Genomic DNA, 121,896 nt, shown 5'->3' on the forward strand with positions numbered 1-121,896 from the left:
ATCCACTTTCTAGAGTCTGATCTTGAGTCAGTTGTCAGTGATTGTTGGACCAATTTGGGGGATATTGTGTTTTAGTAGTGAGTTCCTGGAGCTACTATGCCCTGCAAATGAGATAATCTTGCAATTACATTTTCTCATTTGTAGTGGTAGTCACTATAATGCACTCTTGTGCATTACCTGCATTGTCTGGCAGTCACTGAATGAGACTAAATGAAACCAGCGTCTCTGAAGATACCTGAAAGTTTCATTAATCCTCTTAAGTAGAGGAATGATGTTTTGTGTTCCATAACTGTAGACATGTTTGCTTGTGTGTCATCGGTCTTTGGCAGCAAAGATGTCAAAAGTGATAGGACAAAGAGTTTCCCTTACAAGTCAAAGCTTCATAGAGCTTTTGCTTGTAATGTCACAACACAGCAATAACCACAAGAGGTGTTTTCTGGTTGCATTTCACAAATGCAGACCACATCTACACAAAGAGAAATGGATACATGAAGTTTGTGGTTAAAAAAAGAAAAAAGAAACAAAAGGAAAAGAAATGCAGTGTTAAAATTATGCTACAATGTTACTCCCTTTGGATTTTTCCATTATTAATCTTTCACTGTGTACATTAGTACTGGGATTTGAGGTCAGAACTAATGGTTCTGGCATACTGACACAGAGCAGGTGTGTAGGCTGAAGACCGTTTTTGCTTTTCAAGCTTTCTGACTTAGCACTTCTGTGCTGTGCTGTCCAAGGCAATGGTACTGTTAAGGGGCAAGAGTCAACATCTGATGATGAAGGTTGTTACTGTGGGCCAGGTCTCATTTCCTGTTGCTCAGCTCTCACCCTCTGAAGCTACTTTCATTTCCCTCATGAGCTGAGAATTCCCATGTATCAGCTTACATGCAACTTGTTTCAAGTCTGAGCAAGAGGACTATCAGCTCCTGCTGCTTTGCTGATAGGGGAGAAGCTTTGTTTCTCCCACCCGGTGCAGGCACTTGCACAGCTCAGAAATAATGGAAGGCAGTAAGGATAAATTGCCGTCTAGAGAAGCTGTCTTGTCTTTGACTCCTGAAGGAGATTAGGGAGCATGCTCGGACTAGAGGTTTAAGACAGATCTTGCTAAAGGTTGGCAGGAGGTAATGGTAGGAAGTATTCTATATGCCCATTATAAAGCCCAGCAGTGACCTTAATGCTGGGACCAAAATTGTTCACTGCATGCTTGTTGCTATAGCTCTCACTGGCCAGACCTCCTGAATGCTGATAATCATGAGCTAGAGCAGTGGAAGCACAAAACCTGGCCTTTGGTTTAGCTCTTCCAGGAGCTCTTTGTGTGACTGCAGAAGGCACTTCACCTCTCTGCAGCTTAGCTTGTCAATCTTTAAAATGAAATCCTGGTTCTGTTCTGCACCCAGTCACAACTCTCAGAGCAGTCATTCACCTCAGTGATACTGTGAGTGTTGAGGAACGCTCCTGCTCCTTGCTAAGCATCAGATGTTTCTCTTCGTATATATCTTCATAAACAATTTCTTCATATATAATTCATATATAATCTTCATATATGATTTGGTGGTGGTTTGGACGTCTAGGTCATGATACTAGACAGCCAAATCCTGTAAGACTCACTTGTTACCCTGGCCTGATGATATAGAGGCCCGGACAGGCAGACTGCTCATTCCTAACCAGTTGCCAGAAACCAGTCCCAGACCAAGCAAGACTGAACTCTTTCCTAGTTCTCACAGTTGTGGTGTTTGTGACTGGAAGGCAAAAATCCAACCCTCACTAAGTTTTTGAGGAATATTGTTTATACATTTTCATGGTAATTGCATGTGTACAGTTCTACCCAAGCATGTATATGTAGCTTCCTGAAGTAGGTATTTGGTAATGTGAATGAGACATACGCTTGTCATCCTCTACCTCCTCATCACCTCCTTCATTTTCTGAGGCAGAGTAAATCAAGGCTTTGCTTGTGGTGATAATTAAAGCACTCTGGTTTATTCCAGAATTTAATATTGTTTTTAATGAGAAAAACAGATTTGAAATGCACACAGTAGGTAAGAAATGCATCCTGCCTTTAAAATCAGTCTTCTGTCACTGAGGCAGGCACAAGGGGGGGAGCAGTAGAGGGGATCCTAGTTGATTTTTTTCGGGGGGGGGAAGGGTGTTGATTGTGTCTGACCCTTCCCTTGATAGAACAATATTAAGACTTCGTATTCATTATGCCTATTAGCTGCTGCAGCAGAACCCTACCAAGGAAGGACAAGCACTACCTGAGGACTGTTCTGTTTAACAGAGAGGGCATGATGTGTTAGTAGTCATAGGATGTTTTGAGTGTACCCACAGTCGTTTGTACTCAGTATAAGCAATCTACCAAACAGGGGAAATGAAAGTATGGGGTATAAAGTACATACCTGAAAAATGTTTGACTTCCCAGGGCACTTCCCTGAGAATTAGAGATGAATATGGTCCTTCCTGTCTGTTTTTCTCCCTCTCCAGCAAACACACAAACATCTGCTGTTATAATATAAGTTACTTGCAGAGGAGTTTGGCTCTTCACATTTTATTACACCTGTTAAAAGACAGCTCAATCTTTACAGTGTATGAACTTTCATAATTAGTCTGTATTTATATTGTATTTGTGGGTTAATTATATTGTACTTATGGGTTTTGATGGCTAATTACCACTAATTCATATAATGACTTGTCTGAAATGCTTGATGCTCAGTCAGTTTCATAATGCTATGTTTTACTTATCTTGTATTTACATGGTAATTGCTCCAGACACGTAGTTGTAGTGCCAGCTACTTGAGCTTAGAAAAGTTTCCAAAAGCAAAGATATGGCTGAATTGTCCCAGGCAATGGACAAAATAGAGCATGCTAGTTTGGTTGTAGGTATAGTAATTGTGTCAGAGAAAAAGTATTACTTTGTGTGAAAGCTTCATCTTTCCAGTTATGCCAGGACCCTGAAGAACTTAGCTGCAGTATCACAACTGTCACTGTACTATAGGGGTAACCGAAAAATCATCCACGTGTGCTGTTAGCTCAGCGAGTGTCTAGCACTGGTCTGTCAGTTTCCATTGCTTCCACCACCAATAGCAAAGTTCAGAAACAAAAGCAGTAAGTTCTGCTGCTTCTGTATAACTCTATTCCGTAAACGTGCAGCCTTTGCCACAGTGCTCCAGTGTAGGAAACCCAACCTCTGCTGCACTGTGCTTGGCAAATATGATGAAAACCTGCCTTCTCACAAGGTTTCAGGGCCATTTCCCGTAACTGTGAGAACTTCCACTGCAGCAATGCCATATTAAGCAGGAGCCCACCCTTGACCTGTTGGGTGTTGCGCACCACATGAGGCATCAGTAATCAATTTCTCCCACATCCTCATTTGCAGTGAGGATGCTGGCTGGTTTGAAACCCCATACTTGCAGCCCAGTCCCACTGGCAGTCCCATGCCTCTAGCCCAATGCTTTCACCATCAAGAGATGTTTTTCTACAGTTGCCTTCTGCTGTGATAAAACTACTTGTTCAGTCACACCCAGTTTTCCTTCCAAAGGAAGTCTGAAGCCATTGTGTGAGTCATCTCCCTTAATTCATCAGCCAGAAATTGGGCATATATTCCCTAAGGCTTCATCTCAAATCTTTTGCTTGCAGTAGAAACTTCTATTGATTTCAGAGGGTCTCAGATCGAGCTTCAGTGTTCTTTATGCACTAAATTTTAGTCTGCCTAATATCTTCATTTGGGCCATTATGAATTGCAGAACAGCTATATACAAAATCAAGTCATGTGGAGATCAAATAAACCCTATCGACATCAGCCTCCTGACAGAATAGCAGCAAGAAACAAATGATGACTTGAAAAACAATGCATGTACAGTGACATTTAGCTCGAATAAAGTGATTGTCTCCATACAAATACAAATAGCACCATTTCCCCAGAGCTGAACAGATATATCCATCAGCAAATATTTCTTTGACATGTCTCTAAGTAGCAAAATGAGAAATTGAGATGGAAAATCCATTCACAGGTGAGAATTCAGTTTTGATTTTCCTTACTTTTTTTTCCTGTTCATTTCTAAGATTTCAACAAGCTTTCTTTTCTAGCCAGCAGTTGAAATGTAAAGTAACAAAATTGTGACAAACCATGAAGTAATAGCCGCTAGCCAGAAGTCTCCCAAACCCACCACTCACATTGTGCTACACCGAAGGATCTAAGCCTGCAGTCATTCCTCAGATAGAAAATTTACAGCATCCAAGGAACTTAGAACCCTCATGGGTGTTTTCAGAAAGGATTTATGCATCCAGCAGCCATGTTTGATCTTTGCATGAGAGCTAGGGTTTGTGTGGACCAGGGTTTATTTTCAGTGGGAGTTCAGTGATATTGACATCTTTAATAATGGGGTTGTACCTCTGTGAGAGTAAGCTCTTCAGTGTTGGCAGCAAGTGGGCCTGTTATGGATGTCCCTGCTGGAGCAGATGTTGAGCCAGGTAGATCCAGAGGGCCCTGCCAGGCTCAGCCTTCATGTGATTCTGTTTCTATGAATGAGGGCCCAGACTCAGATCCTTCAGGAAGGATAGATAAGACTGAGAGAAGGTGGCGGGGCAACAACTGTTCACCACAGCCAACAACTGTGCAAGTCTTAAGAAGGTATTTACATTCTCTTTAAGAAAGACTAGAAAATGAAGCAGAATTTCAGACAGGTGCCAAGAGATAAGCTGAGTTTGTCAGTGCGTTGTGCTGCTGCTGTATTTCCAGCACTGAAGCAGCATTTGGCCATTAGAAGCTGCAAGAGGATTCTATCCTGTTGTCCTTACAACAGCCTGTGTATGCTATATGTGAAGCGTTAGGCTTGCAAACAGCATCAGAAGCTTCAACTCAAAGACAGTAAAAATAAGGATTGCCATCTGGGGAGAACATCCAGCTATAGTTCCTCCAGTAACTTTTCCTGGCTGTATTGGATGTAGTCCTCTTATGCCTCAGGGAGGTTCTCAAGTTGTTCTAGTGTAGTGCTTTAATAGTTTGTAAATTAAGCACATTTATTTTCAATGAGGGATGTTTTAAAAATACTTTTGCCTCAAATAATTTTTTCCTAGCAAAAATGGCTTTATTTTACACTGCATTACTTCTGTTTGAACAGAAGAGGAATGGAAGGACAGTGACAACTATGTGGTTCTGCTTCTAGTTGTAAAACAAACAAAATGTTGCGTTAGTTCAAAAGATACCAACCTTTAAAATAGCCGTTTAAAAACTTACAATTACTGATAGTTCTTCCATTCTCTACACAAATGGCTAAGTCAGGAATTAAGAGAAAAAAAGAGTAAATCATTGATCAAAAGAGGCTTTGATTACTGGGTTTTCTTTTTGTAAGCCCATTTAAAGGGAAAAAAAAAAAAATATTGCTTAGAGAGATTAAACTGTTAGTGACCAAGGAGACACTGGAATATTTTATCTCTGGATCTATGTTTTGAGCAAGAGGGCTCCCTTCAAGTCGTCCAGCACCTTGATGTTTTATGTTCTATTTCCTTAAAGCAACAAGAAACAATTTAGTCTCTTCCCAGTAAGTAAAGGGGAACTCTTCCAGTGGACTTCAGTTTCATGACAGCATGGCCCCTACAGTTAGAATTTCTGGTTGTGGTTTTTGAAGCTGAATGTGCCTGTGTTCCTTTAGGCTTTGGGAAAATAAATGGGTCTTGATAAGGATGGGGCTGCATCTTAGCTGCTGCTTCTCTGAGGAGAGATGTAGATGCTGGGAATGGCATGCTTGTCTTCCTTCCTCTCTATGAATTACACTTAGCTGACAGTGTCTCACACAGCACCTTATTATCCAAGCTGTCCTCCCACCTGTATTGTATCTGATTGTGGGTCTTAGTCATGCAGTCAATGAATAAGCAGTCTGAATGGAAGCTTGAGCTGTAGGAGGAAGGGTTGTGGAGGGCCCCATGCATCCGCCAGTGCTCAGCATGGAAGTTCTTTCCTTCTGTGTATGTATGTGCTTCTGAGTCATTCAGTAAAACCATTCAGGGATCAATGCCATGGTCAATCCTATAAAACAAAGCATGCTACAACATTTAAGCAGCATTAAAAGTTTGGTTAAACAGGGAGGGAATGTTGAAAACCCAGCTTCTTTTAAAGCATGCACAAAGGGACGTGAAATAGCAAATTCAGAGAAAAGACTGCTTTAGTGATGAAAAACATTTGGAATTGTAAAGTTGAGTAAGACAGCCTGGTTTTGTCAAAAAATGATAAATTAATCAGAGAACAACTTGTCTATGTGAGAACTAAGCATGAAGATTGCAGGAGTCAGCAACCTTTCCAGATCAGATTTTTTCTTTCCCAGACAAAGGTTAAGTGTGCAGGTTACATGTCTCCTGGCTGTCGCTATCTACTAAAATAGGAAATCTGTGGGGCTCAAGAGTCCCTTTTTGCACTGGGGCAAGGTCTGTTTATAAGCACAGCTCTGAAGGCTGCTGCTGTGGGCTGGTGTGCCTCTGCTAATGTGCCCCATGCACCAGGGAAGGGCTGGCCAGGTATTTTTCATCAGGTTAGCTCACATGACAAGGCTGTATCTCGCCATTTACACTGACTTTTACTTCCTCAGTGCTGCTTGTCATGCCAAACAGCAGCTCCAAACATCCATAACTCATCTCTGAAGAAAGCAGAGACATAAGGAGGTCTTTCTGCCACAGATTAATGTGAAAGGCAGCACTTGTGTGTTTTGGCAACAGTTGTACAAGAGATTATTACAAATTCATGATTTAACAAAGACATACTGATTTATTGCTGCCAAAGGGACAGAGAAGTATCATAATTGCACAATGCCTTAATTGCTTAAAGGAAATGCAAAACTGTGGCTATAAAGGAACTAACCCTCCTGCACACGTGTGTTCACATGCACACATGCCATGACAGTTGCCCTTGTTCTCTCCAAGGGATGCTATTCCATTTCTTAAGAAACAGTGAGAGATTCAGTGGCCAAGAAGTTGGTATCAGCCCACCTGCCAGTCTGTGGAAAATGCAGAGTATTCTGCCCCAAGACTAAATGTTCTTTTGCTGAGAAGGTAGAGGAGCAGGCATGGACATTACCATCTCACAGCTTACACCTACCCAACTGTTTTTAGGGAACAATTAATCATCCTCTTCTCCTCTTCTCCCTCTCAGAGAGCACTCAGTGCCATTACTGACAATCAGCTAATATGCAGTGTGATTGATTCCCTTTTGGGGGAACTCAAATGAGTTTCTCCCACCACACCAGTAACATCAGTCTTGGTGTGAGATGACTGACAGCCTGAAGGAATACAATTGCAAACCATAAGCAGGCAGTCCTTTTAGTGAAAGCACTTCAAATAAGATAACCACGTTATGAATGTCTCTTCCAAGAACTGAATTGTAAAACCACAATCGATTACTACAGTGTTAGTAACACTATAAATATAGCAACCAGATGGTCCCTTACCCTAGTCAAGGGCTGCCAGGTACCATGAAGGACAGGTAGAAACAAGAATTAAAATACAACATCTACAATATGCGTGACCACAATAACGCTCACATTTTTAAAGGTTAATAAGAAGAGGCATTTAAAACCTGTCCTATACAAATAACCAAGGTCAACCACTGATGTCTTCTAGCAAAGCCACTCCCCATTTTAAAACTCTACCTATTTTCTGGGCCAGGATATATCACAAAAAGCAAAGAGACGAAAGCTGGATGTCTCACCTGGGAGCATGCTCTGAATCCTGGATGCCTTCTCTTTGCTTGTCGTGTATGAACCCAGGAGCTCAGCACTGCTGGTCTGTTCCAAGGACAGGATTTAAGATATTGTGGAAGCCTTCAGCCCGACATCTCCAGACTTTTCAGCATTTCAGTATACTTCCTTAATAATATTTATCTAATACAGCTTTTATTTGTGCTATTTATACTGTCTGAATTTCTAAGGGTTCATTTCCTATAAAGAGCACGGGAATTAATTCTCTTCAGTGCTGGTCTTTGGCATGAAGGATGTGCCAGTCCAGGCTGTGGCCCCTACAGGCAAGTCTTCTGCGGGGAGGATGCTTTGTTTACTTTTTCCCTGTCTTTAATTATTGCAGTTGTTTTCCAAGGAAAAAAAAATCATCCCTGCTGAGCAGTGAGCAGACCTTGAAAAACAAACTTTTCCTTTGTCCTTATGGAAACCCCAGCATCAGATCTGATCAAGTATGATGGATTTCGCTTAAAGACAAAAGTTCATCAAGGAAGAAAATAATCTGTTTTTTAGATTATCCTTGTCTTGCAGAGAGGGGGCAAAGCTCGGAAAGGATTTCCCAAAGGTTATTCCTGCATGAAAGGCTCTTCGCTTCCTTCTGGGTTAAGTACGTGTGTAGGCATTGCTCAGCAGAGAACATATGTGGCCATGCACCTCTGAGAGAAACACCAGGGCCAAAAATCTTCAGAGTTCTTAGGAATGTGAGGACAAGGAGGAAAATGCTGCTTACCTCAAGAAGTAATAGGAGCTCTCTTGTGTGTGGACCAGAACAACAGGCAGCTGTGAAGGAAGGGGGGTGCCTTGGTGTACCTTTGAGTAGCTTTGAGTTTGCTTGTTGGAATCTACTTCACTAGGGCACTAGCGAAGTAATTCTGCTGAGGAAAGTAGGAATTGCAATTGCATCTGTCTCATGCTTCAGAAGTGCAGAAAGGCCCTTTGCTTTACCCTCTGGTCAAAAATCAGGCATAGCCAGGGAGCAAACAAATGGAACCAAGATCTCACTGGATGCAGAAGACTTGTATGAAGAATCTGTGAAGGTTTGAGCTAAATTTTTGTCTTTTTGAAGTCTGAATGACCAAAACAGTGTTTTCAATGCAGTAACAACCTGAAAACTAATAGACTAATTTCCGCCTGGTTTCTCCAATCTGATATTTTCTCCAAGGCTAATCAGATTTTAAAGCAGTTTCTGAAGAGCAGAGTGTAGATGGAGGGAGCTTGCACTATGGGTGTATTCTACAAAGAGCAGCCTTTTTTCTAGTTTGTATTTTCAACCTCATACAGCTTTTGAACAGGAGTCCTTGTACACAGAACTAAGCAGCTGTCTAGTTACACATTCATAATTTCTCATTCATATTCTTGATTCCTTTTAACTTGCATGTGGAAATAGTCTCTCGGAGCCTAACCCAAGTCCTGCTGGTGTCAGTGAGTGTGGATTTTATTACCCCTCAAATTTAGCCATCTAAAATCAGATATGTATTCTAAGTGCAACTGTGGAAGAGCCACTTGCAGTCAAAGTCAAGAAAGATCAGCATTTCAAGGGCATGATTCCTACTATCTGCCTGAAAGATTTGTCTGGAGAGGGGACATGTATAGTTGTGGCAGCAGCTGTCTCAATCCAAGCTTATCAAGGGAGCCTGCACAACTAGCCTACAGGAATCCTCACTTTTAGATAAGTGAAGTCAAGGGAAAGAGTCTTATGAGTTCTTTTAATGGCAAAAGATTGAGGCTCTCTTCTACAACTTTTACAAGGGGATAAATTACAAACAAGAAAGCAACGTCCCAGAGGATGTCTCAAGTTGCATCCCACAGGTTGCTAACTTTGGCCTCAGTCAGTATTTGTGATGTAAGGAAAGGACTTTAGCACTTTCCCAAAATAAACTTCTGAAGAAAAATAAGCCTTTTTAAAGTTGTTTGTAAATTGCATCATAGTGTGCTGCCTGACAGGCAGGGCAATCTGATAGAAATCTCAAAGAAAAGGCAGGAGCTTTTCGTCTGTCTTCTCCAAAGATACACGCTGTGGGATATATGGAATATCAAGAATAATTAGACAAAACTATACAAGCTCCTTGCAACACTAATGTGCTCTGTAATTAAGTATTTGCCACAAAACTTTAAACATTGTTTGAAAGCTGCACGTTAAAGGTAACCTGAGTAATTTTTAAGTATTGTTTCCAATATATTAATAAAGACATGGATATGAAAAAGCAGAAAACTGTGAAATACTGACATGCCTATGCTGATGTAGGCTGCTCATTTTCTCCTTTCTAAAGATGATATATAGAAGTAATTGATCCCTCTCCTACAGCAATTAAAGTGAAAAAGGCAAATTTCCTGTGCTCTTCATCTGCTGGAGCCTGTTTAACAAGCAGGCAAAGAATTATATGCCAGTATCAATAATTCACAGAGGCTGCAGAAATGTTTTTTTGGAAGGAACCTCTGGAGGTCTAACATCCCACTTGCAGCAACACCCCCAGATTAAAAGGAGAAATAAAGCTGCAGGAAATACAGACAAAAATGTCCTTTAGAAATGAGAAATAAATGAATGCATAGAAAAAGAAGGAGAAAGGAGAGAAGAAAGAGGAAAAAGAAATCAGTTTTTAATAAGATGTGCTAATATTAGAAGTGTAGGATTTTTGCCAAAACCTTTTTTTTTTTTCTAGGTTCACTAACAGATGTGTTTTTATCTTCTAGGAAAATGATGAGCAGGAGGAAACCTGGAAGCTTTCTGCTGTGCTGTTGAATATGGAAATATAAAAACTTTTTTACCTGAAGTATCTCTGTCCCCCTTTCAAATGGACTACTTCTGAAGTTAGAACTACCTGCTACCCAAAGCAGCCACTTTTCCTTTCACTGTGCATCCTGGAGAGGAAAATGAATTTCACAAATTGTACCACTGAAGCCAGTGTGGCTGCAAAGCCAAAAACTGTAACTGAGAAGATGCTTGTCACCCTGACCTTGGCCACAATCACAACCCTGACTATGCTGCTGAACTCTGCTGTAATCGCAGCCATCTCCACAACCAAGAAGCTCCACCAGCCCGCAAATTATTTAATATGCTCGCTAGCTGTGACAGACCTTCTTGTTGCTGTCCTCGTCATGCCCTTGAGTATCACTTACATAATGATAGATAAGTGGACTTTGGGATACTTCATCTGTGAGATCTGGTTGAGCGTCGACATGACCTGTTGCACGTGTTCAATTCTTCACCTATGTGTTATTGCTCTGGACAGGTACTGGGCTATCACTGACGCCATCGAATATGCCAGGAAAAGAACAGCAAAAAGGGCTGGGTTGATGATAGTCACCGTGTGGACCATCTCCATTTTCATATCAATGCCCCCTTTGTTTTGGAGGAACCACCACAGTGTCAGCATCCCCAGTGAGTGTCGCATTCAGCACGACCACGTCATCTACACTATTTATTCCACATTTGGGGCATTCTACATACCCTTGACTTTGATCCTGATCCTGTACTACAGAATCTACCACGCTGCAAAGAGTCTCTACCAGAAGCGGGGCTCGAGCCGACATCTCAGCAACAGGAGCACCGACAGCCAAAACTCCTTCGCCAGCTGCAAGCTCACACAGACGTTCTGCGTCTCGGACTTTTCCACCTCTGACCCCACCACAGAGTTTGATAAAATTAATGCATCCGTGAGGATCCCCCCTTTTGAGAATGACTTGGACCTGGCTGGTGACAGGCAGCAGATCTCTACCACGCGGGAGCGAAAGGCTGCTCGCATCTTGGGACTGATTTTAGGGGCTTTCATTTTGTCCTGGTTACCCTTTTTCATCAAGGAGCTTCTCGTGGGCCTCCACCTTTGCATTGTCTCTCCAGAAGTAGCAGACTTCTTGACCTGGCTGGGATATGTCAACTCCCTCATCAATCCTTTGCTGTACACAAGCTTTAATGAAGATTTCAAGCTGGCCTTCAGAAAGCTCATTAGGTGTCGAGAACATACTTAAAAGCACTGGGAGACGATGACGATGACATGACTCCTGGCCTTAAGAACGAGCAAAATAATTTGACTGTTGTCATTTCCCTTGACAAAGGGGATTTTGATGTTTGCCTCTTTGCTTAACTCTCTTCAGCCAGTAATTTGTTCTGCTGTTTTTTTTACCACTGGTGTTATTCACGGTAAAAATTTGAAATAAATTTATTCTACAAAGGAATGGATTTTTTAGCAATGAAACAAACAAACAGACAAATAACAATAAGAAAATATTAGATATTCACATTTAAGGCATTTTGTGTAATCAATGATTCAAGAAGGAAACAACAGTATTCACATTTATTTTATACTTTTTTCATTTAAGAATCGAATGTCTAAGTGACGTGCACTGTAGTAATATGAAGGCTTGTAAGCTGAATCCAGAAATTCATGTTCAAAAATTAATAAACTTCATGGTCATAAACTTTACTGTGGCATTTTGAGAAAACTGTAACCGTTTTTTAGAAGGAAAATAAGCACCATTACAGCAGAATAACCCATTCTATTCTTATCCCCACCGAAATGCACTACCGAAACAGAAGGCAAAGTTCATTTAATTCTTTCTAAAAACAAATCTCATTTTGTACTCCAAAGTAATAATTTAAATGACCTTTTTTTTTTTTCCCCCAGTTTCCTGATTTATGTTAAAAGCGTTGGACAGAAACTGTGCAGTTTTTCTGGCAACTGAGAGAACAAAGCTAGCAAGAGTCACACTTGTAAGATGAGCTGCACACCTGAATGATCACCTTTTTAATACTGCTGTTCAATACCACATTCCTTCAGGGCTCAGGCCATGTGCCTTGGTCAATTGTGAGGTGGCATTATCCAGTTTTTCCCCACTTCCCCTGGACCCTGCAGTGCACAACACCACGGATCATCAACCTTAACCCACAGACTCAAGCAGCTGTATGTTTTCTCAGCAGGTCAGTAAAATACAGTGTTCAGAAATATCATCTGGAAAAAAAAAAAAAAAGACAAATTACTTTGTTTGAACTGCAGTAGCAGAAAAGAAATAAGGAAAATAACTTTTTTAAAATAGCACACTTCATCTTTCAATATGTAACGGCATTCTTATCACTTAACCTGTGATCAAACCCTCTAGAGGAATTTCTTGCCCTGGCTGTTCTCCAAGGAGTTACTTCTCTCATCCAGATAGAGTCCTTCATATCCTTTCTTCTGTGTTTATGGAAGCTAAAATGCCTTGGCTCGTTTGGAAATGAGGCTGGGGAGAAGCAAAATCAAAGCTAAGAATCTGGCACTGCCCATTAGTAACTCCTAAATACTGATGAAATATTGATTACTTATCTTGCTACACAATTTTCTTTCCTGTCCATTTTTTTCTGGACAAATTCTTTTTGAATTAAACCAACATACCATATAGAAAATATCACATATATCACCGTGACATGTAGTAACTGAACTACAGCATGGCAGCTCTAAATCCATCGAAACAGATAACAGGCAGCAAGAGCGTTGTAACAGCACTGGAAGCCAACTCTGGAAAATGTTTTGAAAATTTACAACACAGAGTCATTTTTCCTATCAAGAGTCCAGAAATTATAAGTAATGTGAGTAATAAACTCTGGACGGAGCTGAGAAATGACATTCTTGTTTCTGAGGGAAACAAGGGTTTGGTTGGAAAGATGCAGTTCTGCAAGCTGAGTGTAAATCAAATCTGAGGGTGACAAAAGCATGACCTACTGCTTACCCACATTCAGCAGGACTCTGCTTCAAGGACTACAAGTTTTCCACACCTGGATTTAGGAGGCTTATCTCCAGCTGTCCTTCTGAAGCTATTGTCACTGCTGTCACCTCCATCTATCTTTGGTTCCCTGATAATTAGCATTAATATCTAAAAAGAGGGAAAAACAGTCATCTCAACCACTGAGGATGTCTTCCAGTGGGGAAGCCCAGAGATCCACTATGATTCTTCATTTTCACAGTTTGATGGAGATGGAAACTGTCCACTGAAGGTGGGGATCCTGCCTGTAAAACTCCCAAAGCAGCCTCACAGAGTACATGTTCTATTAGGGGAAAAATAACCAAATGCCCAAAATGGTGAGGGTGATCTCCAAAATAGCTGCTACTGGTAGGGAGAAACGCTTCCAAGAGTGGCATGAAAACTGTAAAACAGACAAGCTGCATGATCTTCATTTCTACTTAAGACCTTCATGTATCTGATCTCCACTGTTATCACTCAGGCTACCAATCAGTGTCAGGTTGAAGACTGTTTAATTTTAATATCTAGAGGTAATGAACAGGGGAAAAAAACAGATGGATGGCTAATTTTTGTGCTTCCTTCTTAAATACTCAGCATTCACTGTCAGCCGACTGCTGCTTTTGTAGTTCAATCATCAGTTAAACACAGAGCTATGTTTTCTAACAAATGTCATTAGACTGATGAAGATGTCTTTTATGTTTTCTCCACGCACAAAGCCAGGAATAGCTTAAAGGACATTTGACTTACAACAATTTAACTTGATCAGAAATTACCTGCCATCTGATGGAAATAAAAACCTTTGCTAGTCCGGCACCATTACTTGACAATCTCATTTTTTTTTCCACGTTAAGAATTTGTGGATTTTATGAAAGGTTTAGACATTTTCCAAGCTTAGACTTCTTTTCCATGGAAAATCCCCATTTATTCCCATCCTGGGTTAAGCGACACCGTGGCCTGCAATGCAAGCTCTTCTCAGCAAATTCCTAATGAAACATCCAAGGCCTTCACCTGACATCCACTTTCCTTAGCCACTCTGAAATATCTTTTCTCTCCAAAGTCTCATTTTCCCTAAAGATCCCCTTACTCCTTTCCTACCCTTCTTCCTATCATCTCCCTCTAAAGGTCTCTTCCCAAGCCCATCACCATTCTCAACACAGGCTACATATACTTTCTTGTATAACCCCTCCTCTCTTCATTCCTTTATACTTATTTCCTCTTATTTTACACCCCCGATTCCCCATCTCTCCATTAAGTTTCTGACTCTTTAATCCCCAAATTTATTTTTGTCCTCCTGGAGCAAGGCCCTACACTCTGCTTCCATCTTCTCTCTTTCAGTGCTGCTATCAGCATTCTCGTGAGCTTGAATATTCAGATCAGCTGCTTTTTATCATCTCTTACATGTGCTCCACATTTCCAGAGCTAATTTTCTCTATTTAAGCAGCCACTTCTTTGGAGCAAGTTCATATATCCCTAGTCCCAATAAGCTCCTTTGAGAACGGGGGTTCTCCACCACAGTGATGCACTCAGCTATTTGAAGCACATGAGATTTATGTTGTTGATCTTCCTGTATGCAGATGGACGATGGAATTGAACTCTCCAGAATAATTTAAAACAAAGTCCCTGTTTCACTAAGTGTATACTGAAAGGGCTGTCACTTTTTGCATTTTACTGCCACGTGAACTGTGCAGTTTTTCATAGATGCTACTTCTTCTTTTTTTTTTTTTTTTTTTTTTTTTTTTTTTTTTGTCACAAGATGCTAAATGAACAAAGGAATCTTTTCTAATGGCTCTTCATGCTTCTCCATTTTCAACTCCAGTCATCAAAAAGTAAACAGGATAACAGGATTGCAGCACTGGGAGGAAAAACAGGCCTCCAGCACAAGTGGAGAGATTATTCTTGTGCCTTGTGTCCTTTCATTAACCATTGCAAATATCAGTGATGGACTGTTTGATGTTCATCTTTTACACACCCAAATGATTTGTATGAGAAATTATCTTAAATTGCTTTGTTGTTTAAGTGGACATAGATATTGTGATATCTTTTATTGGTGTAGCCAATATATTACAAGTTGTATTTAATAAGAGTCACATGCAACACACATATTACCTTTGTAACTGCTATCTGTTTACTTTTCAGGCCAAAAAGAATAAAATTTTATAAAATGATATGAGTTTGGATAAATGCCAGCTTTATCAGCTATAAAAATACTCCTTATCATTTTCTATTTTGTACCATGTACATAATATTGCCAGCATTTCTCCCTTATTCCTCTACCACTGCCAGGGGGTTTTTACTTTTTCATGATTACATGTAGATGATTTTATATATATTGCCTTCAGTATGATGAAATTATTCCTTTTCATCCAGTCTAAGCCAGACATTTGCTACTTTTGAATTAAAATAAACCAGAAATTATAGCCTGCCATGCCTGTCAGCCCTGGAGAACAACGTACAACATTCCACATGGTTTAGCGTGGCCTTGCCCAAGTGTACAGTCCTTGCATTACAGATTCTTCCTCAGTGTGTGGGGGAAGAACTCCACTTACTTCCACGAACATTGAATCAGCCCTTAAATGTAAACTTTCAGTGCTGCTCCTGTAAGTAGAAGAAAAAACCATGAGTAACCTGTGCGGGGAAAAAAAAACAACCATATGCTAGCAAATGTTATGAACCTCTGCTTAAAAGATAAAAGGTTTTTTTTTACCATTTTTTCCTTTTTAATCACTTTGATTTCCTCTTCATTTACCATTCAAGAGCTGTATGTATGTGGCACTAAGGGACATGGTTTGTGGGCATGGTGGAGATGAGCAGACAGTTGGACTAAGTGATCTCAGAGATCTTTTCCAACTTTAATGCATCATCTATTCTATGACTCCCTTGCCATTCCTTTTCCCCCCATTCCTTATCTGCCTTTCCTGCCTTGCCTTTCCTGCCTTCCCACTACAGCCTTTCTCTGAGCCACAGTGGCATCAAGTAACCTGCAGCAAGCAGCAAGGCCACCTTGGGCTGTGCTAACACACAACATCACTATGCTCTTAGTTTTAGGAATTCAGGCTGCAGACACTGTTCCGTGGTACTGCTCTGCACAGCTTCTGCTCCCATTTCATTGCAGCTTCACTACCAATCAGATGTCTAACATGCATCAGGATTCTTTCAAATGAAGGATACTAAATAATACATTATGGTGACTTCACATGCACCATGATTTTTAAGATCTCTTTTTAATTATTCGCTCTCTACACCTCTTCCAGGGGCCTTCTATCTATAGAAACTACTCCCATGGCCAGTATAGCCCCCAGATGCCATAAGCACTGTTGGAAATGCTCCCCTCCTCTCTGTGCATTTTACCTTTTTCCAATTGCTGGCACTGCGCTCTTAAAATACATTAGCATATAGATCAGCTCTCTGAAGTTTTCATGGATTAATTTCCTGCATGACAAATTCTCACCCTCATTTCTGTCTGGTGCAAGGTCCCACATCACTGGAGTACTCAAATCTTCTGAAGTACTACGACTGCAATACTCATTTCACATATAACATGAGTGCAGATGGACACATTTCCATGAGGTGAGGCACAAAGCGTTGTCTCCTTGAAAGTGCACTTTATAAAAGATGCATGTTTTGTCAATTAAGAAATGAAACATAACTTCTGAGAAGAGGGAGGACTGAATTCATACTCCTCTGTAAACCACTGGTTTGAACACAGTCTGAAATGACTTCTGACTACTGATTTTAAAGGAATACTAGAAATACAAGCTTGAAACCACAGGTGTGTGTCTGAATTATCAGCAATAAGCAGAGTGAGCTTCCAGTTGTTTTCACAAACAACATACCTAAAGCCTTTCACAACAACCTTTTCAGGGGAATAGGAAGTTTCACACGAATGACTTCCACTCCTGTGACACCACCAGAAATAATCTCTGTTATCTGTAGGAGGCACAAGCTGATGAGTTGCTAGAGTACCTGGGATAAGCCTCAACAAGCTTATCAAATACACAGCCAGGTTAACTGCTCCAGCTTGAGAGAGTTTTTAAATTGGAGAATTAGACCACTAAAATCAACTGTATCTCCTACACCTTGACTTTTATTTATACATATGCCAGCGCAATGTCTCATTCTTTTATTGCTAAATCTCTATTTAAGAAATAAAAGGAATCACTTTTCAAACTCGGAATAAAAAGAAAACATTATATCGCTTATCTTTGCCTTTTCAGCAGAACTTTTCCGTATTATGACTGGATGTTCATTCTGAAGCAGGCAGAAAGAAAAAAAACGCAAATAAGTCACAGAAGTTTATCTAGGATTGCAGAATTAAGTGTGGTTGTCTTGGTCCAATGCTTGTATAAATGCACAAGTCACATATCATAGTTCTTTTGAGTTTTTTTGCAGCAATTTCACTCCTTGCTTGATAAAAGAATATCTGTGTTTTTAATAGAGGTCAGTAAGAAGCCTTTCTCCTTCTCCAGCCAGAGAACCAAACAAGTAACAGGCAACAGCCTCCACTACTAGAAAGCTGACTAGCAGCAGGTGGCCAAGCAGAAGAAGCCCAGTTGGTGATGCCACATAACTCCTGGGGGCATGGAGAGCACTGAGCACATCTTGATGGCTTTCCCAGCTAACTCACACCCTCTCTCTTCCTTCCACATCACTGTTCATTCCTCTTTCTCTTTCTCTTTGGAAAATCAATTGCTATTGGTGGATCTTGATGAAGTGAGCAGTCACCGCAAGTCAATGGCCATGATAAGGAGCATACAAAGTCTGAAAGTTCACTGGGCCAACCATTCCCTTCAGAGATTACAGCTATTTATGTATTGAAGAAATAGCCTGTAGGGTATCTTCTAATGGAAATTGTTTTCACATGAAGTTTTAAGAAGTTGGATCAGCTGGTTGCGTTTAATTTTTATATATTACACACCCATAAAATGATTGGTACTTGATTTAAAGGCGCACAAATCAGTGGTAGATCTGGTACTGACTTCAACTGCCTTTGAATGACAAGCAAAATTTAGAGTCACTTTTGAAGGTTGACATAACATTTGACTCATAATATGCCTTTCAGAGTTACAAAAACCAACATTGCCATTGTGCCTGTTACGTTACGCGAGATTTTCTTGATTCCATCTCCGTTTCCTCTTTCCACACATTCCCTCATCATTCTATCGTACTACTTTATTGTGAATAATTTCCCTTAGATTTAATGGTTTAGTTTGACTTCATCAGAAGCACACGGATTACAAAGTGCATTTCTCAAGGACCTAAATAAAAGCCATAGCAAGCGTGAGTAGCAGGATATGAAACACCAACCTAGCTGGAACATAACCAAAATGAAGGGTGATTAGCTCTCTTGATTTGCTCCCTTTGTGTTTTCACTGTATTTCTCATCAATTCCGTATATCTGCAAGAGCACTCTGCGTATGTGGTACTCTGAGATCAATGCTTTGGCATTGAAATGACAGGAAAAAAGCTAGGCAAGCTAAAGAAGTGACAGGTTAAATGCATTATGCTTCTACTTATATATGTGCCCCATTAAGGACAGAACTACTATCATCAGCATGAAAACTACTGGCTGCTGTCATCTGAGCTGAAAGGCATACTTTTCTCATAAGAGAGTCTTGCCTCCTCTCCAGGCCAGCAGCTGGAAGCAGACAAGATTTCATGTCCCACAGACCCCTGGGCACAGGAGGCAGAGTTGGGCTGCCCAGCCCTGGCCCTGATGTTGATCTGTCACTGAACAGACATACTGTGCACCATCACCCTCATGGCACTTGTAAGGAAAGCTCCCTGAGCACTGATAGCTCGAGTCTGGATTCAATTCCTAGTTGACAAGTATTGTCTTCCTCAGCACGGGAGTGAGATTGCCTTGCACTGATGAATTGTCTCTGTGCCTTAACTTTACTTTATACTGAATATCTTCCAGTCATTTTCTAGCTTTTTACCAACTTCATACATACTTTGTTTTCACTGCTCATCAGGTGTGTTAAGCACGTAGTTCCTCAAGCAGGTCTTTTCATCTTTCCTGGTAACCCACAATTTCACATCCTGTTTTTACCAATCTACCACTTTATGTGCAGTGATTGACAAGTGAGCATCTTAACTAGTCATATCAAATTCTTCCATAGTTACAAGACCTTTCACTGGCTCTAAAGCAGTCTTTCACTTCTTTCCCTAATTCTTTCCAAAATGACTGCTACATTTTGCTTCATACAAAGCTCATTTTCTTGCCAAAAACTCAGCACTTGGCCTTGTAGGGTACGGAACTTTCAATGATCCAAAGCTTTTTGATGCCCAAAGCACATTGTTTTCTAGGCCAAAAGAAGATTATTTCATGTAATTTCTTGCTTAAAAAGAAGGGTGAGTAGAGATTCACTGCTCTTTGCCAGCAGATGCCAAATGAACTGAAATCTCAAATGCTCACAGTTGCATTATATACCCTGCCTGATGAGACCAGGACTGGAAGCACAATAGGAATTATCAAGGGGAGCGTGGAATGCAGACAGACAGGATGAGGTCTGGCTGCAGATGAAGACACCAAAATTTTGATGTGCACTGGGAAGTTTCTGTGTGAGTGCTGGGTCTGGCAGCTCCCATCACTGACAAAAGATAGCTGTCCAACTCAGCCTTTTGGAGTCAGGGGCTGTAATTCATTTTGCCTGGGAAGAGATACATGCACTCAGACATGACAGAGGCCTCAAGATCTGTGCCTTTCCACAGTGAGACATTGTAGGGTACCTCAGGTGTCACTACATGCTAACTAAATTCTGCTCTAGATTCTCACCTGCTCCATCAGCAGCTTGGACCCCTGCCTTGACTGTAGGCGATGACATGTACACGCGTAAACTGAAATACTGCCATCCGAGAATGAGATTTTAGTTTCACCTTTTAAAAACAGTCTTTAGAAAACACACTCTGTGTGAACAACCCATCTTCTAGAGAGAGATAGTGCTCTTCATTTTCCCACTATGCAGTTGCTTTGGTCTTTTTCTGAATCGTATGAAAATATTTTCTACCTCACATCGTCACAGTAGTGATGTGCAACCTGCAGGATGCTGGAAACTGCAAGGAGGCTATCTGAGGAAATAAAAGTGAGAATACATGTTCAAATGAAGGAAAGAGCCAACTTTTGCAGTGAATTCATGAGCACAAAAAGGAACAGGAATGCAAATGAACAAATGAAGCCAGTCTTTTGAGTGAATTAATTCCAAACAAAAGACCTGAAAACCTGGAGCTAATAATAAAATTCTGTACCAAAAAAAAAAAAAAAAAAAAAGAAGTTTCATTGTTGCAGTCAGGGTGGTACACCTTCTCTGCTCACAAGTCTATATTCTGCATGTGGCATTGTTAAAATAGATGTCTCTGAGGGTACTTTTTTCTAATTGACAGTATAGTTATTCTGATTAAATATTTGTTAATGATGTCCTGTATAAAACCATCCTTGGTCTATAGGCAGAAAAAAAGAAGTACAAACATATAATCATAGAATAAGCAAAATCATTTAGTCCACCTGTCCACTTACCACCAATATTTCCCCATTAAACCATGCCCACATCTAAATGGTTCTTGAACATCTTCAGGACAGTAACAACTTCCTCCCCAGGCAGTCCACTCCGACACTTGACCACTCTTTCAGAGAAGAAATTTTTCCTAACATCCAACCTGATGGAAATGCCCTGCCTTGGAAACAGCTGTGATTCTTGTGAGACTTGCACCTGGTGCAGCTGCTCTCTAGGACAGGCTGGTTTGCACAGTTACACAAGAGAAGGGCACAAGCACTTCATGAAAATTAGACCATTAGGCCACTAATCTGAATATGTGGATTCTCATGGTTCTTTGCCCAGAGCAGCCATCAGCTCAGTAGTGGCAGCTCCCCAAAATACAGCCTTCAGTTCCAGTGCTGACTGAGATAATTGCTCCCTTCTAAAAGTCAGTCACATCAATTCCCTATTTGCTCCACCTCAAGTTAGGGGCACTCCATCAGCAAGTTCATGGTGGCCATCTTCACCTTGGAAGCCTGCAAGGCACACTGTCACAGTGTCACCTGCTGCCTCTTCAGCCTGCTCTCAATCCACGCCTCCCATCTCTCCTGCAAGCAGTGCTCCCAAACATCTAGGGGCCCCTGATTGAGTACCTACACCCCACCAGAGCAATCCAATCACAGGAGTAATTTCACACCAGTTCCTGTCGCTGTTCACACCCAGCTCAATATCATTCTCAAATACAATGCTGTCAAACTCTGGAGCCCTGCTATTTCTCTAACATGCACCTCTACTGACACCTAGGGTGTAATGATGATGACAGCTACTGATTTTGGCCACAGTGGCACTAACCTGGATTACCACCATTTCTACCACGTTTCTACTGTCCCAGCACTCATGGCGGTCACCACGTCACACTGTCATTTGCAGCCAAGTCCCTGTCAAGCACAGACTTCGGTGACCAAAGGCCTGCTACTACTAGCCACAATATCAGGCGGAGATGAGGAAGCTGCCTAGATTGCCCTGCCTCAAACATTTCACACATCCTAGGAAGCAGATCCTGTGTGGATGAAAGTAGACTGGAGACCATGGAGGGTCTTAGCCTTGCCAGCTGACCACTTTGGACACAGCTTTGGGCCATATGGCCCCTGCAAAGGACATTTACGGCATCAGCTGAGGCACTGCCCAAAAAGCCAGCAGAAGCCAGGAACCACAGTAGTATATGGGGAAGCGTTACTGTCTCCCCATGCACAGGGTGGCAACAAGAAGTTGCTGTAATTCACACAGCTCTGTCTTACACCACTTGGGTCTTATCTGAATCAAGAATAACTCCTATATTAAAATAATACTAATAATAAAATTGTTCCATAGAAAGCGTAGTGCTGAATGACCCCCTTTGCAATATCAGAAGCAGCAAGTGTTACAATCACACCTTGCAAAACAAGTTTCCTATATATAAATTCCCCTATCTCATTTTCATTCTAGGAAATTAACCCCAATTAAGCGCGAAGCATTAAGCTTGCAGCTGTTCAGATTCTTGGGTGCACTTGCAGGGATCTAAACAGTCTGACAAATACATTGCTGCAGTGTTGATTGCCAACAGGCTTGGCCACAGCAAATAATCATCTCAAACAGCAAGAGGATCTTGGGACTGGAAGGGTCTCATCTGCTTCCCAGCCTGAAGGCAGGGTCACCTACAGCAATGTCTCTTCAGACAGATGTTTGTTCCATCTGCTTTCAAAGCTCCCCAGTGATGGGCATACCTCAGCTCCCTCACAGCCTATATGACACTTCATTTCCCGCAATGACAGTAAGTTTTATTCACTATCTAACCTGAATCTCTCTTACTGCAGTTGGAGCATGATGCTTTGTGTCCTGTTTGGAGCAACAAGAAAAAAAATGCATTGCACTTGCAGCAGCCTCTGGACACTTATCTCTTGACAGATCTTCCTTCTGCTGCTGTTGCTTGTATCTTGCCCATACATAGAGGACAGTTATTATAATATAATTTAAGTCTTCCAATCCGATGGCTGCTGCTTCACTGCAATTGCTGACAGATCCCCAGCACCTCTTTTGCTTAGTGCAGCTGTGGAAAAAGGCATTAATTTGCTGACAGCAAATCCCTGATTTGCTTAATATTAGCATTTGTTGGACAAACTTTGGCCGCACAAAAATACATGGGAAACAAGCAAAAACTCTGGCTGAAAACAGAAACAAAACATGACTATCTCACAGCTAACAGTAAAGAGATCAAGGTGAATGCCTCAGTCCATGGGCAATTACCTTTCTTAAGACATTTGTTTTTCTGCAGACATTAGTTCACAAGAACCCTGAGATCACTGAGGAATAAAGCCTGTCTCCAGTGAAAAAGTGGACCATTGGCATCTCCTGATGTCAGCAAAAGAAGACAGCATGAAACCAGTCTCTGTTCAAATCTACAATTTAGAATCACAGAATCATAGAATTTTAGGGGACTAGAAGGGACCTCAAGAGATCACTGAGTCCAGCCCCCTCTGCCAAAGCAGAGGGAACCTACAATAAGTTGCACAGGAAGGCATCCAGATGAATATCTCCATAGAAGGAGACTCCATAACCTCTCTATGGAACCTGTTCCAGCGCTCCATCACCCTCACCATAAAGAAATTATTCTGTATGTTAGCATGGAACTTCCTATGTTCAAGTTTTAGGCCATTACTCCTTGTCCAATTGCTACGTAGCACCAAGTGGAGCCTGGCCTCATCCATTTGCCTCCTGCCTCCTTTCAGATGTTTATAAATATTAATCAGATCCCCTCTGAGTCTTCTTTTGTCAAGGCTGAACAGACCCAGGTTACTCAGTCTTTCTTCATATAGGAGAATGACACACTTTTTTTCACTCCTCTTTAGCCAAGAACCTATTACAAAATGTACTTACAAGTATGAAATACCCCACACAGCATAAATTTAAATATTAGAATACTTTTCAGCAACAATCATCTTGGGAACAGAATATTCCAGGAAACACACCACTTCAACAAGTATGCATTTACCAGAAAAATAAATGACCTTTAGCAGCAAGATAAATCTCCTAAGAGTATTTCCAAGCTACAGACTTCACAGACAACTGCTTTTCATGTGCCTCATACATATGCATTAAGAAATTGCTTTTCAGTGAAGTATGTCATACCTGTGAATGAAATAACCATTTAACCTCAGGTGGCATTCTCAAATATCCCCAGCAGGCTCTGTCTGGCAGTCCAGCAGAGCACAAGTTGTTCCCTGCTTAGCTAGCAGATGGGATGGCAATCCCGGCATCCGGCAGGTCAAGCACCAACCTGTACAGTAGCACCAGCCCTCTTCGCTGAAGTCTGTCTCCCTTCTTGCTCCATATGCACTGGGCAGCAGTGATGGCCTGAGGCAAAAGAGCATATGTATTACCCACACGTCTAGAACTGGACGGGATGTCTGCGTCTGTTCCCTCACAGACAGCACACAGAGCAGTGTGATGCCATCTCTCTTACAAACAAACTACATGGCACCTTTTTCAAGTTCCATGTTTCTTTGCTCACCTTGGAATAGGAGTTTCTTCCAAAACCTCACAGCATGAGCTAGTGAGAGCATGAAGCTCAGTGCTCCTCAGCTCATGAGATAGGATGGTGTTCCTCCTCAGTAGTCATCTGGTGGCATTATGGATCTGAGCTTATCTTTATATTATGAGTTTCTGATCTCTGAAAACCTTGTCAAATGGAGAAACACAACAGTTTACTATTCAATTTCTAGTTCTCCCAAGAGGTCTAAGCAGAGCAGCTCTTCCTTAAGCCCGGGCTATCACATCTGCAGAGGGCATACATCTAGATGACGCCACTGGGAAAGCTAAGAGCTGAGCTCTATCTGAAACATCCTTCTTCTTCAAAGAGATTTTGGATATGTTCCCAGAGGTTGGCAGCAAGGCATACTAACGCAGACATTATTCCAAAGCATTTGAACCTTACCATGACACTGGGAAACCACTCCTTCCTTCCAGAACAGGTACAATCCACTGCAACTCCAAGGACTGCTGCTTGATGCCAGCACACCATGACATCAGTTACACTGTACTGACAGATCCCCAAGGATCTCTCTCCCACTCATGTCTCCAGCTGTAGTTTATTTTCAACATCCTGAGGAACGGAATGCTTTTTATTGTTAGCCAATATAGCACCCACCATATTTGGCTCTTACTGGTATCAGATTCTGCCACGACAGCTACAACAGTACAGGATTAATTAGTAAGGTATACTAAGATTTTATGAGCTGTCCTAAACATGTTTTAGTAAAAATATCCAGTGCATTTTAGCTGAATTACTTAAATATGGGAATGTCCATCCATCTCAGCTGAGAATTTATGTACACAATTCAGACATACAATTTGAACTTCTCTGTACATTTTAATTCTGCCATAAGACACCAATGCAATAATCAAAATCTCAGCCTGGATGAACTGGCACCACTCATTCTCTAAACCTCTCATTAGAATTCACAGGCTGATTTTGGGTGGTTAGTTGAGCTGGTGCAGCTATGGATCATATATATGTTCCTCACCTCCCTTCCACAAGTTACCATTCCTGATTCAGGGATGTCCTAACAGGAAAAATATCAGCTCTTGAGAAGCTGTAGTTTATGGTTCAGTGAGTGAATAAAATACGTAAGACAGCATTAATGCAACTATATACATCTTCCTCTGTCTCCTATATGGCAGCACAACGCGTAGGAAGCTGCAACCGATGGGAATTTGAAAGGATGTCAAAGAGAGCTCACAACAGCCACATTTCCTAAAGACCTTTTTCAAATATGTAATTTCTCCCTTAGAGAAAGAAAACAACAACAACAAAAAAAAAGAATGTATTTCAGGAGATGGTCAGTACAAACCAGCAGAATGGTCCACAGCCACTCAGGCTTTGAGTTTCTTGAAACAGTAGTCTTCCCAATTAACCTCAGTAATAAATCACAAAAGTTAATTTGTCAGACCTTAGCGGTTCCTTGAAAAGGTTTTCTGTGAAATAAATAGTAAATTGTGAAAATGTGTATTCAAAACTGGCAGAGTCCCCAGAAAATCAAAGCCCAGACTTCCTTTGTGGCAACAGGAAAACAAAAGACTTCATGAAACATCACTTAAAATTTGGATTCATATGCGTTGTGGTGGAGCACTGACAGCAGCACTTGTTGGGAAAGTTTTGCAGCTGTTTTCTAGACAAGGAGATGCACTTCAGAGCAAAGAAACAGGAAGGTTTCCCAGTTAAAGTTCTCCCACTATCCTTGATGGACAAGATCTGTCAAACTCACTTTCTACAAGGAGGTTGATGAAGAGAAAGTGATCAAAATGGTGTAGTCATCTTCTACAGGGAGAAAGAGTCTTCTAAAGTGCAAGCAGACATGGATTCTAGCCCTGTGTGACTGGTTAAGATCAGATCCCTCTGGGACGTGGAGTCTGTACACTATCTCAGCAAGGATGTGGTGCTGCTGCAGATAAACCACTGGGACAGCAGCAGCATCTGTGCAGTGGGTGCAGACAGTCAGATCGTGGTGCATGGGGACAGTCAGGTCATGGTGTGTGGGGACAGTCAGCTACAGTGAGTGGGGACAGCCAGACTGTGGTGCACAGGGACAATCAGTTCGTGGTACACGGACAAAGTCAGCCTGCAGTGTGTGGGGAGACTCAGACTATGATGAGTAGGGATAACCAAACCATAGTATGTGGTATGTGGGACAGTCAGACTGCAGAGCATGTGGACAGTCAGACCATGAGCCTAACTTGTCTGTCCCACAGACAACAATCTGCATCATGGTCCACAGTAGGACCAGACGAGGGAGAAACTGTCTCTGCCCTGGGAGCTACACAGACCTGAGGCCTTGAACAATATACCTTGCACAACCCAGTCATAGCCATAGAACTTTCACAGTTCACAGCTCTCAATCAGTAGGAAGTAAGGAAGTGAGAGTTGTCTTTTTCACAATGACTCAGTCTTCAGTGTAGTCACCAGGGACCGAAAGATTTGGAGCCAGGCCCTCACCACTCTACTCCTCTTCATCTCTGCACTGCTCAGGATCTGCTGGAATTCCATGTCCAGCCAGGTTGGGATGACTTTGCAGTCCCACTTTTCAATCTGCTATCTAGCCACCAAATAATTTACCACAAGCTTCAGCACACTTATGCTTCCATAATCATAATGCAGAGCCAAAAATAAGAAAAAAAAAGAAAAAAATAGATCAGCCCTCGAAAGAGTAACAAAAGCTCTTTGATTGACTTCATATGGCAGGTTCTGGCTCTCAGAAACAGAACAAAACTCATGTCTGCTGAAGCAAACTCTGTGAATGCAGTGATTGCTTCTGGAAGCACAGGCACGACAGGGCTGAACAGCTCTCAGGTGATACAAGGTCTCCTTGGTTATGCCACTGTTTGCAGTGGATGCTTTTCCCACTGATTCCTGAGCAGCACATTTAGTAGAAGGCAGAGTTTGTCTTTTAATTTCAGTTAACAGCACTTGCTTTACTTCTATGCAGATTATGGCAGAAAGCTTCTATTCTGTTGCTGCAATGTTTTTATGTGCATAGTTATTTTTATACATGTGCTTCGGTACTGGACTTCCTGAGTGCTGCACTTTCACTTGCTTTTGCTTGTATTTCATTTCTGCGACTTTGGGACATTTGCCCAATTTATCAACATCAGTTTGAATTCTTGTCCCTCCAAGGCACACAAAGTCACTGACTGCTTAATATTACCCTCAAACTTTGCAAGCACTCCATCTAGCTAATCCTGCAAGTCGCTAATAAAAACAGTGATCAGAGCTGCCCTCTGGCCTAGTCCCATAGGACTGCATTCTCAAGGTCCTCCTTTATTCAACAGTGAATCCCTGATAATTATTTATGAGTGCAATTTCTCTGTGAGATGCACACCGTTCAAGGAAGGAAAATTTCCTCTATGCCCTGCAATGGTCTGCAAAAAATGTATCAAATAGCTGTGCCAGAAGTTTGACTTAAATGCACAGTAAATTACATTTCTCACTTCCCCTCACAGAACAGGCCATTACCTTGTCAAAGAATGAAAGTAGTTTTCTTTGACATGATTTATTTTCAACAAATCCACACTGACTATTTCTCATTAGTCAAGGAGGTCTGTACCACTTAGCTGCTTAAAAGCGTCTCCTGTATCTCCTTGAGTAGTGAAGTTAGTCTGGCCAGTTTTGTAGAAGGCTTTTATTTCTTAGGAATGATACTGTTCAAGCACTGTTTGCACTTCCCTACGTGCAAAGGCACATTAAGCCTGCCCCGTAATTCTCTGTGACAGTTCTTAATTACTGTGGCTTTGACTCATTCTGTTGGTACTTTTTAACCAGATGCAGTCATCCTACAGAATGCATCAGGCTTAAATGTCCTTTTAGCCTGTTCTTTGGGTTACTTTTAGTGGCTATTTAACAGTTCTTTCCTATTCTCTGGCCTTGATGTAAGGAACAAAGGAGAAAGCAGAGAAGGAGCAGAACCTTTTGCTTATTGCTTCTTATTACTTTTGATGGCATCTGCTGATGTATAACGAATATGCCACCATGAGGCACCACCAGGTACTGTGTTCACATTTGGGCCCCTCACTACAACAAAGACATCAAGGCCCTGGAGTGTGTCCAGAGAAGGGCAATGTAGCTGAGAGGGATCTGGAGCACAAGTCTTATGGAGAGTGACTGAGGGAGCTGGGATTGTTTAGTCTGGAGAAGAGGAGGCTTGGAGAGACCTTATTGCTTTCAGCAACTGCCTGAAAGGAGATTGTGGTGAGGTGGGGGCCAGCCTTTTCTCCCAAGTAGCAGCAAAAGGACAAATTGATAGTCTCAAGTTGTCTGGATGAGGAGCTACGACATGTGGTTTGGAGTCTAGCGGTGGCAATGGAGGGCGGTTGGACTAGATGATCCTGCAGGTTGTTTACAACCTTGTGATTCTATGTATTCTATGTAAGCTGCATCAGGGGAGGCTCAGGCTTCTGAAACTTCCAAAGAAAAAATGCTTTTTGTCAAAGGGGCTTGATTGAGATTGAAAGAAGTTCTAAGTGAATAAAGAGAGATTGTTACTTACAAAGTATGCTGTTTTTGCAATTACTGAAACAAATCCTTACTGGATCCACACCACAGGAAAGTTAGAAGGTACTTTTACTTAGGTAAAAAATGTACCCATTAGCAAGGTGTATTTTGCAATATCTGTGTGTTAAGTTTCTGAAATACTTATTTATTCCAAAACCTTACACAGAAATAAATGGTTAATGAAGCAGTCTGCCCTGGCACACATTTTCTCCTGAACTATCTAGCAAATTCCAAGATAAAATTCCACCTAAAAATGTCATTACACGGATGAACAAATCAGTTCATGCAGTTGTTCATGAATACCGAGCTTTAAAACTAGACAAGTCCAGATGGTATGTGGGATATTGTTCTGTCTTTAAGAACCGTGAAACACCAGATGGCCTTTCTGCTGATGGAACCCATCATGTAATATATACATTTTTACTGTTTCGGAGTTCCACAAATAGAGCACAAGAATGATCTGCCATTAATTTCGAGGTAACATTACATGAGAACTTGACACAGCAGTTTACCAGTAAGCTTGAAGGTGCCTTTCTGCCACTGGGTGGCATTCAAGGGCTATAAATGTTCACACTGGGAGCTGCAGCAAAAGAAAATGCTTGTTAAAAAATAAAATCTCAGGTTATCTGAAGCTAATGGGCCCTCAGTAATGCTTCCATAATATATTCACGTTTCCAAAATCCCAAGAAAATAAATCTGGGAAAATGAAAAACATTTTCTGAGGTGAAAGGATCTTTCCTCTGAGATGCAACTGAATATATGGATGGGATGCAGGACAGGAGAGCTGAGGGGTCAGCTCTGAAAGCAGGAAAATTCCACTCATATTAGGAAAATTCACCACTCATATCCAGCCACTTCCAGCTATGTCAGCATCAGAAGGTGTTGGCAGAAGACAGCAAGATGGGGATTTATTTTTCTCCAGAGAAAGGAATTAACTTGACCATAGGTCTGTGCTGATATGACAGTTGGTTTGTGTAACACCTACACACCCTCCTCACTGCAGTCTCCTTTCAGGTAGCTGTAGAGAGCAATGAGGTCTTCCCTCTCAGCCTCCTGTTCTGCAGTCCAAACAGGCCCAGTTCTCTCAGTCACTCCTCGTAGCTCTTGTACCCTCATTGCTTCACCAATTTCCTTGCTCTTCTCTGCACCCACTCCAGCAGAACAATACTCTTTTTCTAGCAAGAGGCTCGGTATTCCAGGTGCAGTCTCACCCATGCTTCTCCCTAGCTCAGCTGGCCACAGTGTTTCTGATGCAGGCTGGGATGTTCTTGGCCTTATTGGCCACCTGGGCACACTGCTGGCCCACATTCAGCCAACTGCCAAACAGCACCTCCAGGTCCTTTTCTGCCAGAAAACTTTCCAGCCATTCTTCCCCAGGCCTACTGCTGTATGGGGTTGTTGTGACCCAAGTGCAGAACCTGGCACTGAGCCATGATGAATGCCATGCAGCTGGCTTTGACCCATCCACCTGGCCCATCCAGATCCTTCTGCAGAGCCTTCCTGCTCTCAGGCAGATTGACAGTCCCAACTAACTTGGCATTGCCCACAAACTTACTGAAGGTAGACTCGAACCCCTCAGCAAGATCACTGATAAAAATATTAAATAAAACTGGTCCCAGTACTGAGATCTGGGGAATGCCACAGGCCACCAAGAGTTTCAGTCTGAAGGAGCACAGCAAACTACACACTAATTGCAGGAGAGGATTGTTTGCTGAGTTTCATCAAGTTAAAGATCTTTTAAATATATATACATACACAGATTGCACTTCTGTTAGTAGAAAGACTCCAAAGAAGAGAGGTGACAGTCATAGCTTCAGTGGCATAAAAACAGAGTCAAAGCAGTGAAAGGTTCACCAGGGAAAGCTGTGATATTCTAGGAAACAAGTGTTTCTACTAAGTCCACAATCTTCATTATGTAATTTAGTTCCCTGTTTAATTTTTTAAGTCTGCGCTGTGAAACCACTTGCTGACACAGTGGCTGGTGGTGGCTGACTGGTTTTGGTTGCACCAAGGGGCTCACTGTCTACTGTGGGAGTATTTATTTCTAATTGTCTGCTCAGGACTTGCTGCTCTGCTTCAGATTATGCCCATCTGCACTGTGAAGGTTACAGAATGTACAGCTTCTGGTGAGGACTTTGCCATGGCACAGGGAATAACTGCCTCAAGGTAAAAAAAGGGAGCTCTGAGAATTAGTAAGTTAAAATGTGGTTTCCTCCAGTTATAATATAAAGTTCTTTGTAACAAAAAGAGGTGTATGGCTGATGGAGTTTCATATTTGTACTGTAGTAAATGTGTATGTGGTAGCGGGCAGTTCACCCATTCATACACCTTCCTATCTTCATGCCCCAGGAGATACGTCCTTTTTTCACAGAAGGTCCCCAATGGTGCTCAGCATGTTCTCCTCATAACATGCTGGTGGTAGCTTAAAATCCAGAAAATACACAGCTTGCAGGGGTGTTTGGTTGGTGTTTTTCTGGAGAGGGTCATATTATATTTTGCTATACAATAGCATGTAATTACCTCTCCAATATGGATTATGATACCTAGAAAGAAGATGAAGGAGTTAAAACAGTACTGCAAATAAAATCGTGTTGTTCCAGCCTTTGCGTGGTTTTCACAGAAGGGCTTTAGGGCAGGGAGGGGACCTCAGGGAGCAATCTTTTGACCTTTTGCACCATCTGCTCAGAGGAGCCTTTATCAAATACAGAATTACTCCAAACTTCCTTCCTGTAAGGTCTGTTTATGTTACCTGAAGAGGTGGAAGTGGGTGCTGTGGTTTATATCCTTAAACTGCAGTCTACAAGATTTTTTGCCCAGCCCATTGAAATGATGGTTTAAAATAACAAAAGCAGAAAACCACACTTTATTCCTGGAAGAAAACAGTAGCAACTTTACTTGATATTTTATACTGAAGTGTAATATGAAACAGAAGAAATAGGAAATATCAAGGGCAGAGCTTTAACTGTAAGTATCAGAAGAGTGACTGTAAATGCTGTTTGAGAAACTACAAAGCACAGTTCAAGTACATGATCATTTCTCAAGAGTGATTGTGTATACAGCAAAGACATTGTTTTAACACACTCCTCATTTAAGATTCCTAGTGTTTTCTTCAGCCCTGAGCAACTCTCCAATCGGGCAGCCCAAAAGCAAAAAACCTTTGTTATTATGTATGCTGTGCTCATGGCTATTCCAACATAGTGAGTCACATCAGCTAATATGAAATGTTGTCCCCAAGTGCAGCACCTTAATACTCAGCTCAAAAGTAAGAAATGACAGCTCCTTCCTGAGCTGATCCACAACACATCAACAGACCATAGCACAACCACACCTCTTTCCAAGCCCTTCACAGAAACCTGTTTCACTCATGACACCAACAAAAAGTCAGTGGGCCAATCAGTGTGCAGAAAGGCTTGTCATCATAGTACAGTTAAACATTAACAAGAGTAGTGAGGTGCTGGCACAGGCTGCCCTGAGAAGTTATGGATACCCCATCACTGGAGGCATTCAAGGCCAGGTTGGATGGGGCCCTAGGCAGGCTGATCTGCTGGGTGGCACCTGCCTATAGCAGAGGATGGAACTGGGCATTAAGGTCCCTTCTGACCTAAGCCATTCTGTGATTCTATGATCATGTCCCCTAGCTACCTTATGAGCACTCAGCTTTTTTTTCAATCTCCTTTCACCCTCCACTGACAATACATCCGGAGCAAGATAATGTTTTCTCATCTGTTTGAGGTGGAAAAGAAACAGTAAAATCAAGAAACAGTTACCCAAGTACCAAACTGAAGAAAACTCCATCATGAAGAAATACTTGAGCTAACCAAAACACAACTAAAGGATAATAGCATCTCTAATGTCTATAGGGCCAGTCTTCTTCTTGAAGAGCTGGATGTGTTCATACTTGCAATTTTCTCTGCATCCATCACTGCAAATGTTCCTAGTGGCCATGCAATTTTCCATCTCTTTTAATTGGTAAATTAGAGCCATTTCATCTGCCCACTTACAGCTCTTCACCGGAAGGCCCCATCAGCTGGAACCCCTTGTCCTGGTCTCCCTTTCTGTCTTTTAAAAAACACACAGACCAATGTTTTGCACATTAATTCATTTGGTGACTTTTCAGAATTGTTTTGTTGCTGCATCCTCCTCTGGGAGGATATCTGCATGAAAAGAACATTATGAACCTCTTAGGATAAAGATATAACACAACTGAAATGACAAACACATGTGAAAACATAACTATTTCAAATCAACCCAGAAACTGGCAGGAAAAAAAATAGAATTCTTCCTTCATTGCCTTGTCTGACCTTATCTTATTTGGCAAATTAATGACTGTACACTGTTGTAAAGGAGTCAGGACATGCAAGAACAACCTTGAGCGCTGTGTGCTGAGGGTGAGAACTGATGAGCCTCTGCACCAGCCCAAGTATCACTGCAGAGAAGTTGGGCAGAAAATGATGAAGGGGAGAAATGGGAAGGAAAAAAATAAAGAGGGAAAAAGAGCATGCTGGCTCTTCCAGCACCATGAGCTGAGCTGTGCATGTGTGGGGTGGAAGAAGGAGAGGTGGGGACAGGAGCTGTGGTGGGAGCAGTGGTTTCATTTCTGGCACCAGCCTCCTTTGAATCTCTCTATATGGAGGTGCTGGAAGTGGAGACCCAGCCAGGAAAATAAGGTCTGGCAGTCTCCGAGCCTAATTATCACTAGGTTTGGTCCAAATATCCTCATTGATTTTTTAAGAAAGGAAAACTGAATCCGCTGTGAGCAGACCTGACCCCAAAACCCAGTGTGAAGGCAACTGTTCAGCCCATGTCAAGTCAAAGCTTGAGCTGGGTGCCAAGATTTGGAGTGTTTTACAATCAAAGCAATACAGAAAGTGGAGACATGCCAAAATCATGCTGGAAGAGTGTTTTTAAAGGAACTTAGATTGCCGCAGAGTTGGAAAAAAGGTTTCTCTTATGAAGTGAAACCTGGCTAAAGGATAGGAAATGGAGGATAGGCTTAATGTGGCTCTTCACTTTTCAGGAAAAAATGCTGGAACCAGTTCCATCCACCAGAGAGCTGGTGAAGGAAACCCACAGTAAGATTTCCAGATTTACAGATTGTATGAAACTCCTCCAGGCAGCCAAATGCTATGCTGATGAAGAACTCCAGAAAGACCACACACAACTAAATGGGCAAATATATGACAGATAGGCTTCAGATAAATGTAAGGCAATGCAGCTAGGGAAAAAACAATCAAAGCAATGCCTACAGCATGCTGGATACAGAACTAACAGCAGCATGTCAAAAAAGAAGAAATAAAAAAAGATATTTAAGAAAAGGTTTCCAAGAATGAGTCAGAGGGCATGGTTTTGCTGACATTTCTAAATTTGGATTAACCCCACTAGAGGACAGTTCATGATTTGTCCTCTGCAGCTGAGGAAGGGTGCAGAAGAGTTAAAGCAGGTACAGAGAAAAGCAAGGAAAATGACCCAACAGCTGCCTGATGGGAGAACCTAGAAATATTGGGCTCTTTGTAATGGAGAGGAAAACACAGAGAAGAAAAACGATTGTGGATTATAAAATCATGAAAGCAATATCTAGGAGATTAGTTTAAAACAGATTAAAGTGGGTACTTTTTTTACAATTCTGTAACTTACTGTGACAGGAGGTTATGGAGGGAGATAATAGCAGCAGCTTCAAATGGGTCTAGATAAATTCATAGAAAAGGAGCCCATGAGTAGCAACAAAAAGGACAAGGAAAAAAAGAACTCTCTAATACTCCCAAGAATCAATGTGGGTACTGAAAATGATACAAGGGGAAATGTCTGCAAGAAGTGGCCAGCCTCTTATGCTGCCCTGAAGCAGCATCTGATATGGCCAGAGTCAGGAAGAATCCTTGGGCTACACAGATGAATGCAGTGACCAGAAAGACATTTTTAATGCTTTTAAAACAACCACACTGTGGAGAGAGACAGATGATTTTGAAGAACAAATTATCAAATAAATTCCCAAGAAATCACACTAAGCTGAGGCCCTATCACCTCCCACCCCCCAAAAAGCTGCTTTTTTGCTGTTTCCCTGAACTAAAAGAACGTTGGTTTCTATCATACCTCAATGTGTCCAATGGTCTGGCAGGACAGTGACTGTGCACATATATGTATAGTGTATGTATGATGCATAAGCAGTGGTTGTGTCTGTGACTGTAGCAAGTTGCTGGGTTTAGTTAGCATACACCAGAAACACAGGAAACTGCACAGCAATAGGGAAACCCCTTAAAGGGGGAATCCTCCAGACACTAACAAATTTTTGGTTTTATTCCATCACAAGATGTGTTTACATATTTCCTAAAGCTATTTTCATATCTCTTTCTTCATGGCAATACTCTCTAACATAGCCAAATGGCCTTCTCCCCATTATGGAGGCTTCTTCTATACATGAATGTATTCAGTTGTCTTCCAGACTCATCAGAGCAGCCCTCTTTCACCCCACTGCAAAAGAGAGCCATGCAGTCTGCGCTTGGCCAGCAAAGATTCTGGGATAAGCTTCCCTTTCTCTCTGACCGCTGTTTAAAATCATTGTTTAGACAGGCTGAAGGATGAGGGAAGGAAGGCTCCTGCTAATTTGCAGCTTCTCAGACTTGGAAAGAGTAGGAGGCCTTGTCAGAAATTTCATTTCATTAAAATCCCTACAGCTCACAGGCTTTATCTTCCACCTGAGAGCTCACCCCTCCTGATCTTGTCAGACAGGGAATGGAAATTGCAATACCTCTGAATCATTACATCTTCCAGTGGGGAGGCACCCACACTGACCATCCACACATCTGCTCCTGAGCAGCACTTTAACCCCTAGTTCAGTTTTAGACATTTTTTGATTGATAGGTAAATACTTCAGATCTCCACAAAGAGAGGGATCTGCTGAGGACACAGCAAACTGCTCTTCAGTGAGGCTGGGCACAAGCCCTCAGCAAACAGAGCTTTGTCAAAGAGCTCCTCTGTGCACAGAATGAATTTGTTATTAGGGCCACGGTGATGTAGGTTTATGTAGGTCACTGTGACAGTAAAAACGTATCATTTATATCTTCAGCCCACATGATCTTCAGCATTTTTAATCCGCCTGACTGATTTATTGCTACTTACAAACCACACTGACAAGGACTTCATTTTATCTCCATCCTCATGCTGAAACACAGAAGCTGCATACTGGCTATTGGCATAAACAAGAGATCAGTCCCTTCTGATTTTGTAATCTCTTCTCTCAACGCCCCTCTTAAATATATAGAACTGATTTACCTTCTGTCCCAGCCATTTTCTGACGCAAGGAAGCTATATCGTACTTTTCTTTCTGTTTCCCATTTCTACTGGAAATTTGGCATTTCGCCCTTATGAGTGTGTGTCTACCTTGCCTTCCAGCTTCTATTCCTATTCATATCCCAAGCAACTTCTCAACCACTCATTCTCAACTGCATTAGCTTTCTTATGACACATAGCAATGTTTTTCCTAGCCCTGACCACGCACAAACTCACTCAGTGAGCACCATAACTTTCCTAGCTATGGATTTGCTTTTCCCACTCACATGCACAGATAAACAATTCAGTACTGTCCTGATTTGAAACAGTATCAAAAAAATGTATTCTGATAGTTTATGCTCAGAGCTGGCTGCTGAATCCTGCAAGCTACAGGGCCAGAATGTCTCCTTTCTGAGCTGGGATTCCCGGTGACTCTAGATCTCAGGACCCAGACTAAATATTCACATAAACATACAGCCTTGTCCCCCAGCTCCTACCACTCTTTGGCATGTGGGACTCATATGTATCCCTTTTCCAGCTGCTAGCATTTAGGCTTTGCAGCACTTGCACACAGGACAGTAAGATTACACAGAAAAAAAAATAGTTGAGTAAAGAATTTCATAAGAAGATGGTATAGTGCAGTGATCAAGCAGAGGGCTCGGTCAGATAAAGCATATTGACTGGCAGCTCGCTTACATCAGGCTGGTCCTTCAATACCCACTTCTCTGTTTTGCCATGCTTGCTCCTCCCTAGTTCACCCCAATCCCCCTGACCACTGCTATCCTTTTTTTCCACCTCTGGCCCTTTCTCTAAGTAAGCTCCTCCTGATAACCCGCAGTAAGCTTTGCACAGCCCCACAAGCCTCCTTCAGGTATCTCCCTATGCTTATTCCCCATTTCTCAGCAGTCTCAGGCTGCCAACACTAACACCCTCAGTGCTGCTACCATCCCTTCACCACCCCAGGGCCCGTCAGTAACAGCCAATTGATCATGGGCTGAAGGGGTCTGCTCTTTGTCATTTTCTCCCTTATCACCTGCTGCTAGGTTTGTGTATCTCAGTGTTTAATTTATTACTTTCCTTGTTAAGCGGTGTTTCTTTCGGACTGAAGGGCTTTAACCAGATAAGGTAATGAAGGAGTGCTCACACATTCCACATGCTCTCACAGTAAGCACTTCGCTAGCCCTTAATGCAAAGATCACTTCAGAGGGGAGGGGGACCCAGGGATTGAGAAACTGAGGAGTAAGTGGTTTTGTACAAGCAAGAGGGAATGAGCCATGGAGAATGAAAAACAGAGTAGGTACTCTAGAATGAATGATACAGGGCTACAGCATCCCATGTCTTCTTCAAAGCATGGGTTTCTAATTTGTTACTACTTTTCAATATTTCTATGATTTCACAATGAAAAAGATGGCAGCTGTTTAAAAGATGCCAACAGAAGTTTATCATGTCACCAACCTGCTCTTGTGTGCAGCATGAGAACAAATAGACCAGCAGGTAGAAGGTGCTGCTGGAGGATCTCACTTGAGTCAGTGTCCACCCAAGGAAATGTTTCATAGGGCAAAAAGGCACATCTCCACTGCAAGGCAGCCTCGGAGAATGTGTTCGTTCCCCTGCTCTCCATTTCAGTCCTGTCAAAGTTATGAGAAATTGCAATGCCATTCTCAAAGGCAATCAGCTTGCAGCTTCAGATCACTCCTCTCTCATTGCCTAGAAATCCCAGGCAGGATCCAGATCCCCTGTGAAAGTATCTGCATCAATCATGTTTAATAAAACTGCACAACATGTTGGAATTGTGAGTCAGCTTTAGTGGCTGCTTGACATATATTCCCATAATGTATTGAGTGATGATCCAGAATGAGAAATTAGACTTCTCAATATGAAAACCTTTCCTGCTGATGTTATTAAACTCATACTAAATACCACCCTACTGGACTACCTCCCCTTTGAACAAAAGTAACACTGAAACAAACATAAAGACAAAATATCACAAAAAACTTTCCAGGAGAGTGATTTTTTTTCCAGCTTAGTAACAGCAGAAGTAGCAGAGCCATCCTCCACAGATTCTGGAATAACCACTTGAAGTTTCTCCAGGAGTAAATTAGGTGAAACATCTCTTAGGAATGGCACAGCACAGCTGAGTCTGCAATACAACACAGGACTGAGCTAGACTGGTGTCTCCAGAGATGAGACTGAACCAGAGGTAGAATTAGGCAGGGATCAGGCTTTCAGAATTTACTGTACATGTGCTGAATAATTTTGTTTTCTTCCCTGTCCATGAGCAGTCTTTGCCACAAAACCCTATGGTATTCTTAGAAAACAGCAGTGAATTTTCACTCCAGTAGACAGGAGTGGGTGTACAGTGGATTTAAGCCATTATTAGACCCTGCCAGTCCTGGGCTGCTCCAGGGCCCCATCACAGCTTAGCCCTTCAGGTCTGTCATTCAGGAGTGCAGCAGACATCAGCTATCACCATGCCCCAGGGTGGAGCAGCCGTGCTCTCAGTGTCACCAAAAGGCACCCTCCCCTTTCTCCATCAGAAGCGTTTGGTACATCTCTACCACTGTCCTCACAGAATCTGCTGCAGGAAAGTACCCCACAAATATATTTAAGGCCTTTGGAGACAGCCTTTGTGTTCAGTGATCGCAGCAGGACTGACATTCTCATTCCAGATATTTGGGTTAAGACAAGTGGAATTAATTTATTTCATGTTCATATAAGCAGGCTTCAGATTCATGAGCAGTCCCTCCAGACGCCCTGCTCCAACCTACAGCAACCAAACAAGTGCTATCTCTAAAATCCACATTTACAACTTGAAGGTCATCTATTCTAAATACATATTCTGTGGTCCATTTCTGACCTAACAAAGTCTCTTCCTTTCCAATTTGTATATCTCAGTCTAGCACATTGCATTTGAGAATTTCTAAAGCGCTATGCCATGCTGCTCAGCCACACGTTAAATAGCTAATACAGATGTGCTATGCCTTTCCTCTAGCACTGCTACACTGCATAGCACTTCACAACATCTCCTTCTGCGTCCATTTATCAATACGGAAGAAGATAAAATTCCAAGCAAAATCAAAGATGACACAGAAAGGCAGATCACGTCGCACAGACTGCTGTTAAGCTTTATGCCACAAGTTAAAGAAAAAAAAAAAAGCAAACAAAGAAGAAGCAAGAAAAACAAAATGTTGTGTTCAAAAAAAAAAAAAAAAATCCACTAAACGAATGAGGGGAAATTACTGTTTCTTTTTCTGCCCACTTTCCCACCCCTCTCTTCCTCCTTCCTCCCTCTCCCAGAAAAATAAATAAAAACAAACAAACTTGAAAATAAACTACAAAATCTCTTTTTTTGTTGTTTTAAGCTATGAAATCATCATTTTTCCTCAAGAAACATTGACAATTTATCTGACAGTTTATTTTAAAAACAGATCAAGGTTATGGTTGTCATGCAAGTGCTGCATCTAATCCCTAATGGAAATAGTTAAACTTACTTAAATGCATGAAGAAGCAGAGAGGAAATAAAACAGCCATCCATCTCATTCAAAAGTCTACTTGGTGTCTTGACCAGAAAACACAAGATTATACACAGCGTTGCTATAAAAGCTGAAAAACAAATATTCCATTCACCGTTGTCCTTGATCATTACCAAAGGGACAGGCTTTAAGATTTATGATAGTAGCAGGTACTGCAGTGACAGTCTGTGTGGTTCTCTATCTTCACATTGTCCTTAAGGGTAATCTTAAAAAAAGAAAACACACACATGAGAAAGAAGATAATTAGGATTAGCTACACAGTTAAAACTGCAATCTCAAGCAAAAGATTTCTGAAGCCTTTTTCTTAACCCCAAGCAGTACACAGGCTCCAAAGTGTACTTGAACTAGAATGGCCTCTGAATGCCAGTCTGTGAAGCTGCATCATCAGTGGCTTTTGGAGAATATAATGAGATGGTTTTGAACAGCAACATGCCTGGTGTCCTTAATTTGGCACATTTTAAAGTGTCTATTTTTCAAAAAAGTGTTACTCAACCAATCTATGGCAAATCAGGAAGTGTCCTTAACGTACTTCACATGGAGATTATAAAAACAGAAAGCATGAACACTATGAGCTATTTTTAATCTCAGCCAAATTTTATTTCCTGCCTCAGGGCAAGCATAATATTGGTGGTCTAGAAAAACATCTATGCTCCACTGAGAAGAGCTAAAACGTGTTCAGATATAGGTATCTATAGGTAAGTCATGTATTTGGGCTCACACTGCAGTCAGCAGAGACTCAGGGCTCTGTCCAGCTGCGTACACAGAAAGGCTGATTGCCCTTTCAGACATCAGATGGGATCCCACCAAGCCCCCAGCTGCCACTCCAGAAGGTCTTTTATGGGTCCTGTGTCTGCCAGCTATACACAGATGTCTTGAGTACCCCAGGGTATCTCAGATGGCATCAAACCTGTGAGCCAGTAATTGAACTGAGCCCCTCATCAGCACATTCAGTGAACATGATTCAGATCACCATATGACAGCTACCTTGGCTTTGCATCAGCTAGCTCACCACTGATTACATCAATTTAAGATTTCTTCACCTGGAGCTGTATTGCTCCCAAAATAGCTTTAGCAGAATCTCTCTTTAGGAGAACCTTCCAGATGGGACTGTTAAATGCTCAAAGTAGCTGCACGTGTTTACAGTTCCCTCCCGGTTATACTATTAAAAGTAAACACAATCTCAATTAATCTAATGAGTACAGATGGTTTTGGTCCCTCATTCCCATATATGTAATTGATAGTATTGACTAGGCACATTCTCAGAGGATTCCTGCTTATGCAGGAAAGAAGAAAGGAAAGCGACTAATTAAAATCAAATCCACACTTTGTGACATTTAAGGAGAGGGTATGCATCCAGCAGAGTTAAAAATGAATGGTCAAGAAATCCAGTTCATGCATCATGAGTCACAGTACTTTCACTGAAGTCAGTGGCACTGCATCAGTTTCCATACCCAACTGAATATCAGAGTCAGGACTGGTTAACATTTTAATTTCTTTAAAAAAACGACAAACAAGCACAAGTGTAAATTATATAAGTACCAAAGATGTTTCCCTCAAATAGCTGCTCAGTGTCCTCCAGCAAAAACATATTATTTTCTATTCACTGCTTCACTTACACATTGCTTTCTAAAATAATTTTAAATGGTCTCATTTACATTCTCACCTTGGTGAAAGCCTTTGCTACGCAGCACGTTGCTTCTGATGTAATGTTTTTTGGAACAAGCATGGTCTTCTTGGATCTCATTGGAGTGGGATAGGCCCGGGAGAAACAGCATCCAGTGCACTGGTAAATGGGGGCTCCTGGTTTTGAAAAGAATCTGTTCTCCCCTAGCTTGCACTCTGGACAACCTGCCATAAAAACATACAGAAAAGACTTACTTGATGGCCATTCATCTTCAAAGAGAAAGGGAAAGCACAGGCAGTAAGAGGAAGTACTGGCTATATTCTGCTTTTTGATGCATGCAGAACTGAAAAGCACAGAAACAAAAGCTCTCCTCTTCAGGGTCCTTCATCTTCACAACATCCACTTCTTGTAAACCTAGAGTGCATCTTTCCAGGTAAGGCACAAGCATTTCTTTTCTGTTCTTTCTAAATTAGTTTTGTTGATAGCATTTTTTTGGTAGGCTTACTACAGTAGCTCTACCTGTAAAATCTATTAGCTATGGATAATTAGTAATAGCAGTATTTCCTAGTGCTTCCTAGACAGTGCCCATCTGGAAGTAACACTCAGTTATCTGTGAATTTTAAAAAATGCCTGGTGACTTCAAGATTTACGTAGCATGCATTTTTCTCTATTCTGTTCAAAACTTATTAAAGAAAATCAATTGGCAGAAGGCAAATGTTCAACACTATTAAAAATCAAATCTTTTTAAGTGTGAAAATGGGTTTTTACCTATACGGAGACCTGGCAATGGGGAGGAACTGTAGCAGGCAAAGGAGCCCACCTAACCTGATCATCAAAATGTAGCATTCAACTCCGTCCCCAAGAGCAGCACAGGAGAAGGCTTAGTGTGTTGGCCCTGGCAGGAGGTAAGCTTGGGTGCAACTGTAGGACACCACGATCTTCAGGCCTGCTAGGAATTGGGAAGGAGCTCAGAGAGAGGTTCTAAGGCCAGCTACTGGAAGGACTCATGCTATCTCCACATGAAGGAACACTACAAACCCCAGCCCTGATCGGCCAGAGAGGACAAACAGAATCAAACTGTGTTGTGTTAACACTGTTGCTGAGTGGATGTTGGTAAAGGCACTGCTTTCTCAGTGTTGATCCATGGGACCTGCCTTGTTAGTGAGGAGTGTGTATACGACCCTATGAGAAGAAGTGTGAGTTGGAGGCTATGCTGATGAAGATCTCTATGGCCACACTACTACACACTGTGGCTTTGTTCCGGTAAACTCATCCTCACCCTGGCTGCAGCACAAGAGGTCTTTCAGAAGAAATATATTCTATGCATTAAGATGAGAAATTATTGTTTTGCTATTCCTGGTGTTGTGTACTTTGAAGTGCAACAAAATGAAACATTTCTGTTTGATAATGTTTCAAGGATTAAGGTCACCACATCAAGAGGAGGAAACTGTCATCTGGGAGACTCATGACCTGGAGAAATCAAGTTTAAAGAAGAAATAGGAAGCAAAATTATCTCAAATAATTGTACCTTCACATCCCAGCATCAATAAATGTAATAGAATAATAATATTTATGACCACATTTATAAAACAAGTTTAATTACTGCTCTTTACAACTGCCCTATTTCTGAATACTGAGTAGCTTACCCTGCATGAGAAATTCTCCATCTGGGAAAGTATGAAGAAGATGCAGAAATACAGACATAATGGTCAAAGTGACAGCTGCATACTTCCTGTAGCAATCCATGATCTTTCTGGAAATACAAATAAGCACATTTTAGAGGACTGTTTCAGAATGGGTACAGTACCAGCATCTAGGCTACATACTAATACAGCATTCAGGACAAGTAACAGGGACAATTTAAAACCAAGAGCAGAAACTGAAAATGTAGTACACTGATGTGCATTTTATAGCCTCAGAAAATTGACTTCATCACCACTTTCATAACAAAAATGTACCTCTCCTTCTGGCCTTAACAATATTTTCTGAATATTAACACAAACCATAGCATATAAACTTCAAATACTGTAACTGTCTAATATTTATGGTAGAGTGCAGAAAAGACAGCAAACATCTATGGAGGAGACAACAGAATCTGTAGAATCCAGGACACAGTAAGACTAATTCCAGAGAAAATAATTTCACATTTGAACAATTTCCTGAGCCAAGAGTCAGATTATTTGTCCTCAAACTGACCACTTTAGTGCCCAAGTCCCCACCAACAGATTTTCATAGTCCTGTTCCTAGTTGGAAGAAAGCATTTCTTCCATTAAGGAGGGCTGCCCTCACCCAGTCTTGGTCCCAGGGGGGACACGTTCCTTCCAGGCAGAAGCCTAAGGAGACATGGTGCAAAAGAGAGCTCAGGAGAGCTTAAACAGCCCTGGAGCATCCTTCAGGGCTACCTCTGTGGTACAGGGGCCTCATCAGGAGAGTCACAGCAAGTTCAGAGTCACCATCATCTTCCAGACTGAGATTTCCATCAGGCTTTGTTTTACTGGCACTGTGGATTGGCTTTTGGGTTCCGATCAACAGATGAATACAGAAAGCTGGTTTGATATAAACACACCTTGCTTCATTCAAACTTTTAAAAATCTTTACGGGGATTTTGTGCAAGAAAGCATATGCTACGTGGCACATCTTCAGGCTCTGCACTGTCCATGCCCACCCCGCAGTTTTGCTGAAGCTGTGCAGCAGTGCTGTACTTGCTGCTACCTGCCCCAGGGACAGCAGTCCCAAGCCGCTCCCAGCACACAGAGCCCACAGATCCCAGCCACCAACTGCCTTATGAGAAAGCTTATCTGATCACGCAGGTCTCCCTGCTCCTGCAGTCACAGCCCCAGGCCAAGCCAGCAGCCAAACGGGGTGCGTTTGGGCTGTGTCTGAACAGCAGGCCCTGCAGCATCCAGTGTTCTGGCAGCACCTCAGGACAGGCTCTCACAACAGGAGCTTGTAAGCAGTTTCTGTGCCCCGTGCAGGCTGCCTGACCCCTTAGCTTTAAAGACAGAAGTTGTCCCCAAAGAGCATGGTGGCTGACAGGCAGGATAAGGCTTCAGGCTGACAACACTTGAAACATTCTAGATTCTGAAAGTCACTTGCTTTGCAAGGTAAAAAAGTTAAGAGCTCTTCTTCCAAACACTCCAGCCATTGTTGCTACTTCATGATAAATATTCTCCAGGGAGGAATCCCACTATGGAACTAAGTATTTCTAAACATGCAGTGATGGTGAAAGCAACAATAATACCAGCAACAAAGACATTAATCTTGAGATTAGATGTAGAGGCTATTTGAGCATGCCATGCTATTGGAAAGGGCACTGATGTCTCTGAGAAGAAAATATAGTAGAAAATCAAGAGAGCAAAGCATAATTAAATGAAATCAGCTTTCATATACTGGCAAGCTATTTCTTTTCAGAATTTGCATCTCCCCAGCAGAATCCCTGCAGACACTGCCACAATGATGAAATGTACAAATAATGCCTTCTTGCATCTGGATGGAAAGGTGGTTCAAGGTGTGAACCTACTTGCATGATACAATCGTCTGAGTGAGCTTGGAGCACTGGCATGTGTACGAAGACTGTATGGATTAACAGAGGGACACTCCATTGCCATACAAATTCCCAGAGATACATCCAGCAGGTCTTGGTTCATTGATCAAACAGACTGTGATGAAGGAAGCAGTCAGATTGCTATGGTGCACTGATCATATAATAGAGCTTTGAACTCAGGACAAGGAAGGAAACAAATCCAGAGAAGCCCATGCCCATAGCAAACAGAAAAATCTCATATCCAAGATGATGATGCTGAGACTAAAGACGAGATGATGAGAACGCAGTCCTTGCCTCATCAGAATTAGCAAAGTGGAAGGGAACAAAGTTTCTGAGCAAGTCAGAGAGCTATAAAGGTACAATAGAGGCAACAAAACTTTTTAAAGTAAAATAGCAAATACTAGAGATAAGAAATTGATATGAAGCCCAGCAAAGACCGAGGATGGAGAGGAGACTGCAATAATGGGAGACAAAGGCTGGGTGCTAGGCGTAGGTGGCTTTACCTCCTCAGTCCCACCTGCCCAGCAAGTTAGTCCATGCTGGCAAGAAACAGAGGATAAGGGAGTTAAAAGCAGCCAGGGTGAAATTTGAAGAAAACCCACTGGAATAAACTGTGGAAGCACTGGAAGGAAGCATTTGGAAGAAGTATAAAAAAGTAGTAAACGTGTGTATGCATGTAGGCTGAATGCTACTGGTGGTTACTTCTCTCTGCTATGGCTTTTACCAAAAACCCATCCAAGTAAAAGAAGTGGTCTTCTGAGATTAGCTACTATGGGAAACTTGGAGATGTGTGTTAAAAAGAGAGCCTGCATGATGCAGCATTGTATAGCAAAGGATAGCTACAGCAACCTGGGGTAATGCCCATTAAATGTGAGGCATGCATCACTGCTTCAGCCTTCTCATAAGTTCAGCCATGGGCTTTTACTTTAACACATACCAGTGCTCACTCAGTACTATCCAGGTTTTGTGATATGGTAAGCTTTGTGCTCCCCTTCCTCCTTTTAGATTTTCAGGGCAGATCCAAGCCAGCTTGATTTGGCCATGTCCACTGAATTAATTCAATGTGGCCACACTGAGAACATGCAGGACAGTGAAGGGTGAATAACACTGTAGCCTCACAGGAGCTTTAAACAGCGCTCTCACATTTCTGAAAGGCAGCTCCCAGCTCTCTGTGCTCTGCTCCCTGGACAAAAGTCACCTGTGTCCACAACATCAGGATGGACCTTCACACCATTTATGTCAATCAACATTCACATGATTGTGCCAGACATTTTAGGAAGTGAACTGAGCTCAGTTGCATTTATGAAGTTGTGATGAGTAAATTGATCAGAGCTCTCCCTTCAGCAAATAGGAATTTTCTTTGAAGGTTATTTACTGTATGTGCTCTTTTCAGTACTACAGCTGAGGTGTGACTGCTGGCAGACTCGCCTGTACTGGAACACACAAGTACAGTTTAGCTTCAGGCCCTGCTCCATCTGGGGGCTCAGAGCTGGACAACACATTGCCCAGTGCAAGGAGCCAGCTGGAAGGGCTCATTTACCAGCAGGAGAAGACGAAAGACAGACTTTTCAAAACACCTCGTTTCTACATCACCCTGAGCCTTTTGATAAGTCTGGATGATCCAGTGGCTCTCTAACGACACCACAGCCACTGACTGACTACTGTGTGACTCCATGCTCTTTGCTGAACACGCTGTGGCTTTCTTTGTCATAATTTCTCTAAAAATGATTTGGTAAATTAAAAGGGTCTGAGGCAATCCCAGAGGGAAGTTGTTTAAATTAAACTAACCAAAAAAGGGAATTGAAATTGCAGTTTTGCACTTCCTCTATTGAGTCAGACAGTCAGGCTCGTACTAAAAACAAAGACCTGTCAATAAAGCCCAGACATGAGTGTCTCTACTCCAGCAGTATGACAGCAACTTCGCCCGATGTTTTTATTCTGCTCTGCATTTGCTTTTCTGACTGTGCCCATGCTGCTAACCCAGTTAATATCTACACCACCTCACAACCAAGTTAAATTAAGCTTTTACTTTGCTCTGCTAATCATTATCTTTCTTAAGCTATTGGAACATTATGACTTGGTTATTGTGATTATGTAAAGTGTGAGTTTTAGCAGATCTTTGGAAAGACGACAATTTTAAACCTTCCCCAGCAGTGAAAGACTCACCTTACTATTTACAATACCTTGTCTTGTTCTGTAAACAAGTTATCCTATTACCAGTTACCATAACAAAGATAGCTTGTCATCAGCGATTGCAAACAGGTCTTCTTTACACATGCGTGTGGGATCCTGTGGATGTCTTTATATTTATGCTCTACACCATGAAACCAGAATTCCTACTCAAATTCTGCAGTCTTTGTCTTTGCACAGACATGCCAGAGAGCTTTGTTAGATGGGCCATCTTTGTACTGACCATAGGAAATAACTTACTGTCTTCAGCGAAAACGTGGGATATCTCTCTATGCTGCTCTGTATGGTGACTGTGGTGATGCTGTGCCCAATAAGAGCCAAACACTCTGCACACTGTGTTTACTTCTTTCCAGAGTGCTTAGCAGTGATGTACGGCTATGTCACAGCAACAGTGAAGTGCCAATGCTTCACTTCTGGCTGTCTTGTACATTGTAAGCTGTTAGCAAACCACTGAAGACTGAGAAATCTTTACTAACATCTTTTTTTTCTTTGTTCTTCCTTAACATATTTAACCAGCAACTTAAAGACTCTAAAACACGTTAGCACCATGAATTGTGTAACACTTGACATCTGGCAGCAATACTGTGGACCAGGATAAAAATACAAGATTATTAATGAAGCATTACCAGACCTGACCAGAAATCATGAAATATCACCATTTAGCTGTAATGCAATCCTAAACCTTGTTTTCTGTTAATTACAAAGCCAGTTCAACACTAAGTACTGATTTCTTATTGCCTAAGCAACATTTCACTCCAGTTTTCAAAGTAAAAACTTTGACAGAATGGAAGGAGAAGAAAACCTTTGGAGAGAAGGAGAAGACAATGTCAAAAAAAATGTAATTGTTCTTCTTTAGCAGTAAAGAAAATTAAAAATATATTACCTCCCTTGTTCAGTGAGAATAAATCAGAAAGATGAGAAAATGCAGGATGATGTTCAAATGTGAGCTGTCCTTGATGTGTGGATGTACCTTCCTGATGTATGAAAAGGCTGCATCTTTCTTTTATACCAGCAAAGTTAGATCATGTTCCTCGCCCACAACTAAGCCATAGGATCAACTGTACATTTTCTCTAATGACTGAACATTACTTTATGTAATTACCAGCCCACAATACTGATCTTATCTCCTACTCAACTTTCATAAACATCTTTTTTTCCTTATATAATGAAAGAAAGGGCAGCTTGTGTGCATGAACTCAATGCCATGTGAGTTTCCTGGGGAACTCAAATATCCAGCGTCTAGTCATTTGTTGCACTGGTCAGTGAATAGAAGCTCATTTTACAAAAGGAAGAGTTAGTAAGGTTTCCTAATGCTTCTGAAACCAGAGAGAAAAACAATTACAGCAATGGCACTGTCTTAGCAGGGAATAACAAAATAACAAACAGCAGAGATCTACACAAATATAAAAGAATAATCTCCACTTGAATTTAATGCCCAGAGAACAAATGTGTGGATTAATATAGGATTACTTCTTTACATGTGGGGCAAGATCTCATCTTGTTTTCAAAGTATAGCTAGTGTAATGGAGGCCTTTTTGAAAATGGCACCAGAATGCAGATTTTTAAGCTTTAGAGATTTGCAAGTCCCTATTCTCAAGTGAGAGAGCCAGTGTTGATGCAGCTGGATCTGAGGCCAAGAGGTACAGAAGGGCTTGCACCCACTCAGCACTTCTTTTCCCCAACCCAAATGGGAGGTGTATGTCCAAGTGCCTACCATAAACAAGCCCCAGCAACACAGTCAGCCCACATGGTACTGAGGTAGAGGAGATTCCCCTCAGATGCCTAAAAGTTATCTGCCCAGATCTGAGTTACTCACTCTAGGCTGCCTCTGTAAGTCAATGGACCTAAACGTCTCTTTCAGTACTTGGCTAAGCAAGCAGAAAGGCTGCACCATCCCCTTTGGTGGCTGCCCAAGACACATCAGATTGAAGGGTTCAAGTGGCTGCTGGCTTAGGCTCACCAACTCTTTGTTTGGCTTGTTCCTCAGCCTCTGCTCATGGTACAGTCCCATGCTCTTTCCATTCTCCACAGTGCATCTCCCTGACCTGCACCTGACTCACCACACCTACCTCCACTACCATCCTCATCAGCCTCAAGGTGCCTTTCCACCTTCTATTTACTCAATTGATCACTGAAACAAAGTGTAATCCAAAACAATTGTCCCCAGCATGCACTTGGCTTGAAATTGACTTCTGTTGCAAAACTGAAGATGGATTTCTGCACCTGAAAGCCTGCCTGTTTTTTATCCAATGATATGAGCTGGTCTAATAAAAGATGGTTGCTCTTCTTACAACATTGCTTCATTTAATAACAGAAGCATAAAGCTGACATTTTAAAGCTACTGGTAAACAGTTTACTGAGAAATATTCCCCTGGAAGACTGAAACTTAATATCTCTTGTCATCCAAAGAAAATTTGATGAAAATTGCTGAACTTTGTAGAGTAGCTCTGACTTGGCTCTATCCTGCCCTTTTGATACTCCAACTCAGCTTGCAGTCCTATGGGAAATCCAGCTTGACTTGTGATACTTCACAAAAAAAGCATAATGCTATCCTCATAATAAGGAATATCAGTGGCAATTGTGTTGTATGTTCATATTTGGTACTTATTTGGCTATGTATAGCAGTGCATCACCAAAATAATAAAAAAAGAAATGTTATAAAAAATCTTTCATTGGAATGATTTAAGCACCTGATCACATTACCTCCAGAGTATAAAGAAAAATAAGAGCGCCCACAACCTGGTAGTCCCTTCATACCAGAATGTATTAGAAATAAATCTCATGAAGTCAATGGAATTACACTTGTATAAAAGATAGTTTTAAAAAAGCCCCTATTTTTATTAAGAGGATTTCTTTCTTTAGCCGTTCCAAATCTCCAACTAAAAATACTTGGTCAAATCTGTCTTAATGTGCAATTGAATGAGAAATGAGTGAAAGTGGTTCAGTACTTTGGAAGTATGAAAAAAACCCACTAACTTTTCTAGGAGCTGGATCCTTACCACTCCTTGGAATTTCTCTGCTCAGGTGGGTTCCTGTCTCCTCCCTTTCTCTGTCAGAGCTGTCTCAAGGTATCTGTCCTACTTCCCTACTTTGCAATATCTGCTTATCTAGGGGCTGCTTCCTGATGCTGCCTTTTCCCCGCTAGAGGAAATCTTTTCCTCTTTGCCACTCTGTGGAGTTGTAGGGCATTCCCCCACACTCTCAGTAAAAGAATGGGAAAAGGTTCCCTTGCTTCAGTAAAAAAATTCTTCAATTCAACAATGACAATCATCATTATTGATAAATAGATCCTATCCCCCACAGAGTGTGATTAAAGATAAACACCACTAAACTGAAATGCTAGTAAGGGCAATACAAGGTTTGCTATGTTTCCTCCAGCAGAAAGGATAGTACAGAACACAAATACTTTTTTTCTACTTTTCTTTTTTTTTTTTTTTTCTGCATAAGAATCATATTCTTCAGAACCATTCCAGCCTTCTTTTTTTGGTTTTACTTCTCTTTCTACATAGGGAAATGAAAATAACCCTTAAAATGAAGTTCTGATAGCATTTCTGTTTTGGATGGATAAGCACGTTGAGTTCTGAAGGGGTTTTATAATAATCATAGAATCATAGAATAGCCTGAATTGAAAAGGAACACAACAATCATCTCGTTTCATACCCCCTGCTATGTGCAGGGTCACCAACCAGCAGACCAGGCTGCCCAGAGCCACATCCAGCCTGGCCTTGAATGCCTCCAGGGATGGGGCATCCACAACCTCCTTGGGCAACCTGTTCCAGGGTGTCACCACCCTCTACCACATTTCAGAACCTCTTCCAAATACAATCAAAATCTACACTTTATCATTTGCATGACCTCAAAAAACAGCAGGCTCCCTTCTGAGGATAGAAGCACTCACACACACTGAACACCATAAACAGTTTTCTTCTCTCTTATAATCTTCCAGCACCTACTTAGCAACCAGCTCTGAACCTGCACCAGAGGAACTCACAGTCACTGATACTATCTCACATTTTGGGTGTCACTTCCTTCATTGTTTGTGTCATCTTCAAGGGTCTCTGGAGGACAGATCCTCCCTCAAGTGCTTTGCACTGACATAAGCAAATTATCAGAATCACCAAAGAGATAACAAAATAACAAAAGGTTTCACTAGAATGGCTGACAGCATACCCCAGAAAGAAAGATTTGCTGTGGATTCAAGAAAAAAAAAGATATTAAAGAAAAAATATAATCTGATCTGGAAATATGCAGTTATTTCAGTATTGAGCTGAGTCTCCCAGCTCCTTGCCATTTAACTCTTCCACCATCACTCCTCCCGTTGCCCTCTGTCTGTTCTCAGATGTAGTAGTATAGTTATTCACTTAAACAAGACATTCCAAGGCTGTGGAAAACACAGACATACAGCTTTTTAACATAAAGAGCTCCTGTCTGCTGAAACGTGTCATGTAGCATTACACAAGGAGTGAAAGTCATGTTTTCTACCATTGTACAGATGTTTTCAACTGATTAGCTGAAATTACTTCTCAAAGCAGCACTTTCTGGCCTCATTCTCCTTCATTTAAAATCAGTGAGACTTCTGCCATTTTTTTCAAATGAAACTGAATCTGGACTTTTAAGATTAGCTGTTAGTGTTCTCAAGCTTCAGCCAAACATTGATTATTCTGAGATAATACAGCTTTTAGTATTTATGGCACATAAATAATTGACTGCAAAGCCTCTTCTATTCTAAAACCATGGTGGAAAGAGGGTTCACTAATATGCATCTTTTTTTTTAGTAGTTTTTTGAAGGAATTGAAATTAGGGACAGCAGAACTCCAGAAATACGTGCAGAAATCATCATTTCACCAAACTAACTCCAAACCAAAAATCCTGCTTCTGAAGAAAACAGATTATAGGGAATATCTACATTTTTTATCCTTTTTTTCCTTAACCTGTCAAGGTCAAAATTTTTAATCATGGCATGTTGTTAGGATACTTATGGTACTAATAGGATGATGGCCTCTGTTTAGCTCTTTTTTCATGCTTCCTTTTGAAATAGGTTTATTTGAAATCCAATTCCTTTGAGCAAAATTAGAGTAGATAATATAATAACTGTCACAGTACTGCGGAACAGCAAACAAAATGTCATTAACGTAGGTTTGACCTCGAGGGCTTTACAGAATGCATTTCAATATTTGTTTTCTCTACTTTTAATTCATATGAGTAACTACACCTCCTACAGTGACTAACCCACATCACAAGGTCAGGATGGGCTATTGCTTTTATGTATAACATTGCTCAGTTGAGATAACTAGGTTTGTTCGACTTCTGAAACAGTAAGTGCTTACTATCAGACGGAAGTAAGACACTAAACTTAACAGACTACTAATCGAATTGAAGCAGTGACTATGTTCCCACATCTCAAGGGCAGCCCTTGAGAGATGGAAAATGAAGCTTTAAATATATTTCAGTATTTAGCTTTTTTAATTAAAAAACAAAAACCAAGACACATGAATGGATGATTAGACTTACAGCAGATAAACAGCCCTGTAAAAGGGACAGATATACTGCCAGTGCTGAAGTACTCTGATCAATAATGCAGGATGTCTCATATACACAATGAGCAATTTCAGCAACTCGCACCATTCGAACACAAAAATAATTGTTCATACAATTTGAGATTAGCTCCCTGTAGTCCAAAACCTGAACTCTCTCAAATGCTCACGGTATCACCTCCTCTATTAGAAGAAATTTCCATTCCCGTTTCACAGGACTGTGTTTCCTGCTTTTTACAGATGAAAGCACAAAAAAAATGCTGAAGTTCATCAAATTTCAATCAAAATGCAGCAAGATGTAGCCTATAGTGCTGATGATAAAAAAAAATAATGCACTGACATAGAAACATTACTGGAAAATGTATTCTGAGGAAAACAGCGTATTTTTATCACATTACCAAGAGGCTTGTTACCAGGCTGCTGTTAGTCTCTGTGTCGGCACTGCACAGAGCACTCTGACCTGCAGGTCATCTGGCTCACCCTGCTTATGATCCGGATTGCAGTAGCACCTAAGAAATCCATAGTGAAACCCAGCAGTCGTGGGCCTGCCTGGCACAACCCTAGATAGCAGTAGTTGGGGTCACTGGGACCGGTTTATCCCATGATGTTCCCGTGCACAAAAGCCACAAAAAGAAGGTCTTCTGCCCTGCAGAATTTACAATCTTGTTCAGTGTTTGGAGGAACCAAGCCATTCCCTCAAACTCCTGTTCTACCCAACTGCAGGTGATACCTGGATATCTTCTGATACCTGATCTCAAACCAATGCTCTGGGCTTTACTAAAATCTTCAGATGATATTCCAGGTCTAAGAATTGCAGACAGTCACAAGAGTCTCTCCTGATCAACACATCTAAGTGATCTCTGACCAGAGCCCCCAGTCCCTCTGGAAGATCTCTGAATTGCATATGTTTCATATTTCAGAGAGACATCCAGAGCAATACATAAAAGGAATTATACAAGGTATTTTGTTATCAGTGGTAACGATAAAGCTGATACAAAATGGGCTACTGCGTTATAATATCAAGCCATACTCAGCCAATGTTGCCCAGCCAGCAGCCCAGCAGCTACCTTTCAGAAATAAAAGAGGCTTAAATTCACATGGTAACACTCGGTATAGACTTTACCATGCTTTGAGAGCTGGATACTGAGAGCTGATTTCCCATGTTGTTGAAATTTAGATGCTATCAAGAGGCAGAACAGCAGCCATTCTCTGCCTGCAGCATTACACGGCTGTCGTCAGAGGGGCAGTGATGAATCATAGTAACGTCTCAAATTTAATCTAAATGTCTATTTGAGTAGACTGCACAGGTCTAAACTGTAAATTTGTGGGAAGGGAGAGGGCAGGGGAGGAGGTCCAAGCAGCAGCAAAAATGTAAAAAGACCATTTTAAATTTAAAATACCATTTTATTTAATACCATTACTTTGTGGTCCAGGTTATTTCTTAAGCTAAGCTTAGATTACAAAATGAAAGACAATCTGGGTTCCGTGCTGTTTCCCAAGTTCTCTCATGCCCATCCAGGAGGCCAGAAAGGGAAAGAATTTGAGTACTGACCTTATCTATTAATTGCCTCCTGTATTCTTCCTCTTTGCTTGTGTTCACTTGTCATCTCATCTCATTTGATATTTAGCTTGACAATTCTCTAAACCAAGGGCTATCCTTTCACTCAAACTGTTTTTACCCATGACTACGGCTCCTAGACAATATAACAACTAAATACCAACACTCAGCATTTCTTGATACTAAGAAGGGAATGCACCACGTGCTTTTAAAAGATGGTGCTGCAAGGGCAGCTTCTGTGATGACAGTAAGCAGGCCTGCAGAAATGCAATAGCCCTTCCAGAGCTTTTCCTCTCTAGGAGGATTTCCCAGTGACCTAACAGATGTAGAAAAGCCCAAAGACTAATATGAAATGCACTTAACAGTACCTGCTTTGATCTCACAGAGATATGCATTGACCTCCTTCTGCTCTTAGAGCCTTTAGTACAGGTAGATATTCAGACTGGTGAAAACCTAGGCTGGCAAATGCCACAAATATCCTTCAAGCAAACCCTCGGTTCCAGCTTCAGGATGCTGATTTCTTCTTCAGGAGTACACCATACATTGTTCCAAGTAGGAAGCCAGAGCTAGCAAGCTAACAAAAATATCCCAGTATCTTAACAACTATTCATTAACTGATTGTATTAATTTCCTCAGATACCCTTTATAATTTTTCAATTTGAAAACACTTAAAATACTGTATCTAAATGTTCAGTAGGAGATTTGTCATTTCTGTTGGCCACTATCAAATACACCAAACAAAGTATCAATAAATAGCAAATATTGTTATTCAGTAAACCTTAACCTCAATAAACCTTACCAAGCTTAAACACACATTTTTAACTTTAAACAGAGCTCCATAGCAGCATTGGAGTGGGCAGAGCACATTGGCCATTTAAACCAGATCTGCTGCTGTCTGATACGAGGCAGAATGTGGCAATGCAATTGCTTCATTACAGCAAATAAGGCCACAAGTTTGCCATTGACTTATTGATTTAAAGAGTTGCATGTGTGAAGTCAGCTCACTCTGACAGCGAAAAGCAAAGCTCAGTGGCAATGTCTTCCTGTTTTAAGAGTTTCCCAGCTTTCTGCTGTAGATCTTCCATCAATGTTGCTTTAACATGCAATGAAACACAGGCAGTGGTACCCTTGGGAACTTCTCCAACCCTGATACCCAATAAGAGTGTGTTCTAAAAGGCACCAATGGCTGTATTAAGCAAACTACAAATTCGGAATCATGAACAGATAGGACTGACTGAACAGGGAAGGCAGCAAGAAATGGATTCAGTTTGCTGGGCTGTACCAATGGCCCTGCAAAAAAAGTCATGGAATCAGAGAACAGTTTGGGTTGGAAGAGGCTTTTAAAGGTCATCTAGTCCAACTTCTCTGCCATGAACAAGGACACCTTACAGCTAGATCAGGTTGCTCAGAGCCCTGACCAGCCTGACTTTGGATATCTCCAGGGAAAGGGCATCTACCACCTCTCTGAGCATCCTGTTCCAGTGCTTCACTGCCCTTATTGTAAAAATCCTTTTCCTTATATCCAGTCTAAATCTCCCCTGATATACTTTGAAACCATCTCCCTTTGTCCTATCACGCCAACCCTGCTAAAGAATCTGTCCCCTTCTTTCTTTCAGCCCCCTTTAGATACTGAAAGGCCTCACTCAGATCTCCTCAGAGCTTTCTCTTCTCCAGGTTGAACAGCCTCACCTCTCAGCCTATTCTCGTAGGAGCCTATCCATCCCTTAGATCATTTCTGTGCTCTGAGTCCTCTGGGCCTGCCTTCAGTTCACATCAGTCACTTATCCTGCTGTCTGCAAGCCACTGGTAGATCATGAGATGATTGGACGGTGGTCTAGAAAATGTTTGAAGGAAATTTAAACCCTGTGCAGATGCTTTCTCTCACTCTCAACCAAATCCTAAACACAAAGTTGTTTTCAGCATCAATTACAAATGGGAAATAACAAAGCGTTAATCACAAAGTGGTTCATCAGTCCAGTAAAGTAAAGCCCAACAAAATCAGACTGGATGCAGATGGAAGAGTGGGGGAAAAGAAATGAAGGGGGAAAAAAACAAAACAAAACAAAACAAAAACAAACAAACAAACAAAAAAAACAGCTGAGGATATGAACTGACATTTTCATTATTTATCATATTTGGGACCTATCTTTGAGTGCATGACTACACATATTTTGACTTAAATAAGCCTGGGATTTTTCTGACCAAATGAGGACACTCCAACATCATATGACACCTGAGCTGGTTCTCTAGATTTCTTTGGAATCAAATGAGATTTTGGATCTATTTTTGGAACTACATCAGGACAAGATGAATTGATCACTTTCCTTGCTTAGGAGGGGAAAAGAGATAACTAGCTCAAATGTGACCATCTACGGCTGGACTGGAGATTTTCACATCTGTCCAGACAGAGTTTACAGCAAACTCCAGAAGACCAAAACCACATTTTTTAGCAGTCTGTTTAAATTTGCTCTGTTTATTCCCTATATCAGCCTTAACAACTTTCATCAGCCGTTCTGAAAGCAGGTTAAAAAAGACCAAGGTGCTTATCAACCCAGGATCTAGACACATCCTGCCAGCCCTGAACTACAGCAGAACAGCCACCAGTGTGCTATGGCCCCTTATGAACACAACAGCTTGGTCCCAAAAACAACAGATAGCAGCATATTGCTCACTTCAGAATTACTGAGCTCAGCTGAGCAGCCAGGCTTCCCATCATGGGTATGGAGATGTCCCCTGCACTGCATCATTTTTGGAGCCAAGCTGGTGCCTCCTCAGCATGGAGCTCACTGCATCCATCTGAGGGCAGGATGATGCACATCTGAATTTAACATCACTGCACGGAACCAGCTTGCACTTGGTGGTGACTGCACTCCCCTCTGCTTTTCTTTCCCACCAGCACACTCCTTCCTTCCATACAGGCAAGCAGAGAGAAATAATTTCCAACTAGAAGACATTCAAACATGACTTAGGGCACAAGAGCACATCAGGTCTCTCATTTAGCAGCCTGTGATTGTTTGCAGAGCAGTTACTGGTGTGAAGTCTCATTAACTTCAGTAATGTAGTAAGTCCCAGTGATTTCAGTAAGCACTTAATCATGTACTTACAAGTTGGCTGAGCTTGAGTGTACATAGGCACATGTACTTTGCTGATTACAACAATTTTTTTTACACTGAGCACACACATTGCAGAATCAAGACAGTGGCATCAGGATTGCCAAGCACAAGGGCTGCTACAAAAGCCATGCCTCCTATTTTGTTATGTTAACCCACAACGTTAGACATAGGCGCTGGTGGCACAGCAGTAGAAGTTGAACCTTCCTATCAATATTCCATTAGACTTTGTTGCTGTGTGACACATGGCAGCAGAGGGGCAGTCTGACAACATGGTGTCTGACGTGGAAGGGTGTATGGAGCAAATGCGTGCTACTGAATTCCTCCATGTAGAAAAAATGGCACTCACTGACATTCACCAAAGCTTGCTAAATGTTCATGAGACCAAACAGTGGGTGTGAGCACACTGAGGAGGTGGGTGGTGTATTTCAGAAATTGTGGCAGTGACAGTGGAGTCACCTCACTGGCACAGATGTTTATCAGCTTGGCATGCAGGCTCTTGTTCATTGCTGCTGGAAATGCATAGCTAATGATGGTGAGTATGTTGAAAAATAGCATTTTGTAGCTGATAATTGGTTTTATCAATTGGTGTTACTGTGCTCTTTGTACCTGTTGTTGTTTCCCTGGAAATAAGTAGGAGGCACTACTTTTGGAGCAACCTACGTCACTTAGGTAGTCCAGCCTTGAACTCATGATACTGGAAAGAGAAGAAAAAAAAAACAAAAAAATTGTAGAGGTTTAAGTCATTGAGCTGCAATAGAATTCCCCATAAATATTCAGAGAACTAACTGCAGTAATCTATTAATTGTTAATGATCACTTTCAAGAAATAAAAGTGAGCAAGAAAGAAAGGTTCCAGCTCTAGAAAGTATAAATGCAATACCTTTAAATAGGAGGGTAAAGGTCTTGGAGCATGCTATATCTGTCAAACTAACTTTCAGCCCTTGAAACAGAACAAATTATTTAAAAAATTATGAATACCTGGGCAACTATGATGATAATTAAAAAACAGTTGAAATGGGTTTGTCAAGAAATGAATTATATTAATTGAAGCTATCCTGCTCTGACAGGATAATTGCTCTAGCAAATAAGTGGGAAATAGCCAGTATGATGCTTCTTAACAACGATGAGCTTTCGATGCTATTCCATCTTCTTAAGCAAGATAAGACAGCATATTCAGAGCCAGTCAGCAACCTGGTAGGTGCAACAGTTGAAAAATTGTTCCCAAAGTGCCATAACTGATGGTTTGCTGTCCAGAGAACAGCCAGGGGAGTTTGTCCTGAGAAAGTTTTATTCACCACTTCCATTTATACCTGAAGATGATGACACATGGGTGTGCTTACATAGTTTGGTGATGATATTAGATTGGGAAAAGTTGCAAAACGCTTTGAAGTAGCATTAAAAATGAGCCTAAGAAATTGAAGAGGCAGCTTAAAATCAACCAGAATCAACCAGATGAGATATAAAACAGAAAATTATGAAGTGGTCCGCTCTTCAAAGGGATATCTAATGAGGAACGAAAATTAAATACAGAATATGAAATGTCTGTGTAGGCAGAAAACAACGTGGGAGATCACAAACTGAAGAGTCAACACTGTGATGTATGATACAAAGAGTAATTACTCCACTTTACTCAGCTCTGGCAAGACCCAGCAAGAGCAGCGTTGTGCTCAGAATCAGTCACTGTACGCTGAGGAAGACGATGACGATCCACCAAGGGGCAAAAGTGCAACAGTGAGGACAGCTGAAGGAATAAGGATTGGACGGCTTAGAAATAAAGCTGTAAACTTAGAAATGAAGGGATTAAGGTGGAACATTATAGCAGCACTTCAAAGTGCAGATGGCTGTCATAAAAGTTTCGGTGGCCGTTGTTCCACCGTAACAGCTAAAGGAAGGAGAAAGATCAGATCCATTTGCAGCAGAGGTTTGAGTTAGGTATTACAAACACATTCAAACAATTGGGATTGCTGAGCATTAAAACAGGCTATTTCAGAGCCTGCAGAATCTTCCCTCCAGGAGCCCCGACTCCAATTCTCTTGAAAGAGCACACAGCAACTTTGCTCGTCTAATAAAAACAAAAAAGGTGCATGTGTGTACATAGTCATCAGTGAGTTTGAAAGGTAATTCTCTTGGCATTGTAGGTGAGCAATTACTCAACTCCTAATAACGTTACATCTCAATTCAGTGTTTTTGAAAGCATGGGCTTGAACGGCAACAGGATCAGACCTACATTTTTTTTGCAATTGCGCCTAAGTAATGGAATGCGTGTCTCAGATCTTTTAATGCAGCATAACTTAATGCAGTTTTTGTATTTCAATAGTATGCATAAATCACTGCAAAAGAATCGCTATCTCACTGTAAGAAGAGAGCTACTAAACTGTGTGTCCTAGACAAAGGAAATATTTTTCAAGTGCTTTGCCTCAGGGGGGATTTAAAGGAGGAAGTTAATGCATTCCAGCAAGAATCTCCATCACTATAATGCCAGTGGATTAATTGTAAGTAAAGCTAAGGCTGCGAGAGAGGAAAATTTGCAGTATAAGGAATGTTGATGAAAAGTGCGGGAATGCTGTTGAAGATAAATATATAGCTTGAAATAGATTTTATTTTAAAATGGTGATATTCTTTCAGCATTTCTGTTATTCCCATGACTACCTCTCAGCTCTAAGAACGACTTTTTCATTTTATTCCAATAAATCATTTCTGAATCAAGAATTCATTACATTTCCATCTTTTCATTTTCACTGCAGTGGTTTCTTTCTCTGTGCAACGGCTTCATCACCTGATTGCAATCAATATTGCTGTAACAGGCAGTACATGCAGTTCATCATCAGCAAGAGAAGGGTAAGGAATTACAGGGCACTTACACCACCCTTGTTTAAAATCCATCCCTCTGCCTTCTCCTACGCCTGCCCTTTGCAGGATGCACCTTTTTTTTCCTTCTGTGGACGCACGGATCTGTATTACACCAAAGATGCCCAGTTATTTATTCACTGAAAAAAATAAAATTCAAAGACATTCTTTTTAAAAATAGCTGTTACTGTAAAATGCACTCTCGAAAAGCATTTATCTGCCTCATCACAGCAAAGAGCTGTGTGCCACTACTAGCTGTGTGTGTCACTACTTAATTGATCATAAAGGAGCTAAAATGCAAATTAAGGGAATACAAAAGGCAGACCAAAATGAATATAAGCAAATACAATTTCTTTTAATTGGTCTCACACCTGCATCCTTCAGCTTAAGTGGAATACTGACGGTCATTATTTTAAACATCCTCTTCCTCCCCCCAAAGTTTTCTCAAGAAATGTCCTATCCTGATGCCCAGTGAAGCTCTTTTTCCTGTGCTCACAAAAAAGATCCAGTTCATATATACAAAATGTAAAATGAAAGAAAAAAAAGGTCTCTGTGGAGCCATCCTAATTTAAATGCTTATCTTGCAAAAGGGGAAGGGAATGAAGAAAATAGCACAATGATGGGAAAACATGTCAGTCTCCAGGACAGCATTTCTTTCAGTAATTCGTTCAGTTTACAGCTAGAACTCTGCAAGAACCTATTGAACATGCAGGCAATGTACATCACTCAGCGAACAATGGAAAATGATAAACAGAAAAGACAATGGAAAGCTAGAAAAGCAGCATTAATTGCAGGTAATAGTATTAAAGTTATTATTAAAATACTTAAAAAGAGAATGCAACCCCTCCCCTTCTTTTCAGACAGCTCTAAAACTAACTTCAGATACTCTTTTCTGAGAAAACAGCTCAATCCAAGATCTGAGCAAGTGTTGAAATGCGCTGTCCTCCCTCTTCAGTAATTCCCTTCCTCTGGAAAGATGGATTCTCCATGCAATCTGAAATCTGCAAAAACATTTTCCTTTCCCTCATCCGGCTGATGGTAGAGACAACCTATAGACCGTGCTCTGCACGTGTTTTCTTATTCCTGTTGGGGAATATTTAGACTGCTTCAATCACTGTAAAATATGGCTATATAAACCTACACAGGTGATTTCAAACATGGGTGAAAATGGCCGCAGCCAGTATCAATAAGGAAGATATAAATACACGGGATTTATTTTCTCCTCCTTTCAGAATTCACGTCTCATATGTACTCAGTTTTCATCAGATCTTTTCTACTGCTGCCTTGCACAAAGCTACTGTTTGATTGCCTCACAAAGTTTCTTTTATAGTGCTGTGGACAAACAAATTTGGCACCTTGGAAACAGCAGCGTGCACTGTCCAAGACGATAGTTAAGTTTGTTCCAATGTTTTGGCAGTTTTCTTCACCCAGTATCATCCTTCAGCTTGAAAAGCTTTTGTACTGACATTTTAGTGTTTCTAGACTAAAATCACACTTCTTTTTATGTTTTATTCCACTGAGCTAAAAGAACGATTTATATTCTCCTCTCATAAAGAGATTCTCCGTCCTACTTATAATCCCTCATGCCCTTCTCTGTACCTCCTGCAGTGCAATCTAATCTTTTCTGACCAATAGCGCCCAGGATAGCACAAATTGTTTCAGATGAGCTAGATGTTTTATTTTTACCTGCAGTATCTAACGGAAATATCTGACCTGTCAAGCCATGTGATTTTACAAGCTTTTTTTTTTCTTGGTAGACAGAGCACACATATATGACTTGGACAATGTCAACTAATACAATGAACACCTTCACTCACTGTCACCTCCAACTGATGCATTTCCCCTGTGAAGAAAGTACTGCCTGCTATCAGTCTCCCTGTACTTTACATTTTGAAAATTAATCCCATTGTATTATTTAGGATTTCAAGGTCATCCAATCTCGATCCCTCTCTTATTGAAAGTGTCTCGCTATTTTGTGTCATCAGCAAATTTCATTATTACAGCTCATATTTTTGTACCTACATCATTAATGGAAATTTCTGGCTGAATAAATATCTTCTGATGTCTCAGATGGGTATGCGATAGGTTTTTTGCTTTCATCTCCAATGTGGAAACATTCATTTTCATATCTTCTTTCTCATTAGCCTCTGCTTTAATTTCCTTTGTAAGGAAACTCAGCTGGGCTTCTGACAATTCTCACTTTACTCTTACCCTCCTTAATACTTTTATAAGCAATCATTTTGTTCCATTCCCTTCAAGCTTCTGATTGTTCTCAATAACCCTTCTGAAGAAGCTATTTACACAGCTGTGACCAACCATCCCTCTACTTTGAGATATGAATTTCAGATACTATTTTTTGCAGACACTTTACCGATGCCAAGCCTTCCCCACATGCAAGTCCACAACCACCTAAATGGCACTGTCACCACTAACTCATTCCCTTAATTTCATCATTTGACCTTTTTAATTAAAAAACTGTTACTAACCTGGCTCTGCTCTAAGTGAATAATTTTCCTAATAATCTTATGAAAAGTATTTCTCTCCAGACTTAAAATAAAACGTCTCTAGCACACACGTTCGTCTAATAGAAACTCTTTGCCATCTTTCTCCAATATTGACTCAAACAAGTTCTTCTTTAACTTTTCTATCAGGTTTATTTCTTTCTTAAATATCTATCACATTGCAAATTTTAATCCTCAATCAATTGATTTTACCTGTATAACACTTTAAAAGTGTTATACAGGTAAAAGTTTTCAGTGTCTTTTATTTGCGTTCCTGTCCTAAATTCTACTCTGCCATATCTCCTGGTACCCTTTAAGAATTAGTAACTCCAGTTTTGTTGCTTGGGTTCCAGAGATATATAAACATTGTAGCTGTTCCTATGTCACTAACAGGACATTCTCCCTGGAAGAGTTGATAGTCCTCCTCCTAGGTGCCAGCTATATACAATTTAGAAAGCACTCTCATTGTTATTTTTCATAAGACAACCTTGTCTCCAGCCACAATCTGCATCTCAAAACATACAACCGAAGTACCTGAAGATCTGTAAGACATGCATTCTCTTAATGACAGATTTTTCTGAGGCATGGGAAGTGAAACATGGAGTTAGGAAAGCACCATACTGTGGGTATGTACTGAGTCAGTCAAGTGGCAAGAGTGGATGAGAGCATACCTGAATCCCAAATGAATTTTTGACAATGAGGAATCTTTACCATTATAAGTTCTCATCTTAAATCTTTATTTCTGGCATCCTCCAGTAATAAGCCTGTCAATTCTTCTTAACAAGAAATTTCATCTTCATGCTGGTATAAAACTCGGGTCTTTCCATTCTTAGTATAACACCTTTTTCCTGTTGTTTCTCAGTGTCTCTATCCCATTTTTCTTCCTTGGACTCTTCTCCTCCATGGATTCATTGCCCTTTCTCCCTCCAGACACTTCTGCCTCTCCTGCTTATATTCCAGCACAACAAATGCTTAATTGTATATTTCCCTTGTCAGTCTCCTAAGCTTTATATTCACATTTTTTTCACAGTCTCATTGTTTAACCCACAGATTTGTGAAGAAGACAGGTATCTGTAAAGCCTACCTTCTCTGTAGTATCTCTTTTGCTCCTGTCATCTTCAGGCATCTGTACTTCACTTCCTTTCCATAGGTTTTACGAGGGCGGAGAGTGATAGGACAAGGGGGAATGGTTCTAACCTGAGGCAGGGGAGGTTTAGGTTAGATATTAGGAGGAAGTTTTTTACACACAGGGTGGTGACGCACTGGAACAGGTTGCCCAAGGAGGTTGTGGATGCCCCATCCCTAGAGGCATTCAAGGCCAGGCTGGATGTGGCTCTGGGCAGCCTGATTTGGTGGCTGGTGACCCTGCACATAGCAGGGGGGATGAAACTTGTAGATTGTTGTGGTCCTTTTCAACCCAGGCCATTCTATGATCGTATATATTCCTTTCTATCTTCTGTTAGGATTCAACAACAGGACGAGCATTACAGCTCTTTACCTAGTATTGAAAAACCTCTTTTTAGGATACTGCTACACTTCCTCAGTAGCAGTCATCATATTTTCATTGTTGTCAAGCAAGAATAAAAGGCCGTTTGTGGTCTTTCCTTCTACTTACTAACTCCATCTTTGGTCTCCACAGTGGAAGTCTAGCAATTAACCGCCTCTGAACTGTGTGTGATTAAAGACAGGAACGCTCCCTGGAGGCCTTTGTGCAAGTCCTGTTTGGAGTAGGACAGCTGAAGGACAGGCTTCTTTCCACTTGATCCTGATGAGAACAAAACAAAGTCCTTACTCTACCACCTCTACATGCTAATCTTTTGTTTAAGAACCTCACATTGCCGGTTTCTCCTTCCTGGCCTAGGCTCAACACTGAAAACCCTCTGGGGAAGGAGGAAGTGAGGCAGCAAACAAAAACAACTGCACCCATGAATACGCATTTGGCTGTTGTGGCTTACCTGTAAGTGAACCTAATTGAAATTAAACTGTGAATAACGCAAAGTAGAACTGGAAGAGTTATCCGGAGGACACACTATCCTTGCTCATATGAATAAGGTATTCATAAAGAATGAGTAAGCTTTTGTGCAGTTGTTCCTGGTATTTGCATCGCTTATTAGTACTGGGTATGTAACATGCAGCTTGGCGGTGAGGGATACATGCAAACCTATGTAATTTTCCCTCTGCTAACTTCAGGAGGAGAAGGGATTACCCTAAGGAGGTCAGCCCCTGCAACTTCCCGCTCTGTTAAGAGCACTCAACATGGTGCACAAGAAATGAAGGACCGCACTTAAAGCCAGGCGGTACCAGCAGCTGACTAGGCGGAAGGAGCCCTCACACACCCAGGCCGCCAAGCCGCCCGCCCGCCATCGCTGCCCGCGAGGCTCGAGGGAAGCCGCGAGGCCGCCACCACCGCCATTTACCGCCAAAACTGGTCGGAAGAAGGGCGGGGAGCGCCGTCACGTGGCCACGCGGCAGTTGGAGGGGGCGTGGCGTGGCGTCACGTGACGCGCGGAGGCGCGCGCGCTCCCTGCCCGCTCTCGCCCCTCCCCGGCCGAACCCCGCGCCGCGGGGGGATGGGTAGTGCGCGCGCGCTCCTCCCCGCCCGTCCTCTCCGGCACGTGACCCCTCCCCGGAACGTGGCATTGTGTAATCACGTGACGCATAGCCGAGCGAGGAGGGGGGCGGGAGGCCGAGGCGGCGAGAGGGGGGGCTGCGTACGCGACGGAGCGGGGTGCGAAGATGGCGGACGAGGAGGCCGAGCAGGAGAGCGGCGGCCTCGGCGGCGACCTGCTGGAGCTGCGGCGCCTGCGGGAGCGCCTGCTAGAGCTTGAGACGGGGCTGCGGGAGAGCGCCGAGCCCGCCGTGCAAGCGGCCACCGAGTACTGCAAGCAGCTCTGCCAGGTCAGGCCGCTCTCCTCTCCTTTCCCCCGCTCCGAGCGGGCTGCGGGAGGCTGCCGATGCCGGGGCGCAGCTCGGGGCTCTGCCCGGCGGCAGCGGCGCTCTCTCCGAAGGAGCGGTCGGCCGTTGGCCCGGGGCGGCGGTCGGCCGCGGGCAGTTGGGCCGGGCGGCCCCTCGCGCTGCGGGCCGGGCTCCCGCTTGACGCTGAGGACGACCGGCCCGCCCCCTGCGCCCGGAGCCGTTCGGCCGGCCCGCGCTCCCCTGCCCCCGCCTTCTCTCCTCCCCGGCTGCCGCCCCGCGTCTCGCGGTCTCCGGGCCCCTTTGTTGTGCTCTACGGCTCGGCTCAGCCCAGGGCCCTTTGTTCCCGGCGGCGGCGGCGGACGGACCCCCCCCCCCCCTTCCCCCTCTCGCCCCCCCACGTCCCCTGCTCTCCCGCACCCCTCCTCCCAGGGGGGCGGCGGCTCGGCGGCCCGGCTCCTCCGCTGGGGGGGGAGCGGGAGCGCGGCTCGGGGCCCTCGGCCGCTCCGTGCCCTCTTAGCCCGCGGCGATTCGGAGTCGTTGGTATCCGGGATGAGAGAAAGCGGTGGGGGACTAAACTTAGGGCTCCGGTGACGGTGGGAGGTCTGAAGGTCGACGGTGCCGCCCTCCCTGTCACTCCTTGCCCTCACGAGGAGGACGAGGAGGGATGCGTGGAGCACCGCTGTATGGAAGTGCCGCAGGTGCTGCTGCTGAACTGCTGACCCCTCAGCATCCCTTGCCCGACAAACTTCGGTGTGGGCTGGCTGTAAGGCGCGCTGCTCCATCTTAGCTGTGTGCGTGTCTGCATGTTGCCCTCCTTTCTCCTACGAGTCCTTTTTCGGCTGACATTGGGCACGGCACAGTGTGTGAAACAACCCTCGAGGTGCTGAATTTCTCTCAAACGCCTCCTGTGGCTTTGGTCTTGGTTTTAACAAGAGGTGCATCTGATAACAGCACTAATGTCTGTTTACACGTTGCTGTCAGCCATTCATGTGCTGTCAGCCATTCATGGAGAGTGGACAAGTGGAAAAAGGTGGAATGGGTGATCGAGGATTCAGAGATGGTTTTTGATCTTGTGTCATGTGGCTTGTGTGGCTTCGTGTCTTCTCTGAAGGAGTTTATTCCTGGTGGAAGCCATTATGGGGTGCCTATTTGCATGTCTGTCACTTTGGCTCTAGCTGAGCACCACTCTTTGGTAACCAGGGAGATCCACTGTCAAGCACTTTGTGCACGTTCCCTTCTCATGTTTGATTTCATTCACACAGGTCTTGTAGTTTAGATTCTCTTTCATCGAAATTTGTCACGCTGTTCTTCAGTAGAACGTCTGTGTGGATGCACAGAAACAAGAGTGGTTTATGTTGGCTCACGTTGCTGTGTTCTCAGCCTGTCCAATCTTTGTGGCGGCTTGCTTAGATTTGTAGTGGTGAGGTGGAAACCTGGCTCTGGCCTGGGCTGACAGTTGAATGAGCTGTTTGTGGGCGGACGTGGTTGGCCAAGTGGGAATGCAGACACCTTTCTGGCACCAAGTAGATTTACCAGTGTTAGAAGCTGATTTATCAAATTATGATTGCATGTATTTAGTGAGCAACTTCATGAGATTCAGTTGGTTTTAGCACAGAGCAAAAACTCATACAGTTATTGGCTTAATGGCTGCTAACACAAGTCCATTTTGAGGCCTGATTCTTTCTGAAATGTACTCCTTTGAAAAACAAGTCTTGCTGTACCAAAAAAGTTATGTAGAAATTGACTTAGGTAAGAATGTCCAGTCTTTAGAAATGTCACTGTCACCTCTGCATCAAGAGAGCAGGAAGGCTGGACCTGTGCCTCCTATGTGCAGGCATCATGATATGTAACTCTGAGTGCTGATACATGCTGTTCCACACTGAAAGTCTTCTCTTTAAGCTGAGATCTAAACAGCCGTAATAGAATCATTAAGGTTGGAAAAGACCACGAAGTTTGCCTAGTCCAGCCATTGACCTGTCACCGCCATGCCTGCTGTGTTCCTCAGTGCCACATCTGCAAGATGCTTCATGAGAGAAGCAGTCATGTTGGCTGGATGTTTTTCACACTGCTTCAACAGATTTTTACATTCGTTCACCTGTGCTGATGGTGCCAAAATACTTGCTCAGCTTCTTCTGCAGTTTCCATCCTTTACTGGGGCTAACACAAAACAGCACTTATGGTTCAGAGAGTAGGCTGAGCTGCTTAGCTTGCGCTGCGTGACAGATTATGAAAAATTCATGTCTTGGTAAAAGCCATCTCAGAAGTCTGTGTTTTAAATAACAGTTTAAGGGCATCTGCCATGATTTCTAGAATCAAGCCTTTGGATAGATGTGCTTAAAAGAATAATTGGTCTGCTCATACGTACAAAACAGAGGGCCTTGTTGACATCTTAAGGCTGGAAGGGCAGAGCAGAGGAACTGTTCCAGTGTTTGCCTTAGTGTGATTTCACCTGCATGCTTTTCTTCATTCTTAGTTTCTAGGCACGAAATAACTACACAGAGCTTGGGAAATCATGCATTCTGGTTTTAGTTTATCAATGGAGCACATTATTTTTAGTTGTTATCAAGCAGAGTTCACGTTGTTATAGGAATGTGTAAAATGCCTTTTTGTGATTCCTACTCTTCTGTTGCAGTTTGGAAGTTAGCATGTCCACAGCAGCTACATTGTCATGAGCAATGTGTGCAGACTAGAACTGACAAAGCAAGTATCTTTAGATGTAGTGACTATAAACTGACAGTGTGAATTTGCAAGAGATCAGAATGGTCTGCAGAAAGTGGTTTTCATACTGTGTGGTAGCTGGTTACGTTCTTTAAGGGTATCTGTTGATTCCCATCTGTATTTAGTGACAAAAGAGCAAATTGAGCTTTTATTCCTCTGAGAGCTAGAGAAAATGTGATGCCAGTGTGTATAGCCAATATGGGCACTGTTCCTTTCCCATTTCTCATTGTCCACTGTAATCTTTATTTTTGTTATTACCAAACAGGTAAGAAAACTTATTTTCTAGCTAATGTGGTGTTAAGTCTTTGAAATACTTCTGCTTACTCCGAGTATCTTTATATAGTTGGTATGTTTCATCTTGGACCTTAAAAGTCTTATCTGCTTGGCTATTTCTGACTTCTGTTTTCTGAAGCTGCTTCTGAGGTTTTTTTTCCCTTCCTGTTCTTTCTTTGGAGGGTACAAACCTTCAGAAACTGTAAGATCATCAGGTTTGTTGTACTAACGCACGAGTTGTCAACAAATAGCAAGTTGTGTTAAAATTATGAAAAGAATTGGAGCTTTTGTACTGTTTTTCCATAATAACTCTGCTGGTGCGTTTTGTTTCATCCATTGGTTGTCTTATCACTATTGTCTGTTTATTATGAGAAAATCATGTGTTAAAATATGCTAGCAAGTGAGTTTAGCCTTTGGTATGACATGACATTCTGTCACGATAGCCTGCTTATTCATTGTTGGCCATCAGCATAGGGACATCTTAACACTAGTAGCAAAAGCAAAGTTCTCCACCAGCACTTTGGAGGGAAAAAAAAGGGACTTTGCTGCTTAATTTAGAATTAAAAAAAGAAATCCTATTTTTCAACTGATGTTGCAGCTCCCTGTGTGTTCAGTTGCTGCTTTTTAAAAACTGATAATTATGTATGGAGGTACTAATGAAGTATTCATTAGGGACCACTTGTGTATCAGTCCCACTGCTATACCTTACGGTCCTACTTCCCTCTGCGTTGTGTTTGCTAGATTAGGTCTTAATATTGGGTTATAGTAATCTGATGATCATTAGTGAAAGCTCTGAATTCATTGTGCGTTGTTTACAAGTAATCACTAATGATTTGTCTGTGTTGGAGGTTACTTTAATTTTCTTCTGTTTTATTGCTGTTGGCTTTCAGTTTTTATACATCACCCATTCTTCACAATGTTAGGATGTCTTCCTTACTGTTGATTTCTTCCTCACTTTCAGCCTCCATATTCTAAGCTTCTTCTTCAGACTCAGGTTGACAGAAATAGTCTTCAGTTCTGTCTGTAGAAGTTGAAATAAAGTCTATTTTAAACCTTTCAGCTCCAAATTCTGCATTTATCTCAACCCGGTGTATCTTAATCCAACAACAAAGGAGTTTTTTTACTAAGGCTCCTTTATTTTTTTCAGTAGGAACTAGAGCACGATCCCTTGCCAAGAGTCATTACGTATAAAGATCTCAGCAGACTTTGAAGGGCCTGTTCCTCGTTTCATCAGTCACCTGCAGTCGTGGTGCCCTTCCTACTGATGTGACCACTCACTTTGGTGATACATGCGAGTGGATGCTGGTCAGGTGGAGCTGGTTGGCAGAAACCACGCAGGTGCACTGCTGTGCATTGACCACTGCTGACCTGGGATCTGTTCTGTGTAAGGGTTTGTGGTCATGCTGTTGAGCTTTCACTTCAGTGCTTTCCTGTGTAACCAGGTTTCTGTCTCTTCTTTTGAGTATATACTATTGCTGTAGCTCTCTTCCTTGTTTCTATTGAAAAGTGTTTTCTTTTGAGTCCAGGGCATTCTACATTGAGCATCTGCTTTGATGTTTCCATCTTTGTGCTTCTGCTATATTCTGCTGTATTTCTTCCTGATGTCACAGCTGATATTTTTATTTTCATATAATACCATTCACTTTGAGGGTAAGATTTGCATAGTAACTTCTAGTCCTCTTGTGTTTTACATCTGTACCTGTGACCCCCAGATAATCTGCCATTCAAGAGGTGCATACAACTGCCAGAAGTCACAGTCCTCGCAGCTCCGGTATTTCACACAGATTTCCAAGTGTGTAAAGAAAAACAGTTGTAATCACTGTCACATCTCATTCAGATTTTAAGCTGCTACAGGCATGTTTGTGCTTCTTTGTCACTATAGGACCTGACTCACTGAACCACTCACTGCCTTACTGGTGTGCCAAAAGGCACCTCCTGATCTTTAAGTTACACTGTGAGAGTTGGGGAATTGCAGTATGGGTGCAGATGTGCATAGAATAACATGCGTTTAGAAAAAAACTACTGATTAGGGTAAATCTAACCAATGGCCATAATTAGTCTTGTTTTATCTTCAGTAGTGGCAGAACTACTTAATGTCATGCTTAATTGGAGCTGATTTTCTTTAAGAGTTCAGTGTTTTGTACAGTAAAGTCTTGTAAGTACAGATTTCCTGTATAAAAGTGAACATTATTGAAATAGTTAATTTTTTTCTACTTGTGTATCTCTCTGAAAATCAGAGTTTCGTTCATCTTCTTCGAGTCACGTCAGCGTGCAAACGTTCTCTGTGGTATGGATAACTTTAGTCTAGTTTGACCATAACTTTAGAGATGCAGTAATACTTTGGGATATCTAGGTGCACACAGTGCACTTAGTTCAACGTGTGTTTTGCTGGTGTCACGTCAACTTATAAGTGATACTATACCTCAAGTCAGTGATGTTACAAAGTGTAGTTTTTTGTGGTTTATTTGAATTACTACCCAGTTATTTCTTAGCTTATTCAGACAGCTGGACCTGGTGCACTTAGCTTAAGCTGTCTGTGCTCTTCACATTCTGTTTATGAAAAAAAGCAAACCTTTAATAACAGCCTTTTAATTTACTTTTCATTACTGTTAGGCAAGTGAGGGGAATGTTAAACTCATCTTGTTGGCAAAAAATTGAGTTAAAGACTTGCTGTAACAAAAATTGCCTTTTCGTTTTTATATATTGCTATTCATGTAAAAAAAAAAAAAAGGTTCATTTTTTATTCTTGATTGTAAATAAATTTTCTTTTGCACTAAAAACTCCTTTAAAAACAGGTCAAACTTAGGTCAGAGCAGGCATTGTGATTGGTGTGTTTAAGTTCTGAAAGCATTCCTTTTGAACTAGCTGGATTTGGGCTGTGGATCTGGAAGAAGTTTCAGCCGTCTAGATTGCGATTCCAAAACAGGAGATGCTTTTGGTAAACTGGAACTACAGATGCTTGTTTAACCTGTTCTCAAAAACGTCTGGTAAGAAAGACTTTGAAAACTCCATAGATGATGGATTTTAGTTCAGTTATCCTTGCCTTTAAAAGTTTTCTAACTTTTTAAGGTTTAAGTTAATCTCCAGTCTCTCACTGGAATTTAATACTTAGGATTTATCCTGTTCTAGGGGGTGTGAAATGTGATACATTGCTTTCCTAATAAAAGTACCATTTATGCATTCAAAGCTACCTTTGTCTTTCTCCAATTTTCAGTTTTCTGAGCAGACAGTAAGAAGGTGACAATGTAAGAGTTAAGATTGAAGGTAGAGTTTTTTTGGTGAAACATACTATTTATCATTGCTGCTATAGTCTTGGAAAAAAGGGGTGGTTTTCAAAGGTGTGACAAATAGAAGTAGTTCAGAAGACAGAGAAATGAAAAACTAATAACATTTCCTAAGTTTTAGAAGTAAGTTTTAGCTCACCTTTATATGTAAGGTGTTGCACGTGATACTGAAACAAAGCATTCCACTTAGTTACCATAGTAAGGAAAACATTTCAGTTCAGCAAATATGTATCTGGTGTCATAGTTGATGGAGAAGAACATTCTGATAGAGGACGTTTGCTGAGTTAGAGACCTGTTGTTTTACTGAAGTTAAGATAAATCTCCTGTTAGCAAATCACCGTTTCTCCAAGAAATACGTTTAACCAAAAATTAATAGTTGCTGAGTATGAAGTGTGGATTGCAGTGAGCTTTGCTTTGTAACATCTTTAATTGTCCATGGAGAGATGCCTTGCTTTACCTAGTCCTTCAATTATTCAAAAACAAAAATGTGGATGCCTTACTGTGGTATTTAGCCGTAGTAATTAATATCTCTGCATGTATACTACCATAATTAAACATATCTGTAGTACAGAAAATGAATATTTCTGCCATCGCCTTTTTCCCACAAATCCAAACCTTTTTTTAAACTTCACTTGAAAGCAATACCAGTTATACTTACATTCCTTTTACAAAGCATCATCAGCTAAGATTCATTTTTTAGAAAACACTGTAATAGTGAATAAGGAGAATCTCTATTGTGCAGGACTGTACAAGGAGTGCATTTGTTACAGCTCACGTCCAGGCGTCTCATTGTATCGGGACATCCGTGTTGCATCTCTTGGTTCCTTCTAGGCAAGATATCTGTATGAATAGTCGGGCCATTGTTTCTTGAGCTGTTGGGCTTTTTTTTTTCCTTTTGTCTTTGTTGTTGTCATTTTGTCAGCGAAGAGCTTCTGATGACAACTTCAGGGGAAACAGTAAAAAAAAGAAGTGGTCTTTTGAAGAATCTTTATTTCCATTGTGAGCGAAAATTGGGTGATTTCATGTGGCGTTTTCTTTTTAATCTGCCAGTTAAATGTGAGTTCTTCTCCAGGCTTTATACATGCATATTCTGTATGTTGTAATCCTAAGACTTCTCTACATTAGGAATTAAATTGTAACTATTATGAGGAGACAGCAAGGTGCTGTTTCTTCACTGTAATAATACTACCTGAACTGATGCCCTGCTCATAGATACTGTTTCAAATTTGTGTATGTATGAAGCATGTCTTCAGAAAATAGTGCTCCAGGCATTGACTTATATCTCTTGTTGTTGTTATAATTATAGTACTGTTTATAAAGGCCTCTGTATGAATCCTTGAGCACTTATAGTACAGTGTGAATTATGCTTCTGTTCTTGTGAGGGAAGCTGGCAAGACATTATATCATCAGCTTCTCTTAAGTAGAGATTTACAACAACTGTTTACCTGTTATTTAAATTTACAATGTGACATAATTCCCTGTTTTATTAAGTTTGTGGCTTTGCATATGCTAAAAACCTAATGTCATATGTTTTAATAAGCATGCAGGTGCTTTTCTGAGGCATGAAACTATTCCCCTATTTGTCTTTCCAAATATACATTAAAGACAAGTCAGTGGTATTACTTCAGGGTTCTTTCATCACTGAGGATGAACAGTGGCGCTTTTATTTGGGAAGAGTTAATCTAATAATACCTAGCGCTTGGCAGAACAAAGGCATGCAAAAAGAAGAGCATGTGTGACATCAAAATGGAGCTTTATGAAGCTGTGCTATGACGATAAGCCTGATTCAGTAGGAAATTGAACTAAAGTTACAAAAAAAAAACCAACAAAACCAACCCAACCACAACCACGGCTAGTTTTTTGCAGATTTTACTCTAATAAGCTTTTTTCACTATCTCCTCTTTTATAAGATATGTTGTCTTTCAGTAGGTGATATCTCTGACCTTTCTATTCTTGGTATGGAGCTAAACCAAATTCATCTTTTCATCAGAGAATGAGGAAAATCCTGTGCTAACTAACGTAGTTCTTATCTGATTACTTCACTTAATCATTCTGAACTAGTAACAGATCTTTGTCCTTTCCCTGACTCATGTAATCCTGAAAACTTCAGCCAAAAAAAGCCCATCCTGTTCCAGATACTGATGGTAGTGATGGCTGGTGTTCATTCTGACCTACCTGCTGGGCTACTGCTTTGAGAAATGTTGAGTAAAGTTCCTTGGCTTGTGGTGAAATTGTTTAGGATTTCATTAGGATAAATACTAGTCTTTATCTTGTAGCTCTGTTATATTTTGGGCTGAATATAAGGGTTATTTTGAGTTTTCACTTGAGTTATTTTAGTATTACTTTCTCAGACTTCTGTATGTTGTAAAGAACATTATCAGGTAGGACTGTTTTTGTCTTCTGTGCGTCAAAATGATGGGGAGAATCGATTCTGATGAATAGTTGAAATTGTGTTTGATATTTATGCATCTAATGCACTGAATATCATGTTGATGAATCGGAGAGGTATATTCAGTGATCAGGCATCAAATGAAATTACCCGTTTGGAGTTTCTGAGTTTCTGTGAGCTTGGGAGTTTCTGTGGTTGCTGCTTTGAGCTTGTGATGGCACGCTGCTTTGTAACAGGGCAAACAGTACAAAGAGGACGGCAAGAGTTAAATACTTAGAATCACAAAAGGCATAAGTTGGTGTGAGAAGAACAGCTGGCACAAAAATACATGTGAATCAGTAATGGTGAAGATGAGGAAAATTTCAATCTGCAAATCGTATGGATCTGCAACTTGCATAATGATCTAGTTGAAACTGGCATGGCAATTAAGTCTTGCTCTTGGGTAGCCAGGCAGACTTCACTAACGGTACTGGTGGGATGACAGAAGCTCCCAGTTCTGCTGTGGATTGTTAACGTGTTCAGCAGAGAGCACAGTCTTGGCTCCTCTCTTCTCTTGTGTGTGGATGCATTGCCTGTATGTTGGCACTGCTATAAGGACATGTCAGGCTGCTGTGCTCTGTAAATCAGGCAGGCTCTGCAGACTCTGCCTTATTCTTTCTTTCACAGAAAGTGTAGATCAGATGGAAGCATCCTTTGGGATATCAGCTTGACACCGCTGAACAGGACCACTTAAAATGACAAGTAACCTTTCTACTAAAGAAAAGGATTATCAGTTAGGTTCTCATCAGAATTAAGAAGCTTGGATGAAGTTGCATCCAGCTGATAAAAACAGCTAAGGCAAATACCTAATGCATGTTAAACTACAGAAATATTTGTAGCAATTCTCTTTACTTGACCAGGAGAGCATGTTCGAGTCATTTATATTCCAGGAAATTCATGTATTTTCAAAACAGATACAGTTATTTCTGGATGTCTTCCTATTTTTATTCTGTCCGTATGCCAGTCTGTTAATTAAGGAATAGGTAAATTAGATTTTCTGGCAGTGGATGAAAGTCGACTGTAATGAGCATCCCACCACATTCCAGAAATGCTTGGTTATTAGCCAACTGCTGAATATTGTTTTTAACTAAACACACTTACACATAAAGGTTGGGAAGGCAACATGAAGTTGAGACCTGAATGAAAACTTGAGAGAGAAACATAGCCTAGGTCTATTCCATCCTCACTTGCATGCAGGGGTGCAGGTGCGAAATCACAGCTGCTGTTACAGGACAGGAAAGAACATATTGAATACAGAATGTTAAAAGTCTACATGCAAGCATTAAAAAAAAAAAAGATAATTTCTACTGCTGTGTAGCATGAAGTCATTTCGTGGAATTTAAAATGATTACTTTTTGAAACAGTTTGTAGATATAAGCAGGCTGTCCATTCATTTTCTAAGCAATTCTACTTCTGTTTTGAAAACTAGCTGGATTTTGAATCTTAATCAGAATAATGACTGAAGAATAATGGGAGATTTGGCACCTTTTATTTTGGCTGTCTACTTTGTTATTAGCAGTTTGTTCAGTGTGCCTGGATGGAAAACATGCCGACTGCTTGCTCCTTTGAGAAATATGGGGAGAGAAACATCTATATGCTAACAAAAAGCTCCATGGCTGCTAATTAACTTTCCAAATAGTTGACTTTTATCCTTGCTGTCTTTTTGTGTGTGTGTGTGGTATTTTATTGGGAATGGTAGATGACGCAATTATTGCTCTGAGAGTTGTAGCAGCCTTGAGCCCCAGAAACAGCCTTTCTGCTATTTCTGCTTCTGTATCTTTGTGCTTCTTTCAAACTCTGTTCCAGTGTAGACTCTGCCTTAGAAATGTATCTGGACTGCATGCTGATATCTGGCTTAGTTAAATAGCTGTAATTTGGGGCAGCGGCACTTTGCTTTGAAAGTTACGTGCATTAGAAAGCAGTTTTTTCTTCTGTTACTGTTGTTACTTTATCTGCCAAGTGAAGTAGCAGCAGTTGGATAAGGGGTCTGTTCAGCTTCCTGTGCTTATGTGCTGGAGGCACGGGGCACTGCTGTCCTTACAAAACTGACTGGTAACAGGCGTTACAAAAAGAAGTTAAGGGTGAGCTCTTTTGTCGCCCATCATTACACAGATTCTTCTTGCAGTTGGGCCCAAGTCTCTTCACCAGGGGCATGCAACCATGAGGTGAGAGTTACGGTGAAGTAGTTGTGAAGAACCATCAAGATTATGAAAGCCTTATATAACAAATGTAGAGAAAGGAGGGGGCAGTTCACGTAATCCATGCATCTTCAGAAGCATTGACATCTGTTTAGTTAGTGCATATTTATGGTAAGCAGAACCACGGTGAGATTTACTTGTCAGAATGTTTGTAGGCAAGAGCCAAAAAAAACCCTCATAATTATTCTTATGACTTTCCATCTTCTCCCTCAAATTTCATGTTATGTGATTTTTTTCATGGGATGTTATTCAGTAAACTTATTTTACATAATAAACTACTATTACATTGATGTATGAACGTGTAGGAGTTGAACAGAATAAGAAAATTAATCATTCATTGCAGGGTAGTTGATCACTTTTACTAGATTTCAAACGTACTCTATTTCTTGTTATTACATCACAATTGATTAGAAGTTAGTATCAATTCTTTAGCAATTACTTTTTCCTGGGGGGAAAAAAACATTCTCTGAACTTACTGTTGTCTTCAAAAATCTCTGGCAGGATTGCTTTTCTTCAGTGTTGGTTTACAAATGAGTTACTGCAAGATAATTGTGTGGGACCTGATTTCCTCCTGTTGCTGTGCATCTCCTTTTCACTTCACGGTAAGGATTAAGCACAAAACTTAGGTTTGTCTCTTTATATTTTTGCAATTTTGCTGCAAGAAAGTTGTGTCTCTGCAATGCAGTTTATCCTATGTTCTGGTTTGATGAGCTATGTTTCAGCTTTATGTAGTTGTTCAGCACCAGCCCTTTTGCTATATGGATCTGCTCTTTGTCATGTGGAATTTTGGGGGGACCGACAAACTCGTGTGGAGCGTCGTTCTTTTTTGCTGTTCATAAGCATCTTTGAATGATTCTCTTCACTTTGAGTTGTTCTTGAACTCAACACATTCAGTTCTCACTAATTCTGTCTTGCCTTTGCTTTGCTTTTAACTTCAGGATAGAGCAGCCAGTGTTATCTGCATGGGGTTTTCCTCCTGTAGGGAACTTGCTTTAGTAGGGAAGTTGGTCTCAATGATCTCCTGAGGTCCCTTCCAACCCCTGTGATTTTTATGGGTGTAGAACAGTTGGAATTTTCTGCTTGACAGAAAAGGAAAAACCTCTGAGGAAGACAGAAACTGCTGCCTTGGTAGTGAAGCCAAGGAATAGTAGTAGGAGTGGAAAAAAATGTTTGGGTAATTCTGCACTGTATCTGCTGAAACTGAGAATGAAAACAATTGCTTAAATGTGATCTACTTATAAGCAATAGAGTTAAGAGTTTGGCTTCGGTCCTCCTATGCTCAAATCAATATCTCCATTAGAATTAAAGCAACTTCAGCTGCATCTTCAGCCAAAAACATCTCGAATATGTGGATCTGTGCTTTGCGTGAAGGCATCGTTATGAAGCAACTTGGAAGGAGCATTCAAAGTAGGAGTGGCCACTTAAAATCCTGAAATGCTTTGAGAACTAAAATGCAGTAAAAAAGAGCATTGATGTTCTTTGATCATTTGTTAATCCTAACTGTAACTTACATAGTATTTGCATGCTTAAAAAAAACCATGATCATACTTGATTTTGTAATACTTTGTTTTATAAATGCAGTCTTATGCTTTATACTTGCTAAAGTTTTGCTGCTCTGTTCTGGATTATGCTGCATGATAATACCAACCATGTAGGAGCTGGTGCTCTCAGTGCTTGCGTAGCTACAAAATTAAGATAATGATGTTAATCATTTGTAGGCAAATGCTGATTCAATTAACTTGTATCAATTTTGTCTAATTAAACTGTTTTGGAAGTAAATTAGAGGTACAGTTCTGAGTCAGTCTGTTGTAAAATGTCCACAGCTGGAACTACATAATCTTTAAGTCCCTTTACAGCCCCCAAGCCATTGCGTGGCCCTTCCACGTGCAGATCTAAATAATTAAAATAAAAATTAATTTTGCTGCCTTATATTGATATGCTTTGGTTCTTTATTTTGGCAACCTGTGAGGGCAGCGGAGTATCGGATAGTGCTGCTCTGTCTGAAGTTTGTAGTGAATAACCATTCCTTTCTAAGAATCACTTCACAGTGTGCAACCCAACTGAAAAAGCAGTAGGAAAACAGGCTGCTTATGTTTGTGCTTCTGTGTTGGAGGCAAACATGCAAGGGAGGAAAAGATGGGTTGTGGAGATGGAGAAAAATGTTCCACAGGGCTGACATCTCAGATGTGATAGGTAGACAAGAAAATGTAGATGTTTAGCTTGCTCTTTAAAACTCTTTGAAAATCATCTTGATCATAGTGGCTGCTTAAAATGTCTGAAAATCTGAAGTCTGGAAAGTGAGGTAGGCTTGTTTAACTTGGGCACTTTCTGCTAAGTTTTCTTTAGCACCTAGAACTAGTTAAGGAGCTATTCAAGTCTTTTTTTCCTTGAAATTCTGCTCGACTGACAGTCAGTTCAGTAGCCTTGTCTTCGTGCAGTGTGAATGTAAATGCTTTTTTCATCCCAGCTATTCCTTAGTGTCCTCTAACTTCCTTCTTGTAGCTTTTCTTGGGAAACTTACCCAAAGATTGTTTTTAAAAGCATTAATTTATGCTTATCCAAACTTGCAAATTACAGACAAGTTTTAAGATTTCCTGTTTTTTATGTGATGAAAGGTTTGTTCTCCATCTTCTGGTAGAGCACTGAACAACAAGGAAAGAAAGCGGTTCACAAAGTGGTCTTTGGCTTTAAGATCTGCAGCTCATCGAGGCCGAGAGCAGTGGAATTTGAACACCTGTAAAGACTGTTCAGAGGTTTCTTGAGGTGGAGTTTTGCTGGGAGAGTTCACAAAGATTTTTATCATCTGGTTCTGGTGCGCCAGTACCAAAGCCTCTGGACTCAAGCATAGCTGAAGTAGCTTCTAATGTACACTTAGTAATCCCAACTGCTTTGCTTAAAAAAAAAAAAAAAAAGTTTGAGGACTATTCTTGATCAGATTCTTAGGCCAACTACTGTTTAGAGGCTGTGGAGCTTTGAGATCGTGACTGCAGTTGTGGTGAATAGCTGAGGCTAGAAGCCCTGCTTGGTTTATGAGCTATCATAAACTGCACCTTCCAAGTAGATTGTTAGCAGCTTTCCAGGAATTCAAAGGATGCAGCCTTGTCATGTGCTTAATTCTTTACTGGTTACAGTCACTTTTGAGCTTTTGCTTCAGACTGACAAGCTTACTCCAAAAAACTCAGCTCTCAAAAGTGACCTTCCTTTGAATGAGAAGCCCAAGGACCAGCAAAACAACACCAGCTGTGTTACACTGGAAGAGTTTTTATTCCACTGCTGTAACATTAGAAGCCATCGGCAACATCAAGATTGTATACCTACTTAATTGGAATACACATCAATTCAGATGTAGTCTTGTGTTCCTTGTGTTTTGTCCCCAAGGTTCAACAGCTCTGTCAGGAACTAAGCTGTCTTGCAGTTTGTAGCACTTGTTTACTCTCCAGCAGCCATGCTGTGTTACAAGCCCCTGAACTTGTTACCTCTGCATGCAAATTGAGAAGTTCCTTCTTCCCTTGAAGAAAAAATATCCTAAAAAGAATAAAGAGTGTTTCATCATTGCATGTTTATTCCCATAAAGATGAGTCTTGCATACAGTAGAAAATTCAGTGATTTTTCCTCTTCTTTGATAAGACTTTTTGTTTCTCACCTTACTGTTCTGTCCCTGATCTAAGCAGTTGTTTTGTTACACATAATAGCTTAATTTTCATATTGCTGTTCACACACTGTAATTGTTGAAAAAAATTTTAACACTGTTGTGTGAAATACTTTGGGTTTATCTGCAACTCCTGTAGGTACTGTGCTAATGTTCAATAGTCCTATTGTATGTATTTTTAAAGAAATGTGTTAACTCGCACCGTGGGGCAATGGCCATATCAATCTGGGTATTCAGGGCTTTGAAGCTTCTATGTCTGATGGCCTGACTGTCCAACTTGTACCTCAGTTGCAGCTTCCTGAGATTGCAAAGTACTTTGGTGTCCATAGAATCGGGATGAGCATCCTTAGTAAGAATACATCTAGAAGATCATGAACTACAGTGTTCTCCATTGTTTGTGCACAGTTGCCTTCTTTTGCTTCCTTTTTGGACAGCTGCACATCTGGGGTGCATTGATATGACTCCTTTGAGATACAAGCTTGGAATGCAAGAGCATTTGATGAACATGTGTACTGTGGGGGAGGTAACTGGCAGAGACTTTGAAGTCTGAGCATAGAGGAGTGTCTGTGTGACTGGTGAACAATCTTTCATGCAGAATCATAGATACTGCAATAACTTCATTGGTTTAACAAGTGTTTTGTGGTGCTTTTGTTTCCTGATGCAGAGATGTCCTTATTTTAGAAATATTACTATAAGTTAAACTGTTAGAATAGCTCAGTGGGGGGGAAACCTGCAAAGATCATCTAGTCCAACTGCCTGATCTCTTAAGCTCTTGCCAAAAGTTGAAGCAGATTGAGGGCATTATCCAAATGCCTCTAGAGCACTGACAGATGTGGGGCATCAACTGCCTCTAGGAATCCTGTTCCAATATCAGACCACTCTCAAAGCAAATGAATGTTTTCTAATGTCTAGTTAGAACCTCCCCTTGGCACTGCTTTGTGCTCTTACCAGTTTCCTTGTTCTCCTTTGGCCAGGGAAGTTTTCGTGCTTTTTCAAATGCTGTTCTGTTTTCTTCTGATTGCCTATTCTAGGGAATGAACTAAAGTGGGGCAGTTGGACTGGGTCATCTCCAGATGTCCCTTCAACCCCTGTGATTCTGTGATCTGGTTCACAGTTAAACAGAAGCAATTAGTTGTAATTCATGACTGTTGTACCTTAAGAGAAGTCAACAATGTGAAACTGAAACATTTTCAAAGAGAAGCAGACTTGGGTTTGGGGATTGAAAAATGATTTAAGATTAGAGTCCTTGGGGGTTAACACTGGGAGTCTTTAATTTACTACTCAGCTATTTTTCATTCCTGAATAGCAGATGGTTCCTTTGCTGGAGAAGGAATATACTGGAGAAACTATCTAGGCCTGCTAGTCAGACTTCCAAATCCTTACATTCTGTTAATGATTACCTGCAAGGTATAGAGATGAATGGAAAAGACAGCAAAATGAAATACCCATTCACGAAGGGGAACAAACGATTTTAGCAAGAGAAATTTAGTAAACCTCACTTGTCTGAGCTTCAGTTAAATTAATTGTGAAGCATCAAACCCGGGAAGATGGAATACAAGATATTACAAGATATAATACAAGAATGCAAAAACTGGTAGGATACTAGATAATGGGCTAAGTGCATTTCAGTCAAAGTGTGGTTAAGGGATTAGAGCTTGCTTTCAGGACTGTGTTTTCATTTTGTCGTCCAAAACAAAGAATCGTGCTAGTAATAAAGGATGGGATGTCATCACTTGTTCCTTTCTGTTTTCTTCAGAGGTAAGTATGGCTGCACTGTCAGTGTTCCTCACACTCAGCAGCAGTCTGTTAGCATAGCAGTTAGCCTAGGAAGACTCTTTAAATAGACATGATGAGCATTTTCATATCCTTACAGCTGCTGTGTTGTCTGGCATTGCCTAGCTCACCTGGCATGTCATTGCATGCTTTTGTAACTCAGGCACAGATAAGCAGGAGAGGGGAAAAAAAAAAAGCTCAATGTTGTGAATTGAATTCTTAAAATGCAGCTGTATGTCTTCAGAAGACAGTTCTTCATCTGAAGTAGTGCATGTGAGATTTGAGGAAATGAGAGCTGAAGAACATGCAAGTAATGTGGAGTTTTTAAAGGTCAGGGTAATATTCTCTTTTTGTGTGGTTTGGTAGCTGACCACAATATGTATATTTCATGACCTGAAGGAAGTAAATACATATGGCCTTGTATTTCCCCGGTTTGTGTAGGAAAAGAAAGTGACTCAAATGATGAGAACCACTTAAGCAATAATTAGATGAACCAAACAGTTCACAGTGCTTCAGATTCTACTCCCGCTTACATTTATTGTACACTTTAAAAAGGTGTTGTCTGCCAGTGAATAGGAGTTTGTAACAAGATCTACAGTAGAAGTCAGCTGTTCAAAAATATATATGTTGTGTGAGTTTGCATATTTAGCTCTCCTGATCTTACAGTGAGATAGTGATAGCATCACAGAAGATACATTTTTATTTGAAGTAATGTATTTCAGCATTCTGTCTGGTCATTTGCTTGTTTCTATGTGAAACATGCATCTCTGGCATTCCAAGCTCCATTAAGAGGATTCTCTGCATTTTTATTTTTTTTTTTCCCAGTGTCTGAAAACTTACATAGAATTTTGACAGGAAATTTGTCTTTACATGTACTTCTGAGAAAATGAAAAATAAAAAAGTTTGGCCTTTGATGTTTTTTAACACTGGCAAAAATAATTATTTGAGATTTTTCCTGTAGTGGTCTTGTAGAGTTGTAGCCTTAAAAAGACAAACTTCAGAGGTTCAGGTGTGGTGCAGAATTCATAGCTATGTCTTTTCCCATCTGACTTTCTGCTCCCTAGGTTATAATCTATTATGGAGGAAGAAAAATCTCACAGGTCAACTTAGTGTGTTATTTCTTTAAATCAAGAGTAGTACAAAACTTTAATATTGGAGTTGTTTGAATGTAATGGTATTGGCACAAGACTAATTTAAAAATTGAGAAATGAAGCAGGTACAGGAAAGAGACTGTCCAAAACAGTGATCCAAAGATTGGATCTGTCTGTTGCAATGAGAGTAACTTTTGGGTGTTGGTATTTAGTCTTGTTGACTTGCAAGGATTGCATGAGAAATTAATTTCTCTTCCACTGAGCAATGTAGTAATATAACAAGGTGTCAAAAGAGTACAGAACGCAGATAAGACTCCTAAAAGAAAGCATGGGAAGAATTTAAACTTTTATACCTAATTAAATTACTCATAGTTTAATTACTAGTCATATTCAGTTCATTAGAATCATTGAATCAGCTCAGCACAGCTGCTCAGGCTGTGCCTGCTGCCCTGGGCAGCCTGTTCCATGCCCATCTCCTGCTGGTGAAGAACTTTCCCCTAACCCCCAGCTTGCCTGATGCACCCCAGGATTGTTAGCTGCCCTTTTGACTGCCTGGGCATGCTGGTATCTCAGGTTCAATTTGCAGTCAACCTGAGCCACATCCCTTTCTGCAGGGTTGTATTCCAGTTGTTTGTTCCCCACTATGTTTAGCCAGATTTTCCCTATCCCAAATGCAGAATATGGAACTTGCTCTCATTAAACTTGATGTGGTTGGTGATTGCCTGCCCTCCAGTTTGTCAGGGTCTCTTTGCAAGGCTCCTCTACTCTCAAGAGAAAACTCGGGGAAGTCAACAGTTCCTCTCATTTTAGTTTCATGTGCAAACTTAGTGTTTCAAGTCATTCATCCAAGTCTTTCCTGAGAACAATAAAGAGAACTGGCCCTAAAAGGGAGCCCTGCAAAATCCCAGCAGTGAGTGACCACCAGCCTGATGTAACTCCATATGCCGTATTACCCTTTGAACCCAACATATCAGCTAGTTGTTCACCCACCGCATCATGTTTTTGTCTAGCTGTATGGTGGGCATTTTGACCAGAAAGATGGTGTGAGAAACGTTAGCGAAGGCATTGCTGAAATCCAGAAAGATAACATGAACTGGTTTCCTTTGGTAGATTAGGTGGGTAACTTTGTCGTGAAAGAGGTTTGAGTTTGTTAGATAGGTCTTTCCCCTTGTGAACTCATGTTGACTGCAACCTATGACTCTGTTGGCTTACACTAACTCGCAGAATAATGTTCTCTATAATTCTGCCAGGCACCAAAGTGAAGCTAACAGGCCTGTAATTACCAGCGTCATCTTTCTTGCCCTTCTTGAAAACTGGGATGTTTGCCAGCTTCCAGTCAATGAAACTTCTCCAGTTTCCCAAGACTTGGAAAACTAACTGAGATGGGTCTTGCAGTGATATCAGCAGGCTCTTTGAGTACCCTGGGGTGAATCTCATTGGACCCATAAACCTGTATTCTTCCTGCTGGAGCAGCAGGTCCTCTTAAGTTTGGGGCTGACCGGAAATTTGTTTCTGCAGTCATAGTCCACAAGACTCTATTTCAAGTCTAGAGCTTTAAGAAAATGCAATAGTGACAAAATATTTTCGCAACCTACTAATGTTTAAATCAGGGCATGCTTTGTAATAAACTGTAAGTGCTGTGGTACTGGATATCACATGAAGCTGAAAATTTATCAGGATGCTGGAAGTCTGGGTGGCTTTTGATTTAGACAGCCAAAAATTTTGTCACATGTGATGTGACACCCTGGAGGTGTTCAAGGCCAGGTTGGATGGGGCCTTGGGCAGCCTGGTCTAGTATTAAATGTGGAGGTTGGGGTCCCTGCATGTGGCAGGGGGGTTGGAGATTCATGATCCTTGAGGTCCCTTCCAACCCTGGCCATTCTGTAATCTGCTACAACATCAGAAATTAAATACTGAGTCGTCACATTTTTAAATGATGTATCTCATTTTATGTGGTTGCCAGCTGTATATTGTAAATTAGCAGCACTCCTTTAATTTTTCTGGTGCCAGTATTTAATACATCTAGAAGATCTAGTCCTGCACTGAGCTACTTGCTGTTCACATTTACAGGTCAAAAAGTGTTGTGATTTTTGGTCTGCTCAGTTTTTAAAAATTAAGGATGAGTATTTAAGGCAGTTTGAAGTGAAAGACTGTGAGCCTATCTTACGTGTTTCGCTGATCTGTGAGGTCCTTAATTGTGCCACCCCTTTCTTATCTTAATAGTTGTTTGTTTTTTTTTTAACGTGATGTAATATTCTTTACCTTAGCTATTTGGATGATGGATATGTGGATATGGTAGGATTTGTTGTTTATTGCATGTAGGTGTTAACCAGTGTATGCCCTGGTGGTGTCGATAGGTTTGGCCACACATACAGTAAACGTGAAGCACCTTACCTCTTTGTTTCGTTCTTTCTGCCACCCTGAGGGGAAACACAGCAGCCTTATCTGGAGAAGGAGGAGCAGTGGGTGTTGCAGCATGAAGATGAAGCATGGTCTTTTGTTTACATTCATGTAAGGCTTTGAAGAACTCCCTTGCATACTAAGTAGCATGCCTCCAGAACGTGCAAATTTGATAGCAGTACATGAGAGGGATTATAACTAGTAAATTCTTCCATGCTATTCTTGAAAAAACTTTGTTCCTGCTTTACCCACCGCCAGTAAATATCCCACATCCTCACTGTCCACTGAAAAGTATGCACTTTTTCAAACGATGCAAATGATTCCCTGTTTACTTTGGCTTATTCCACTGCTGTTGAACTGAAATTTCTTGTACACCACAGAGAATGTATTTTGCTGTATAAAATTTTCAGATGTGAAGTATAGTTTTGTGATTTAACCACGTGGAATGTCAGCCAAAAATGTTCAGATGTGGTTGTCTTGGTCTTCCAAAGTAATAGCTAATGTGAGATTTCAAAAAGGAGTGTAGTTTTGCTTATAGAGGAACTCAAGTAGGTCTTTTTGTGTTGTTAGAGAAGTACTTCACAGACAACATACCTTTAGACTTCCATCTTTGAAACTGATTTTTTTTTTCTTTAAACTTACTTGTAATCTCTTTGGTTATTTACCGGACTTAGCCTATTCATTTTTTCAGGTAACAGAAGTCTGGTTCAAGGATAGCAGAGTAACTGTAGCTCCAAAGGAAGAAAAATATAACTGCAAGGGAGCCTGTCTAATATGATGTGTATTTGCACGTGAATTGTATATACATTTATTGAAGGCAAAAACTTCTTTACCCTTGAAGTGTTGCTAGAGATTGTGCAGCTGCCCCATCTAGTCCAGTATTTGGATATGTGGAGCTGAATCCACTTAGTCTTGTCATTCCTAAGGTGCTTGTCAAGAAAAGTGTTCCAGAATCATTGCTGCAGTGCCTTACTTTCTTTACTCAGGCTGCTACATTTTTTGACATCAGTGCTGGCAATCTTTGTTGACATTCAGCTCCTGGCATCTTCCACTAACAAGCCCCACATGTATCAGCTTTCTGCCCAGAGAGGGAATCTGGCAGCCCTTCGCCACGTGCCTCCAGCTGCACTGTGCTGCTTGGTGATCGCAAACTCAGGATCCTCAATTCGCTTTAATTTGCTTGTGATCTATCTGATGATACAAGCTGTGAATGGATCTCTGCGTAAAGCTTGCCCTGTTTTCTGAAACCAGCCTGTTTTGCTGTTTCCTGCGAAGGTATCTGTGTTTTTGGGTCAGTTACTGGCAGATTCTGGAGAAGATTGTAGGGTTGTGCCAGCCGAAGGTGAGCCCTGCCTTCATGAGCTCCATGTGAACATGAGGTACTGGGGTGATCTGACTAAGCAGTGCTTTCACTCCTGAGCCTTACTGCTTGTAACGCAGCGGCTGCTGCCACTGCCTCCAAGTTGCCTTCTCAGAGGGTGTTCTTTCTGCCACTGTGTGCAGCTCCTAACAACTTTGTCATGCTTGTTGCTTGTTGCTGGTGTAAACGTGCTTGAGGGTAGCCACTGAAATGGGCATTTTGCTAGTTACAGGAGTGCTTTCAGAGGCACAGTTGACCTGTATCTCTGCTGTCTGTCACTTTCTCCCTCTGTTAGTCCCTTGGGCTTAGACAGGAATGGAAGTGACAGTTTGAGGCATGTTTTAACATACTTAAGTAAGCTTGCCTGTATCCAGGTGTCTAAGAGGTAAAGAATCAGATCTTGGGGTCAGATTCTCAAGAAGCATGTAGGCGTGGACCATACATGTGAAACTCCAGTTAATAGTAAACAGTCCCTTCTTCTAGTATGAAACACTGCTTTGGTATTGCAGGGCTAATTTTAGCAAAGGAGGCTGCTGGGTGCAATACTTGAAAGTAGAAACACGTTGTCTGGTGGGTGCATTGCTGCTGTGAAATATTTATGTAAGCACTCTGATAACAACTGAGAAAGATAAAAGATGTCTGAACGTTACCTGTATTTTCCACAGTTTAAATCACATATATAATGTATATTGATTTTTGTTGCACAAATGGAAGTGCTTCCACTTTGAGAACATTCCTGACCATGTAAACTGCAGCTGTGAAATAAAAGGCACTTTCGATCTCACAGAGGAACAGAATTTTGCTGCTGTGCCCTACACACAGTACTTGGCTTGATTAACAAGCATGTCCTAACTGGGGAGATAAATAACTTAATGAGGCCCAGGGCTGGGGGTAAGAGTCGTACTTTTTATGGTTGTAAACGGAGCACAACAATGATTCATTAAGCAAAAAAGAATGAATTTGATTTTCTCTGTACACTGACAGTGCTGTGTAGTCTGAGGACAGACAAGGATATCTGTCGTACTTGCAGAATATTTGTGAAGGGTGTGGTGGGCGTAAGTGCTTAATATAGTTCATATAATGGCTTGGAAGTGGCTGATCTATATATATATGAAATACATATTTCACATACAGGTAGCAGTAGGTAGCACTACTTAATGCTGAAATTAGTGCCACTGTTACAGTGAAAGCCTCTCTGCAGGCTTTATACAGTTTGTCTGAATCTGTATGCATTGCTTTAAAAGAACAGTGTTCACCAGCATGTCAAATAGTTGTCATTAGATGGTGGATTCTAAGAACTTGCCAACTTGAATTTGTTTTGGTTAAATTTAGTTTTATTTTGGTTAACTACTTCTAAGCATATTTTCAAAATAAAATTTTGTTTGCTTCAACTTACTAAGCTAGACTTGGATTGGGATGGTGTTGGCTTTTGTAGGTTCTGCAGGTGCTTCTGTAATTCCTCCTCAATCCAATTTTCTGATATTAATGACTACATGATGCTTCTGTAAAGTTCCTAGTTGCCTGGGACGGCTCTGGCTGTCATAACCTATCTGTCTGTGACTATCTGTCATAATGGGCTTGTGGTCTTAAATAGTCTCCCATACTCAGATCAGAGTCCAGTAGTGCCTTACTTGCTTTTCAGCATGCTGACTACCTGTGAGCTCTCTTTCCTGCCCTGTGAAACTTGAGATCCTCTGATCTGGTTGTTGCCTGTCTGTCTCCATCGTCACTTACCGTGTCTTGTTTCAGTACCTCTCCAGGAGGGCAGTTAATTTCTTCTGTTAGGTGTTGCTGTCTTTGCAGTGCCAGCTGACAATCCTCTTGGGCCCTGCTTAGCAGATAACCAATTGCTTAAGTTATGTCTGTGGGGAGATGTAGGGTTCCTTCTCCTTCCTTGCACAACTTCACACTTGGAGGTTTTAAGGATATGCTGTCCTGATTTGGTAGCTAACTTTGAAATGTCCTTTGCCACATCAAAGATTGCATTAATCTGGATGCTTGCTGCAGACTTCTGAAGATGTAGATGTGCCGTACCTTAAATCATATTTACATCAAGTAACAGGTAAACCTAGCATTTCTGATATCAAGTGAGGAATCCTGTTTGCTATATCAACTCTCTAAATGCAAACTTATCTCACTGGCAGAAACTATTTGGCAGATTGATGATGGACAGATCCACTGTATCAGGTTTAAGCAGTCAGCTGAATGAAACTAAATGGCAGGGTATGCACGGCAGCATTCCGTACTACTATGTTGAATTTTCCTGTTTCCAAATGAACAGAGAGCTATGCTGAATGTTTTATTACTATGCTAGTCTCTCATTTACTCATAATGTCACCAGCAGCTGGTTTCTGCATTTTCACCTGGGAGGAGGAATTGTTTCTTTTATAAAAGCATAACATTAGATAAGCTCTACTGTTCGTTGTTAAAGTAAGGTGGGCTGTTTTGTTCAACTTTGCTGTTTTACTGCTAGCATCCTTAATCATGTCCCCTAGAACAAATCAGTAACTGAAATCAGAGTGCGTCTGGCTATATGAGCATTCGGGAAGAGAAGGACTTCTGACAGGAGTTTCTTTGAAGATCCTATGAAGCTGAAATCTTGTTCTGATCTGATTATTCTAGTTCATTGGTCCGAATTGCCATATGATACAGAAATACACATTTGCTAATGTTGCTAGCTTGTTTATCCAGTCCTCTTTTGCTGTCTCTTCTTTCATGCTTCTGCTGTGCTTTGCTGTCCCTGATTGCTCTGCCATGATCTGCGGTGCTTTTTTTATCTGCTCTTACAAGGAGATCGTGTTGAGTGTGAGAGCAAAACAGATGATATTCCTTTGAGACCCAGGATTCCAGCAGGGAGCACTGGGTGCTGCAGAAACTGTCTTCTGCTGCAGCAAAAGGTGGAGTATGTAACTTCTTTGAAAGGTGACTTTGTTTTGAGATTTCCTTTTAAATTAAAATCAGTTTTAACGCAGTTTATTTGCCAGAAAAAATGAAAATTTTTGGCCTGTAATGTCCTTGACTGGAATACCCTTGGTATTTTGTTTTGTCTGTGCTGCAACTTGGCTGTGGTATTGTGACTGCAAACAAGCACATTGAAACGTTTTCTGATTCAGTTTAACATGGATTTTGTTTTTGTTTTTTTTTAATGAGTGTTTGTTTTGGCAAACAGGAGAATTTTAAGCATGTTCTTAATACTACCATTAGCTAACTCAGGACATATGTGTGACATAGACAAGGCAGTATTGAATTTGAGTTGCATTAAACTGAAGAGTAGAAGACAGGAATAAACTTAGTTTTGGTTTGCCTTTTACTGTGACAGACTTGTCTTTGCCAAAGAATTAACATTCTGTTCTCTTTTTAATACGTAAAGGCAGAGATGGCTTACTCAAAGTCTAATTTGATAGTTTGAGTTGCATTATATCCCAGGCATAAAGAGTTCACTAATATTGTTATATTTGCATATTAAGAGTTACATTTTAATATTTGCATGTTGAAATTAGCTGAGCTGCACCGCATTGTTTTTTATTCAGGTATATGAGACATTCTGTAGCAGAAAAACTTTATTGTCCAGAGGACTATTTCTAATTCTCTTGTCTAGGAAAAAAACTTCGACAGAGTTGAACCGATATTGTCAAAAGTATTTTAATTACATCTGTCATAAAAAGAGAAAGCATGACTTTTACTGATGGCCTTGACCATAAGAGCTATGTGAAATACCTTAATGTTGACAAACTTGGTTTCCTTCCATGCAGAAATAGCTGGTTCTGCAGAGGAGAGGACAGCAGCTAATGTTGTGTAGCTGTTTTGTTTTCTACCTGGTATCAGCAGTGCCCTGGACTTTGTCTCCATAGTATCCTTATAAACCATGAAAAAGGCTGCTTATGCAGGCAATATAATAAGGTAGCTGAACAGTATGTCTCAAGGACCTGTGATGTGTAGTACAGAGTCCAGGTGGCAGCAGGCTGCCTGTGGCATCCTGTCTGGCCTTGACGCTGGAGCACAAGCTCTGTGACTTTTTACTGGTGAATGAGATGAGAGGGCAGTGCACCCTGAGCTGGTTTGCAGATGGTACTGAATTGATGGGAGCAGTCTGCATGCTGGAAGTCAGGGTTACTATTCACAGGGACCTCCACAGCCTGGAGGGATGGGCTAAGGGAGTTCAGCTGAGGCAAGCTGAGGCCCTGCACGTGGTAGGGAACGCCCTGTGCCCTGTGCTTTTGCAGCCTGGGGCCAACTGCTGGGGAGCAGCTCTGCTGGGAAAGCCCTGCTGTCCTGCTAGACTGAGAGCTGAGCAGCCCACCCTGTGCATGTGTATTAACATGAGTGCAGCCATGGGGGAAATCAGTCCCTTTACTCAGCACTTGTGGGGCTGCATTATGATACTGGTGAGAAAGAGCCACAGTAAACATTAGTCAAAAGCAGGAACAGGTTACTCTTAGAGACTGTAGGATCTCTGTCCTTAGGATACTTACTGGGATGAGTATCCTCATAGGGTGTTACTCCAAACAGCTAATTCTAATGTTCCTTCTTTGAGCGGGGTGTTGGATGACGTAAATTGCTGTTTGTTACTGTGAGATTTCTATCTGTTGCACCTTAGAAAGTAAACAGCAACACCCATCATCTTAATGCATCAGCCTACAGTCCGCAGTAGTGCAGAAGTCGTCTGCCTACCAGTTATGCTGCCCTAGGCTTGAGAGCAGGGATCTAAGGGGGAAGTTTTGTACGTTGATGTGAGAACCATACTTGTTTTTCCAACTTAAATATGTGTCTGAGTCCCGCTGACCTCCCTGACATGAATGGAAGCCTTCTGTACTTTTGGTGATGGTGCTGATTCTCCTATCCCTGCAGAGTTGCATGTTCTAATTAGTCCTATTCTAATTAGTTCATTCTATTTAGTTTTTTTCTAACTTTTTTTTTTTCCTATTCATTTGGCAAGTAGGAAAGTAGATTTTTAACTAATGAGCTTTAGGTGTATATTTGTAGTCTTCAAAATGCTTAGTTTTGACAAGATGGCAGAAGAGAGGAAAAGTAAAACTGTTCCTGAAAGTATAGAATTTAAAATTAAGATAATGCTTTTATTTACTTGCTTTAGAAGCTAAACTGTACAGATGTGCATCTAAAAATGTTTATTTCAGTGCCTTATTTATGAGTGTATGGGGGAGAAAAAAGGTTATCTGTGTTTCCAGACGTGATCTTTAGGCTTTTATATTCAGAAAATGCAAACGCAGACAGAATCATCTGGTGTTACGATGGGGGGAAATTGTCACTCCTTTGGTTTTTATATGATCAGTGAGCAATTCTTAGTGTGTTGGGGGGAGGTAAGTTTCAATTTTTTATGAAACTGTGTGTTTTATGGAAAAAATACATTTCCGAAAACATTTACGATAAGTGCTCCGAGGGTAATGCTTTCTGTTTTATTGCATTGGCCTGCTGTGTCAGAGGTGAATGTTGGTGGGATGGCAACAGAGGTTAAACCTTCCGGTCAGTATTCCGTTGTTATTGCCATGTGACAGATGGCAGCTGAGAGGCAGTCTGAAAACAGGGCGTTTGACATGGAAGCGTGAATGAAGTGAAAGTGTGGCATTGAATTCCTCCATATGGAAGAAGTAGCACCTACTGATACTCATCAAAGCTTGCTGGATGTAATGGAGTCCAAACTGAGGGCATGAGCACAGTGCTGCAGTGAGTGGTGCATTTCAGCAGTGGTGACAGCAGGCCACCTCCACTGCTGCAGATTTTGACAAGCGTGGCACGCAGAGTCTTGTTCATCTCTGGCAAAAGTGCATAGCTAATGGTGATGACTAAACTGCAAAATAATATTTTGCAGCTGGAATTTTGTTTTATCAATTGCTGTTGTTGTGCCCTTTGTATCTGTTGTTGTTTTCATGGAAATAAGTAGGAGGCACTACTTTTGGAGCGACCTACATAATTCCTATTAAGGCAATAATCATTAAGGAGAAAAGTCTTGTTAGCGAGGAGTAGAAAATTAAAAACTTGTATTTGTTCCTAAACTTTGTGTTTCTTCCTCTCCATGAACAGACCCTGTTGGAGTATGCAGAGAAGTGGAAAACATCAGAAGATCCTCTGCCCCTGTTGGAGGTGTATACAGTGGCAATCCGAAGTTATGTTAAAGCACGACCTTATCTTACCTCTGAGTGTGAAAATGTAGCCTTTGTGCTCGAACGTTTAGCACTGTGAGTGTGTTTTTTGTTTACTAAACCCAAACTGTACAGTAATAACTTTTCACTGTCTGAATGCTTTCTCAGTTCAGTTTACTATTATAAAAACTCTAAATAGGTTGGTGGTGTGGGTTAATGCTGGTAGGCAGCTAAGCACCATGCAGCTATTTGCTGAGAAAGGCAAGAAAAGAAAAATAAAAAGCAGAAAACTTGTGGTGTGCCAAGATAATAATTATTTAATAAGTGAGAAGTGGAAGAACAAAAGATTTAAAATCTTCTCACAGGTAGGCTGATGCTCAGCCAGTTCCTCTGCAAAAGATGGATAACCTTTGTAAATTCCTTTTTGCCCCTTCTTTATTGCTAAGCAGGATGTTGCATGGCATGGAACATCTCCTTGGTTGGTGGAGGTCATTTTCCTGGATGTGCCATCTCCCAGTCTCTTGCACATCCCCCAGTCTATTCACTGAGGGGCAGAGTGAGAAAGGAAGGGCCTTGATGCTGTATGAACAGCGTGGAACAGAAGCTAAAACAGCTGTTAAAGTCACTGTTTTGGTCAAAACACCATACAAGCTGTCATGAAGAATATGAATTCCATCCTAGCCAGCCCCAGTGCAGTTGGGAGACACTTTCCTTCCTCATGGTGAATGCTGCATATGAGAAAGAATGTCTTTGGTTATTGGAGATGGAGCAGTCTTTAGGATTCCTCTGATGTAGGACAAGCCACCATCCCTAACATGAAGTACGTTGTTAGTATTGATCCCCATGCAGTGTGAAAATGCATCAATTTACACAGTTTGTTAACAGGTTGTTTACAGTGTTGGATTTCAATGAAAAATTCTTTCATTTGTTCTTTTTTTTGTTGTTGTTGTTGGAATTAGTGTTTTCTAGAGAGGCTGCTTTTCTAAATTATGCAAAAATATCCAAGACCACTTGCTCTTTATCTGTTCAAACAAAAGAACCCGTATTGTAACTGTAGCATTTTAAACAAATGGCTATTTGGATACTAGAGTAAAAAAACTGCTTATTATACATTTTAAAAGCAAAAAAAATGCATCAGATACTATTCATATTTGCCTTTCAGAAGCTGTATTGAACTTCTGTTATGTCTGCCCCTTGATTTACCTGAAAATAAATGGGAAGAGTTTCAGGCTTTTGTACAGGTGAGTTTGAGCAGTGGAGACTTTCTAGCTTTTAAAAATGTGTTGGAAATGTAAGGATATTATGTAGCATGCCTGAAGACTTGTTTCCTATTGGATGATAAAGATCAAACCGTTCAGCTTTAAATTCAGTGTACTTTGAAACAATTGCTGTCAATTGTATCACTTGTCTCTTTCATAGTTAATGTAGCAGCTTTGGAGAAAAACTCCTTTTAAATATTTGAAAGAAGTTCACTCTTTAAACTATACTTCTTTTTTTTAAAAACCTTTAGAAATGGAACAATATTGTGTCTAAGTTATTTTTTGCTGTTTACTGTTGTGCACTGGAGGTTTATTTTTTTGAATGATCTATCAAGATCTATCAAGACTTTTAGGTCTTCTGCTGGGCTAACTAGTTGGTTAGGAATTAGAGCTCTGCTTTCAGAGAAGGGTGTTGAAACAAATTGTGCTTCTCAGTTGGCTGGGAGCTTGCCAATGTTATTCCAGTTTTCAAGAAGGACAAAAAAGAAGACCCTGGCAATTACAGGCCTCAGCCTCACCTTTATGCCGGGCAAAATTATGAAGAATATTACTTTGTGAGTTATTGAAAAATATTTAAATGACAATTTGTATTGATCAAAGCCAATATGGATTTATGAAGTTATGCCTTACCAAGTTAACATCCTTTTATGATGAGATTACATACTTAGTGATCAAAAGGAATGGGAGTTTTGTGGATTCTAGAAAAACTTCTGATACTGTCCCTCATGGTATCCTGGACAAAATGTCCAGCCTGCAACTAGGTGTGTATAAATATGACTAGGTGTGTATAAATATGATGAGTGAACAATTGGCATAAGGAGAGGGCTTGAAGGGTTGTAGAAATGGGATAATATCGGACTTGCAGCCAGTCACTATTGGTATTCCCAATTTTACAGCCAGTTCTCTTCAGTATTTTTATCAATGATCTGGACACTGGGTTTGAATGCCCGCTAAATAATTTTGCAGATTATTCTAAACTACACAGCCATCAACTGCCCTGAGGTTAGAGAGGACTGAAAGAGAGATCTTGGTAGATCACACAGAGCAATAATCAACTGTATAACATTTAATAAGAGCAAATGCCAGATTCTGCACCTGGGATGCTGTAATCCTGTATGTACTTTATAGATTGGGGTGCAGGTGGCTGTAGTGCACCCCTGCAGAGGAAGGAAGGATGTGATTGATGTTAAGCTCAATGTGCATCAGTAGTGTGCCCCTGCAGCCAGAAAGGCAGACTCTATCCTGGGGCGCATCAGGCACAGTATAGCTAACGGAAGTTGTTGTCCCAGTGTACTCAAAACTGGTGCAGCCTCATTTTGAGTACAGTGGGCAGTTCTGCACTCCACAATACAAGAAGTATTAAAAATAGTAGAATGTGTCCAAAGGAGGGCAACGAAAATTATGAAGGACTAAAGGGCAACCTCATGGTGGCCAACATCTCTGTCATCAGGGAAACTGGGAGGGCAGGCACTGATCTCTGCACTCTGGTGACAGTGACAGGACCTGAGGGAACAGCATAGAGCTGTGTCAGGGGAAGAGCAGGTGGAGATTTGGATGAGGTCCTTCACTAAGAAAGTGATCGTGGCGCCAAGCTGCAAGAGTTCAGAGAGTATTTGGACAATGCTCTTAGGCGCAGGGTTTGAGTTTTGGGGCGGTCCTGCATGGAGACAGAAATTTTACTCAGTGATTCTCCAGCCAGGAAGGGCTGGAGCACCTCTTCTGCGAGGAAAGGTTGAGGGAATTGGACTTGTTTAGCTTGCAGAATAGAAGGCTCCAGGGAGACTTCACTGTGGCCTTCTAGTCCTTGAAGGGAGTGTATAAACAGGAGGGGGAACAGCTGTTTATGAGGGTGGATAGTGATAGGACAAGAGGGAATGGTTTTAAGCTGAGACAGGGGAGGTTTAGGTTATATATTAGGAGGAAGTTTTTCACACAGAGGGTGGTGATGCACTGGAACAGGTTGCCCAAGGAGGTTGTGGATGCCCCATCCCTGGAGGCATTCAAGGCCAGGCTGGATGTGGCTCTGGGCAGCCTGGTCTGGTGGTTGGTGACCCTGCACACAGCAGGGGGGTTGAAACTTGTAGATTATTGTGGTCCTTTTCAACTCAGGCCTTTCTATGACTCTCATTGGTCTCTTCCAACTCAAGAAATTCTGTAATTTATCAAAATATGTAGTGGGGTAAAGAGAGAAAAATAATTACAGCAAAAAAAGACAAGATACAGTTGCTTCATATTTTTCAGCCTAAATAATAAAGGAAAATCCAAAGCTGATTTTCACAGTGATTTTTTACTAGCAGCTGTCTAATGCAGATTGACTCCTAAGGGACATGTTTATGCCAGGAGGCTCCATAGTCTTCAGAGCAGGTGGGAAAGTAAAAGAAATGTGAAGAGATTGAAATGAGCAATTTCCTCTTTCAGGACTAGCGTTAATTGTGCGTTGCTATGTAATCCTCAGAGTTTTCAGTCAATTTAGTTTGCTCCCAAGTAGAACTCTGCTTCCAGAACAAATCCTGCTATTGACGTGTGGAAGACAGTATTTTGGTTAATTTTAGGAATCCAGTCTACCTTCGTCATATTTGAGTAGAACCATCAGGTCTTACAGTTGACGTCACACCAGTATATGTGCAAGAGACTTTTTTCATCCTCAGTTTTCAAAAGGGAAGCACATTTCAAAATTCTGTTTTCAGAAGTAGCTTTGCTGATAAATTGCACTGCAAACTGGGGATGTTCAGGATGTTCAGTCCCCCTCCTGAGATTTAGGTTTCTCTGACTAAATCTTAGGAAGTGGACTAAAAGTGATGCTGTTACAGGCTGCATACTAAGGTTATTTTGATACGCATTTAACTCTTTGTCTGGTGGCTTGTGGAGATTTTTTGTTTGTTTTTATGTAAGATATAAAAGAACATAAAAGACATGTTTCTCTTTCTTTTTAACAACACATTGTTTTGTAAAATACATCCTTAAGGTGGCTCATAAAAACTTGATGGAAAATGGCAGCGGGGAACTGCATATTTTAACTACACTTACTCAAGAGAAGGGAGTGTGGAAGAACCCAGTCTTGTGTAGTATTCTTTCCCAGGAGCAGTTGGATCCCGAAAAAGGTAAAATTTAAAACAATCATTGGAGAAAAAATGAATTTTAATGCATTGGAATATTACTCTTATAAATAAGCCTTTTGTTCAATATAGGTTGTGATTCATTTATAAGCTATATAAATAAAATATATTTTTGTAGCATTATTTGAATTAATAAAACAGTATGTTCATAAAATTTATCAATAATACAGTGTTAGTAACTTGCATAAAATGTAATCATAGCTGGAGGTCTCTATAATCTGTGTAAGGGGAGATTACATTTTAAAATTAGGTAAGTTCAGTTTTGCTATACAAAAACTAATTGACATAAAAAGTGAAATTATATTTAAAATGAGCACGGCATTTATTCACCTATGAAATGCAAAGTGGGACATTACTGAATATTAATCTAAATTAGAATTTTGAGATTGACTAACAGCAGTTGCGTAGGGAACAGTGCGCAAACAACATAGATGTACAGTGATATTTTCCTGATTTCTTGTTGCAGGTGCCAGAGATTTGCAATTCAGAATTGCTATCTCTGTGTTAAGAAGTCTTAACTGATTTTTTTTTTAATTCTTTGAGGCTGCCTAATTGCTTTTGGGATCTGTATGAAGCATCATCTAAGCGTCTGTGGCAGAACTGCAGTTCTTGAGTGAAGTAGCTTCTCTTACATTTAGCATATTGCTCACGCTGTGTGATGTTCTCTACTTATAAAAAAGTAAACCATTACTTGCATCTTCTAATGAATGCATCTTTTCAGTAAGATGTGGTTTGTTAGACTGCTGTTGTATCCCTGCTTGTCTCTCTGTTGCGGTGTTTTTAGTCTTCCATACTGTATTCCAACTTCACTGGCCATTTCTGATACAAAGAGCTGAGGTTTATTCAGTAGTCAAGATATACATGTACTGAATTCCCACTTCGTTCTGTGTCCCTGTCATATGATTTCCTAATATTAGGCTTACTTTTCGACTGAACACTGAAGCAGTGTTTTCTTAAAGCCCTGTTTTAGTGCCACTTTGTTCACTGAGTAGTAGTATGTGTTTCACAGCTTTATGATATTTTTCTAAGACACAATCTATTTTCCTGCATATAAAGTTATGCTTGTGGGGGTTTTTTTCCCACAAAAATCACTTGGGGTTTTTTATGAGCATTTGCATTTTGGCTGTTGTATCACTTACTAAAGTGCAGTCCTCTTCAGTCTTCTACAATTGACTTATTTTAATAAACTTTTATCAGCATATTTTGTCACTTTGTGTGCTACGCCATTTTCCAAATGTTTATAAAAGTGCTAGTTTATAAAAGGTCCTCAGTGAATTCACAGAGAGTCTTTCTTCTTTCTCTACTTTCACCTGCTAACTTATCCATGTAAGTATCTGGTTTCTAATACCGAGATTGCTTAGTGTCTTTACAGGCTTTGAGATACTTCCTTTAATACCTTCAGAAAATTGACTGAATCTCTCCTACCAGATTCTCATAACTCCCTCTGATAAGTGCAAGGAATATATAATATGATGCTTTTACAGAATCATCCTTACTCTCACACAAGAGTGTAAGATCTTGCATTTTGTGCAACAGTCTTGCATTTTGTCCCTTCTAATAATTTATTAATTACATAATACAGATGTTAGATTGGTATGTGATTTTATAATATTCCAGAATACTCTAATAATAGTAGCTTTGTATCAACCGTCTTTTAGCAGCAGTGAGATGCTTCTAAGAGAGGTGGAATTAGTATTTGATTACCTTGTATTTGAGTGCCTTCTGAACTCACTTGTGAATCTCGTGATGAGTGTTCATCTTATCAGTGTTTTCCTAATAAGTCTTCTACTGCCACTGCAGGGTTTTTTTAGTTCTGAATGCTTTTTTATTTAAGAATGCTTCTTCCAAGGACTGACTGCCCTTTTGAGTGACTCCTGTTAGAGTTATTACTTCTCTTGATGGTAGAAAATTCTGCCTGCCTAAATTGTACAAGATTACATGTTACAATAAAATGTCATCAAAAGTAAGCGTTACCCCTTCTGCAAAGTCTCACCAATGTACACAACATTTGCGAGGTGGAAAATTCTAAAGGTAATGATGAGTTTCTTGACTTAGAGCTCTGTTCAGTGAAAAACAGATTTAAATTTTAAAAAGTAAAAATTAAAAAAAAAAGTCTGCTTGGTGCTTATGAGTTTGTGTGGCTTCCCTGTATTCAAAAGCAGTGTTTGCTTTCCCATTCAGATAATGAAGACAGTGTACAAACCATTCAACATTAATTTCAGTATAATAATCTCCAGAGTATTTGCGAACTTTGCTTTCAGGATTTTGTTCTTTGCTATTACAGGAGATCTCTTTCAAGTAGTCAGCTTGTTACATGGAATGCTATAATTGGCAAATTCAGTGCAGTCTTTACATAACAATTAGCACAAATACATATTTGTTGGAGATCTTAGAAGCATATAGCTTGGAAAAGACATTCCAAGATCATCAAATCCAACCACCAAGCTGATGTACTGAGTCCCATTACTGAACCCTCACCCCTGGTTCCACTTCTCTTAAATCCCTCCAGGAATGGGGAATCCACCATTGCACTGAGCAGCCTCTTCCAATACTTGACCACCCTCTCCATGAGGAAAAATCCTTAATATCCAAATCTAAACCTTCTCTGGTGCAACTTGAGACTGTTTCCTCACATCCTATCACTTGTTGCTTGAGTAAAGAGACACCCTCCTTGCTGCAGCCTCAGGTAGCTATAGAAAGCAATGAGGTCTCCCCTCAGCCTCCTACAGCTGAAAAAGGTCCAGTTCCCCCAGCCACTCCTCATAACTCTCTTTTTTCCAGTCCCTTCACCAGCTTTGTTGCTCTTCTTTGCATGCACTCAAGCAACTGTAACTATTGAGACTGGAAATGTTTTTACCTAAGCACCATCCTCTTTTCCTGTTGTTGTTTTTTTTTTTTTCATTTATTGCATCATCTTAATTTTATCTTATTTTCAGTCTTGTAAGCCTCAATTATGACGGAACCAGTAAAATTTCATCCCATTCAGATTCTGAACCAAATGAACTGGAATACCAAAAGAACAGCTGCTAGAATTCGGTCAGTTATCTCGAATATCTCTGCCATTGATTCCTGAAGGTCATTTTGCCTCTTTGCATCTGCTGCAGCAAACACAACTAGGTGTCTGTTTCATCACAGAATTAGATACTTTTTAAATTCTTTGTTTTCAAATTGATCAAATGTCATAGATAGGGTGAAAGACAATTATAACTGACTGGATAACACATTTGATTTGTTCTGATTATGGTCAAGCAAGTATAAACTCTGGTTTACTGGACTCTTGCTCTTCCACTTTTAGGAATGGATTGTTGAATAGATTCCACTTAAATACGAGCCAGAAGTGCCAATTTTATAAAATGATAGGGAAATTGTTCTCTGAGTGCCCTGTCATTAAGTAGTGACTTCTCCTGACTGCACAGCTCAATTTTCTGATGACTGTATGTCTGGAAGGATCCACACGCTAAGGAGGTCAAAAAAAAGAAAGACAGTGGGTGCTCAGTTGTTGGAGTGCTGACAAGAACAGTGTACCTGTCACTGATTTATTTGATGCTGATAGATATTCCTACTTCTCTACAAGATGTTAATACAGTGCTATGAACCTGCAGTGTTACAAAATAGTAAAATCTGTCATGAACTGTATTGCAATGATTATACATGTTATAGATACATATTTGCATGTGTGCACGTATATAAAATGTTTTCAAATTGGAAATACTCTCCAAGTTGCTTGATTTGTCACCTGCTTGAGTGACAAACATTGGTATTGGCTGGTTTGTTTACCCATCTGTGAATGTATATGTTGGGAAGTCTGACTTAAGTTACCAGATTGTGTGATAAATGTCACCAAATAAACCTCTTTGACAATTTCTATAATGATGATAACCCATTTAGGTTGTTTCTGAAGAAAATAAAACTTCTACCTCTGCAAGTGGAACATAGGCATTGTCTTTTCGTCTTTTGTGTATTTATATATACATTGTTATATACTTTGATGCCTTTTTGTTATTCTTGACTTGTGACTCTGAAGATAATTTATTTTCTGAAACTGAATTGTCACTAGGGACTTTGAAGATCATCTGTGGGTCCCCATGAGTGGACGTCTGGAGCTGATAGCGCTACTTGTGACTGCCCCCCTGAGATTGAGAGCATTCTATTCTTTTTCCTGAAAGAATCTCCTTTTGAGTTTCCTGAATCTGCTTGGTACTGTATGTCCTGTACTGAAGGATGTCCACACAGTTCCAAGAAAAACAGATTTCCCCCCTCAGTATTTCAGTTCCACAAACTTTTTTTCTTCTTTGCTTCTGATCCTTATCTGTGTCTTTATACAATAGCACCCACAACAGTTGTGTCTAGGCCTGCAACTTCTTGGTTCAAATCCTGGTTCCTCACCAGTATTATCTCTTAAAAGTGTGCTCAGGTGCTGTCAACTACTTGTTTGTTCATGTATGTTTTCTTGTCCTTTTTTTTGTTCCTAAACCTGTCTCCTGTGTCTTTAAGTAATATTTATCAAATGTTGAGTTTGGCTTATGTAGCATCATGGACAGTTGAGACTTGAGAGATTAACCAAAGTTACATGATCCCACTGGGTCACTAAGATAGCAAAGTACCAACATTCCCATACAGCATTGCAGAGATCCCTTATGAATATATTGGTAACATTCTTCACTATGGACCACTGCTCAACCGTTTTCCCCTGACCTCAATAGTGGGACTAAGTAGTCCCAGTACTGAAGCAGAAAGAAATTTAGAAATACATTTTAGACATACGAAAGTGAAATCTTATCCACATCATTAAGTTCAAGATGACAGCACTAACTGTGATCACTGACAAGTCTGAAAGTGATTCATTTGCCTTAGTACTCAGAACTGTTTTCATATGACTATCAGATGTAGTATTGCATTTTTGTGTTGACTGGATCTGCCATTGTTTCAGGTTTCAACTGCAGGGTTGTCGTTTTTCTTGAGATTGCATCAGAACACTAATGAGGAACCAGTGCTTGTGTCTGGAGAGAGGAATTTTCCATGCTTCCCTGCTTCATCGATTTGTTAGGGAAGGAAACCTTAGTAAGATGGTCTTCACTTAGGAGTGGGTCTTTTGTCTTACTAGCCTCCTGAACTATCAGATGTTTCATTTTAGGTCATTCCTAATTTTAGTCGTGATTCAAGTCATGACTGATCTGAATTTGCAACAACCGGAATTTACCTTTCTTGAAGTTGGATACCTAATCTGATGAGCCATACTGCCTAGGATTCCGAAGACTGAAAACTGAAGTATGGCTAAGTATTTTGAGTTGTGTAAGAATCTGTAGAATGGTAAAAACACCATTGCACATCCACCATCTCTTTCTGTCAGCGTGGCTTGCACTCTTCAGCATGAGCCACTCTTTTTCCATCCTAGATATTGTCATTTCCTTGTAGTTATCGTGAAATCCTCCAAAACTAAGCCTCTGCTGTCATTGGTATCACCTCAGCAGATACTGAGGATGGATGGAGGAACTATCCGGAGGAAAAATATTCTGAAATAACCATGTAAGAAGGGAGGGTTCTGTTTGGTTTTTCCTTTATCTGATTCTGATTATCCCTAGAGATTTAAACCTTGATGTCAAGAATTAAGTTCTTGAATTTTTCATAGGTTTAAGTGTAGTAGGCAGATTTCTGAAGAATGTCCCACTGAAGAGATGTTCAAGGATACAACCATCACTAGTGAGAGATTATTAAAGGAAAAATATTGGATCAGGGAAGGCTAGAATTTAAGCAGCCAGCATGGAACTATTTTGAATAATCAGAGCACCCACCATCAGATACCAGCAACATCACTTAAAAATTAAAAAGTATTTTTTTTAAAAGTGTTTTCATCCTGGGTATATGCAAAGCAGCCACCTGGAACTTCTTTTACCCTTTCACCAGACATTATGCCATCGTACAAGCATCCAGGATTGGTGCTGCATTCAGCAGACTTGTGCTGAGATGTTGTTTGCATGAAGGATTCTGAGACCCAGCTCCAGGTAAATATGAAAGTATCCAGTACAGTTCAGAGTCACCCACAGTGTGAACGCACATGTGGACTAACACTTGAAGATGACTAAGGAGGTTACTTACAAGTAACTGAAGTTCTTTGAGATGGATAGTCCACATGTACATTCACCTCTTGTCTTCGTTCATCCTCCCCGGCCAGAGTGAGGTTGTGAAGAAATAAAGGTCTCTGGTAGATTAATTTATATCTACCCAAGAATTGGCAAAGACTAGAGTAGTAGGATTATGAGTGCTTTGAATAAGGCAAAAAATCATTGCTTTGTGTTCTACAAGTCTTCTAGTCATCCAAAATGTGATATACATGTGGACTGTCCACCAGAGAGAACTTGTTAATACAAGACTGTGTTCACAGCTTATTCATGCTCTTGTGTGATACTAATCCAAAGATTATCCTTTCTCTTTTTTAATTCATGTATGCTGTAAGGATTACCTGTATTACAGGTCAGTAGTAGTTCTTGTGGACTTGACACAGAATCACTTGGTAGTGATGCTCCAGGTGTGGGATGTGAGGGAATATGAGGGAAAGCATCAAGAAGGTTAGAGTCCAGTATATCTGCGTTTGCCAGTTACCAGATCAAAGTACCATCTGTCAGATGTCATCTGCTCATCTTTTTTCTTCTCATTTTAATTTTATATTTTTAAGTATATTTTGCATGTGTCTTTTAAGTTTGTAAATGTCAGTGAACAGTGCACAAAATCAGTATTTACTAGTTCTTGAAAGAATTGTGCTATTGTTAAACTGAAGTATTTACTACAAATTATGTAGATTTTGTACTCATAAACTGATTTGACCTGAAAAGAAATATAGAAAGCATTTGTATGAACTAACAGTTTGTCTGCAATACCTCTTAAGTAAGACGTCACAGTGTAAAATACATTTATGAAACATTAATAATAATAATCAACAAGCAAAGTCCTGTTTTTAAGACTGTGTACCACCATGGGCTTACTCCCTCAACCTTGGCACTATCTTTTGTCTTAAAAAACACTGCATAGTTTATCTATGAAATAAATATAATTAAAACTTGTATTTTGAGTGAGCTTTCAAATATTAACTGTAATGATTAAAATCACTTGGATTAGAATAAAGACTTAAGAGGTAATATGTAGCTCTGACCCTGAGGTCTTCCTGCTTCTTGTTGAGCTGATAACAGAAAATGTTCTGATGATTATGCAAGGTAAGCTAACTGCAGCAGTAGAACACTAAAGGAAAGGATTATACCGAGGCCTGGTAGCTAAAACAAAGTCTCTAAAATATTAAATATCGTAATTAAATCAGAGTGAAACGTCCTGGATTACCAGTATAGCTTGAAGTCTCTAAAGTCTTCCTGTATCTTGTTACAGAAATAAGGTTAAATGTTCCAATGTTATTTAAAGCAGAGTAGCTGGCAGAGTAAACACTGTGGGTGAAGGGATTACTGGTACCTACCTGGTAGGAGGAAGAGCAAAACTAAAGCTGTTGAATGTAATTAATCACTGGGTCATTTGTGGGTTGACAAGAGTATGATTTTTTTTAATGAAGGACTGGAAATTACACCAGAAAAACATTGCTTATGCTATTTGAAAGGAAAGTGTCTCATCATCTTATCATAAATGCAAAAATGACTACCATCTACCAATTTTCTGTTGGTGTGCTGTAGCCGTCCTTTGTTATAGCATGAATAAAAACTGTTTATATCTTCCTCGACGTGGAGAAAAGAAGAAAGTCTCACTTGATTGAATGCTCTTACACATCAGTGAGCCATGGATGATCGTTTGTAATAGCGTTGAAGATTTCTGAACAAACAACTAACAAGCTGGTTGAAATGATTCAACCAGAAACCTTAAAATGTGTGAAAGATAACGATGAGGTCTAGCTGGCATTGCATCTGCTAAAGGCAGTATTTTCTGCCCTAAATTTACTTGCTTCTGATTAAAGAGAATGGCTGACCTAATTTCAACTGCAAGGCAATCTTTTAGTAATACCCTATATAAGTAGCTAGAAGAAGGAAAAATCATGAGATAAAATGGAAGACAGTCATGAATCGAAATCTAACTAGGAAGGGAGGAAGTAAAGAATAAAAGTTTTGTTGTTTTCTTTCAACAAACCTCATGTTCTATATACTAATATCCCAAAAAACAGACAGAAGTAATCAGTTTTATAGATGCTGAAATTGCTTGATTATTTCATCAGGATCAAACAGGACATTGGAAATGAAGAGAATATAATAAACTGGATGTATGGGTAACATACTGGAAGTGAAATTCAGTGCAAGTGTGTTCAGAGAAATGTAACACATGTTTCTATCAGTATTTTTCAAGAAGAGAGCATTGCAAATGCCCAGATGGTTTCAGGAACGGGTGATGGAAATACTCAAAGGCTGGAAATAATCACATTTAAGTGAAGAGCAGCAGCTTATCCTAATGCCATAAATCTGATTTTTCCATAAAAGAATGATGCAAAGAAGGTTTGTAGGGAAAACAGTCTGTGTGTGAATGCATTAAAAAGATTCTTTTCATGCAGTATATAACTATAGCTTGTAGAAGCAGTTGTCACTGGGAGTGGTTGATGCCAAAAGGATTAAACAAAACTGATTGTCTGTGCCTATTTGGTTTTAATAAATGTTTTAGGTGTAATATTATGCTTCATACTTCAAAGGTGAAATAATTTTCATCAGAAAATTATTAAAGATCTGGATGAGACCTGAGATATATTTGTTGGAATGGAAACAACCTTTGTTTCTCCTCTTCCATAGGATTATTCAGCCTTCTACTGAAACACATAGTGCTGGAATAGGCATGGCAGAGTTTTGACTCTAACAGCAGTGTGTCTACAGAATATAACTGAATACAATCTAGCCATTCCCATGGCTTTGAATTTTAAACTGTACACAGTCAAGTGTTTACAAGACAAACCTCTTATTTGGCTGAAAAACTTTAAAAGGGAGTTGAACTTTATTGTATGAATGCATAATATGAAATATTTAACAGTATTTCAAAGAACTTCAGATACTTCGTCACCTTTATCCTTCAGTAGCAAAGTCTTTAAAATGCAGCTTTTAGCAGTGATACAGCACAAAAGCATAAGGAAGGATGTGAGCGTAGTAGTGGCTTCTTGTCCTCTTTCTGTAGAATTATGATTAAGTGGTGCCTAAACATTTTAACATTTATATGCCTTTTTAAACCTGTTTTGCACGCGGCTCTTTTGCCAAGAAATAAGTATGAATTAAAACTTGCAGGTAGAATAAAGGGTTTGCTGTAGCAGAGAATCCTTGTAGTAAATAAGTACAGCTTTCAAAGATGCTTTTTGTCTATGCTTCGTACCTTTTGTACCCTGTTTAATTTGTATAGACTTTGTAGGCTAACCATGAGTGACTAAATGCTAACTGTTAATTCTGTGGTTTGCTATGAAACGTGTATGTAATTTTTTGGCTTGTTTTTCTTTGAAGTGAATGAATTTTTAGTGTTTGAAGGCCCTGTCCTGCTGGATATGCGTATTAAACACCTCATGAAAACAAAGCAATTAACACAAGCTACTGCCCTGGCAAAACTCTGCTCTGACCATCCAGAAATCAGTGCACAAGGCAATTTCAAGCAAACCTACTTGGTCTGTCTGTGTTCAGGATCACCAAATGAAAAGCTAATGGAGGAAGTAAGTAAAAAATACTTATTTCTTCATTGAAGATGAAATCACCAATTATAGTTATGTAACTATAGTTATATATAGCTGCTTTCATGGAGAAGATACTTAGATTTAAAATATGATTAATGTACTTTATTTTATTTTTCTTTTCATTTAAGGCACTTTTAAACTGTTAGTAATGATTCTTAATTAAAACATTTGTGGAAGTGGAATACTGGGTCCCTAGTAGATATTTTCTGGCTCTACCACAATGCTACCTTTAATTTTACTTAAAATATTTAAATTTCTGCCTTAGTTCCTGTTAGTGAAGTGAAGATGATGATTTTGCCACTCTTAGAAATCTAACTGTAACTTTCTGCAAAGTACTTAGCACATAGGATGGAGCCCTTAGGTGCTACTTTCGGTTCAGGCAACAAATGCAGTGTTTTTGACCTAAGTGTCCATGTCAGGAAATAACAATTTACTTAAAGATGGTGGGGAAATTGAAGATGAAATCAGATACTTGATCTGGTTTGAAATGTTCTTCTCACTTTTCCTTTTTCCTTTTTTTTTCCTTGTTAAGGGAAAGCTAACTCCAACCATCAGGATATTTTGACTGCATCTCTTTGCTGATTTTTTTTGTCTCTGTCTTTTTGTCTCTTATGCTAATAATAAGTAATAAACATGTTGAAATAGGTCTTAAAAGAGATGAAAATTATGCAGTTGGAGTTGGAAGAGCCTCCTGCTTGAGATGTAGACTAAATTCTAAGATGACAGCATCTCCCTGGACATGTTGGTCTGAGGGAGGTAGGATCCATCTACACTCCCACCTCTGGCTACTGTAGGCCTTTTCAGAACAGTCTCAGGAATCCCAGCAAGAACTCAATAAGTGAAGCTATGGCAGGATTGTGTGATCTTATGTTTGTTTACTAAACTTGGAATTTGCGGCCCTGTAAAAATGCTTCCTTCAATACTCAGTGCTGTCTCGCTCCAAAGCAGAATGGGCTCAGTCAGTGAGTGAATCGTGACTCCAATGGACAAAAGGAAGGGATAGCCTTATTTCTTAGGATGCTATAGCACACACAACAGCTATCTCAGATGACTTAATACATGTATTTCCAAACCTTGGTTTCCTTAGCTTGGACTGCCTGTCTTTGCAGCTTCAGCTGCAATGGTTTGCAGTAGTGCTCATCATTTTGGAAAGTTCGTGTATTATAAACCAGAAGGCAGACGTGTCAGGCTGGACTTCTGAACTGAAAGGGATAGCCCTTTCGTGGTTTGAGAATGGTATGAGAAAATGGAAATTTAATGCAAGTATGAGAAATGGTATGGTATTATATCCATTTAAAACAGGCAGCAAAGTAGCATTTGTGCTCATTTTCAGCTTGAATTAGTCTAGTATTTTGCTTCAAAAATGTGAAGAATTTAAATCTGCAGGATGTGAAATGCCAAGACATACAGGCTTGTGGCACAATCTGTACAGACTGTTGCTAGAATCCCATATAAACTCTGATAGACTGGAAAAACGATTCAGAAAAAAAAAACATGCTTTTATTTTAAGATCAGCATCACATATTCTTCCGTAAGCTTTTCACTGATGGGCCCCCTCTGAGAGAAGTGCTGAGCAAAGCAGGCTTTGTCTGAGTTGGTATGACAGTTATGTTTATCTATCCTCTCTGAGGTCTTGAGAGAAACAGAAGATGACCTTGAGATTCTTAAACCTCAAATGACTGGCAGTGAAGGGTTATTAGTATATTTACAAGCCCACAATTTAGAGGAAAAAATGAGTTGTATTTTTCAAAATTGTAGCTTAATTGCTGGGGCAATATCTGGATATGATGCCAAACCAAACTGTGCTACCACTGTATTCAAAATACCAAACTAGTTATTTGGATTGAGGGTTTTTTTTCTAGCTTTGGGATTTCTCGTGATTACTCGAGAGATTTTCAGCAGTGCAGTTGGAATAGCCAAGTTGTTCTTCAGCTGCCAGCTCTGAAGAGTGTCCTGCCAGATGTGCTAATTGATGTAATCAAACCAGTCTGCTGAGAGTCAAAATAGACAGTAGTAGTTTCAACAACTGTGCTGATTCATTACTGATACTATTGTTTAGTACTACTGGGTGACTTTTTTGCTTTGTTTTACTATGAAGCTAAGTGCTTGCATTGTGGCTCAGATTTTTATATTAAATTACATTGTTTAAACTGTAATATTCTTGCAGGCATTCAGTTGATCTTCTTCATCTGTGCAGCTTCCTTATTAATTTTTGAAAAAAATACAGAAATGTTCATGTTGAACTTTCATACTCATTAATTGACCAGCTATTGTATTAAACCAGTAGTAACATCAGGGACTAGTTTCAGGTAATAGTCTTTTTGTTTTAGGCTGCAGTTTATCTTATTACTACCATAAGTAGTTTTAATTACTATCAGTGTGCAGTACATATGGATAATTAATGATATACTCCAAGAAGTTTATGATTGGGACATTAGGTTCAAGTTTGATGTCTTTAAGAAACAAGCTTTAGAAAAAGTTTTTTTGTTAGCATAATCAATTTTGACTGGCTGGAAACACTGATTTTCTTTGAGTTGCATCACGGTGTAATAGAGTTAACTGTTCACTAGGTAACAAAGTCTTTTTGCAAAGGTTTAGATTAATGCTTATCTGAAAATGAAGCCACATGCTTAGTGTTGGTCTTGTTTTCTTTCCTCACAGATTGCAGAAGTAGATTGCAAAGACGCTCTAGAAATGATCTGTAACCTGGAATCTGATGGAGATGAGAAAAGTGCTCTAATTTTATGTGCAGCATTTTTATCTCGCCAGCTTCAGCAAGGAGAGATGTACTGTGCCTGGTGGGTTTGAATGTTGTTTTCTGTCTGGTGCAGTGTAAATTTATTTAGGGAAGATAGAGCTGGTCCATCAGTTGACTTTCTCTGTCTCATAATATCCATGAGCTGAACAGGAAAGAGATGAGACTTCTGGAAAGCTTTTATTTATTTATTTATTTGTTTTAAAGAAAGAAAAAGTATTTTATAAGATTAGCTTTAATTATTGGAGTTTGAATGCTGCACGATATGAAAAGGTACTAACAAATACTAGTAGCTGGTTAGTCATTTATCCTGACAGTAATCTTATGCTGTAGAAGTAAGGAATTTAATATCTGCAGGCAGGTAATCAGCCTTATGATGAATTTAATGCATAAAAACTTTTCCCTTCTGTCTTTGTTTCATAACACGTTTGTTTATCGTGATAAATTCTAGAAGCTGGGGTGCTCTTTCCTATAGATTAAAATGCTTACTATTTTGGGTTTGCTGTCACCACTGTGGATTCGCTATGCTTCTGCATCTCATTTCTTGTACAGCAGTGGTAGAACATCTTTTAGTGGTGGATTTTGTGTTAACAGGTTCTGCTAAAGTTTTGCAGGTTATACCATTCTGTAGGATACTCAGTACCCTTGGCTTGTTTGTACCTAAGGAGAACCTCTTATTTAGGAAACTTTTAGTATCAGAGATGAAGTAGTGAGTTAACTACTACTACTGTTTGGGTTTGGGACCTAATTTCTTGCTAAAGCAAATTAAATTCGTATTCATAAAGCAGCTCAAGAAAAATTTATGTACCACAGAGAAAAGTAATCTTCCTATAGCTATTAATAATTACTGACAATGCAGAAGTGTAAAATTTTTCAAAACCACATAACGAGCCCACAAATTATGTAATTTGTGGCATTACTGCTTTATTCAGATCTTTTCTTTTGGAATTGAGTCACTGTGGTGGCTTTTAAAACTGGGTATTAATAATGTGGGTATACTAATAAATTTACGTGAGTAAATTCCTATTTTCATTTTCCCAAAGACAAAATGGAAACTTCTCGACTCTGCATTTCTTGTGATCAGATGAAAGATTGTGTTGCTGGCCTTGAAACGTTGTTCTCTTGTTCTAGGGAACTGACTCTTTTCTGGAGTAAACTGCAGCAAAGGGTAGAGCCTTCTATTCAAGTGTATCTAGAGAGATGTCGTCAACTTTCTGTGTTAACTAAGACTGTTTATCACATTTTCTTCCTGATCAAAGTAATTAACTCAGAGGTAAGGATATTTAATGCAATTTAAATGGAGCTATAAGTAGGAAGGTATGAAAGCTGCTTAGATAGCCCGTCTTTTAGGGACAATCATAATTGGTTTTAGGAAATGATAACAGCCTCTTTGTATAGGTGAACTGCAAGTTGATTCATTTTAAATCGTTGTCACACTCTGGTCATTTGAGAGAAAAAAAAATGAGTTAAAAAAAAAGAAAAGATTGAAATGCCACAGCTGAGATGAAATAAAATGTAAAAGTGAAGTTACAGCCTTCTGCTATTGTTTGTATTTACCAAATAAGGTATTTTCTGTTGCCAGGTATTGCTATTCCTCTTTATTATTTTCCGTATTTCAGATATTGTGGAAGATGTCATCTTATGGATGACTGGAGGAACTAAAGGCTCTGTATTAGTGTATAAGAGTATTATGGAAATAAAGGAGGAGGGGAAAAAAAAGAACAACCAAAAACATTTCAATCTGCCACAAAGAATGCAGTTTGTTTTGATAAATGAAGTACTTGCCTTTTGTGGACTTAGATACACGTCTCAGTTTATATGTCTCAGTTTCATGTAATTTTCCTAGTTTTCTATCAGCAGTTGCACTATTTAATGTTTATAGCCAAGCTTAGCTCTTCCAAAAGCTTTTAGTTGGGTGAGATTTCTGTGATTCTTTGTATTCTAATTTCTTTTTTTCCTTTTGCCTCATTCTGGCCTGGCTTATTGTAGGCTAATCATGATTTTTTCTGAAGGCCTGAACTAAATTGGAGTGGTAGGGGACAATATTAAAAGCAGTCTGCTCCATGCTGTACTGATTTTTCCTTAGTGAACTGTAGGCTGTTTCACTGGTGGCAGAAATTTGAAGCCATAGAAGTAGTAGATCTGTGCATTCATAAATGCACTTGACTTTATTTTCATGTATATAGTGGCCTCTCTATGCATCCTTGGCAGCAAAAGGATCTGTAACATGAACATTAACATGATTTACTTTTCTGGAGGGTGTAAATGAGAAATGGGTGTACACGTGACTTTTGAAACACTGAAATGATGGAATATTTAGTTCCATTTATTATTTGCAGTTGGAATGAACCTTTGTGTTCAGTTATAATCAGTTGATTTTGAAGTGGAATAGTCTTCAAAACTGGAAACAAACCCTTATGCCTTAAGTGATTTCCAAATTTTATAGCTTTTTTATAATCATGTGCTTCTCTTATTGTAGCTGTAGCACTACGTTTATTTCTACTTAGTGTTAACTTAGTGCTCCATAGAAGTTTATTTTAAATAAATGTGACAGAACTGGCACTTGTTAATTTATGGAAAAGTCCCAGTACTGCTGTAATACAAACTGAAATCCTCTTTCATACAAGCTGAAAGTCACAAATATGGCAGAATGTACATTTAGTATGTATTTTAATTGTGTCTAAGCTTTCAGTTTCTAGTAGCATGAAGACAGATGATGTAACTTAGCCTAGTATTTAAAGGTTATGCTTCTAAAAGAGTATATTATTAGATCCAAATGTATTTTCCTGACATTTAGGATGTTTGTTTTTTATGAAAAAATGAATATGATTTTTTAATTATTATTTATTTTTATTTAGAGCTGATTTACTAAGATTAATCTTGCTTTACAGATTGATGGTGCTGGACTTGCAACCTGCATTGAACTGTGTGTGAAAGCCTTGCGCTTGGAATCCAGTGAAAATGCAGATGTCAAGATATCTATTTGCAAGACTATCTCCTGTTTGCTTCCAGATGATTTGGAGGTTAAACGTGCTTGTCAGTTGAGTGAATTTCTTCTTGAACCCACTGTGGATGCATACTATGCTGTTGAAATGCTCTATAATCAGCCTGATCAAAAGTACGATGAAGAGAATCTTCCAATACCAAATTCATTGCGCTGTGAGCTCTTACTTGTACTGAAAACTCAGTGGCCTTTTGATCCAGAATTCTGGGACTGGAAAACTCTAAAGCGCCAGTGTCTGGCACTGATGGGAGAGGAAGCTTCCATTGTGTCATCGATAGATGAACTCAACGATAGTGAAGTGTATGAGAAGATTGAGGATTGCCAAGAAGAGACTAAAGAAACCTCCGTGAATGGGTTTGCTGGCAGTTTTGATGAAGCTACAAGCCTTCTTAAAGGTATCAGAGATGAAAAGCAGAAAAAGAGAGAAATTAAAAAACTCAGAGAGAGAGGATTCATATCAGCTAGATTCCGGAACTGGCAAGCTTATATGCAGTACTGTGTGTTATGTGACAAGGAATTTCTAGGTCACAGAATAGTTAGGCATGCTCAAAAACATTACAAAGATGGAATTTACAGTTGTCCTATTTGTGCCCAGAATTTTAATTCTAAAGAAAACTTTGTTCCCCATGTAACTTTGCATGTTAAAAAATCCAGCAAAGAGAGACTGGCAGCTATGAAACCGCTGAGAAGATTGGGAAGACCTCCTAAAATAGCAACTACCAACGAGAATCAGAAAACCAATTCTGTATCCAAACAGGAGCAGCGACCCATTAAGAAGAACAGTCTCTATTCAACAGACTTCATTGTATTTAATGATAATGATGGCTCTGATGATGACAATGATGATAAAGATAAACCATATGTACCAGAGATAGTGCCAGTTCAAAAGCCACTACCTGTTAATGAATTCACTTGCCCTGTAACGTTTTGTAAAAAAGGCTTTAAGTATTTTAAAAATCTAATAGCACATGCAAAGGGGCATAAGGATAATGAAGAAGCTAAACGTTTTCTAGAAATGCAAAGCAAAAAAGTGATTTGTCAGTACTGTAGACGACATTTTGTAAGTGTTACTCATCTGAATGATCATTTACAAATGCACTGTGGCAGCAAGCCTTATATCTGCATACAGATGAAATGCAAGGCTGGTTTTAACAGTTACGCTGAGCTGCTAACTCACAGGAAAGAGCATCAAGTCTTCAGAGCAAAGTGTATGTTTCCTAAATGTGGGAGAGTGTTTTCTGAAGCCTATTTACTGTATGATCACGAAGCACAACACTATAATACCTATACCTGTAAATTCACAGGCTGTGGAAAAGTGTACCGTTCTCAGAACGAACTGGAAAAGCATATTGAAGAACACAACAAGCAGCCTGAAAACATGCAACAGCCTGAAGGCCAGGCGAATCAGTCTGATCTTAGTCAACCTTCTAAAGCTAATGAAAGTACTGATGGAGTTGCTGTTAAAGAGGAATCAGCATCTGCTCCAGCTGACAACCAAAGTAGTTTTACTGAAGGAGAAAACTATGTCTGGAATGAAATCAAAGCAGAACCGGTAGGGAGTGAAAGTGCCAATACATCCCCAAATACACTGCAGCAAAGTGATTCCTTGCCTAATGCTGCTCCAGAAGAGGCTGCTGCAGGTTCAGTGAAGACGGAAGTAGCAATTCCAGTGAGCAGTGTTAAGATGCTTGCAGTTAACCAGAAGATCCGAGACAACTTTGTAAGGAGAGGTAAATTGGCTGCTACTACCAGTAAAGTAGATCCCACTAAATCTGGAGCCCAGCAATTGTGCTCAACAGTTGATTCTTGTCTTCCAGTTTTCCAAGAAAGAAAGGAAGAGAATTGTCTCAATCAGTCTCAGAATGTTCAAAATATCTCTGTGAGTTCGAATACACTAAAACCAGAAGCCCTTGAATCCAAAAGCTTAGAAGGGCAAGTAAACATTGTAAACACGCTTAGCATGCAGAATCAGGCAGGATACCGAAACAGTGTTCCCATTTCCAAACTTGAAATTGAAGACAGTATTAAAGCTGCAGCTAATCTATATAACCTACCTTTAAAAACTTTAGAAAGTATTACATTTATTCCATCACAGCCTAGCATAAATAATTCCTTAGTTCCAACTGTGTCACCAGCAGCACCTGTCCAGAAATTTAGTTGCCAGGTTGAGGGGTGTACTCGAACTTACAACTCATCACAGAGCATTGGCAAGCACATGAAGGCAGCGCACCCCGATCAATACGCTACGTTTAAAATGCAACGTAAGAATAAGAAACCACGAAAATCCAGCAATTTACAAAACGTTGAAAACGATGAAAAGATTGTCTGTCTGATGCCATCTCAAGTGGGCAATCCTAACGGTGCTGCTTTTACTGCACAGAACAAAACTAATTCGAATCCTGCCTGTTCCAGTCAAGCGCAGCATCTCTCAACTACACTCTTCCCAACTCACTTAGAAAATATGACCAATCCTGTGTTGCCTGTAGTGGAAAGTGTTATAAATCCAAGTTTGTCTACTCGTATTAAAAGTGAGCCTGAAAGTGTTTTATGTTCACAAATGGAAAATCTGTCTGGTGTAACCTTGCCTTCCCAGTTGGAAGATCTGGCAAAAAGAGTTATGCCTCTGAATATAGATGGCAGTTCAGATCCTTTTCTTCCTTTGCCTGCAGAGAATGGTCCAATGTCTCTTTTTCCTTCACCATCAGAGAACGCCCCAAGCTCAGTCTTCTCACAACTGGAAAACAACACAAACAACTTTTCGTCACAACTAGAAGGAAATAGCAGTTCTGCTTTCCCAAAAGAGGAAACTATTGATCAATTGTTTCCTTCACGGGTGAATAATGAAAACAACTTCAGTGAAACCAGTTCTCAACTTCCAACTCCAGAAAAGATGAAAAAGGACCGTGGCCGGGGTCCAAATGGAAAAGAAAGGAAGCCAAAACATAACAAGCGGGCAAAATGGCCAGCAATAATTAGAGATGGTAAATTTATCTGTAGCAGGTGTTTCAGAGTTTTTACTAATCCTCGATCACTTGGTGGTCACTTATCTAAAAGGTCATATTGTAAGCCTCTTGAAGGATCAGAAATTTCTGCAGAAGCTCTGCAAGCTAATGGACAGTCTTTGCTTGCTAGTATGATTCTTTCCTCAAATTCATTAAGCTTGCAGCAACCCCAGGAGCCTACTTTCAATCCAGAATTGTGTTTTAAAGATCCAGCATTTCTGCAATTGCTTGCATCTGAAAATCGTTCTACGGCCTTACTGCAGACCATGTTCCCAAGGGCCAACGTGCCTAACTTTAATACCAGTGGAAATGAGGAAGGAAATCAAATTATAAAACAAGCTTTGGAAACCGCAGGCATTTCAAGTACCTTTGATACCACGGACGTACTTCCACATATCGTTACAACAAGTTGCGTCACTGGTACAACTCAAATAAATGCAACTGTTCTTCCCAATTCAACCATGTCACCTCTGTTGCAGACAGTCTGCAACCCAAGTACTCTGCTAACAGACCAAAACAGGACCCTCAATACCAAAATTCCTTCAGTAAACGAGTGCAAGAGTTTGCCTGTTTTTGCAACAGATGATTTAATGCTGAAGACAATTGAGAATGGCCTATGCTCTAGCTCATTTTCTAATGCTGCTGCAGCAGCACAAACCTTTGCAGGGAATGCTTCACGAGTTTCAGTTATAAGTACTCCTAATAATTCAGTATCAAATAACTCAAATAAGAAGGGAACCAGTGCTTCAAAGAGGAAGAGAAAAGCAACTACACCCTTAGTTGCACCTAACATAGCACAGAAAGTAGCAGTAAATAATATAACAACGGGTCTTCTAGCCAAAAGCTCTGAAGGAAATGTGCAAACACAGGGAGATAATTTTCAGTCCAACTTGGTAGCAAATTGTGATTCCCAAGCAGTGGCGGAAAGTCTCACACAGAAACTCAATAATGCTGACAATCAGTTATTCGTGGCCAGTGTCAAAGAGAACTTCAAAACAAACCTTGAGACTCGTACCTTAACAGTGAAAGCTGAAAACGGGGATTCCCAAATGATGGCTACAAATTCTTGTGTGCAGGCCAATTCAGAGGAGCAGATTTCAGAAGACAGTGTTATTCAGAACTTTGAAAAAACCCTTGAAATAATTAAAAGTGCCATGAATTCACAGATGCTTGAGGTGAAAACTGAGATTCAGGATACTGGCACTGCTTCGGAACAGAACTTGCAAGTAAATACCGCACAAACTTCTTCAGGAAATTCTTCAAGTAGTGTGCTGTTACCTGCTCACACACAGTTTGCAGTGCATTCGGGGAATGTCACTGCTGCAAAGAGTAACTCTACTCAATCTGAAACATCTCAAAAAGTTGATAATCAAATACTGGAAATTTTGGAGGGCTTACAAAAACTGAAACTCGAAAATGATTCATCCATTCAGATCTCTGAGAGTGTTTGCCACTGTCCTCCAGCAGATACTCTAGCACCAGCAGTTCCTGTTGTACCAATTGAAAACAAGCCCCTCGTCCAGGTATCTTCAGAAACGATTATTCACTTTAGTGACAAAGTTAATAAGCCTTTTGTGTGTCAGAATCAAGGTTGCAACTATAGTGCAATGACAAAAGATGCGTTGTTTAAACACTATGGCAAGGTTCACCAGTACACTGCAGAAATGATACTGGAAATCAAGAAACATCAGCTGAAGTACGCCCCGTTCAAGTGTGTTGTTGCTAGCTGTCCAAAGACATTTACGCGAAACTCTAATCTCCGAGCACACTGCCAGCTTGTACATCATTTTACAACAGAAGAGATGGTAAAATTAAAAATTAAAAGGCCTTATGGCAGAAGGTCTCAAAATGAGATCGTAAACACAACTTCACAACCTGTTGAAATAAATTTGCAGACACTAATAACAGAAAACAAAACTGCAGCTCCGTTGGACAAAGAAGGTCAGATAAAGGAAGCTCTAGAGCCTGTAAATGTCTTGGAAAAGTTACTACCTGAGAAGAATATTCCTGAAAAACTGGAAACACCTCCCCAGGTGGTTTCCGTACCATTGGAGCAGCATAACGCAGACGCTTTTGGTGATCCAGAGGCAAAAGTGCGCAAAGTTAGGAGGCACAGGAAAGAAAAAGATGAGAGAAAACGTCGGAAGCCCGTAACAAAACCTCTGGAGTTTCCAACCAGATACAGTCCTTACAGACCATATCGATGCGTCCATCAGGGCTGCTTCGCAGCGTTTACAATTCAACAAAATCTAATTCTTCATTATCAAGCTGTGCACAAATCAGACCTCCCAGCCTTCTCTGCTGAAGTGGAGGAGGAGAGTGAGCCAAGTAAGGAGGAACGTGACGAGACTGAAACTAAACCCACCATCAGAGAATTCAGGTGTGAGATGAGTGACTGCTCCCGAATATTCCAGGAGGTTCCTAGCTTGATACAGCATTACATGAAGCTTCATAACATGACCCCTGAGCAAATCAGAAACATGAAACCAGCTCCAGAGGCAGGAAGATTTTCTTGTGATCAGTCTCAATGTAAATCTTCATTTACAGTGTATTTCAACTACGTTACGCATCTTGAGACAGAGCACGGTGTTAAGATAAGGCCAAACAAGGTAGAAGATGATGGTGTATTCAAGTGTGATTGTGAGGGCTGTGACCGCATTTATGCTACTAGATCTAACCTCCTGAGGCATATCTTTAATAAACATAATGACAGGCATAAAGATCATCTAATAAGACCCAGAAGGCTGACACCAGGTCAGGAAAACATTTCAAGCAAAGCAAACCAGGAGAAACCAGTGAAGTCCAAACAGAGAGGACTGAAAAACAAATCGGGAAAGGAAAGCAGCAGGCTGTCGGAGAAAACAAAACGAAAGAAAAACGTTAACTTGGAAAACAAAAATGCAAAACCAATGCAAATTCAGGAAAATAAGGCTTATTCACTGAAACGCGGAAAGCACGTGTTTTCTATAAAAGCTAGAAATGAGGCATTGTCCGAATGTACAAGCAGATTTGTAACTCAGTATCCGTGTATGATAAAAGGATGTTCTTCTGTAGTTACAAGCGAAAGTAACATCATAAGACATTACAAATGCCACAAATTGTCCAAGGCCTTTACTTCACAGCACAGAAATCTTCTCATTGTATCTAAACAGCACTCTGTGCCAGAAGTAAAGGAAATAGCTTGTGAGCAGGAGGAGACTGACAAAAAAATTGAAGTGGAAGGAACAGAACCAAGTTCGTTACCAAGCAATAATGATTCAAGCACATCAACGTTACCACAAAAAGAAACTGAGAAAGGTGAGAAGGATGAAGTGGATGAACTGACAGAACTCTTCATTACTAAACTGATTAACGAGGATTGTTCAAGTGCTGAAAATCAAGCAAAAATATCTTCCAGTGTAAATAATGACTCGCAGGAGACCAACTCCTGCCCCTCAGAGAAGCAAAAATCAAACAACTTAAAAAGAGCAAACAAAGAAAAAAATGTGTCTCAGAATAAGAGAAGAAGAACTGAGAAAGCAGAGGAGGTGCTGCCTGCTGAAGTGAGTAACCTGCACAGGGAGGAAGAGACTGCAGTTGCTATTCAGACAGCTGAAGAGCAGCCTGCAGCTTTTGACTGGAGTTCATTTAAGCCTATGGGTTTTGAAGTTTCATTCCTCAAATTCCTTGAAGAGTCTGCTGTGAAGCAAAAGAAAAGCACTGAAAGAGACCACCATAGCAGCGGAACCAAAAAAGGATCTCATTCAAACACACGAAAATCTAACGAGAAGACCTCCTTAGCAACAAGTAATAATGTCACTTGGTCATCTTCTGCAACTGAAACCTTTGTACAGTTTGCCAATCCATCACAGCTTCAGAGCTGTGATAATGTAAAGATAGTTTTAGACAAGACTTTTAAGGACTGCACTGAGCGTGCGTTGAAGCAACTTCAGGAAATGAGACCTACCGTCAGTTTGAGAAGACTTGATGAACACTGGGAAAATGATCCAGAAGTTACAGCTGCAAAAGAAAGAAAGGGTAATGAGAAGGGCAATCAAAACTGAACCCCTAATGTGTGTAACCATTACCTGTAATAAAGTTTATTTTCAATAGGAAGCCATCACGCATGCTAGTAACTGTCGAGCTCTTTTATTTTGAGGTGGTTTAAACTAGAGAAAAACATGACATTTGTCATGTAAATTTTCAGTTGTTTTTATCCCTATGGGACTTGAAGAACAGAATAATTGCTTCAGCTTTGTAAATACTTGATCAAAACCTCAACTTTCTATCAAATTGTCCTTTCCATGAACTAAATCTTTGTGAATTGTCTGTGATTGGTATCTTTCACCAGGTCACTGCTCATGTACAACAGTACTCTTTATTTGTAGATACATTTTATTTTTTTTTTTGTATATATTTATTATTGTAAATCATTTGCTGCCACCAGCAGTCTGTAAGTCTAAACTATTAAATGACACATTTATATTCAGAATTTTAATTGTAACTAAGTGATCAAGTTTTTAAAACTGTCCTTTAATCATTTTAAATTAAGACCTTTTGAACTAAAACTAGTTAAGTCTCCCATATCCAGTTTATTTTGCGTAAGGCATTTATTTACAGGAGAGGAGCTGGATAAGATCACACTTCATAGATGCAACATACTGACACACTCATTTTTGTACGTTTTAACATGCAGTATCTACGGATGATACTCACATGTAGTTAACTCATAAATATAATAGTTTTCTTATAACTACATTTTTTCATGGCTTTTAATTGGATACAAAGCATTTATGATTCCATAATAAAAAATGGAAATGTGAATAAAATAGTTTGCTACATCGGAGATTTAAAACAATATTTGGTATTAAAGAATCCATTGTGAATGTGATAGAAAATTAGTAGCGTGGAGCAGTGTATATATTTGAGGTGGTGATTTGTGAAGTAGCCCAGTATTGCCTTAAATAAAATCACATTTCATTTCTTGTTTTATACATGTGATCTTATAAAGGTTATTTTTGTTTCTGTAACTTAGATTGGTGTATAGTTTAATTTTTGTTAAAAAATCAAAAAATCCAAAAACAAACCTTCAGAAACCGTTTCTGTAAATAGTGGGTTTATAAAACAGATGGTTTATTTTGATAATACCAGTTTGGTATCTATCTATAAAACGCGTGAGTCCTTACCGTCAAAAACTGAATAAACAAAGGCACTTTCTGAAAGGGAAGTGAGATTGTGATGTTACGGATACGCTCAGTGGTTGTGCTCTCTCCATGGCACGGGCTCTCCCTGCACTCCTTTGCCCCTTGCTGACTGTGTTTGGCACCACTTGTGCCACCTCTGTCTTCTCCACACTGGAAGGAGCCCCCGGGGCGGTGCCACACGTAGCACTGGGGTTCGGGGCGCTTCCTCTGTATGCTGCTAACTGACACGGCGGGTGTCCGGTTTGTTGAGTAACCAAAAGAGCAAATGTGACAACGGGAGCTGTCGGTATCTGGGAATCTGTGGTATTGTTGTTGGTATGTGATTGCGCGCGGCTCAGGCGGGACAAGCCAGCTGGATTGTGCGGTACCAAAAATTTCTCTTGGATTATTCTCATACTGGATGTGACCTACCTTCAGTAATATAAAATAGTCTTTATCTTCGGAGAGACTGGCTTGCATTTTTTTTTTTCTATAAACTTGTCTTGCCATGTAAAGCTTTGCATTAAATGCTTCACCTGATTGATTGTTTTTAAACCATTCACGTGGAATCTTTGACAGTTGACTTGAAGATCAATTCAGAGGGCAGGCTTTTGCAGCAGAACAAAGGGACTGGTTTTGAGAGCGATGATCTTGTATGAAAAAGCAAGAAGGCAGCAGCGTTTCAGCCTTGGAAATAGGGCTTCATTTGCTCATGTAAACTTCATCCCTGTTGAGTGACCAAACGCTGCCAGGTTAGCAAATCAAAGGTACAATCTGAAAATGATAAAAGCAGAACAGATGCTGTGTTTTCATAGAATTGCAGGGGTTGGAAAGGACCTCAGGAGATCATTGAGTCCTACCTCCCTGCTCAACAAGGTTTCTTACAATAGGCTGCACAGGTGGGAATCTGGATATTTTCTCTAGGAGAGATCACAACTGCATGGTGCCATGTCCTAGTGAGGGGACCACCTTGGGAGCTGCTCTGGAGATCTGCTGTCCTCAAATGTACCTGAGGGTAAGGGGATGCCCACAGACCCCTTGATTGT

At 40.5% G+C, this 121,896-nt stretch overlaps 3 protein-coding genes across 5 annotated transcripts in view; 2 read left to right on the plus strand and 1 right to left on the minus strand.

Moving 5' to 3' along the window:
- HTR1E (5-hydroxytryptamine receptor 1E) overlaps window positions 1–12,168 on the plus strand; it is a 14,077-nt gene extending 1,909 nt beyond the window's left edge. Inside the window, exon 2 of the mRNA XM_052694237.1 lies at window positions 10,404–12,168. Coding sequence (XP_052550197.1) covers window positions 10,584–11,678 — 1,095 coding nt within the window. The 5' untranslated portion in view covers window positions 10,404–10,583 and the 3' untranslated portion in view covers window positions 11,679–12,168. The remainder of the gene's footprint in view (window positions 1–10,403) is intronic.
- Window positions 12,169–39,528: 27,360 nt separating this feature from the next.
- On the minus strand, window positions 39,529–64,950 carry CGA (glycoprotein hormones, alpha polypeptide). 2 transcript variants are annotated; one of them, XM_052694284.1, is made up of 5 exons: window positions 64,298–64,950; window positions 63,767–63,879; window positions 43,043–43,149; window positions 41,436–41,620; window positions 39,529–39,977 (listed from the first exon to the last, which is right to left on the minus strand). In XM_052694284.1, the coding sequence occupies exons 1-5, from the start codon at window positions 64,304–64,306 to the stop codon at window positions 39,900–39,902; spliced, it is 492 nt and encodes a 163-aa protein (XP_052550244.1). In that variant the 5' UTR covers window positions 64,307–64,950; the 3' UTR covers window positions 39,529–39,899. The 2 variants fall into 2 exon arrangements, with proteins under 2 accessions (XP_052550244.1, XP_052550255.1); XM_052694295.1 differs by lacking the exon at window positions 64,298–64,950 and adding an exon at window positions 57,942–58,029 and having other exon boundaries at window positions 63,767–64,079.
- A 289-nt stretch (window positions 64,951–65,239) lies between these two features.
- On the plus strand, window positions 65,240–121,405 carry ZNF292 (zinc finger protein 292). Of its 2 annotated transcripts, none has more exons than XM_052694154.1 (8): window positions 65,240–65,580; window positions 92,812–92,966; window positions 94,033–94,111; window positions 97,095–97,230; window positions 106,704–106,906; window positions 109,589–109,725; window positions 110,814–110,955; window positions 112,574–121,405. In XM_052694154.1, the coding sequence occupies exons 1-8, from the start codon at window positions 65,419–65,421 to the stop codon at window positions 119,729–119,731; spliced, it is 8,172 nt and encodes a 2,723-aa protein (XP_052550114.1). In that variant the 5' UTR covers window positions 65,240–65,418; the 3' UTR covers window positions 119,732–121,405. The 2 variants fall into 2 exon arrangements, with proteins under 2 accessions (XP_052550114.1, XP_052550124.1); XM_052694164.1 differs by lacking the exon at window positions 65,240–65,580 and adding an exon at window positions 77,018–77,101.
- Window positions 121,406–121,896: the final 491 nt, after the last annotated feature.

Source organism: Tympanuchus pallidicinctus, unplaced genomic scaffold, assembly GCF_026119805.1.
Source record: "Tympanuchus pallidicinctus isolate F22 unplaced genomic scaffold, pur_lepc_1.0 scaffold1, whole genome shotgun sequence".
In the NCBI taxonomy this organism is placed as follows: domain Eukaryota; kingdom Metazoa; phylum Chordata; class Aves; order Galliformes; family Phasianidae; genus Tympanuchus; species Tympanuchus pallidicinctus.

Bases quoted from the DNA above. Each gene is read 5' to 3' on its own strand.
- CGA (XM_052694284.1), bottom strand. The intron at 43,150-63,766 runs GTAGGCTTTACA...TTGTATTTCCAG, and splicing joins AAAGAGATACTACAGAGAAG to AAAGATCATGGATTGCTACA. The intron at 39,978-41,435 runs GTGAGAATGTAA...TCTTTTTTTAAG, and splicing joins TAGCAAAGGCTTTCACCAAG to ATTACCCTTAAGGACAATGT.
- ZNF292 (XM_052694154.1), top strand. From the start codon at position 65,419: ATGGCGGACGAGGAGGCCGAGCAGGAGAGCGGCGGCCTCGGCGGCGAC. The intron at 92,967-94,032 runs GTGAGTGTGTTT...TTTGCCTTTCAG, and splicing joins GTGCTCGAACGTTTAGCACT to AAGCTGTATTGAACTTCTGT. The intron at 106,907-109,588 runs GTAAGTAAAAAA...CTTTCCTCACAG, and splicing joins ATGAAAAGCTAATGGAGGAA to ATTGCAGAAGTAGATTGCAA.